Source organism: Pecten maximus, chromosome 8, assembly GCF_902652985.1.
Source record: "Pecten maximus chromosome 8, xPecMax1.1, whole genome shotgun sequence".
NCBI lineage: Eukaryota > Metazoa > Mollusca > Bivalvia > Pectinida > Pectinidae > Pecten > Pecten maximus.
Window position 1 is genome coordinate 39,112,046 of NC_047022.1, and position 115,141 is coordinate 39,227,186.

General features: G+C 36.6%; 2 protein-coding genes and 2 long non-coding RNA genes across 6 annotated transcripts; 2 read left to right on the forward strand and 2 right to left on the reverse strand.

Moving 5' to 3' along the window:
• Nucleotides 1-3,793: 3,793 nt before the first annotated feature.
• Nucleotides 3,794-4,469, reverse strand: LOC117333468. Of its 2 annotated transcripts, none has more exons than XR_004533907.1 (2): nt 4,453-4,469; nt 3,794-4,247 (listed from the first exon to the last, which is right to left on the reverse strand). It is a non-coding gene; the product is annotated as an uncharacterized LOC117333468 (long non-coding RNA). The 2 variants fall into 2 exon arrangements; XR_004533908.1 differs by having other exon boundaries at nt 3,794-4,125; nt 4,453-4,467.
• Nucleotides 3,798-8,392, forward strand: LOC117333469. Its single transcript, XR_004533909.1, has 2 exons — nt 3,798-4,118; nt 4,650-8,392. It is a non-coding gene; the product is annotated as an uncharacterized LOC117333469 (long non-coding RNA).
• An 876-nt stretch (nt 8,393-9,268) lies between these two features.
• Nucleotides 9,269-51,557, reverse strand: LOC117333467 (probable palmitoyltransferase ZDHHC8). 2 transcript variants are annotated; one of them, XM_033892771.1, is made up of 8 exons: nt 51,388-51,557; nt 44,659-44,780; nt 29,584-29,741; nt 29,044-29,216; nt 28,324-28,426; nt 27,638-27,729; nt 27,140-27,284; nt 9,269-12,766 (listed from the first exon to the last, which is right to left on the reverse strand). In XM_033892771.1, exons 1-8 carry the CDS (start codon nt 51,477-51,479, stop codon nt 11,729-11,731), a joined length of 1,923 nt encoding a protein of 640 aa, XP_033748662.1. In that variant the 5' UTR covers nt 51,480-51,557; the 3' UTR covers nt 9,269-11,728. The 2 variants fall into 2 exon arrangements, with proteins under 2 accessions (XP_033748662.1, XP_033748661.1); XM_033892770.1 differs by having other exon boundaries at nt 9,269-12,883.
• A 288-nt stretch (nt 51,558-51,845) lies between these two features.
• LOC117333470 lies at nt 51,846-92,995 on the forward strand. Its single transcript, XM_033892773.1, has 12 exons — nt 51,846-52,179; nt 61,635-61,700; nt 66,657-66,864; nt 70,237-70,349; nt 81,988-82,119; nt 82,612-82,815; nt 83,277-83,347; nt 83,503-83,601; nt 85,799-85,872; nt 86,478-86,632; nt 86,770-86,862; nt 88,393-92,995. Exons 1-12 carry the CDS (start codon nt 52,051-52,053, stop codon nt 88,492-88,494), a joined length of 1,446 nt encoding a protein of 481 aa, XP_033748664.1. The 5' UTR covers nt 51,846-52,050; the 3' UTR covers nt 88,495-92,995.
• The last annotated feature ends 22,146 nt before the right edge of the window (nt 92,996-115,141 follow it).

The window sequence follows — 115,141 nt, forward strand, 5'->3', positions numbered from 1 at the left end:
CATTTCGTTCCCCGTCAGACCTTACATTGTGAACATTTAGTTCCCCGTCAGACCTTACATTGTGGACATTTTGTTTCCTGTCAGACCTTACATTGTGGACATTTTAATCCCCGTCAGACCTTACATTGTTGACATTTTGTCGTCCGTCAGACCTTACATTGTGAACATTTTGTTCCCCGTTAGACCTTACATTGTTGACATTTTGTCCTCCGTCAGACCTTACATTGTGGACATTTTGTTCCCCGTCAGACCTTACATTGTTGACATTTTGTCCTCCGTCAGACCTTACATTGTGAACATTTTGTTCCCCGTTAGACCTTACATTGTGGACATTTTGTTTCCCCGTCAGACCTTACATTGTTGACATTTTGTTTCCCCGTCAGACCTTACATTGTGGACATCTTGTTCCCTGTCAGACCTTACATTGTGGACATTTTGTTCCCTGTCAGACCTTACATTGTGGACATTTTGTTCCCCGTCAGACCTTACATTGTGGACATTTTGTTGCCTGTCAAACCTTACATTGTGAACAGTTTGTTTCCTGTCAGACCTTACATTGTGAACATTTTGTTGCCTGTCAGACCTTACATTGTGGACATTTTGTTTCCTGTCAGACATTACATTGTTGACATTTTGTCCTCCGCCAGACCTTACATTGTGGACATTTTGTTCCCCGTCAGACCTTACATTGTGGACATTTTGTTTCCTGTCAGACCTTACATTGTGAACATTTTGTTCACCGTCAGACCTTACATAGTGAACATTTTGTTCCCCGTCAGACCTTACATTGTGAACATCTTGTTCCCAGTCAGACCTTACATTGTGGACATTTTGTTCCCCGTCAGACCTTACATTGTTGACATTTTGTCCTCCGTCAGACCTTACATTGTGAACATTTTGTTCCCCGTTAGACCTTACATTGTTGACATTTTGTTTCCCCGTCAGACCTTACATTGTTGACATTTTGTTTCCCCGTCAGACCTTACATTGTGGACATCTTGTTCCCTGTCAGACCTTACATTGTGGACATTTTGTTGCCTGTCAAACCTTACATTGTGAACAGTTTGTTACCTGTCAGACCTTACATAGTGGACATTTTGTTGCCTGTCAAACCTTACATTGTGGACATTTTGTTCCCTGTCAGACCTTACATTGTGGACATTTTGTTCCCTGTCAGACCTTACATTGTGGACATTTTGTTCCCCGTCAGACCTTACATTGAGGACATTATGTTCCCCGTCAGACCTTACCTTGTGGACATTTTGTTTCCTGTCAGACCTTACATTGTGGACATTTTGTTTCCTGTCAGACCTTACATTGTGGACATTTTGTTCCCTGTCAGACCTTACATTGTGGACATTTTGTTCCCTGTCAGACCTTACATTGTGGACATTTTGTTCCCTGTCAGACCTTACATTGTGGACATTTTGTTTCCTGTCAGACCTTACATTGTGAACATTTTGTTCCCTGTCAGACCTTACATTGTGGACATTTTTTTCCTGTCAGACATTACATTGTTGACATTTTGTCCTCCGCCAGACCTTACATTGTGAACAGTTTGTTCCCCGTTAGACCTTACATTGTGGACATTTTGTTCCCCGTCAGACCTTACATTGTGGACATTTTGTTTCCTCGTCAGACATTACATAGTGGACATTTTGTTGCCTGTCAAACCTTACATTGTTGACATTTCGTTCCCCGTCAGACCTTACATTGTGAACATTTAGTTCCCCGTCAGACCTTACATTGTGGACATTTTGTTTCCTGTCAGACCTTACATTGTGGACATTTTAATCCCCGTCAGACCTTACATTGTTGACATTTTGTCGTCCGTCAGACCTTACATTGTGAACATTTTGTTCCCCGTTAGACCTTACATTGTTGACATTTTGTCCTCCGTCAGACCTTACATTGTGGACATTTTGTTCCCCGTCAGACCTTACATTGTTGACATTTTGTCCTCCGTCAGACCTTACATTGTGAACATTTTGTTCCCCGTTAGACCTTACATTGTTGACATTTTGTTTCCCCGTCAGACCTTACATTGTTGACATTTTGTTTCCCCGTCAGACCTTACATTGTGGACATTTTGTTCCCTGTCAGACCTTACATTGTGGACATTTTGTTCCCTGTCAGACCTTACATTGTGGACATCTTGTTTCCTGTCAGACCTTACATTGTGGACATTTTGTTGCCTGTCAAACCTTACATTGTGAACAGTTTGTTTCCTGTCAGACCTTACATTGTGAACATTTTGTTGCCTGTCAGACCTTACATTGTGGACATTTTGTTTCCTGTCAGACATTACATTGTTGACATTTTGTCCTCCGCCAGACCTTACATTGTGAACAGTTTGTTCCCCGTTAGACCTTACATTGTGGACATTTTGTTTCCTGTCAGACCTTACATTGTGAACATTTTGTTCACCGTCAGACCTTACATAGTGAACATTTTGTTCCCCGTCAGACCTTACATTGTGAACATCTTGTTCCCAGTCAGACCTTACATTGTGAACATTTTGTTCCCTGTCAGACCTTACATTGTGGACATTTTGTTCCCCGTCAGACCTTACATTGTTGACATTTTGTCCTCCGTCAGACCTTACATTGTGAACATTTTGTTCCCCGTTAGACCTTACATTGTTGACATTTTGTTTCCCCGTCAGACCTTACATTGTTGACATTTTGTTTCCCCGTCAGACCTTACATTGTGGACATCTTGTTCCCTGTCAGACCTTACATTGTGGACATTTTGTTGCCTGTCAAACCTTACATTGTGAACAGTTTGTTCCCTGTCAGACCTTACATAGTGGACATTTTGTTGCCTGTCAAACCTTACATTGTGGACATTTTGTTCCCTGTCAGACCTTACATTGTGGACATTTTGTTCCCTGTCAGACCTTACATTGTGGACATTTTGTTCCCCGTCAGACCTTACATTGAGGACATTATGTTCCCCGTCAGACCTTACCTTGTGGACATTTTGTTTCCTGTCAGACCTTACATTGTGGACATTTTGTTCCCCGTCAGACCTTACATTGTTGACATTTTGTCCTCCGTCAGACCTTACATTGTGAACATTTTGTTCCCCGTTAGACCTTACATTGTTGACATTTTGTTTCCCCGTCAGACCTTACATTGTTGACATTTTGTTTCCCCGTCAGACCTTACATTGTGGACATCTTGTTCCCTGTCAGACCTTACATTGTGGACATTTTGTTCCCTGTCAGACCTTACATTGTGGACATCTTGTTTCCTGTCAGACCTTACATTGTGGACATTTTGTTGCCTGTCAGACCTTACATTGTGGACATCTTGTTCCCTGTCAGACCTTACATTGTGGACATTTTGTTCACCGTCAGACCTTACATTGTGGACATCTTGTTCCCCGTCAGACCTTACATTGTGGACATTGTTTCCTGTCAAACCTTACATAGTGAACATTTTGTTCCCCGTCAGACCTTACATTGTGAACATTTTGTTCCCCGTCAGACCTTACATTGTGAACATTTTGTTCCCTGTCAGACCTTACATTGTGGACATTTTGTTACCCGTGCAGACCTTACATTCTGAATGTTTGGTTCCCTATCAGACCATAAAATTCTTAATATGTTCCCTGATAAACCTGATATTCTGAATTTTGTGCCTTGTCTGGTCCTTCGTATATATTAGTCATTTTATTCCCTCCGACCTTATATTCTGAAGATTTTGGTCCCTGTCGAGATTTTTCATTTTATTTTCCCTGTGAGCTGAAAATATGAAATGAATGTATCATAAAAACAAAGACAAGAGTAATCATTGTGTAAAAAACATAATATTTTATTTATCATACTGGAATGTCTAAAACTCTATACGATCACAATGGTTCTTACATTCCATCTACAGCACAGAAAAACAGACAAATACACGTTGATGATAAAACATGCCCTAGGAAGATTGTCCCTCTCATTGGTGAGGTAAATCCTGGCCTAGTAAGATTGTCCCTCTCAATGGCGAGGTAAAACCTGATCAAGAAAGATTGTCCCTCTCAATGGTGAGGTAAAACCTGGCCTAGGAAGATTGTCCCTCTCATTGGTGAGGTAAATCTGGCCTAGGAAGATTGTCCCTCTCATTGGTGAGGTAAAACCTGATCAAGAAAGATTGTCCCTCTCATTGGTGAGGTAAATCTGGCCTAGGAAGATTGTCCCTCTCAATGGTGAGGTAAAACCTGGCCTAGGAAGATTGCCTCTCTCAATGGTGAGGTAAATCCTGATCAAGAAAGATTGTCCCTCTCAATGGTGAGGTAAAACCTGGCCTAGGAAGATTGTCCCTCTCATTGGTGAGGTAAATCCTGACCTAGGAAGATTGCCTCTCTCAATGGTGAGGTAAATCCTGACCTAGGAAGATTGCCTCTCTCATTGGTGAGGTAAATCCTGATCAAGAAAGATTGTCCCTCTCAATGGTGAGGTAAAACCTGGCCTAGGAAGATTGTCCCTCTCATTGGTGAGGTAAATCTGGCCCAGGAAGATTGCCTCTCTCATTGGTGAGGTAAATCCTGGCCTAGGAAGATTGCCTCTCTCATTGGTGAGGTAAATCCTGGCCTAGGAAGATTGCCTCTCTCATTGGTGAGGTAAATCCTGGCCTAGGAATATTGTCCCTCTCAATGGCGAGGTAAATCCTGGCCTAGTAAGATTGCCTCTCTCATTGGTGAGGTAAATCCTGGCCTAGTAAGATTGTCCCTCTCAATGGCGAGGTAAATCTTGACCTAGGAAGATTGTCCCTCTCAATGGTGAGGTAAAACCTGGCCTAGGAAGATTGTCCCTCTCAATGGCGAGGTAAATCCTGGCCTAGGAAGATTGTCCCTCTCATTAGTGAGGTAAAACCTGATCAAGAAAGATTGCCTCTCATTGGTGAGGTAAATCTTGACCTAGGAAGATTGCCTCTCTCATTGGCGAGGTAAATCTTGACCTAAGAAGATTGTCCCTCTCATTGGTGAGGTAAATCCTGGCCTTGGAAGATTGCCTCTCTCAATGGTGAGGTAAATCTTGACCTAGGAAGATTGCCTCTCTCAATGGTGAGGTAAATCTGGCCTAGGAAGATTGTTCCTCTCATTGGTGAGGTAAAACTTGGCCTAGGAAGATTGCCTCTCTCATTGGTGAGGTAAACTTGGCCTAGGAAGATTGTCCCTCTCATTGGGTCAGTAGCAAGGTTAAGCTAGGCCCACGAAGATTGTTACCTCTCCATGGTGAAATGAACTCCATTGAAGGCAGGATTAGCAATTCTTCAATGATTATGAAGTTAGTATTTCACTCCACAATGAGACAAACCTCTCCAGTGCAGTTGGTAAAATCCTAATCAGGTAGGCTCAGTGTTTTTTCACAAGATAGTGAGATAATCACTTGGCCGAGTTGGTGTTTCTAACTAACACCAAAATCAACTTGGCCCATTAAGATTGGAAATTTCAACCATACAGCCCTATTAGTTTCCCACCAGATGGCCAAGGTCTGCCATATAAATAGCCAACAATGTGCCATCTAACATGGCCTTCAGTTATCACACATTTGTTTACAAATAATTTGGTTTTAAAAGAGGGTGAATATCAACATTGAGATAGAAAAAAAATTGTTATAATTTTCAACACTTTAAAATAATAAAAAAACTTATCTATATTTTTCAACATTGGGTATGTTCAGTGTTTAAAAGCAAAACTTGCTGTTAAAAATAACTGCACTTTGGTGCGTGACCTGCAAGCATTTCTCTCTTCCTTGATAACAATAGGATCAATCAGAATAACTGTTATAGTAAGAATACAATCTAAACATGTTATATCACATTAATATTTGTGGATATGCATTCTGTAACAACCTGGTAAAAGTGAGTATACAGAACCAGGACTATTTCAATCCTTGTTCGTTAAAGGATGAGAAGAATCAGCTGTACATGTAAGTTGTACTGTAACTTTAGTATGTTAAAAGACATATCATGAAATGAAATTTCTGTGATAACATTGATATACTTTATTTTCGTACTTTTTTTGTGCAATGCTGGGATGTATAATAGCATATCATTCTCTTATTCACCAAAAAATGTACTAGCGCAACTATTATTACCAGGTATCCTAGCTCAACTGTTTGTAAAAATTGATTCGCAAAACTCCTTCAAGTTATTATAGAATGATGTGAAATACATATCAAATACTTGCAAAGTAAAACATTTACTATATAATTTTATAAATTTATCGACGTATCCCTCAGGTTAGAAGTAAAACATTTAACATATAATTTTATAAATTTATCGACGTGTCCCTCAGGTAAGAAGTAAAACATTTACCATATAATTTTATAAATTTATCGACGTGTCCCTCAGGTTAGGAGTTAAACCATAACTTCTCAAAAACATTCCGATATATTTAAATGAAATGTGATCAACAATGACAGAATGTGTCAATCGATTAATAGGAGTCTTCCTTTGTTAAATAGAAATCTGTATCTCTCTTATGTAAGGCAATCTTACTCTTGTTCTAAACAAATACATGCATTATTATTGATACATTTTTTTTGTGCAAGTCTGTCAAGCACGCAGGAAGTCCATTTAATATATAACATATGGCTAAAAATACTCAGGATGTTTATATTAGCTCACAATATGACAGACATTATTATAGAAACTCTGGTGGTATCGTTGGATTTTTACTGTTAAACACTAAGGTTTCCTTATTATTATTTTCAGTGGCTGTACAAATATAGGAGTTACTTCCCTTGGATCATTTCTCTGGTTTAGGAGGAGGGCTAATATGGGCACAACCCATGTTCAGTTCTCTTGGTTTAATCACTAACATTGTGCGAAACGAAATGAAATCCCATTGTATGTATGAGATATGTGTTAAATCAGAGCGGACACATTGTATCTGCAATTTGTGTTAGAAAAAGTTCTCTCCCTCAGGGTAAAAGACATTTCACATTACATCAGAGATTCACATAGTTGTCTCCCTTGGAGAAACCTACAACACATTATGCCCATGAATTGGTTATGAATTTTTGTGTTAAGCTCTGTTGGAGAGGCGATACATTGATGGTTGTTAGATGAAAGATGTACCCTGTATCCTAAACAAACATACCTGTAGTTTCTCTTCATCGTTATATTTCGTATTGGTCAAACTCTTTGCTACAGTTTATATAACAAATATACTATTAATATGGGCCAAGACTACAAACTGTCATGTTTTGAGTTCACACCAGAAAAACTACAGATAGAGCATCAACAATTGCAAGTGAAATGTTACTTGATATAGATAGACATACCATGATATGATTAGATACATTTTTTTTAAGTATTGCAATTTGTTTGGAACACGGTTATTGCACTGTTATGTGATGGATTGACTTCACTAAAACCTACTATATGAATGGCATACTAAAGGAAACATGGATGCAATGGTCAAACTCCAAACTGTCACTATTGACCCCATCCTTAATCATGGTAGAATCATTTTTAAGAAACTCTATATATATCAGAGGAAAGAGGTAGAACAATTTGTAGTGTCAAAATTTAAAGAGCATTAATTATATTAAAACAATAGATGACAGGCTGACTCATTGATCAAAGAAGAGAAGCTCAGCAATGATGCTTACAAGTTTATAAAGATGTGGTATCTATAACTAGGTAGCTTGGTATCAATACTGTAGTAAACTTGGCTCACTAACTCGGAATCCGAGGCCCTGCTGTAAGATTGGGAATTATCTTCACTTATAGGTAAATATCTAAATAAATAATTATTAAAATACTAAATATATTACTTATAAAAAATCATTTCCAAACGAACAACATATTAAATAAGAGGCCCATAGGGCCTGCATCACTCACCTGAGTATTTCAGTGATTATGGCAAAGCACTTTCAAGTTATATTACCAATACTTTTCCTATTTTGTGATCTACCTCAAATGCCCATGTATTGCCATAAACATTTTCCTACAACTTATATTTGCCTTTCTGATTCCAAGGAAAGACTCCAGATTCAAAGCAAATTAAGCTGAAAAGCACCAACATTAATAATCATACTACCTTTATTGGGCCTGCCTCTCCAGCCACAAGGGTGAATGGACTTTTAAAAGTAAATCCATAGTAAGTTCAGATTCTGCAGATCAAATTTAATCAAAGTAACTTTATCCATACAGAAGTAGAAACATTTCAAAGAAATGCCTCTATTCTTTTGGGCCTGACCCTCCACCTACATTTATAAACAGTGTGTCTCCTTCACCCAATAATACTCCTTACAAAAGAATCCATCAGGCCGTTCAGAAGAAGGAGGGGGTGCATCTTTATGAAAATTGGTTCCCAATCACCCAAGGAATTAGCTACAGACCAAATTTAGGCAAAATCCACATGGTTAATCATGACGTTACGTTTTTTTTTTTTAAAGTTGGCGAATGATGATGGACGCTGTGCCATGGCATAAGCTCACTTGTGTTTCGAGCAAGTGAGCCAAAAATGACATGCCCTTTTTTCATCAACATATTTTCAAACAAGATAATATTGACAGAAAAATCTCCTAGAAATAAGTTAAAATGTGATGTATGAAAATGTACATAAGGGAACCATTTTGAGTTACCCTGCAATGGAATCTCCAATAGTTCAACCCACTCTCAGTCATGTGACATTTCACATCATTTAAAAGTTTTCAATCACTCGCACACTCCTCTTCGATATGTGTAGTTTGATCGTCCTCTCTGAACCTTCACTCTCTGACTTCTGACCACAAAAATTACAGAAATTTTCTAAGAATATTCAATGCATTATTTACAATCACACTAAGTTGTTAAAGACAAAAATACTTGAACTTTGTTTTAAGTGTACTTCATTAAGTCTATCAACAATCTGATACATGTGACTTGTAAATTCTGCTTATAACTTTTGGTATAAGATTAGAGGTGAGGCCTCACTGACGGTAGACACGCCTGGATGACTTTGTAACATATAACACTACACTAGGTACTCTCAACAGTTGATTTGGCACTGGTGATGGGGATTTAGTAATATCACTTGGTCAGTCTCCATGGTAACATCACTTAGTGAGTTTCCAAGGAAACCAAGCCAGGTTACTAGGTCATGGGAAGGAACACTGGAAACAAAGGCAGACTTAAACAACCAATTTTAGACACACAACTATTGTCACGTAAGCTTCACTTTATCATATAATCAGGTGGTTATAATAGTTTCATTGTACAACGACAAAGTTAGTATCTTCTCCTCCAACTGGTCAAATGAATATGAAAATAATCCTAAAACATGCTTTAACATATAAAATAAATCATTAGAAAATTTGTGACTATAAAATTGACATGTATTCAGAAATTCTAAAACATTTGCATAAAGGCCATTTTCAAACAATGCCTGACCTAATTATCAATAAAAATCAAGGACAAGATTACTTACCGATATATCACACACCTATACATTATACAGTAACGTATTTCTTTGAAATGATATTGGAACACACTAAAATTTAGAAGAGGATAATTACATACATCCCCCAAAGTAAAATATTACGGGTCAATGATTTTTGTCTTTTATGTATATACACACCCCCAGCCCAGGTGGTAATAGGACAAAAATCAATAACCCCCAGCCCACTACAAAAAAAGATTTGTAAACTTGTATAGTCAAATACTAACCCCTTCATACCAACTCTTTATTTGATACTGTCAGTCACATATAGGTTTGGATTTATTTACACAGCAGCAACAATTAAGTTGATGAAGCGCCACAAAAAAAAAAAAAAAAAAAAAATGGAGGAGTATGTAACCCCAGTAAATACTTGGCAAAGTTTTAATTCCTTGTAATCAAATTGATGGAGCTGTCTATTATTTTACTTCGATAACACTTCATTTTTCAACATATCTTTTTCTGTAAATACACAATTATTAGTCTTAATCTAAATGGATGCTAAATAACAATCACATTTAGGCGAAGATTTTGAAGTTGAAAGGTACGTTAATATGGGGTTTTATTTGACATCCTAGACGGTTTATCTTATGTACATGGCATGGGTTAAAGAACATACTACACAACTGAACATCAAATTTCACATCAAGGGGTAATTTTCTCTATTGTTATCAATATTTTTCATCTCTAGATCACTACAATAAGTTAAAGCTGCTTCCTACATTTTCAGTCCTTACCAATAACCAGCAGTAGCTGATGTGTTACAGAACTTCTATCTTTAAAAACTAACACAATGCTGGCATCTAGAGGACTGAATGGGACTAAATTAACTGTACACCAAATTCTGGAGTTGTTAAATCAAAGGATAATTGATGGCAACGTATGGGCTTTTGTCATGTAATAAGTCTACATAATAAAGTGGAGAAAAGGGAAGAGATGGGGATTAGCGGTAGGGGTTAAGTGAGGGTAATGGTAGGGTCGGGGGAGGGTAATGGTCGGGGTCGGGTGAGGGTAATGGTAGGGGTCGGGTGAGGGTAATGGTCGGGGTCGGGTGAGGGTAATGGTAGGGGTCGGGTGAGGGTAATAGTCGGGGTCGGGTGAGGGAAGTGGTCGGGGTCGGGTGAGGGTAATGGTAGGGGTCGGGTGAGGGTAATGGTCGGGCCGGGTGAGGGAAGTGGTAGGATTGAATTTGGAGTAGGGACTAGGGTGGGGGTATCAATAGGGGCCACCTTGGGGTAGTGGTACAGGTTGAGTTGGGGAGTTGGAGCTGGGGTTGGGTTTCAGTAGAGGCCGGGGTGAGGGTAGTGGTAGGGGTCAAGTTGGGTGTAGCAGTAGGGCTAGGGTTGGGCTTGTGGTAGGGGTCAAGTTTGGGGCAGCCATAAGGACAAGGAAGGGGATAATGGTAGGGATTGAGTTGGGAGTTGCAGTAGGGGCCAGAATGGGTTTTTTTTGGTATTGATGGCCATTATAATGAATGCAAGCACAAAGGCAAGTTAATATTTTCATTTTAGTAACTGACCCTAAATAACAAGTGGTTCCTTACCTAGGTTAAGATGCATGATTATGAATTAATATCTGTGTCAGGAGAGACATTTAAACAGACAAATCAGATGAATACACTATAAAAAATGTGTAAACATTTTGGTACATGCCAAAGGTATCAGTTAAAATCTGAATGGTGAAAATAGAGCTTAGAAAAGGGTACTATACACATGCTGGGCCAGTTATCTCTCAGAACAAATGGTGATAAAGTTTGTATTCAATTAATATCTACATGATTGTCAAATAATATAGAAGATGTCAAGTGACTAGATTAACAGGTTCCACAAATCTCTGGATTTTCTTAATCCTATCATTTTAAAAATATCCATTATTTTTAAAAATTTTGAATTTTTTTTAAACATGTTCTTTACAAATGTTTTGACTTGGATCATCATTAGAGTCTGAGTAATGACTGGTCCAAGAAAATTGATATATAAACCTTATGATAAATTCTCATCACAATTATTACATAATGGATTATAAGAGTAAAGTTTCCCTGATATAGGAAATTACTGTACATACACAATCATACATAAAACATACCTGTATTTATAATCTCACACACTTCCCTCCTATATATACATATATATATGAAGGATGGAAACACATGTAATTTAAATGTGGAAGGATTCATTCAAACATCATATGGTACACAAATGGACCAAAGATGCTGTCTCTTTTAAAATGAAAAATCAGACAGGAAGGTCCACCAATCACAACAACTCTTACAAATTGTCTTTCGTGTCATTAATTAGAATATATACTATCACACTGACACTTCAAAGCTAGAATCATACAGACTCCTTTTCTTTTCGTCCCGACTTCTGTCTCTGCCTCGAGGATGAACCTGTGATTGAGGGGCTGACCGCCCCTGGATAGGGACTGATCTCCCTGGTCGGGAGATTCTATCGCTGCTTCCACTGACTGTATGGGAACTACTGGAGAAACTAGTACTGTGAGGTGGTGTTTTTTGTATTTGTTGTTGCTGTTTTTCTTTTTGTTCTACAATTTCACTCATTTCTAAAGCTTTCACAAAAGACATAGGGCGTCTTGAATTAGCCCTGTAGTCATCATCAGGAAAATAGGCCTCTGCACCCTGGGCCGGCATTGTCCGGGATTTGGGCACCGAGGGTTGTTGTGATGAGTATGACCGATTGTGGTCATGGGGAAGCGCTTCATAGGAGCGTTTAGCTCGAGTGTCAGAGCTTGTCGGATGTGACCCAGTATACTGTCTCCCGGCGGAGATATTGTCGGATCTACTATGTGGTACTCGCTCGCGGCCACGCGGAGTGTCCTGGTCACCACTAGTGTAGCCATTATTTTTGTATGAGCGAGCGCTGTAGCCTACAGGAGGATACTGAGGGACTGAAGCACTTGATTTAGGGGCAGTAGAGGACCCTGCCCTTAGCTGGGCCGGGTATGACTGAGAACTACTTAGTTGGTACTGGGAATCTCCAGGACGCTTCTGTTGGGTTTCATAAGCTGGAAAACGTGATCCTTCACTCCTTTGGCCTTTGCTGTTGTTCTGTCGACCATTGGATATATAAGGGGCACGCTCCGACCCAGGACTATTTAGAGCATGTCTGGGTGGGATTGCTTTATCCATTGGTGAGGTAGCGATTAACGACTCTTCAGGTGTGGCCATGGGTGCCTTTGACATTCCTCGACGCCCTCTCTGTGGAGAAGTTCGGTCATAATAGTTTCGTGGTTTGGGAGATCCACGCTGTGCTGTGTGATTGGTGTGATTGGCATGAAGTGTTGCACCCACAGATGTTGGCTGAGGTGGCAGCGTGGACACAGACTGCTGAGAAGTGTCAAAAAGATTTGTGTAAGAGTCTGAGCGGATATGTGCTCCCAGACTTGTCTGGCTGTCCATACTCTGTGAGTCTTCATCATCCAGTAGGAGTGTGGTGAGAGGGGCCTGGGGGAAGGAACGCACACAACTCATTATATATACCTACATAACTCCCAATTAACTACCCACAACTACAATAGCATGGTCTGCGGTAAACCTGTAAGTGTAATACTGGTATGGTTCCTGCGGCATGAAGAGGTACGCTAATCAGCTCAGTGTAACAGGAGCAGGCACTCTATAAATAGGTTAAGCCCTGACACGTGGGTGGGCATGATGCCGCACTATATTTGTGAGCGGGCAGGCAGGTGGTGGACATGCCTACAGTAAGGCCGGCGTACTATACCACTGTGGTTACGCCCTGGAATGCAGAAGAAAAACACCAGGCCGTTAGTGGAGAAGGAAACTATTACTAATGGAGACAACTGCTGTCAATTTAGAGTTTCATAAGTAACATTTATAATATCTGTGCATGTATATGAAGTTAAGCTTCCTTTAACAGAATTACAGTAGTTACATTAACACCAGTCAAATCAGTGGGAAAAAGTAAGCAGAGAACATAAACTTTTCTTAACTAAATCAAAGTTTTAGAGAGAGACAAAACTTTAGAGCAACAGCAGTTGTCTTCCGAAGAAAGTAAAAATAAATAATGAGAGAGAAAGAAAACAATTCAAATAAAATTTGGTGATGTGATAGCATTAAAGCATATTAAGGTATAGCCTACAGATAGCAGTAAAACCTGACATATCTCATCATGATTGTCAAAATATGAAATTAATTGGGGCCATATTAACAGTGAGCAGTTAACTTTCCCAAATCAGACCTTAATCAATGAAGTCTTTTCATGTATCAATGAAATCCAAACAAGAAAACTAGATGAGAATGGTTTTGACTAAACAAAATATGAACACAAAGGGATGTAACTCCAGGTATATATATTTCTAAGCTGTTTTTTAGCAGCTACCATTTTTGTCCTGTTGTTTTGCCAAAGATTGATGTTTAAAAGTTAAAATGTAGAGACAGGATATGTTCTTCATTCATTCGTACCAAATCTTTCAAGACACAGAAAGAAATGGTACATATTAAAAAGATAAATTGTTGGAAGATGAGCCAGGTTATATTTCTATCATAATATTACTACAACATACTAAAATCTACAGGTTTAAAGATGACAATGCCTGTTACCAACAATCAAACTTCATTTATCTTCAGGCACAAATTTCATCAATGTTCCTTGACTTCAGTGAATTCATTAATTTACAGTTCTATAAGGAAAGCATTACTGAACTTAGTTCCTTAATAAAGATTGTCTGAACTTCAATAATGCTTTCGTATGGACAAACTGAAGTGAATTAAGTAATAACAGTGAAGTCATGGCCTGTCCTCTAATCAAAGCTTAGTATGAATAGTTATCAGGAAATTTCAACTTCAGGAATTATAATTGATGGTTGGTAACTGGCCTGTCATCTGTACTGGTGTCATTAGCTAGCAAAGCATGCATATACAGATGAAGCTGATGTACCCACGCCATATCAACATGGTGATAAGGCATGTCCTGTGTGAGTATCTTATTAATTATTAGATGTTACATCAAAAACTCAAAACAACATCCAAACTTTTAACAGAAATAGGCATTTTACACAATACCTTCTCTCAATCTTAGTGCTTTTCATAATGCTTATTTTTCTTTAAGTGCATTGTATTATCATCACGTTTCAACATATAAAGGGAGACTACTCTGATGTTCAGGCTACATGACTAACAGCATCAACCTCTTTTTCTTTCCTTTTTTGGGGGGTGAGGAGTGTCAGCAAATACAATAATATGGTACACACAGCGAGTTGATTATAGGGCAAAGAGTGTCAGATTAAATGTGAATGGTGTATAAAGTATATTTTGATTGTCGTGATGATGTAACAGCTACGAGTACGTAATGAAGTAACAGCTACACTGATCTACACACATGCACTGGAGTACATACACAGAGCTTTTTACCTGCCATAGCTCTGGCAAATCAAAATAAAAATTCTATCTGAACTGAAGTCAATGTAATTACATGCTGTATTTAATTTGAAAAATAATGAAAATTATAGAATTCAGTAAAACATCTTGAATTACTACAAAGTGCCATCAAAAATATGTTATGAGCCCTCATTAAAAACCAGAGGAATAGTGGATTATTGATTTTAAACCATGAGATTACAATGACTGGAGTTGATAAACCAGAACTGTCGTATATATAGCATGATGTCCCATCTACTATAGCTAGGGGGTTGTTTGTAAAGATGACAACGATGATGATGGAGATGATGATTAAGCTGGGTTAATATATACTTTTGTACAGGTTCCATACCACCACCTAAATGATTAGTAACAAGTAAGCTTAAGATATCCATCAGGACAAATCAGTAAACAGCCCATCGCTTCAGAAAGTAAATAACCTGTACAGTATATATCATTAAATGGTACCTACACAACGCTTCATGTAAATAATACAAATGACCTCCCCTTGAATAGTTTGTTTTAAACTTTAGAACTAATTTCTATCTGTGTGACCTGAGTACCTGACAGTGACTAAAGTTAGTACATTAGCAGATTAAACTCAAATCAAACAACACTAAAAGCTAAGATTTGTTATATATTGCTTCAGAATTTCCATTTTGACAAAAAAATCTCGCCTAATCCTCCAATCACCTAATTCTTGCCTTGAGTTGCATCATCTAGCATCACCATAGTTTATATGCAATAAGCAGTAGCATATGTATGTAACTTCATCCACCAAACAAGTATTGTGTAGGCAGTAATGTAAGACTCTCATTCTCAACGTTATGTAATTTTACTTCATTACTAAAACAGATAAAAAATTAAGATTCATTTTGGTTAAGAATATCTTGACTTAGAGAATTACTAAAAAAAATATTCAAACTCTTTGGAAAAGCATGAATTTATTCAAATCAATTTTTTCAAAAGCCAATATTTTAAGAGGTTTTAATTTCTTACCAAATTTTACAGACTTTAGGCAAGTTATACCATTTACTTGCAATTTCTGGACAGTGAGAAAAAAAACACAGCTTCTGAATACAGCCATATCAATCTATACTGTTTCTTTAGAAACACACATTAGAGCCAGCACTACACACAGGAAGCAGACAATGAGTATTGTAACATAAGCTAGAGAAGGTGCTAGGTATAAAATTGACAGTGGACATTCACACATTGCGGCCCTTTGTACCTCTTCATACACAGATATACCAGTACACATTAAACGTTAAGATAAAACAAAATAATTCCCTATGGATATCTTCAAGCTGCAGTTCTTCAAAATTGTAGCCTACCACTAGATGGAATTAAAATGGAATTAATGTAGGATTTATTATAAATTATGCCATAAATTTGTATTAAATTGTGTTGTAGTGTGGGTTATCTACTATATACCACATACTACCAGTGCCCTCTACAAATAAACAAATATGGAACCTTTAATCTATTCATGATTGTGAGCAGAACAGTTATTCACTTTGTCAGGACTTATTGATGGAGGGATATTAGTCACTGGGTCAGGACATATTGATGGAGGGATATTAGTCACTGGGTCAGGACTTATTGTTGGAGGGAATTAGTCACTGGGTCAGGATTTATTGATGGAGAGAATTAGTCACTGGGTCAGGACATATTGATGGAGGGAATTAGTCACTGGGTCAGGATTTATTGATGGAGGGATATTAGTCACTGGGTCAGGACATATTGATGGAGGGAATTAGTCACTGGGTCAGGATTTATTGATGGAGGGAATTAGTCACTGGGTCAGGATTTATTGTTGGAGGGAATTAGTCAATGGGTCAGGACTTATTGTTGGAGGGAATTAGTCACTGGGTCAGGATTTATTGATGGAGGGAATTAGTCACTGGGTCAGGATTTATTGATGGAGGGAATTAGTCACTGGGTCAGGATTTATTGATGGAGAGAATTAGTCACTGGGTCAGGACATATTGATGGAGGGAATTAGTTACTGGGTCAGGACTTATTGTAGAGGGAATTAGTCACTGGGTCAGGATTTATTGATGGAGAGAATTAGTCACTGGGTCAGGATTTATTGATGGAGGGATATTAGTCACTGGGTCAGGACATATTGATGGAGAGAATTAGTCACTGGGTCAGGATTTATTGATGGAGGGAATTAGTCACTGGGTCAGGATTTATTGTTGGAGGGAATTAGTCACTGGGTCAGGACTTATTGTTGGAGGGAATTAGTCACTGGGTCAGGATTTATTGATGGAGGGAATTAGTCACTGGGTCAGGATTTATTGATGGAGGGAATTAGTCACTGGGTCAGGATTTATTGATGGAGGGAATTAGTCACTGGGTCAGGACATATTGATGGAGGGAATTAGTCACTGGGTCAGGATTTATTGATGGAGGGAATTAGTCACTGGGCAGGGACTTATTCATTGAAGGATATAAGTCACTGGGTCAGGATTTATTCATGGAAGGATATTAGTCACTGGATCAGGACTTATTGTTGGAGGGCAGAATTAGTCACTAGTTCAGAACTTACTAATGGAATGATATTAGTCACTGGGTCAGGACTTATTGATGGAGGGATATTAGTCACTGGATCAGAACTTATTGATGGAGGGAATTAGTCACTAGTTCAGAACTTATTGATGGAGGGAATTATTCACTGGGTCAGGACTTACTAATGAAGGGATATTAGTCACTGGATCAGGACTTATTGTTGGAGGGCAGAATTAGTCACTAGAGCAGGACTTTTGGAGAACAGAGTTAGCCAATGGGTCAGGACATATTGATATTGGGCACAGTTAGTCACTGGTTGATGGATTCCTACTGTGGATATACTGTTGAGAGAGTTAGTAATCCGTGATTCCCTATCAAGGTCTACTGGATGACAGATGATTTCACAGACTCTGGACAGGTCAGACAAAACACCTGGCAGCATGAAAACAGTATGAATCACACTACAAATACATTAACAGTCTGGAAGTACAAAAACACATGTGATTAAGCTCTGTGTATGTATTTTGTATTCTCAAATGATAGCATGCTAAAGTGAATACTGAAATGGACATCACACAACCTTCTATAAGGTATTCAAGGTCATAATCTAACTAACAAGTCAAATTCCCTTGAATTGTATGTGACAGACATTTCAGCTCAATCTAAATATAAAATTAATGTTAATATCTTGACTACATATTTATATAACAACCAAATGAAAAATGACACTGAAAAAAAATATCAATGTTTAGAATTATAAACTGCAAATAAGAAATAAAATAATAAACACAAATAATTAGAAACATGTAATATTCATTAAAATATTTGCTCATAATCAACTATCAATGGAAGAGGCCAAAATTGCTATCAATAATAGATTAAGTAAAGTTCACTTTTATGTAAATGAGAAGAAAGTGACATGCATGTATAACTGGAGACATGCAGCTAGCATAGTCTACAGCACTTTTGAGTAGAACACTGTATCTGTAGATACAAAGATGGAAATGAGGAGTCAAACTCAGCCAGTCAGTTCTACATATCTAGGTACAGTGATATCAAAGCTCAACCAAGTTAACTGATCATAACATATAGAGGATATTATAAAGAATGCCCTTCATAGATTTGGACCAGCTTTTATCAGTGACCTTCTGTTGAATTATCTAGTATGAGTTACTGCCCTTTATTGATTTGGACCAGCTTTGATCAGTGACCTAATGTAGAATGACGTGGCTATGTTTCAGTAATGGGAATGAAATCAGGAAACACTGCAAATAAAGATGAGAGCACTCAGTTTAATGATAATGTCAACAATTGTCATGATGAACCCAATCAGGTCACAGCATTAGGGTACCCAATACTGATCACGTCACAGAACCAGGGTACCCAATACTGATCACGTACAGCACCAGGGTACCCAATACTGATCACATCACAGTACCAGGGTACCCAATACTGATCACATCACATCACAGCACCAGGGTACCCAATACTGATCACATCACAGAACCAGGGTACCCAATACTGATCACGTACAGCACCAGGGTACCCAATACTGATCACGTCACAGAACCAGGGTACCCAATACTGATCACGTACAGCACCAGGGTACCCAATACAGATGTGACAACACCAGGGTACCCAATACTGATCACGTCACAGTACCAGGGTACCCAATACTGATCACGTCACAGAACCAGGGTACCCAATACTGATCACGTCACAGTACCAGGGTACCCAATACTGATCACATCACAGTACCAGTGTACCCAATACTGATCACATCACAGTACCAGTGTACCCAATACTGATCACATCACAGCACCAGTGTACCCAATACTGATCACATCACAGTACCAGTGTACCCAATACTGATCACATCACAGCACCAGGGTACCCAATACTGATCACATCACAGCACCAGGGTACCCAATACTGATCACATCACAGCACCAGGGTACCCAATACTGATCACATCACAGCACCAGGGTACCCAATACTGATCACGTCACAGAACCAGGGTACCCAATACTGATCATGTACAGCACCAGGGTACCCAATACTGATCACATCACAGTACCAGGGTACCCAATACTGATCATGTAACAGCACCAGGGTACCCAATACTGATCATGTAACAGCACCAGGGTACCCAATACTGATCATGTAACAGCACCAGGGTACCCAATACTGATTACGTCACAGTACCAGGGTACCCAATACTGATCACGTACAGCACCAGGGTACCCAATACTGATCACATCACAGTACCAGGGTACCCAATACTGATCATGTACAGCACCAGGGTACCCAAAACTGATCCATCACAGCACCAGGGTACCCAATACTGATCACATCACAGTACCAGGGTACCCAATACTGATCATGTACAGCACCAGGGTACCCAATACTGATCCATCACAGCACCAGGGTACCCAATACTGATCACGTACAGCACCAGGGTACCCAATACTGATCACGTCACAGTACCAGGGTACCCAATACTGATCACATCACAGCACCAGGGTACCCAATACAGATCACATCACAGCACCAGGGTACCCAATACTGATCATGTAACAGCACCAGGGTAACCAATACTGATCATGTACAGCACCAGGGTACCCAATACTGATCACATCACAGCACCAGGGTACCCAATACTGATCATGTAACAGCACCAGGGTACCCAATACTGATCACATCACAGCACCAGGGTACCCAATACTGATCACATCACAGCACCAGGGTACCCAATACTGATCACATCACAGCACAGCACCAGGGTACCCAATACTGATCACGTACAGCACCAGGGTACCCAATACTGATCACATCACAGCACCAGGGTACCCAATACTGATCACATCACATCACAGCACCAGGGTACCCAATACTGATCACATCACAGTACCAGGGTACCCAATACTGATCACATCACAGTACCAGGGTACCCAATACTGATCACATCACAGCACTAGTGTACCAAATACTGATCACATCACAGCACTAGTGTACCCAATACTGATCACATCACAGTACCAGGGTACCCAATACTGATCACATCACAGCACCAGGGTACCCAATACTTACCACATCACAGTACCAGGGTACCCAATACTTACCACATCACAGTACCAGGGTACCCAATACTGATCACGTACAGCACCAGGGTACCCAATACAGATCACGTCACAGTACCAGGGTACCCAATACTGATCACATCACAGCACCAGGGTACCCAATACTGATCACATCACATCACAGCACCAGGGTACCCAATACTGATCACATCACAGTACCAGGGTACCCAATACTGATCACATCACAGTACCAGGGTACCCAATACTGATCACATCACAGCACTAGTGTACCAAATACTGATCACATCACAGCACTAGTGTACCCAATACTGATCACGTCACAGCACCAGGGTACCCAATACTGATCACATCACAGCACCAGGGTACCCAATACTGATCACGTACAGCACTAGGGTACCCAATACTGATCACATCACAGTACCAGGGTACCCAATACTGATCACGTACAGCACCAGGGTACCCAATACTGATCACGTCACAGTACCAGGGTACCCAATACTGATCACATCACAGCACCAGGGTACCCAATACTGATCACATCACAGCACCAGGGTACCCAATACTGATCCATCACAGCACCAGGGTACCCAATACTGATCACGTACAGCACCAGGGTACCCAATACTGATCACGTACAGTACCAGGGTACCCAATACTGATCACATCACAGCACCAGGGTACCCAATACTGATCATGTCACAGCACCAGGGTACACAATACTGATCACATCACAGTACCAGGGTACCCAATACTGATCATGTACAGCACCAGGGTACCCAATACTGATCATGTACAGCACTAGGGTACCCAATACTGATCACGTCACAGTACCAGGGTACCCAATACTGATCATGTAACAGCACCAGGGTACCCAATACTGATCACATCACAGCACCAGGGTACCCGATACTGATCACATCACAGCACTAGTGTACCCAATACTGATCACATCACAGTACCAGGGTACCCAATACTGATCACATCACAGCACCAGGGTACCCAATACTGATCATGTAACAGCACCAGGGTACCCAATACAGATCACATCACAGCACCAGGGTACCCAATACTGATCACATCACAGTACCAGGGTACCCAATACTGATCACATCACAGCACTAGGGTAACCAATACTGATCACATCACAGCACCAGGGTACCCAATACTGATCACATCACAGCACCAGGGTACCCAATACAGATCACATCACAGCACTAGGGTACCCAATACTGATCACGTCACAGTACCAGGGTACCCAATACTGATCATGTAACAGCACCAGGGTACCCAATACTGATCACATCACAGCACCAGGGTACCCGATACTGATCACATCACAGCACCAGGGTACCCAATACTGATCACGTCACAGTACCAGGGTACCCAATACTGATCACATCACAGCACCAGGGTACCCAATACAGATCACATCACAGCACCAGGGTACCCAATACTGATCACGTCACAGTACCAGGGTACCCAATACTGATCATGTAACAGCACCAGGGTACCCAATACAGATCACATCACAGCACCAGGGTACCCAATACTGATCACATCACAGTACCAGGGTACCCAATACTGATCACATCACAGCACTAGGGTAACCAATACTGATCACATCACAGCACCAGGGTACCCAATACTGATCACATCACAGCACCAGGGTACCCAATACAGATCACATCACAGCACCAGGGTACCCAATACTGATCACATCACAGCACCAGGGTACCCAATACTGATCACATCACAGCACCAGGGTACCCAATACTGATCACATCACAGCACTAGGGTAACCAATACTGATCACATCACAGCACCAGGGTACCCAATACAGATCACGTCACAGCACCAGGGTACCAAATACTGATCACATCACAGCACTATTGTACCCAATACTGATCACATCACAGCACCAGTGTACCCAATACTGATCACATCACAGTACCAGGTGTTTTACTCTTATCATTACATTTTTTATAAAATTTGATAATTACTGAATGTCAGTATCCATCCAACCTTAAGGACTGAACAATATACCAGAACATTGGTATCCCAATACTAAAGGAAATGTCTGGTGCCATGATAGTGATGTAACATATATAATATCAACCAATATCATCAATACCATTTAGACACAGCAACAGGTTCACTTTAAACATGTTTTTCTTTCCACAATATGTAATGAAAAATGACAATGGAACTCATGGCGTTTCCTGCATTAGATTTTAAAAGTAAGATTCAAGCCAGCCGAATCTTCTCAACAACAAAATAAAACAGATGCAACAGTGTTTTTATTGGAGGTAGGTCTGGTGAACAATGGAGAAGTTGGTGCTGTTTCTGTGTCTAAAATATCACATATAAACCCTAGCCTACACCTGTACAGACATATCTACTGGTAACTGACAACAACTCAAGCTTTATTACCACATAACAATAATCACCTAATCTATTGTCATGTTCATGATGCATATAGTTCTTTCATTAAGATTTACAAATAATTTTTAATATGATTTAAAACAGCAATACCATATTTGAAAGTGACAAGGAAAAGAAGCTCTTCTGTTCATTTCATTAATTCTGCTTTTGTGTATTCATTCAGTGTTTTAAACTTCAAAAAGAGTGATTTAGAATGAGAAAACCCTTATCTACACCAGAGACAGAGCTGTATCAACAGGCAACTATTTAGTTTATATGTTAAGAGGACACAAATGGTCAACTCACAGAAACACACATGCCTGATAAAAAGATGCTTCTTTCTAATCCAGGCCATTTCATGCAGGACTTTTAACTCTCTGCTATTGTTAAAATGCATGAAAGTATTTTTCTGTTCAAACTGCTTTCAGATTCATATTTCTGCATGCATTAGAATCAGAGTTGTGACTTGCATTGGATATTTTTCAATTGGGGACAATAGTACTTGTTAAATGTCATTTTTATTTACAAAACTCTCAACAAGTATGTCTGTTTTCTCTTTAAATTGTTAGTGTATCAAATTAAAGTCCAAGAAATGCTCACTATAAAATACTTTATATTTATATGTATGTTAATGATGGAACTTTCACTGTTATTTTAGGAGTCACTACTGATATTTAGGGAGGTGTAATACTGGTGTATATGGATTTTATGAAGTATAGTGAACAGTAAATAACAGATTGAAGAGTGTGCTCTGGTGCTTAATGTCATACTTATACTTAACAGTTACATTAAACATGACAGCCTCGGTAGTATACAAATTATATAATATCATTCTACACATCCTTCCAATAATTATGTATTTCATATGAAAGCTTTAATATCATAAGTTAGATCAATGTAATCAGCAGTTAAAAATAATTCATTATAAGCTTTCAAGAAACTGATTATTTTCTACAAATTGTAGATTATATAGAATATAACAGCAATTAATTATTATTTTTACAATTCTGAGTTGCGTAGAAAGTATTTGTATTTGCCACATTAATCTAGATCTCCTTGAAGCTTTATACAGTTGATATTTTATTACAGTGATACATCAGAGGCAGACAGAGAGCTAGGTACAGAGCTTAGGAGGTTTGGTTAGTTACAGATCAACAAAGAGTTACAACCTAGGGGAGGTCACTCTGAATGTTAGACTCCAACCTGTTAGGATTCATGATCAGGGGTGTCCAACATTTAGTAAGCACTAGCAGCAAGCCACTATAGTGAACAGGTGGGATGTTTGGTAATGCTTCTATTTTTATTAAACTTTTGTTAAAAACGAAAACAATGTTATTTTAAATATTCTGAGAGGTCTATATCTCAAGATTATAAAGTTTTACCAGAAATGAAAAAAACAATTATGTTAATTTCTACAGAAAGAAATGAGTGAAGCAGACATTGGTTGTATGCCTGGGTAGGATGGTCATGTTGGACATCCCTGATCCAGCCTGGTAGTCATCTTACCTGCCTCCAAATCTAGCTATATCAGAAACTGATCTATCTCTTCTCTACCCTAAAACGTCAGAACCAACAACCATAACAGGGTGACTTTAAAACTCATTCTTGATCACCTTTGATATACATAAACTTAAATTATCATTTCATTCAGTGGTTATAATTTAAAGGAACAGTTTCATCAGAAAATAAACCAAATTTTAATTTCATATCATACTCAGAACTAGATAGACAATGTCTACAAGACATAAATGGCCTCAATTCTATACATTAGTATCTATGTTTGGACAGGTATCTATTGTATCCGTCTATCATTAAACACATGCCTGGAAATAAGCCCACCCATTGTTGCTCTATATAGAATTACAAACATCATCTTATCATCCTGCATTAAGCTCTACCTTGGTCATTAAATTACATGCATGAGGGTTTTTAAGAAATATATCTTGTACACAACTTAACTATTGCAGAAGTAGTGAAATATGATCCCTTTAACCTTGATCAATGACCACCAGAATTTGTTCAGTGTACAACTTGATGAGCTAATAGTGAGGTGTAAATATGAAATTGTAAAGAAGGAAAGATCATATGTGACCCTTGACCAATTACCACCAAAAGTTGTTCAGGTATACAATTTGATAAGCTAATAGTGTGGTGTTGATATGAAAAAAAATCTGGTGAAGATTTCATGTAAAATCCTGAACATCAGCTTTGTATTGTAGAAAAGGTCAAATGTGACCCCTGACCCTTTAACCTTGACAAATGACCACTAGAATATCAAGTATAGAACTTAATGTTATGATATTACTAAGTTGTAATTAAGAACAACATCTGTTGATGGGTTCTAAAGATTTGACATTGATTTTGAATGTGTTAGGACACATTGCATCATGTGCAGAAGGATCAAAAGTGACCTTTGACCCTTTAACCTTGACTAATGACCATCAGAATATGATGTATAACTTAATGTTACAAAACTATGGTCTAATAAGTTTGAACAAAAGTTGTTGCTGGGTTCTAAAGAAGAAATGTCATTGATTTGAAGCGAGGTGGTCACTGCAGGACAGACAGACATGGGTAATGACAAGGGCATGTTTGTTCCTCAAACATTTTGTTAAAATCTAATTTTAGGTTTACTAGATACGGTGAAAATGTTAATAATTTCATTCCATCACAAAGTATAGGAATATATCTTTGGTGTAGATAAACGTTTTCTATCACAATTTCTTTCAAATCCAAGTCATATTCCAGGGAAAAGCAAAATTTCGCTGCATCTTCATGACTGGTTGTGTTGAGACTAGATCTGTGTCTGTGTGTGGGCAAGTACACCAATGTCCATGTTGGAGATTTCACTAATGTTTGTGAAGGTAACTAGCGATGTTTATGTATGGCCCCTTGGATTAGTAAGGTATCTGTTGAGGTCTCAAATGATGCTTACATCGTACTGATGTCTTTATATCGGGAACTGATGTTATACTGTTTGTGTAGGGGACTGGACAGATGTTTAGGTTGAGGATGTTTATATCAGAACTGATGTTATACTGTTTGTGTAGGGGACTGGACAGATGTTTAGGTTGGGGATGTTTATATCAGAACTGATGTTATACTGTTTGTGTAGGGGACTGGACAGATGTTTAGGTTGGGGATGTTTATATCAGAACTGATGTTATACTGTTTGTGTAGGGGACTGGACAGATGTTTAGGTTGGGGATGTTTATATCAGAACTAATGTTATACTGTTTGTGTAGGGGACTGGACAGATGTTTAGGTTGAGGGATGTTTATATCAGAACTGATGTTATACTGTTTGTGTAGGGGACTGGACAGATGTTTAGGTTGGGGATGTTTATATCAGAACTGATGTTATACTGTTTGTGTAGGGGACTGGACAGATGTTTAGGTTGGGGATGTTTATATCAGGAACTAATGTTATACTGTTTGTGTAGGGGACTGGACAGATGTTTAGGTTGAGGATGTTTATATCAGAACTGATGTTATACTGTTTGTGTAGGGGACTGGACAGATGTTTAGGTTGGGGATGTTTATATCAGAACTGATGTTATACTGTTTGTGTAGGGGACTGGACAGATGTTTAGGTTGGGGATGTTTATATCAGGAACTAATGTTATACTGTTTGTGTAGGGGACTGGACAGATGTTTAGGTTGAGGATGTTTATATCAGAACTGATGTTATACTGTTTGTGTTGGGGACTGGACAGATGTTTAGGTTGGGGATGTTTATATCAAAACTGATGTTATACTGTTTGTGTAGGGGACTGGACAGATGTTTAGGTTGGGGATGTTTATATCAGAACTGATGTTATACTGTTTGTGTAGGGGACTGGACAGATGTTTAGGTTGGGGATGTTTATATCAGAACTGATGTTATACTGTTTGTGTAGGGGACTGGACAGATGTTTAGGTTGGGGATGTTTATATCAGAACTGATGTTATACTGTTTGTGTAGGGGACTGGACAGATGTGTAGGTTGAGGATGTTTATATCAGAACTGATGTTATACTGTTTGTGTAGGGGACTGGACAGATGTTTAGGTTGGGGATGTTTATATCAGAACTGATGTTATACTGTTTGTGTAGGGGACTGGACAGATGTTTAGGTTGGGGATGTTTATATCAGAACTGATGTTATACTGTTTGTGTAGGGGACTGGACAGATGTTTAGGTTGGGGATGTTTATATCAGAACTGATGTTATACTGTTTGTGTAGGGGACTGGACAGATGTTTAGGTTGGGGATGACACTAATGTCTCTGTATACTGTCCGAGTACTTACATTTCGGTTGACCACTGCAGTATTACGTTTGATCCCATTGGTATTGGCGTCTGTGTAGAGTTTAACATCTTTGTCTGCGGCCTGGTACACGACCTTGGCAGAGTCTATTTGAACAGTCCTTGTCTTAGGCACATATGATACCAGTCTGCAAAAATATCATTCTGAATTGTAAACCACTTGTTAGGATATAAGACACTTGTAACTAACATTTTAACGCTGGTCTGTATAACAACCAGAACTAGTTTAGCGTTTGGATATCGAGGATGTTTCACAAGATTGAACAATATTAGTATAATCTGTCAAACAAGTGAAATCAATGTTATATTCAACAGAAACCATTCAATTGTTTTGGACAAAAAAAGGAGCAAGGTGTCAAAACTATGAATGTAAAAATCTAATCATAGTATGAAAGGTATTCTCCCTTGTGACTTTCCAATTAGTCCACAAGGTCAAAGGTCATCTGACTACCATACAAACCTGGACTATGTTAATACGTACCTGGGCCACCGTGGCCCACACAGCGTATATTTACAGTTATCTGAGCACCCTCGTGTAAATGGATTGTGGCCACCTTTAAACTTCCCTGTTACCTGGTACACAAAACAACAATATACTTATTAAAGTGTTTCTGCTACTGCAAAACAATAAATATTCATCTGGTTTATATAAATAAGCGAATTTCTTTTTGAAAAAAAAAAGGAAAAGAAAAAAGGGATATTGCACAAACTGTTTGTTGCTTTGTCACATGTGGATTAAGAAAATAAAGGGACGTAACTCCTTAGATATAATCCTTAGGCAAACCCATACCTCAAGTAAGAAGTTCAAGTGACTGGTAGTAGGTGATGGAGCCGAGACTAACTTTATCTTTGACGTAGGTCAAAGGTCAACATGTAGGTCAGTGACCTACTTTTGATACTCGAGACATTGCCTCACCTAAATGAACACATACCCAGAGTATGAAGTTCCAAAGTCGAGCAATGTACGAGATAGAGCCTTGACAAGAAAAATGACAGAATGATGGACAGATTATATACTTATAATCCCTTTCGGTTCCCAGTGGGAGAGTAATCATTTCTACAGAAGTCCATCATTTTAAGGATTACCATAAATCTTAGGCACCTGACACTGATCTACTGTTTGAGAGAAGTAGAGATTTCAGGACAATACATGCGAGATTTACTTACCTGTTCATTTGTTGTTCTCCCTCGAGACACCAAGACAAGGTGAAACCCTGTGAGGCCCCCCACAGGAACCAACAATAAACCAATAATTATCATATCTATCATACTGTAACAATAGTTAAGGAATCATTTCAATATTGTATTGTATCAACCAAATATCCTTTAAAATCGCTCTTCTGTATAATTATATACAAATGTATTTGGTATTAATTACAGTTGAAACTTAACATCTCGAAGAAGTTGAGCCATGAAGAAACTATATATCCCAAATATACAAGTATATTTTATCCCAAATATATGAGTATATTAAGGAAGGAGATGAGTTACCTGAGATAACAAAGTTTTACTGTATTCACACTAAAGCTTTAAATTTATATATAATCATACACTCAGCTTAGAATTGTGTGCTATCTTTCCACCTTGGCGTGAAGATTAAATAAATATTTTCTGGGAAAAAATACACTGATGTTGAACTTTTTGCTTTTTGTGTGGCATTTAATTTTTACCATAAATAATTTACCACACTTAAATGTTTCGTCATGAAAAATATTTCATTTATTCCATGAAACTTATGAAGAACATCAAAGTAAAATTGCATATATGGCCTTAATCATTAACATTAGCATACATGATATAGATTGTTAGCATACCTAGTTAAATGATAACTACTTCAGGTATATATCATCATACATACAATGTATTAACATGCTGTGTAAAGGATACGCTACTATACATCCAACGTTGCTTAAATTGCTTTTGTGATTTAAAATATAAAGAAGACTCAACGAAAATATACTGATCATATGAATAAATAATGATCCTAAAAACAGGAAGAAATATCTGTAGTTTCTCCTTCCTATGCAGTTGTTTACCCACGGGCAGTGGTGATCAAATGTCTGAAATGTAAAATGTGTGAGTAAGATATATATACCTTTATAGAGGATTTAACATCAATACTACATTGAGTTCAATTATATTAGTTATGAGCTGGTTAGAGTGTATCAAACAATCAATATCAAGTTTAATATGGATTATTGAACATTAACATTTAAATGAGTACAAGATTTTATTTATCACAAAACTCAATCATGAGAAAGAAACCAAAAGAAATTAAATTGATATTTTTCATTTATTAATATCAATGCAGAGAATATAACAAATATCCTCTGCATTCCTTTTTTCTGATATTAATTAAAGACTAGAGAAGAATATATCAGTACTAGAATATAAATTATCATTGATGACAAATCTATAAAACCTTACCTCTATACATTTATTACAAACACTACAATGGGAACACCTCGGAGGTCGGTAGAACTGGCATGTTGTACACCATTTCATCCGTACAGTTATCCCTTTTATTTCTACATTTTTGTATAATGGAGTACGGAAATCGTCATCTCTTGCTTCGTCTTCATGGGCTGCAAAGACAATACATCTTATATGTAAATTCTGTTAACTACATCAACATTTTATGTTTTATCAATGTAAATTCTGTTAACTACATCAACATTTTATGTTTTATCAATGTAAATTCTGTTAACTACATCAACATTTTATGTTTTATCAATGTAAATTCTGTTAACTACATCAACATTTTATGTTTTATCAATGTAAATTCTGTTAACTACATCAACATTTTATGTTTTATTAACAGTCTTTAATCAGTGAAGTTATAGTAATCATAACCTTGATAATTTGTGTTTACTTATCAAAACATGCATATTGGGTATTGCATGCTATTTCAAAGCAATACATGTCTCCTCCATTACCTGCTAAAAATAGTAAGTGACCTTGATCTTTACCTAAAAATCCTGAACTCGAACTTGTCCAAACTATTGTGGTCTTTTATCTTTATGTGAAGTTTTATCAAAATCCCTCAAGAAATGAAGCTGCTACAACAATGACAAATATCGCTACATATATACGAACAAATATACATAAGGGACGGAGAGGAAACCTGGAATCTCCCCAGTTAATAGCTGGTAGGGAAGCTGCCCGACAGAGCTAGGGAAATCAATAGTAAGTAAGTAATGAACATTAACAAAGGAACCCTTGAAGATAAAATAACTTATCATTATAAACTAGAGTGTTACTATCATGGTTAATCCTTCATCTACCATCTTCACTATTGGCTAGTCCTGCTGATAAATAATCTCTCACCAATATAACTTAATTGAGTATGATATACGTAGACCTTCTTTCGATTCGGAAAAGTTCATTAAAATCATAAAATAAAGGTATGCTAGATTAAGGTCAATCTCACAACAAATCATAGAAATTTAGAAATGCTTGATTATGCATTAGTATGGTGTATACAAGTTTTAATACTTTGGAATAAAAATTTATTAAGATTTCTTACCAAAGCAATGGAGCTATATACCGTATTTGACCTAATAAGGGCGCAGGGCGCGGGTAAATGACAGTGGGGGCGCCCTTATTAAGATTAGTTATTCTGAAGTTTTATGAAACAGACTATACCTTATAGCAGAATACCCAAGGTTGTGGAAACGGTAAAATATTCAGTCATAAAAATATTCCAGATGAAGATATCTATTCATTATCATATATTAAGCTTAAACATCACTTGAATACTCCTGTAAACTTGTAAACCATGCCAGCTGATCTTTAGACCAGAGAACGTGTGTTCCACCATTTATGTTCAAATGGAACTCTTTTGTGTTCTATTTATAGAAACAGGTGATTTCCCAGATCATATCAGACATCGTTTTCTTTGACCTAATAATTGATTTACAATGTCTTTTACTAGCTTTCTGTTCTGAACAAAAGTTATTTATCAACAAGAATGAAGTCTTTACTTTATCTTCAAATAAAGATGGTAAGTTATTATTTGTATGTGTGTTTAGTTTTGGGTGCTGAGAACTTTGCACTGACATGTCATATGTAGCCTGTAGGAATACACAAAATGTGGCGAAAACATGTGTTCCAGTTACTTAATTTGCTGAAGAAAATTGAACACATAAGTAGTAAAATATTTCACATGAATTATTACTTTTTAACACCATTTTGACAATCAGTCATAGATTTATTTCCTTGAAAAAAGGTAGGGGCGCCCTTATTAGGGTAGGCGCCCTTATTAGGTCAAATACGGTATATAGCTAGCTATGCAAATGGGTTATCTTGTTAAATTTACCCAAGGTAGAATATTAACCTATAGCCATATATCTACTAAATTCAATAGCTCAAGTTCAACATTCCGGCTATTTTTCTAGTATTCTAGTAAAGATGAACGATTGCCTATTGGACAAAGGTATACACACAAGGTCAAATATCTATATAATGTAGCTAAAAGGTATACACACAAGGTCAAATATCTATATAATGCAGCTAAACATTAGACATTTAAAAGGAAGGCAAAATCAATTGACCATTAGACAGAAACTGACTGTTGGCAACTTGTGTATAGCTCATGGAGTTTTATCTATACTCATGATCATTACTCAAAATGCAAAGGTGTCTTGGGAAAAAGAACGAGACAATGTTGAAGTGTCACTCTACAACAAACAGCTGCTTATACACCTTATAAACCATATGCATAGAATCAGCATGTGCCAGTAGCTGCTAAATTTGTATTCAGTTCAACCATGTTGTGATAAATAAACACCAACAAAGTCTGTATACTGTAACATTGATCATTAAGAGGTACACACTCCAACATGTTGTCTACAAAGTCTGTATACTGTAACATTGATCTATACACACTCCAACATGTTGTCTACAAAGTCTGTACACTGTAACATCAGACAATCCCACCAACAAAGTCTGTATACTGTAACATCAGACAATCACACCTACAAAGTCTGTATACTGTAACATCAGACAATCACACCTACAAAGTCTGTATACTGTAACATCAGACAATCACACCAACAAAGTCTGTATACTGTAACATCAGACAATCACACCTACAAAGTCTGTATACTGTAACATCAGACAATCCCACCAACAAAGTCTGTATACTGTAACATCAGACAATCACACCTACAAAGTCTGTATACTGTAACATCAGACAATCCCACCTACAAAGTCTGTATACTGTAACATCAGACAATCACACCTACAAAGTCTGTATACTGTAACATCAGACAATCACACCTACAAAGTCTGTATACTGTAACATCAGACAATCCCACCTACAAAGTCTGTATACTGTAACATCAGACAATCACACCTACAAAGTCTGTATACTGTAACATCAGACAATCCCACCTACAAAGTCTGTATACTGTAACATCAGACAATCCCACCTACAAAGTCTGTATACTGTAACATCAGACAATCACACCTACAAAGTCTGTATACTGTAACATCAGACAATCCCACCTACAAAGTCTGTATACTGTAACATCAGACAATCACACCTACAAAGTCTGTATACTGTAACATCAGACAATCCCACCTACAAAGTCTGTATACTGTAACATCAGACAATCCCACCTACAAAGTCTGTATACTGTAACATTGATCATTAAGAGGTACACACTCCAACATGTTGTCTACAAAGTCTGTATACTGTAACATCAGACAATCACACCTACAAAGTCTGTATACTGTAACATCAGACAATCACACCTACAAAGTCTGTATACTGTAACATCAGACCATCACACCTACAAAGTCTGTATACTGTAACATCAGACAATCCCACCTACAAAGTCTGTATACTGTAACATCAGACAATCACACCTACAAAGTCTGTATACTGTAACATCAGACCATCACACCTACAAAGTCTGTATACTGTACATCAGACAATCACACCTACAAAGTCTGTATACTGTAACATCAGACAATCCCACCTACAAAGTCTGTATACTGTACATCAGACAATCACACCTACAAAGTCTGTATACTGTAACATCAGACCATCACACCTACAAAGTCTGTATACTGTAACATCAGACAATCACACCTACAAAGTCTGTATACTGTAACATTGATCATTAAGAGGTACACACTCCAACATGTTGTCTACAAAGTCTGTATACTGTAACATCAGACAATCACACCTACAAAGTCTGTATACTGTAACATCAGACCATCACACCTACAAAGTCTGTATACTGTAACATCAGACAATCACACCTACAAAGTCTGTATACTGTAACATTGATCATTAAGAGGTACACACTCCAACATGTTGTCTACAAAGTCTGTATACTGTAACATCAGACAATCCCACCTACAAAGTCTGTATACTGTAACATCAGACAATCACACCTACAAAGTCTGTATACTGTAACATCAGACAATCCCACCAACAAAGTCTGTATACTGTAACATCAGACAATCCCACCTACAAAGTCTGTATACTGTAACATTGATCATTAAGAGGTACACACTCCAACATGTTGTCTACAAAGTCTGTATACTGTAACATCAGACCATCACACCTACAAAGTCTGTATACTGTAACATCAGACAATCCCACCTACAAAGTCTGTATACTGTAACATCAGACAATCCCACCTACAAAGTCTGTATACTGTAACATCAGACAATCCCACCAACAAAGTCTGTATACTGTAACATCAGACAATCCCACCTACAAAGTCTGTATACTGTAACATCAGACAATCACACCTACAAAGTCTGTATACTGTAACATCAGACAATCACACCTACAAAGTCTGTATACTGTAACATTGATCATTAAGAGGTACACACTCCAACATGTTGTCTACAAAGTCTGTATACTGTAACATCAGACAATCACACCTACAAAGTCTGTATACTGTAACATCAGACAATCACACCTACAAAGTCTGTATACTGTAACATCAGACAATCCCACCTACAAAGTCTGTATACTGTAACATCAGACAATCCCACCAACAAAGTCTGTATACTGTAACATCAGACAATCCCACCTACAAAGTCTGTATACTGTAACATCAGACAATCCCACCTACAAAGTCTGTATACTGTAACATCAGACAATCCCACCAACAAAGTCTGTATACTGTAACATCAGACAATCCCACCTACAAAGTCTGTATACTGTAACATCAGACAATCACACCTACAAAGTCTGTATACTGTAACATCAGACAATCACACCTACAAAGTCTGTATACTGTAACATCAGACAATCCCACCTACAAAGTCTGTATACTGTAACATCAGACAATCCCACCTACAAAGTCTGTATACTGTAACATCAGACAATCCCACCAACAAAGTCTGTATACTGTAACATCAGACAATCCCACCTACAAAGTCTGTATACTGTAACATCAGACAATCACACCTACAAAGTCTGTATACTGTAACATCAGACAATCACACCTACAAAGTCTGTATACTGTAACATCAGACAATCACACCTACAAAGTCTGTATACTGTAACATCAGACAATCCCACCTACAAAGTCTATATACTGTAACATCAGACAATCACACCTACAAAGTCTGTATACTGTAACATCAGACAATCACACCTACAAAGTCTGTATACTGTAACATTGATCATTAAGAGGTACGTATACACACTCCAACATGTTGTCTACAAAGTCTGTACACTGCTCTACAGTACGTCTTTGACCATAAACATCAATTACCCTCTGAAAAATACCTATGGTTACAAATACGGTATTTCAGGACTCTTTTAATACAAAAGGGAATTTAAGAGATACCAATGTGCCATTTTATTAAGAGAACAAGATGTAATGAACGGGAAATGATGCCCAAGCATGCAAGCAGCTCAGTGTCCATGTGTATGTCCATTAAAAGACTGTCTATAGATCTGTATGGTCTGTACTCTTCTAACCTTATATAATAAGCATATTTGTTTGAGTTGTCATGCTTTACTTAGGAAACATGCTGCAGTTAAAATCTATGTAGCTGCCAAATCAATACCTGTTTCTGCCATTAATGTCAATATTTTCAATGTTGTATTTTCACCAACTAACATATGACTGGTACAAAACTACACAAACAATTTTGCCAGCTTGTTTAAATTTACCATGATTTAAGAGATGTACTGTTTTAACATTTTGTAAACTTCGATATCTTTGAAGTTTATTACAATGTGTTCACAGTGTTATTGGCTTAAAAATTCCAGAGATAGATGGTATCAGAAGCAAAGGAGACAGAATGATGTATTTACGCCTGTTATCTGCTATTCAGTATCCATTTCTGACATAAAACAGTCTATATAGAACCATTTTGCTGATCAATGCATTCTTATAGCAATGAAAATATTGCAACGTCAAATGAAAAACTACATTGGTGAAAAACTATCATTCAGAGTTTTTGGTTCTAGCTGTCCCTATAGACTTTTGAAGAATAGAAATCAAAAAGACAAATTATTGTCAGATTATACAGAAGAATCGATCCCATATAATATGAAAAGGAAAGTGAAATATTTGATCTTTACATCAATGAAAAGGCTCAGAATAGGATGGAACTTTTCTTCAAAAAATCATTTTGGTGAAAGATAAACTAAGTGCCATTTATTCACACTTGTGTGGAAAAGGCTGTATACATACAACTTTCATACTCAGATACATAAGTCCAGTACATCGATGTAATGTAATACAACTGTCATACACAGATACATAAGTCCAGTACATTGATGTAATGTAATACAACTGTCATACACAGATACATAAGTCCAGTACATCGATGTAATGTAATACAACTGACATACACAGATACATAAGTCCAGTACATCGATGTAATGTAATACAACTGTCATACACAGATACATAAGTCCAGTACATCGATGTAATGTAATACAACTGTCATACACAGATACATAAGTCCAGTACATTGATGTAATGTAATACAACTGTCATACACACATACATAAGTCCAGTACATCGATGTAATGTAATACAACTGTCATACACAGATACATAAGTCCAGTACATCGATGTAATGTAATACAACTGTCATACACAGATACATAAGTCCAGTACATCAATGTAATGTAATACAACTGACATACACACATACATAAGTCCAGTACATCGATGTAATATAATACATGTACAACTGTCATACACAGATACATAAGTCCAGTACATCAATGTAATGTAATACAACTGTCATACACACATACATAAGTCCAGTACATCGATGTAATATAATACAACTGTCATACACAGATACATAAGTCCAGTACATCGATATAATGTAATACAACTGTCATACACAGATACATAAGTCCAGTACATTGATGTAATGTAATACAACTGTCATACACAGATACATAAGTCCAGTACATTGATGTAATATAATACAACTGTCATACACAGATACATAAGTCCAGTACATCGATGTAATGTAATACAACTGACATACACAGGTACATAAGTCCAGTACATCGATGTAATGTAATACAACTGTCATACACACATACATAAGTCCAGTACATCGATGTAATGTAATACAACTGTCATACACACATACATAAGTCCAGTACATCGATGTAATATAATACAACTGTCATACACAGATACGTAAGTCCTGTACATCGATGTAATGTAATACAACTGTCATACACAGATACATAAGTCCAGTACATCGATGTAATGTAATACAACTGACATACACAGATACATCGATGTAATGTAATACAACTGTCATACACACATACATAAGTCCAGTACATCGATTTACTGTCATACAGATACATAAGTCCAGTACATCAATAGGCGCTCCATAACACACTAAATTAAGTATGGTGAACGAATTAACCAAATTTGAATGTAATTATCACAACTCTAACACAGTTTGGCTGGTCAAAAGTCTTGTTAATAACCATGGCCAGATATTTTCCTGTCAGCAACTTCCGTCAACGAGTTGTAATTTTGGCGAATTACCAGGGTATTATAGTCTACCAGTAGCTAGTATATACATGGCCAGTGTGATTACCAGTTTATTTCAAAGCAAAGGAAAAAAAATCAGGCAGAATAAACAGAAGCTGTGCATTTAAATACAGCCATAGATCTATACAGTACAAGCTCTGTTACTGAGGCTAGTTTGAGTAGCTAACTGGACTGTTGTGTCTAGACAGTGATCAGGGGGGTTTGTTATGAAAATAACAACCCTTAACATCAACTACAGCCAACACTCTCAATAAGATCAATCTACAGCAATCATTTTATCTAGATATCATAGGAGCATTTTTTTTATTTACACGTACATCATATGTATGCATAGATCTAGATGGCCCAATAACTTTGGATGGACAAAAATATACAAAAAACATATAATTACATAATTTATATAAAGTACATCTACAGTATTTGATCTAATTATAAGCCCACTAATGTGCAGTTGTTAAAAACACAAGTGTAGTGCATCTTACAGCCAAGTACAGAGGGAAATACCTGGTTTGTTACTGTTGTACTTCACCTTTTTTCCATTTGATACCAGGCCACTGAGTGACGGCTTTGCAGATCAATATGGAATAAGGTAAGCAACCAAGATATAGCTTTAATGAAGTGCATTCATCCTCTTTACCAGAAAACGGGTTTGGTTCTCTTTAAGGTTGAAAGCAGTACCCTGTTAACACAGGAACTTTTATTAAAGGAATGGGCAGGCTTATCGCAGGACATGAAATAACCTTTATAGCATTTTTTATCAGAATGGACATGTATCAACATATGTTGTCTTATTACAAGGCATGGGCCTATTGCCTGATAAATACGGTATGTATATACATGTACACATATCATGGGCCTATTGCCTGATAAATACAGTTATATCATGGGCCTATTGCCTGATAAATACGGTATGTATACATGTCCATATATCATGGGCCTATTGCCAGATAAATACGGTATGTATACATATCCATAAATCATGGGCCTATTGCCTGATAAATATGGTATGTATACATATCCATATATCATAGGCCTATTGCCTGATAAATACGGTATGTATACATGTCCATATATCATGGGCCTATTGCCTGATAAATACGGTATGTATACATGTACATATTTCATGCTATGAGGCATTACTCTTTACAGCCATGTCCAAATCAGACTGCTCATTTGCAAGACCTACAATTTAACATGATATCTGAGGCTAGCTATACTTTATATATGGAATGTAATATCTAACTCTAGATGTATATAAACTGTAGATTTTGTGTACCCTTTTCCAGACAATGTGTACTAGTGTATTGGGTAAACATGGTATCAACAGCTCTATCTAGTTTACAATTGTCTATATATACATGTATCTGGTATCTTTACAACATGCTTTACTGGTTTTTTCTTTTTAAGGGTTTCCAGTCTGGTGACTTATTTGTGTATAATCTGTCCCGCTGCTCTTAATGACTACGCCATCAATATTTCAATCAAACTACACACTCCAACTGGACCATGATATCACTATCTGGGACCAATACCACTCTGACCATTCCTGGGACGTCAGATCACCACCATTTGGGGTCAACACCCCTCTGAGCGTTTCTGGGAGGTCAGATCACCACCATTTGGGGTCAACACCCTTCTGACCATTTCTGGGAGGTCAGATCACCACCATTTGGGGCCAACACCCCTCTGACCGTTTCTGGGAGGTCAGATCACCACCATTTGGGGCCAGCACCCTTCTGACCATTTCTGGGACATCAGATCACCAGGCCACTATTTGGGGCCAACATGTGCACTCCTCTGACCGTTTCTGGGAGGTCAGATCACCACCATTTGGGGCCAGCACCCTTCTGACCATTTCTGGGACATCAGATCACCAGGCCACTATTTGGGGCCAACATGTGCACTCCTCTGACCATTCCTGGGACATCAGATCACCACCATTTGGAGCCAACACTCCTCTGACCGTTTCTGGGAGGTCAGATCACCACCATTTGGAGCCAACACCCCTCTGACCGTTTCTGGGAGGTCAGATCACCACCATTTGGGGCCAACACCCCTCTGACCGTTTCTGGGAGGTCAGATCACCATCATTTGGGGCCAACACCCCTCTGACCATTTCTGGGAGGTCAGATCACCACCATTTAGGACCAACACCCCTCTGACCATTTCTGGGAGGTCAGATCACCATCATTTAGGACCAACACCCCTCTTGGCATTCCATGGAAATCCATTATACCAGGCTAACAGTTTATCACCATGTTTATTAATTCAAGCTAAACATAATGTAGTGCACTGCAGTATTTATGTAAATACATGTACAGGTGTTTTACATTTACACTGGCACAAAAAAAACCCAGGAAAGTATGAATTGATGCATTATAAACACTAAAACAAATCTACATTACAGCTGGTTTGTCTCCCATTAATTTCTTATCCCTGTGGTACAACAATTCTATATCAACTGCCAACTCTAACTTTTGGATATGGTATTTCTTGGTTTAGGAACATAATCATCATATCCCTTTGAAGCATGGAAAGTAATCTGATCAAGATAGGTAAATTATATCCAATCATTATCTACAATCTGATCAAGATAGGTAAATTATATCCAATCATTATCTACAATCTGGTCAAGATAGGTTAATTATATCCAATCATTATCTACAATTTGATCAAGATAGGTAAATTATATCCAATCATTATCTACAATCTGATCAGGATAGGTAAATTATATCCAATCATTATCTACAATCTGCCTTTAACTTTTGAACCTGCCAATCCCAGTCTAATTATCTCGATTCTAGGCATTGTGGTTACGGAATCAGAAGATTTCAATAAATTTGACCTTGAATGGTTAAATACACCTTATTTCTACTTGAAAACTTTGTGAAGCAACATCTAAGGAACCTACCCATCAAATATATTGATTCTATATAGGCCTCTTGGTTAAATACAAGCTGTGTGAATTTTAACAAATTTGACCATGTGACCTTGAATGTTAACAATTTTGACCATTTGACCTTGAATGTGGATTAATTTGACCATGTGACCTTGAATGTGGATGAAAGTCTGACCCAGTATTCCCTTTAACATTTTTGAAAAGTTGTTCAAAGGAAAAGGTGAACACCTGATGGTTGACGGCCGGCTGTTCAATGAGAGATAGGTTTAGATGTATATAACGTGTGTGTATGGTTCATACAACCAGTGTACTTTTTCTGTCAGTACCATGTTCGATTAATTCTGTACCATTAGACAATGGTACCATCATACAACCAGTGTACTTTTTCTGTCAGTACCATGTTCTGTACGATTAGACAATGGTACCATCATACAACCAGTGTACTTTTTCTGTCAGTACCACTGTTCTGTACTATTGGACAATGGTACCATCATACAACCAGTGTACTTTTTCTGTCAGTACCATGTTCTGTACTATTGGACAATGGTACCATCATACAACCAGTGTCCTCTTTCTGTCAGTACCACTGTACATGCATGTTCTGTACTATTAGACAATGAACGTAATTTAAGCTTTATACAGTGTTCCTTGTGGAGATATCCATATATGTATATATGCAGTACATACTATAGGAAAATCAATCCAGAAGTGTGATGATAAGGTTTAATGTAGATGAGAAATACAATAATTGTATGTATATATGATAAAGCAGACCTATATGTTGTACCAGGATTCTGCTACTTCATTCACAACTTGTTATCCTATCAATTGTCAGGTATAGATCCAGGCCTGCTATCTTTTTACCAATAATTTCATCATCTTCATAGCTCGAGCCCTGTGCCAGCAACTTCTGCAGACAATGATGTAGCTACAGGCTCTGGGTGTTTTGTACATATAACTCCCCTTTATAGCCTGGTAAACGCAGAGCAGGTGCCTTTGCAGATCCATTTATAATCAACATCTTTATCTTTTTCTAAATAAACTCATACATATGATCCCAGTTTTGGAAGCTTGGAACAACAGATCTAATACTGTCAGATATCCATTACCTATAAAGGATTTGTCTATATTCTCCTGTGTATCAGTCTTCATATTAAATTATTCCATTAGCTCTATGTCAGAATGGTATGATTGTATGGCGTGCCATGTTACTGTGTCCAGGCTATGACATTTCAGTGAGATCGCACTTTACAAGTATATATGGGCCTTAAATGATGTGATGATGATGATGGCTTTATGTCTCATAACTAGAAAATGTCTGTAAGACATTAATGTCCCTGCTGCCACTTGAGACCACGAAACAGAGTTTGGTGAGGATCAGTAATTCCTGAGATTAGCTAGTTAAATTGCATCGGGACAGGACGGGACAGGACGGGACGGACATGGGTAACACTATATGCCTCCCCCCCCCCCCCCCCCCCCCCCCCAATTTTATGGCGGGGGGTATAAAAATGACATAATATGCATGAGATATCTTGTGAAGATAAAGTTTTGTCAAAATCACAAGTTCAACATAGCATTCAGAGATCAGTACTCATATCAATTCAGGCACGACATATCCTTTTTAGTAACTGTTCATGACTGCAGACAAATCTTATTAATAATTTAATAATTTATATGCAACCAGCGACTGAATATTTTCTTCCCTGTGATCACAATAACTCTCTAATAAGCGACCAGAAATCTCCAAAAATGCAAAGAGACATTTTAACAATACAAAGTTCTGATGACTTTCAGACATTTTGACTGATAGAAATACATAACTTTGCATTAGAAGTCTAACAAGGAATGTTTAAACAGTCATCTTACTGTTAAATAGTGATTTATAATCTTTCCAAAACATTAGGACAGGCCTCTGAGTTGTTTATAAATTGGGAAATGCAGTAACGTAACTCATAATTGGGACGGGTATCCGGACCAGGATTTCAGGAATTTAAAAAAAACTATTATACAAAATATAATATTATATATCTATAAATATGGAGAAATCATCAAATCACAAATCAACCAATAAAATATTTCTAACGGTCAACCAATAAATGCTTTGCTCTACTTATTTTTAAAAAAAAATGACAAAAAACTTTTTATGATAAGAAAATTATGTAGTTAAAAAAAAGAAAAAAAGTCTTTTAGGACACATAAAATTAATAAAAGAAAAAATAGATGAGGGAGGGCTTGTATTTTTTATTAATTTATTATTCATATCCAAATGAAATATTTAAACAAAATACTTCAAATTTTGGTGGTGTTGGGCAGTGTTGAATAAAGTTGAAGTAATATTTATAACCAGTTCCACTGAAGGACAGCACATGTACAAAGACAGGATCTCCACACAGCACTGTATACGTAGACATATTCCTGTCATTGATGGACACTGCAGAAACCACTAATCAGGCCATAAATAGCTTGTCAAGCTCTAGACCATACTAAAGTGCTAATAGATGTACACTTGATCCAATTTTCTTTTTCCAAGTGCTGAAGCTACAAGAAATGTCACAAGGAAGGATCATCAATATCACCACTAAAGACCCATAATGTGATTCTCATCATTACATCCTGTCTAAACCCGTCACATTTACCAATGTGTGATTCTCATCATTACATCCTGTCTAAACCTGACACATTTACCAATGTGTGATTCTCATCATTACATCCTGTCTAAACCTGTCACATTTACCAATGTGTGATTCTCATCATTACATCCTGTCTAAACCCGTCACATTTACCAATGTGTGATTCTCATCATTACATCCTGTCTAAACCTGACACATTTACCAATGTGTGATTCTCATCATTACATCCTGTCTAAACCTGTCACATTTATCAATGTGTGATTCTCATCATTAGATCTGTCTAAACCTGTCACATTTACCAATGTGTGATTCTCATCATTAGGTCCCGTCTAAACCTGTCACATTTACCAATGTGTGATTCTCATCATTACATCCTGTCTAAACCCGTCACATTTACCAATGTGTGATTCTCATCATTACATCCTGTCTAAACCCGTCACATTTACCAATGTGTGATTCTCATCATTAGATCCTGTCTAAACCTGTCACATTTACCAATGTGTGATTCTCATCATTAGGTCCCGTCTAAACCTGTCACATTTACCAATGTGTGATTCTCATCATTACATCCTGTCTAAACCTGTCACATTTACCAATGTGTGATTCTCATCATTACATCCTGTCTAAACCTGTCACATTTACCAATGTGTGATTCTCATCATTACATCCTGTCTAAACCCGTCACATTTACCAATGTGTGATTCTCATCATTATACATCCTGTCTAAACCTGTCACATTTACCAATGTGTGATTCTCATCATTACATCCTGTCTAAACCCGTCACATTTACCAATGTGTGATTCTCATCATTACATCCTGTCTAAGCCTGTCACATTTACTAATGTGTGATTCTCATCATTACATCCTGTCTAAACCCGTCACATTTACCAATGTGTGATTCTCATCATTACATCCTGTCTAAACCTGTCACATTTACTAATGTGTGATTCTCATCATTAGATCCTGTCTAAACCTGTCACATTTACCAATGTGTGATTCTCATCATTACATCCTGTCTAAACCCGTCACATTTACCAATGTGTGATTCTCATCATTAGATCTGTCTAAACCTGTCACATTTACCAATGTGTGATTCTCATCATTACATCCTGTCTAAACCCGTCACATTTACCAATGTGTGATTCTCATCATTAGATCCTGTCTAAACCCGTCACATTTACCAATGTGTACATGTGATTCCCCTGATAAATGAAGACATTGTTCTCAGATAAATGAAGACAATATTCTCATGTATCTTCATTATCAAGTGATAGAATAATACCACGATAAACAATTATTTATCCAATGATACAAAATATTCCAAAGAATGCTAGTAGACAAGATCCCAGAACAGTCAGGCCAATATTGAATAATATTAACACTGGTACAAGCTTCTTCAACAACCAGTGTTAATGCAATGTCTGCCATTGCATTAAATATGCATGGATCATGCTGCATTGGAGAAATTTCCAAGCATTACAACGTACATACAAATTGAGATCACTAGGAAGCGTGCATGCTATACACATCATTAAATCCACAACCTAGGTTTATATACAATTAATTATGTTTTTACAGAAAATTTATGAAATATTTATGATCAAGCCTATAGTGCATACATTAAATGTCTTGATATATATATATCAACTGGAGTAAAAAGTGCAATTCCTTCTATATATGACTGTTATAACATGCAGAACAGACTGTCAGTGCAACAGGAAGATAGTGTTCCCCTTATAAGACCAATATATAGTATCACATGATGTTTATTACTAAAGAGATATTGGGTTATTCTACAGCTAGCTGCCCATCCATCATCATCTAACTCGGAATCTGTCTTTTAACCCGTGTAAAGGCCCAAGCATTGATTTATCAGGCAACAGGTTTCTCTGGCATCTTATCATGAGCTTCTACATGTTTTGAGGTACAATATCACGGTGCAAAACTTACCACTGGGGTAGATCCCAGGGTCCATAAACGTGGCTAAGCCGAAGTTGGCGATGACAAATAAACACAGAATACCTTGGTAGATGGGGATGGCTATGGAAAATTGATGTAATAGATATGGACATCTGTAAAGAAAACAAAACATCATATCATGATCAATTTACAGTTGACAGAAACCCTCTTGGGAATTCATATATTCAAGTTTACATAATATCATATTGATAAAAAAAAATATGTACGGTAAACCTCTGATAAGTTCGAACACGTGGATAATTCGAACACACATTTTTTTCTAGAAAAACAATATTTTTTTAGCTAGTAATAGTTCGAACTCTGGTTGTTTATAACTGACAGTATTTCGGATAGTTCGAACTTGTCAAATGAAAAATGTAAAAGTTTGAACTCTGGTTGTTTATAACTGACAGTATTTCGGATAGTTCGAACTTGTCCAATGAAGAACGTAAAAGCAAGATTTTTTTCTCCAAACTCCATTGACCCGGCCCCGATGACCGACCCAGAAAAAATGCCAAGACTTAAATTTGATCAACAGGCACGTTTATGTTATTAGATTGTATGCGTGATTATTAGAATGCGTCTGTGATTTAATATATGCCACATATTTTAGCGTTAATTAAGTTTTTTACATTGCAAAATACACCACACACGAGATAGCTGATTGCAAATTTAGGCCCTGACAATGTACAAATAACATGCGATATTTGTATTCGCGCTGTATGGCAAACTAAGAAATCGTCCGTGTATTTTCAAATATAACTAGTGTTAACTTAGTATGATTATTTAATTGTGACTGGACATCTCTTAAGCATTGCCAATCAAGGTATTACCTGAAAACCTGCGACCTCACGCTAGGTAAGCAGGCCACATGAGGTGTCGCTTGCGGTAAAGTTGAAAGGATCGGCTGCCCGATCGTGCCGAGTGACGTGAAAAGCATTCACATCCAGTCAAAACAATCCACGGGTGTCCCTATTAGTGATGGCCAATTTTGCAGGTATCAAATATGTTTGTTAGATAATACGACTGGGCATATTTAAAAGCAGACATGTTGATGTTCTGACCTAATTTTATCAACATATATCGCAATAGGTTATGTAGACTATGTTTTTGACGCATTAAAGAGACCATTTATTACAATAATATAGTGATAGTTTCTGATTCAGATAAAAAAATATAACCCTGCAAAGATTATACTGTACAAATGTTTAACTTTTGTGTCACAAATGAAACGTGTACTGTACTGTTTTGAGGCCTACTGTAGCTATGCATTGCCAGAGCGGCTTCGCGCAATAACCATCTTAATTATCGTGAAATGAAGAACGTTTCACAATCAATTAACATTGAATTAAATAAATATTATCATTTTACTTACTTATAAATGTGCCATTGTTCAGGCCGCCGTTGTTACGTATCAGATTTACAATGGATGTGTTTGTGTCTAATGATTTTACTCTGCCAAGATTTTCGCCGATATTGACTCTGAATAGTTCGAACTCACACTTATTTTCTGAAGCAAAATTTCGAATAATTCGCACAGGCTCGTTAATATTTATTTAATTTTGTTCTAACTAACCAGAGGTTTACTGTATACACTATTTGTACTGTGTTGAATATTGTATATACATGTAGTATATATACATTGCAATCCAGGTATTCATATCATCTAATAGACAATTTCTCACAATGACCACATCAGGGTATCGGGCTGAAGCATTCTTTTTTAGAACATGGATATATGGCGTAGTGGTATAAGCTACCTGTATTTCTGGCATAGGTTATTAGGTGCTGAAGATCATAAGTTCAAGGGCCCAGCCAGGACATGAGTCATAAAATTGTCTGAAAGATTATAATTCAGTTTACTTTTTTCACCTCCCACCTCCACAAAAACTTTAACTTAAATTTATGGTGCACGCTGTACATTCTGTATGAGCAGTTTAAGTTTTTGTGGAGGTGGGAGGTGAAAAAAGTAAATGCTGCCTATATAATCCTTCCATGACAGGAACTGTGTAGGTAGACCCGCAAATCTCTGTTGAGTGACAGCAGATCATATTAAGCCGCATCCCTAGGTCGGTTGGGAACTAAATCAGAAGACATGCAAATCTCTGTTGACTGATCATGACAGCAGATCATATTAAGCCACACCCCCATAGGCTATCATTATTTGATTGACAGCTCCAGACTGGTAAAAACTCATGGGTAGTCCCGCCCCTTACTGTTGTATTGCACTTTTTAAAGGACTGTTCCCCTGTCAATCAATCAACTAATATCATATAACCACGCCCACCCTTTGATTGACAAGTAAACAGACAAAACCTAGCTAATGATGGGCAGTTAGGTAGGCAGTAACACCTGTAGCTAATTGAAAATGACAGCTTTAATTTATAATCTGGCAATTGTTAGCCACACTTGGATGCAAAGAGGTCCCCTGCTATAAAGGTAATCATATAGGGCACAAACTAGATTATCAGTTGGATCCACATGGTCACTATTTGATAGACAGCACCCCTGGTCACCTTTTTTTATCAGTTACCAATTTAATTGGTGTAAATAGGTAATTGGAACAAATAAACATATGGCACTCACCTGTCATTTATAGCTAACATTAGATAATACATACTGTAGGCCTGTAACTACATGTAATTAAATATTACTGTAGCAGAAAATCTGAACATTAAAATTCTACACATTTTCAAATTTATACAAATTAATTCATTATCAACAATAAGTTAAAATGTATAGAAAATATGTCTTTATTTAACATTTTGTTAATATATGTTCCTCCAAATATTGGAAAATTAAATAGCGGGTACATTTTTAAAATGATCATTTCTATTGAGTATTTTATTCTAGTGGTATTTTTTTTACAAACATAGAAGTATTTATTATTTGTTAAAAAGAAATATAATTACTTTTTGTCACAGTCAGATCACCAACATCATGTGGATAACATTAAGACACTTTGAATAATAAACATTTTCTTGCACTTTAATTAAAACTCAACTTCCTGAGTAAAGATGGGTCAGAGTCTTTTTTGGTTCAACATAATCTTGTTAAAGAAGAAAAATAAACACAACGGTGAAAGTTGATAAATTGACAAACAAGGTATATCACAAAGGTGAAAGTCGACAAAATTAACAGACAAGGTATATCACAAAGGTGAAAGTCGATCAAACTGACAAACAAGATATTCTTAAATGGTGAAAGGTGATAGCTAGACAACTATTTTTTCCCCATTGTAATCCTCATGACATCAAATATGACAGCTGACCCAACAGCAAGCCCATCACAGTACTTACTAATTTTTACACAGGTGTACCAAAACATAATTTATGTAAGAATGTTTATGCCGATAAATAAAATAGTTATTCAGTAACAATTACGTGATAACGAAAATTTCATGGCTTTTTATTGATTTATTTTTTCTCTCTATTTTCAGAGAAGTGAATATGGATTTTGTTGTGAATTTGAAGTGAGAGCATGAAGTTACAGTATAGCCTCCTAGTTCCAGGGTCACCACGCCCTGTACATGAGATTGCTTCACACGAGTAAGTGTACCATTTTCTCCAACTTCCAAGACGGTTATTCTACATTACACCAGAAAAATAACATCTTCAATGATTTATTACCATTGACTTGATGATGTATAATTTTACTTCCAAATTAAACTATTTGAATTATTTTCCAAGTCTCAGAAAGGTAAACACCACAAGTTATAAGGATATAGATCTACACAAAAAATTAGATTCAGGGTGCGAAAAAAGCACTCGTCCTGGACAAGTTAAATTTGGCTGGGGACGGGTGAATGTCGTCGTGCACTAGTCCCTGATGTCGATTAAATTTCAGAAGAAAATACAAAATAAAAATAAACTTTAACCTTGCTGGACGCCGACACTGGGGTTATAGCAAAATCTGGGGCTAAAAGAGGCCACAGGCCCCTGGCAAGTTCAGTGCAACACAATATAGGGTTGGGAGCTATCCCCTAGCCATTGGAATATATTTCAAGGTTTTTCAAGCTGATTTTCTACATTATTAGCATCTGTTTCATGTTTTTAAGAATGTTATACATATTATAGTGATTTAGATTTGATTTTTTCTAACTGATAAATATTATGAAAGTGAATTTTATCATGCAAAAGATTATTTCCCCCCCCATTTTCTACTGTAATGTATCATTCAGTTGGACTGATTAATATTAAATGTAAATAATAAGGATCTATGATTAGTTGAATTTCGGATCCATAAATTAATTTTGTTTATAGTAAATGTATAACACTTTCCTGCATTAACTCAGATTTCCTAGTTTCTTCAAATTCTTACAGTGGCTAAATAATGGTAATAAATTAACAGTATACAGTTGTATTTCCAGTGTTCGTCTAACATTACAGTAACATTTTTAACTCAAAAAGACTCTGCTATTGTTAAGCAACAATAAAATCTAAAATCTAAATATTTTTTTCATGACCCATAACTGACTTCTGGTACTTGGAATTTGTAGTTGAATGAGACAGGAAAGAAAACATGGAAGACCATGATATGCATGAGAGCCACACTTTTTAACATAACAGGCCAGGTAAACAGACGAAAAGGCAGACAAGCTTGACAATAGGTTTCTGATTGGTTATCACTAATTAATTAAAGCCTCAGGGACTAATTCTGAGGTTTTGTCAGTCTGTCACTCAGGGCACATGGTCCACTTTAAGTTTATGCAATGAAAATAATGGCTGTACTGAACATGTGTAGCTATTTAGTAGTATTTACGTCAGTTACATCTGCCTGCTTTGTATATTAATTAATTATTTTGTTGAATCTACTGAAGGTGTTATTTATGATATATGATTCTATTTCCCAATCCTATTATATAATTAGCTGATCAGCAATTTAAATTCCAGTTTAGATGTATATAATATCAGGTACACTGTTGACTGACAACTTTGTTAGTACATAACATATATAGTTTCTCCTCACATTTTCAGAAAAGTATACAAACAAAATACAATGGCCAAAAAAGGGGATAAATTGTACATAAATTGATTATGTTTTTGTGGCATATAATACTGTACTAATCAAAGTGTAAAAAGGGACCAAACAATGGGACATGCATCCGGCTGCACAAATAGGCGCTTATGTCAGAATTTCAATGCTTATTGTCGATTTAAAATGTGCAAATCACACTGTCAGACTATTAAATCATTAACATGTTATGAGGCAATAAGGGCCTACAGACATTTGTAAACCGATCTTGCTATATACTTATATCTATAGATAATTTATCAAAAGCAAGGTCTAGATGAAATCTTGTACGAAGTATTTATTTCAGAAGGCAATTGACAAGTGACATATCAACACGTGACATAGATGTTGATGAAGGTGATCGTATCCAACACGAGTGTAGGACAAAAGCCCCCCCGGACATTAGCCCCCCCGGACATTAGCCCCTAGGACAAAAGCCCCTCCGGACGAAAGCCCCCCCGGACATTAGCCCCCCCGGACAAAAGCCCCTTCATTATAAATTTAGCTGGTATACTTTATATAAATCTGTACTTTTGAAAAACAAAAACTGTATATATACTGCTGTTTTTATCTCTGAAATTTGGAGAATAATTGTGTGGAAAATGAAGGTCCTTGGTTTAATGTCAGAGCTGCATTATATGTCTGTGGTTAAACATCATAATTTATTTGTTCAAACTTTATATTATTAAGTAAGCTGAACATTTCAGGAAACGTACCTTTCTTCGTAAACATATAACCATCTACACATAGTTTCACTCCACCTTTGGCAGTACGTATGATCTCCATGCTGAACAAATTGTTACTGATTACACATAATTTCTGACCTCCTAATATACCGCAAATATTGATAATCAAAGAAATGCCTACAAAAGCAATAAACATTTGATCCCTATTTGCAGTGTCTCAAATTATAACATAATAAGTACCTAACCAAACATGTTGCTCTGTGTTGTAATTTTAATTTTAGGAATGATTAAAATCAAAGAAACAATATAAAAACAATTTATACCTGTGCAAACATAGAAATTTCACTGTTGATACACATGAAGCCATTAATGATATATTTCCTTCGAGGAGAATACAACATCAATGAAAAACCTACCAAACACCTGTGTAACAGCTTATTGTTTATGTAACAGTAAAATCAATGAAAAACCTACCAAATACCTGTGTAACAGCTTATTGTTTATGTAACAGTCCAAGTAGTTGTTTACATTGCAGAAGCCACTGGTGACTGAAGTCACTTACATATATATGTAGCACTTAATATAACCACTGCTAAAACATATATTGTAATTTTTAAAAAAAATGAATAAATAAGAACATAAAAAATAAAAAAAATAAATATATTTTTTTTTATGAAGGGGCTTTTGTCCACTTTTTGATTAGTGTGAAGGGGCTAATGTCCGGGGGGGCTTTTGTCCTAGGGGCTAATGTCCGGGGGGGCTAATGTCCGGGGGGGCTTTTGTCCGTACCTCATCCAACACCGATGCAGTATGTAACAAGTTACTGACAGCTAGACTTTAACCATCGGCATAAACTTGCCTAGTCTATACAATGCTAGACATAAACAAAATTTATCAAGTTGTCAAATATCGCACATCTGATGTCAATAAGTATTATCAAAACAAATAAGCATGGGGGTGATTGGGGGGGGGGGGGGGGTATTCGATACAGTATATATTGCGGTATGAAGTGGATACTTACATAAATGCAAAGAAAAGCCCCGATGCCCCCAAAAGGAGTGTCCAGGCACAGGTTGCTGGTATTATGCGTGTTGATAGTTCGCAACGAGGCATGGTGGGGTATTAGGGGAATATCAAACAGTTAACTCACAAACAAAGATGGCATTCCTTATTTTTCAGTATGAACCGAAGTACATCTATTAATGATGCATCTCATAGAAAAAATAGTGCTCTAGCAATATTGATTCCATAACACTCAATAAGATATGGATATCCATATTATTAAAGAAGGATTATCAGAAACAAATTTTCTTCATAATTTTTACAAAACCATGTTTATATATCTCTTCCGTGTAATTTCCCATGTAATGTTTATTCGCGAAGGAATATGTAAAAGTAGTCTCTCAATGAATTGTGGGAAAGGTTTCAAGGGAAGTAAACACGAAGAGACAAACTTTCTTACTTCCGGTTTGAGTTACCTGAGGGCTTTGGTGTAAGTGTCCGTGTCACCTGTGAATTGATAATCTAAGCGGAACCGTTGGCGATTGGTGCGGACGGTGTGTCGTGTGTTATTCAGCTCACGTTTTACTAGAGTATAACATGTGGTCCGTGAGGAGAACATTATTTTCTATTTTCTGACTGTGACAGACTTTATTCTTTTGAAATTAATATTTTAATATTCAGAATGGGACAAGGCCATACTCGCTCTCATCATGGTAACGGTACTGGTGAGAATGGGTCCGATTCTTCGTCTCATTCGTTAAGCTATTCACACTCCAAAAGGAGCACGGCATGCCTTATGAAATTGTTTCAGGTAAGACATCTGGTCACAGATAACTAATTAAGTGCACGTGTGCTAAATCTGAAAAATTGTAAACAAACAACTGATAACTAGCAGTGTCCAATAACTTGATAAGCTTACTAAGCTAACTCGCTGCTCTATTTTAACTTGTTAGTTTACTATGCCAGACTGGGTACATTCCCGTAAATGGGAAACTACATTGACTAACTTTAACTGGATAACCATTCTGTGAAATATTTCTAATTTGTTTTTTCTATTCTTTCTGAGAAATCTATATATTCACTTTTCCATGTTCTTGTGTGTTTTTCTATTCTTGTTTCTTTTAATTTAGTATAATATACTGTGTAATATTATCTAGCTGGCATCATCTTCGATTTCTTCACTTTGGAATCTAAAAACACAATTTATTTTTCCCTGTGAGATTTTTCCTTAGTTTCTGAAGTTATTTATGATGAATGCAGTTTGATGGATTTTATTTCTGATGTCATTTTAAAAAAAATATTATAATCATAAAAGTATCCATGAAAATGGTTCATTTACTCTGTAACTCATGTCCAATTTATCATTTTTGTCACTTTGATATTCTTCTTTTCTGTAGTATTTATTATAGAAATGTAATGCATATATTATTAAAATTTTCAAGAAATCTATGTAACCATTGACTTTATATAAATGTCAAAATGCCTATAGGTATAATCTATATAGTTGTAGGTATATGTATTAAAACAGTTAAACATAAACATTAAAATTTTTGTTAAAAGTGCATGTTCATCGCCCATGTAATAAGATATTGGAGATATCACACACAAATACATTTGTGCTTCCAGATGTTTTTATAAATAGCCATGTATATAAAGGCTATATTTGAGCAAATGAAAATTCCAGTACCCAGACTTTGAGTTGTTTTGCATTTCAACAACAGCTTTATTGAAGATTGAAAATTTAATTGAGTTTTGATTGGAAGTTTGATTTTCATTCATAAAGCCCTTGCAGAGATGAAAAGAATCATTTACACCTGTGCACCACGATATAATGAGCCAGGGTTTTTGCCAGGCATATTTTGGGTCCGGTACACGGACCCATTCCCAATTGAAAATTGGCATGTATTTTCCCAATTTCGGTCTATATTTTCCCAATTCCGGTCTGTATTTCCCCAATCGCTGTTAAGATAAGACAACCTAAAAATTTGGATTTATACGAGCTTCCAGTCATTATTTTGTCAACGTTAAAATGTTACCGTGAGTCATCGTGTTGTTGTTGGTTTTGCGATTCGCGCATGCGCTTGGATAGTCTTATTGAAGTCATATCATATCTGCGTTTGAATCGCCCATTTAAATGGGAGTTTAATGCAAAGCGTTTACGTACATTGACTCGTTCTATTTACCGAGGTCAAATCAAGTACTGAGCCCCGTTCGATTTGCACTCTTCTGATTCTAGAAGATATCTTCCGGTCACTCGATTTGAAGCTCTTCTGCTTCTGGAAGATCTTCTACTCTTCCGTCTCAAAGCTGGAAGATTTATCTTCCAAGATGGCGGCGACCATGTTTTAAGTGTGCGAGTGATGAGTTTCACTAGAGAAGGATTTATAACACATACATGCACATGTTTGTGTCATCGTGTTTGAGAAAACTTAAAAACTTGCTTATTTTTTGTTTTATTCTCCCGGTTTACTCGATTTACATATAACCGAATACGATCTTCTTAGAAGGCTTCTCTTCTTAGAAGAGTGCAAATCGAACGGGGCTCCGGACTCGGGACGATGTCACACAATTCCAAATATTACGCAAAGAAGATTTTGCTCAAAGATTCGAAAGATTTAATGAAAGTTACGAGCTTTTTCAAACCAAATACTGGTAATTCCCGATCTGAAAGTCAGGCAGCTGCTTCAAACGATCTCCAACCTGACTGATTTCCCTCTTGACAAGCTTGTTAATGAGTTTAAGCACACTAAAGACAGAAAATTAAACATTCTCTGATTGATTAAAACAAATATCCTGAAAAGAGATGCTGACTTGTATTCATTTGTACAAATATTATGAAAAGAAACAGCTAAGCTTGTATAATTCATATATTTTTCCAATTTTATAATATATTCCCAAATTTGATGAAACACCGATGGTATTTTCCCAATTTGTGGAAAATGCCGATGATATTTTCCCAATTTTTGTTCAGGGACCCTTTCCCAAAATAGCTGGCAAAAACCCTGTGAGCCACGATACACGTATTGAATTATAGATATATGTAATGGTTGTAACCGATACCGTCATTCATTTACTTGTTACGATATAGTCACATCTGCACATTAGAACAATTAGTTTCCATAATCTTCATATGTTGCATTTTTACTACACTGCCATTTTTATCATAATACCAGTGATTGATCATTGTCACTGGAGTGTTTACAGACATGGCAACACGTACAGAACCAGATATATACACCTGGTATTGACATCCTTTCAATCAAGTGTTTGGTCAAAATTTAGATTTAAAGCAAGAAAGAAAATGACAAACGTATTGTATCAAAAGAATAGGACCAGCATATACATGCCTCTCTCCATCCAGACAAGGAACACATTGAAATTACCAGTAATTAGTTCATTCACAACACACAAGGTAAACTTGAAATTATTAAAATTATAATTGTTATTATTAGAATGTTTTAATCCCAATACAATGGTGATGGTGACCATGAAATACAAATTGTCAAAACCTTAAGTTTTGAATTAATTAGCCTCCTATTTTATAACCAGATGTATCTATCTACCCACTTTACTATAAAACCACAATAAGCCTATCAGCTGTTCTACCAAGGTCCTCTGTCAGCCAGCACACCAGTTACCTGAACTTGCTAGCTTTCCCTGAAGTGCACAGACATGCCAAACCCATGTTCATCAATATTTCAATATTCAGATAGAAGGAATTCGAAGCTGTAAAAGGAAATCATGTCATTTCATTTGGGGAATTGAAAATGGTCTGGATCAAATAGGACCCATCTTATAAGGTTCCTTGCTACCTGATTAGTATCAGTTCAGTGGATATCCTAAAGGGGGAGAAATGTATTATGGTCTTTGGGTATTTCACAGAAATTGGAAACTATTGATTTTCTTGAAAATCAGATTGAGCATCCAAATAACAATGCTACCATAGCATAGGCAAAGGGAACAGCTGCACTTTCAGATCTATAAGAGTGGTGAAAATTGTTACATTAAGATTGTAATTGGCCCAGTGATACTATAAATAGTAACATCAAGATTGTAATTGGTCCAGTGATACTATAAATAGTAACATCAAGATTGTAATTGGTCAGTGATAGTACTGTAAATAATAACATTAAGATTGTAATTGGTCTTGTGGTACTATAAATAGTTACATCAAGAATTGGTCTAAATCTGGTGATACTTTAAATAATTGGTCTGGTGGTACTATAAATAGTTAGAGGAATTAACATGATTGGTCTAGTGATACTATAAAATAATAAGTTACAGAAATTGTGATTAGTCTGGTGATACAATAAATAGTTACAGAGATTGTGATTAGTCTGGCGATACTTTAATAGTTACAGGACGTGTGATTGGTCATGATCAGGGGCACTGTAAATAATTATACAGATTGAGATTGGTCAGGTGGTACTGTAAATAGTTACAGAGATTGTGATTGGTCGGGTGATACTGTAAATAGTTACAGGAAGTGTGATTAGTCAGGTGGTACTGTAAATAAACATACAGATTGAGATTGGTCAGGTGATATTGTAAATAGTTATACAGATTGAGATTGGTCAGGTGATATTGTAAATAGTTTAAGAAATTGTGATTAGTCATGATCAGGTGGTATCATAAATGTTAAGTTACAGAGGTTGTGAAAGGTCAGGTGGCACTGTAAATGTTAAGTTACAGAGGTTGTGATAGGTCAGGTGGCACTGTAAATGTTAAGTTACAGAGGTTGTGATAGGTCAGGTGGCACTGTAAATGTTAAGTTACAGAGGTTGTGAAAGGTCAGGTGGCACTGTAAATGTTAAGTTACAGAGGTTGTGATAGGTCAGGTGGTATCATAAATGTTAAGTTACAGAGGTTGTGATAGGTCAGGTGGCACTGTAAATGTTAGTTACAGAGGTTGTGATAGGTCAGGTGGTATCATAAATGTTAGTTACAGAGGTTGTGATAGGTCAGGTGGTATCATAAATGTTGAGTTACAGAGGTTGTGATAGGTCAGGTGGCACTGTAAATGTTAAGTTACAGAGGTTGTGATAGGTCAGGTGGCACTGTAAATGTTAAGTTACAGAGGTTGTGATAGGTCAGGTGGCACTGTAAATGTTAAGTTACAGAGGTTGTGATAGGTCAGGTGGTATCATAAATGTTAAGTTACAGAGGTTGTGATAGGTCAGGTGGCACCATAAATGTTAGTTACAGAGGTTGTGATAGGTCAGGTGGTATCATAAATGTTAAGTTACAGAGGTTGTGATAGGTCAGGTGGCACTGTAAATGTTGAGTTACAGAGGTTGTGATAGGTCAGGTGGCACTGTAAATGTTAAGTTACAGAGGTTGTGATAGGTCAGGTGGCACTGTAAATGTTAAGTTACAGAGGTTGTGATAGGTCAGGTGGTATCATAAATGTTAAGTTACAGAGGTTGTGATAGGTCAGGTGGCACTGTAAATGTTAAGTTACAGAGGTTGTGATAGGTCAGGTGGTATCATAAATGTTAAGTTACAGAGGTTGTGATAGGTCAGGTGGTATCATAAATGTTAAGTTACAGAGGTTGTGATAGGTCAGGTGGTATCATAAATGTTAAGTTACAGAGGTTGTGATAGGTCAGGTGGCACTGTAAATGTTGAGTTACAGAGGGACTGGTGATATTGTAATAGCGATTGTGATTTAGCTATAGGTCAAGTGTACATGTTATACATAGATTGTGAATAGTTACAAAGATTGTGATTAGTGATCAGGTGGTACTGCAAATAGTTACAGAGATGGTGATTGGTCATCAGATGATAATTTACATGAACAGTTATATAGATTGTTAATTGCTCTGAAATAATGCTGAGAGAACAATATATCTTTAGTTGATGTGACAAAATTTAAACCTACAAATTAAAATAAACTGATTATCTGCCACTTCTGCAGTAACCCCTGCAGTATAGCTATTTGATACCATAGTAAATCATTGGCTGTACTATAGACAAAGTGTTTGATTTAAATACAGAAGTACCCATGCAATTATAGCTCCCTCCCCCCTAGTTGTTTCAAATGGACCCAGTTTATAGAGTCCAGTTTATAGGCCTCTTGTGATATTGGTTTACCACTGTCAGGGGATTGAATCACTTGTTTTTTATACTCGGATGAGTTTACCAATGGGTTTGTACCTATAGGTTATATCATTTTTCTACCCAAATCTGGTAAGTTATAGGAGGAACATTTTTTTTTTATATAAATCAGTGTTGTTTACCAAATTAATTGTTCTTATTGCATAGTAAATGCTATTCTCATGTGTTTAGAAGATGACATGACATGGTATGACAAATATGTGATGTGGGAAAAAAGTAAACAAGGACCATATATTATATAATTAATGCCAAGAAAGTGAATGTACAAGGTAAAACTACAAGTCATTCAGCTAGCTGTTAAGATGACCAGACACACAATCAATATCAGTCCTGCCTACTGTGGCCTGGGTAGCACTTAAAAATTGAAAATTATAAGTATCAAACAAAAATAAGGCAGGGTTTGTGATTCTGATAAAGCCAGATAAATAGATTGCCAATGCAAATCACACATAAACTATAAGATCATGTTCTACTGTTGTTTGAACAACCCAGAGGATCACAGAGGATGGGCTTTTCTGCCACTTGAATGCTTTTTTATGGATTTCTTTAAAACCATATTGTACAATCTATATCCAAGTGTTATTGATGACCAGATCTATAAAGACTAAACCGGACTCGGTTTTTCTGTTCTGTAGCCCCAAAGATTTTCTTTGTTGTAGTTGTAAGCCTGTTGTCATTTCTGTGGAAAAAAATGTTTGTCCAGATTAAAATTCACACACATTGCTTTTTTCATAAATTCATTGTCAATGTGCTGGGTTAAACTGAGTGCTAAAAGTTGATGGCTGGTCAGTGTCAGTTGGCCACATTTATAACAAAGATCTGCACTCAGGGTGCTGATAAAAGTTAGAAAGAGGGACATCAATAAGGGGATGAGCCTTGAAAGGAATAAATTTATGTCATTGGTAGAAAAAAGGCAACATTATTGATTATTCTTATTGTATGGAATATTGTAAGTGTTATGCATGATTGTTTTTAATTGTCTAAAAGTTACTGTTATAAAATAAACTTCCTGAATATAATATTTTATTATTTATAATCCCTAGCTTCGATTGTCTCAGCTGGGCTCAGGGGAGGTGTATAAATTAATAGGCATCTTTTATAAAGGTCCAGTGTACTGTGCTGAGGACCAAGGCTGCATCATATTTTTTTAAAATGTCTTAGATTTATTATTTCACCTGTAGAATTTAATAAACATCCATACTTATTTCTGATCATTTATATAATTTTTCATTATCATTTTTTTTTCAAAATTCAAATAAAAAAAAATTGCTAAACTATCGTTATTTACCAGGTGATTACTTCCCTTTCAAACATAAAGTTCTGTGATTATTGTTATTTGTTTTTTTATGATAGACTTTGAAGTCAACTTGCATGGATTAAGGTCATTTTGTAGTAATATAACCTTATACTGGAATATGCTCAACAAGGTTGTCCAAGGAGATACAGATTTGAATTTTTTTTTTAAACTCTCTACTTGTATGTAAGTGTACAAGGAGTGTACATATCTGTATGTATGTGTACAAAGAGTGTACATATCTGTATATATGTGTACAAAGAGTGTACATACCTGTATGTATGTGTACAAAGAGGGTACATACCTGTTTGTATGTGTACAAAGATTGTACATACCTGTATGTATGTGTACAAAGAATGTACATACCGTATTTGACCTAATAAGGGCGCCTGCCCTAATAAGGGCGCCCCTACCTTTTTTCAAGGAAATAAATCTTTGACTGAGCATCAAAATGGTGTTCAAAAGTAATAATTCATGTGAAATATTTTGCTACTTTATGTGTTCAATTTTCTTCAGCAAATTAAGTAACTGGAACACATGTTTTCGCCACATTTTGTGTATTCCTACAGGCTACAGATGACATGTCAGTGCAAAGAGCACACAAAACTAAACACACATACAAATAATAACTTACCATCTTTATTTGAAGATAAAGTAAAGACTTCATTCTTGTTGATAAATAACTTTTGTTCAGAACAGAAAGCTAGTAAAAGACATTGTAAATCAATTATTAGGTCAAAGAAAACGATGTCTGATATGATCTGGGAAATCACCTGTTTCTATAAATAGAACACAAAAGAGTTCCATTTGAACATAAATGGTGGAACACACGTTCTCTGGTCTAAAGATAAGCTGGCATGGTTTACAAGTTTACAGGAGTATTCAAGTGATGTTTAAGCTTAATATATGATAATGAATAGATATCTTCATCTGGAATATTTTTATGACTGAATATTTTACCGTTTCCACAACCTTGGGTATTCTGCTATAAGGTATAGTCTGTTTCATAAAACTTCATAACTAATCTTAATAAGGGCGCCCCCACTGTCAATTACCCGCGCCCTGCGCCCTTATTAGGTCAAATACGGTATCTGTATATATGTGTACAAAGAGTGTACATACCTGTATGTATGTGTACAAAGAGGGTACATACCTGTATGTATGTGTACAAAGAGTGTACATGCCTGTATGTATGTGTACAAAGAGTGTACATTATATCTGTATGTATGTGTACAAAGAGTGTACATACCTGTATGTATGGGTACAAAGAGTGTACATACCTGTATATATGTGTACAAAGAGTGCATATATATCTGTATGTATGTGTACACAGAGTGTACATATCTATATGTTTATACATATTATACATGTATTTAACCCGAAGACGTAATCCTACAGCTATTTACAAACCTACATAGTTTGGGATGCAGATGAATCATGCATTCATAAACAATCACTTTATGGATTTCTTGAATCTAAACAAGAAAACGAGTTTGCAATATGGACATAAAATGTTTTAGATTGAAGTAGACTCATATTTATGTTGCAAGAAGATGCCTTTCTCAATCATAATCAGCTGTCATAGTTAAATTAAGTCACATTTCAGTGATTTCATCATAAAAACTCTTGTATACATTCATCAGGGTCACTGAATCTCTTGAACTAAAGACACATCAAGGTCACAGTCAGAGGTCAAAGGTCAACAACCACAATGGTCACATTGTGTATTATGTAGAATAACATGTTCACTATACATAATCCTCCGAAACTTACACAAGACACCCTCATAAATTAAAGTATTCCACAGAACATGTGTAAGTTACTAACATCCCAGGGACCTTAAGTAGATTAAGTTGAAGATGTCCCCAATGACAATGACATGTACAATGACAATTGTTTATTCTCATAAATAGTACAGTGCAGAGAATATGAACATAAACAAAATAAATAACAACAATTAAGGATAAACATCAATTATTTTTTCTGTTATACAGTCATAACAGAAAAAACTGGAGTGTACTCTAAATAAACCGCGAAGCGGTTTATGAAGAGAGTACACTCCAGTTTTTTATGTTATGACTGTATAACAGAAAAAATAATTAATGTTAATTCTTATAATTTAATTTCGTCTTATACACACCAAGATATTTCACTTTCTTTGGCGACCTCTTTTCTGTGATAAATTATTACGCAACATCATCAGCCAATCAAAAATGACGTTACATTTCGCGACGTCAAAATTTTTGTTATGGAGGTATAACAAAATTATTTCAGCCAATGAAAATGCATGTTTCATACAAAATTAAATTATTGGTATAAAACAAGTTGGACATCAGTAATGACTGAATGAATTTTCTCTTCTTTATCAATAATAAATTTAGGCAATGAAATAAGTTCATTTTGAGTTACGTAATTGAATAATGTATGGAATTTTAATGTATTTGGTCTATGATGATAATATCTAGACATATATTTCCGTCTGCTACTGGGTACACAGTTAAATAAATAATAAACTTGGTCAACTATTTCTATTAAGTTACAAAAAGTACATACGGTAATCTATATTCATGTGGTATATTTGACCATCTACCACTTTCGATTGGTATTTCTGTATTACTTGTTCTAAATTTACAGTTAGCTTTGGCTAGTTTGGGAGTGAGTTCTAGCTCATAATTCTCTAAGCAGAGTTCAGTCTTGTGGATTCTATAATTGTATATTATATATAATAAGTTTTTGAAATATCTCTTCAGCCAAATCATACTTAAAAAAATGGACTATTAAATATATCTAATAAGCTACATCCTAGCAATAGCATTAAGTGATTGAATGTTCATATGCTTCTTATTGTTCTTCAGAAATTAGAACTAACTGCAGATGAGGACAATTGCCACCCAGGGGAGCTGAGTAGAGCAACATTTGAGGTAACTGAATGAATGAAGCACATTGTAACACACTGCAAGACGTACAAGTAATTTAACGTGAAAAAGACATGGGAATCTCTAAACCTTTGAGTTACAGCTGTAGAACATTAATTCAGGTTTGAAATTTTTATTGGTCGCATTTTACAACCAATTTAAGTCCTGACCCTGAGAATTAAATGAAAATGTTTGACTGAAGGGCATTCACTGAACATTCCAATTCACAAATGCCTTTGGATAAGAAATACAGGCTAGGCATATATGTTCACTAAGACATAGAAATACAGGCTAGGCATGTTCACTAAGACAGAAAAAAAGTAACTTGGTTCTCAATCTCCTCATCTCATATGGTTTACCTTGATGAAAGCGAAATGTGTGGAAAGAAGCATCACCAACAACTCTTTCTCCTGTAATATCAATTATATTTACCATAAAATTAGAGCACATGTTCATTAATTTAAAAAAGAAAGAACCATGACAAATCTTGTTTCCCACATTTTGAAGCATTTTAAATGAAAATGGATATTGATTGGTTTGAAAAAGAAAAAAAATGCCCTCCTCTGTTTTTAGCCTGGGCTATTCAAATCGCCCTGCATCCGTGGTCCGTCTGTCCGGACAACTCCTTCTAAAGTACTTCTCCAATCTTAACGAAACTTGGTATACATGATTAGTATAACATATAGTTGTGCATCCCTACATTTTTTTTTTCGAAAAACCTTTTTTCAAAATGGCCGCCGGCTTCTCATTGGTTAAGGGTTGTCCGCACAACCACTCCTTAAGTACTACTCCGATTTTAACGAAACTTGGTATACATGATCAGTATAACATGTAGTTGTGCATCCCACTTTTTCTTTTCACAAAAACATTTTTCAAAATGGCTGCCGGCTTCTCATTGGTTGAGGCTTGTCCGGACAACTCCTCCTAAAGTACCATTCCGATTTTATGGTATACATGATCAGTATAACATGCAGTTGTGCATCCAACATTTTTTTTTACAAAAAAACATTTTTCAAAATAGACGCCGGCTTATCATTGGTTGAGGCTTGTCCGGACAACTCCTCCTAAAGTACTACTCCGATTTTAACGAAACTTGGTATACATGATCAGTATAACATGTAGTTATCATCAAAATGGGTAATAAATAGGTGCAGTCCAGCTCAGGCTGGGGACTTTATATTGCTGTTGCAATACTATCCTTCCTTGTTTATCTTAACTTTACTTTTGTCATTGCAACTTCAGTTAATGTAAAAATTCAAAAAAGTTCAATTAATTTAAATTTCAAATTAGGAAAATCATTGCCTTTAATTAAATTTGGCATTGCAACTTAGGAAAGTGACGTTAATTTTCCTTAAGGTGACAAATAAGAGAGAAAACATCGCTTTAGTTTCCATCATATACCCAGTATAGAGACAACATTAGAGAACATTACCTTTAACCGTACTAAGTCCTGGTTATCTGATTTAAGATTATGGTCATTTGCTGTATATATTATGCATAATGTTTTATAATGTGATAATAAAGTGATTTTTAAACTAGAAAACATGATGTTAATCTTTACCATAGATATTCAGGGAGATTTTGACACATTTGTACTTTCTATTGGGGCAAAATGCAAGGAAAACTAGGGAGATTTGGACACATTTGTACTTCACGTTGGGGATAGGGGAACCAGGGAGATTTGGACACATTTGTACTTCCTGTTGGGGATAGGGTAACTAGGGAGGTTTGGACACATTTGTACTTCATGTTGGGGATAGGGGAACTAGGGAGGTTTGGACATATTTGTACTTCCTGTTGGGGATAGGGAAACTAGGGAGATTTGGACACATTTGTACTTCCTGTTGGGGCAAGGGGAACCATAGAGATTTGGACACATTTGTACTTCCTGTTGGGGCGAGGGGAATCAAGGAGATTTGGACGTATTTGTGCTTCATGTTGGGACAAGGGGAACCATGGAGATTTGGACATAATTGTACTTCTTGTTGGGGCGAGGGATATCAAGGAGATTTGGACACATTTGTACTTCCTGTTTGGGCGAGGGGAATCATGGAGATTCGGACATATTTGTACTTCCTGTTGGGGCGAGGGGAATCATGGAAATTCGGACATATTTGTACTTCCTGTTGGGGCGAGGGGAATCATGGAGATTCGGACATATTTGTACTTCCTGTTGGGTGGAGGGGAATCATGGAGATTCGGACATATTTGTACTTCCTGTTGGGGCGAGGGGAATCATGGAGATTCAGACATATTTGTACTTCCTGTTGGGGCAAGGGGAACTAGGGAGATTCGGACACATTTGTACTTCCTGTTGGGGCGAGGGGAACCATGGAGATTCGGACACATTTGTACTTCCTGTTGGGGCGAGGGGAATCATGGAGATTCGGACATATTTGTACTTCCTGTTGGGGCAAGGGGAACCAGGGAGATTTGGGCACATTTGTACTTCCTGTTGGGGCAAGGGGAACCATGGAGATTTGGACATATTTGCACTTTATGTTCGGGATAGGGAAACTAGGGAGATTTGGACACATTTGTACTTCATGTTGGGGATAGGGGAACTAGGAAGATTCGGACATATTTGTACTTCCTGTTGGGGATCGGGGAACCATGGAGATTTGGACATATTTGTACTTCCTGTTGGGGATAGGGGAACCATGGAGATTTGGACATATTTGTACTTCATGTTGGGGCAAGGGGAACCATGGAGATTTGGACATATTTGTACTTCCTGTTGGGGCAAGGGGAACCATGGAGATTTGGACACATTTGTACTTCATGTTGGGGCGAGGGGAATCATGGAGATTCGGACATATTTGTACTTCCTGTTGGGGCAAGGGGAACTAGGGAGATTTGGACATATTTGTACTTCCTGTTGGGGATAGGGTAACTAGGGAGGTTTGGACATATTTGTACTTCCTGTTGGGGCAAGGGGAACCATGGAGATTTGGACACATTTGTACTTCATGTTGGGGCAAGGGGAACCAGGGAGATTTGGACACATTTGTACTTCATGTTGGGGCAAGGGGAACCAAGGAGATTTGGACATATTTGTACTTCCTGTTGGGGATAGGGTAACTAGGGAGGTTTGGACATATTTGTACTTCCTGTTGGGGCAAGGGGAACCATGGAGATTTGGACACATTTGTACTTCATGTTGGGGCAAGGGGAACCATGGAGATTTGGACACATTTGTACTTCCTGTTGGGGCAAGGGGAACCATGGAGATTTGGACATATTTGTACTTCCTGTTGGGGATAGGGGAACCATGGAGATTTGGACATATTTGTACTTCCTGTTGGGGATAGGGGAACCAAGGAGATTTGGACATATTTGTACTTCATGTTGGGGATAGGGAAACTAGGGAGATTTGGACATATTTGTACTTCCTGTTGGGGCAAGGGGAACCATGGAGATTTGGACACATTTGTACTTCCTGTTGGGCCAAGGGGAACCATGGAGATTTGGACACATTTGTAATTCATGTTGAGGATAGGGGAACCAAGGAGATTTGGACATATTTGTACTTTATGTTGGGGATAGGGAAACCATGGAGATTTGGACATATTTGTACTTCCTGTTGGGGATAGGGTAACTAGGGTGGTTTGGACACATTTTTACTTCATGTTGGGGCAAGGGGAACCATGGAGATTTGGACATATTTGTACTTCCTGTTGGGGATAGGGGAACCATGGAGATTTGGACATATTTGTACTTTATGTTGGGGCAAGGGGAACCATGGAGATTTGGACATATTTGTACTTCCTGTTGGGGATAGGGGAACCAAGGAGATTTGGACATATTTGTACTTTATGTTGGGGATAGGGAAACCATGGAGATTTGGACATATTTGTACTTCCTGTTGGGGATAGGGTAACTAGGGAGGTTTGGACATATTTGTACTTCATGTTGGGGATAGGGAAACTAGGGAGATTTGGACATATTTGTACTTCATGTTGGGGATAGGGGAACCATGGAGATTTGGACATATTTGTACTTCCTGTTGGGGATAGGGTAACTAGGGAGATTTGGACATATTTGTACTTCCTGTTGGGGATAGGGTAACTAGGGAGGTTTTGACATATTTGTACTTCCTGTTGGGGTTAGGGTAACTAGGGAGATTTGGACATATTTGTACTTCATGTTGGGGCAAGGGGAACCATGGAGATCTGGACACATTTGTACTTCATGTTGGGGCAAGGGGAACCATGGAGATTTGGACATATTTGTACTTCATGTTGGGGCAAGGGGAACCATGGAGATTTGGACATATTTGTACTTCATGTTGGGGCGAGGGGAACCATGGAGATTTGGACATATTTGTACTTCCTGTTGGGGATAGGGGAACCATGGAGATTTGGACATATTTGTACTTCCTGTTGGGGATAGGGGAACCAGGGAGATTTGGACACATTTGTACTTCATGTTGGGGCGAGGGGAACCATGGAGATTTGGACATATTTGTACTTCCTGTTGGGACAAGAGGAACCAGGGAGATTTGGACACATTCGTACTTCCTGTCAGGGCGAGGGGAACCAGGGAGATTTGGACACATCCGTACTTCCTGTTGGGGCGAGGGGAACCAGGGAGATTTGAACACATTTGTACTTCCTTTTGGGGCGAGGGGAACCAGGGAGATTTGAACACATTTGTACTTCCTGTCGGGATGAGGGGAACCAGGAAGATATGGACACATTTGTACTTCCTATTGGGGCGAGGGAAACCAGGGAGATTTAATTTGAACACATTTGTACTTTCTGATGGGGATAGGGTAACCATGTTTTATATGTTAAGTAGCAAGATCTATAATAAAGCTTAAACATGAAAATATGAATTAATATTGGCGCTGTCAGAAGCTGACATTGTATCAGGAATGTCTTGATGGGCTCAACTAACATTGTGAAAATACATTTATCTGAGATATTGTTTATAGATAAGACTACTTTCGTGTTGTTTCAGAATGCTTTCCATGGTCCTCTGGATAAGTTTGGGAAGCTACTGTACCTACAGATGTCACATAACCATGGCAACCACACAAGAGAACGCATCACCAAGGAGCAGTTTGTCAAGTCAGGGAAAGAGATCATCAGAATGTTTGATGAGGCTGTGCAGCTCAAGTATTATTTTAATTTGTTTTCAGCAGCAAAAGATCACATGAACAAAGAAGGTAGGTTGAATCTACTGCTGACAACATCTTATTACATATAACTTGTTGACCTAAGGTCGACTACTGTCTATATTGTCATCCCCCACTATGTGATAGGCCAAGTACAGTCAAACCACTTGATATGAAATTAGAAATATTGAAATATTTAATTTGAAGTGAAACAAAATCCCATCCAAATGCATTTTTTGCCTTTGTATCGTTTCATCGGTTGGTTTGAAATGGGTTAATTTGAAATATCGGTTTATTTGAAAAGGAAAATATTGCTCCTCGGAAATGTTAACAATTGTTTTTATATGGCTTAATTTGAATATCGTCATGACTGACCTTGATGACTGGCCATTGTGGTGCAGGCATCCGATCAATAGACAGATAAAATAGAATTCTGATTTACACAATACAAATAAATTGTGAGTTGTAATCATTAAATGCATTTGTTAGGAGCCTGAATCTATTTTAGTTGGCTGGTGTACCTAGATTGAGACAGCTGTGTTTATGATGGTTTCTCTTACATATATACATCAACATTGACTCTCATTTAACTACACGCGAGACAATCACAAATGACGAGGCCATTATTAGGGATTTGACAGACAATGATAACGTGAACGTAACATGGACAGTGATATTGACGACAACTCTCAAACCATTCGTGAAAACGTAAATAACACAGGACTGATAACAGACAGTTTCTTTGAAAGTAACCTTGATATACTGAAACTGTATCCACAAACTTATTAGAAGAAGAAGAAACTGTGAAAATACGGTTATCTTGAACCAATTGTAAATACTGACTAAACAAAATGTAGATTAACTATACAATGTTGTGTTGTTTGATATAACACGGTACTGAAATATGTCGGCCACAGGTTGGAACCAGGTCATATTGAAAACCGGTTAATTTGAAGGATTTTCCCTCTCCTCGAGGATTTCAATATAACCGGGTTCGACTGTACATGCTTGACAGTAAGATGTGACAGTGATTAAAAGGACTGAATTGTCAAGTATTTGGGCAGCAGTTACAATAAGTTGAACAATCCCTTGAGACTTGAACAATCCCTTGAGACTTAAACAATGACCTTGAGACTTAAACAATGACCTTGAGATTATTAACATTGCTGTAGGAAAATAAAATGAATAATATGGTATTGGTACTAGTTAGCTCACCTGCCCGAAGGGCAAGTGAGCTTATGCCGTGGCGCGGCGTCCGTCGTCCGTCCGGCCGTCCGGCCGTCCGTCCGGCGTCAACTTTCCATTCAAGCAACTTCTTCTCAATAACCAAAAGGCCTAGAGACCTAATATTGGGCCTGTAGCATGCTGGGGTGAAGGGCTACCAAGTTTGTTCAAATGAATGACCTTGACCTTCATTCAAGGTCACAGGAGTCAAAAAGGCTAAAATCTTCAAACGACTTCTTCTCAACAACAAACAGTCCCAGGGAGTTGATATTGGGTCTGTAGCATGCTGGGGTAAAGGGCTACCAAGTTTGTTCAAATGAATGACCTTGACTTTCATTCAAGGTCACAGGAGTCAAAAAGGCTAAAAAAAAATTAGACGACTTCTTCTAAATAGCCAAAAGACCCAGGGACTTGATATTGGGTCTGTAGCATGCTGGGGTGAAGGGCTACCAAGTTTGTTCAAATGAATGACCTTGACCTTCATTCAAGGTCACAGGAGTCAAAAAGGCTAAAATCTTTAAACGACTTCTTCTCAATAACCAAGAGTCCCAGGGACTTGATATTGGGTCTGTAGCATGCTGGGGTGAAGGGCTACCAAGTTTGTTCAAATGAATGACCTTGACCGTCATTCAAGGTCACAGGAGTCAAAAAGGCTAAAATCTTTAAACGACTTCTTCTCAATAACCAAGAGTCCCAGGGAGTTGATATTGGGTCTGTAGCATGCTCGGGTGAAGGGCTACCAAGTTTGTTCAAATGAATGACCTTGACTTTCATTCAAGGTCACAGGAGTCAAAAAGGCTAAAATCTTTAAACGACTTCTTCTCAATAACCAAGAGTCCCAGAGGCCTAATATTTGGCCTGTAGCATGCTGGGGTGAAGGGCTCCCAAGTTTGTTCAAATGAATGACCTTGACTTTCATTCAAGGTCACAGGAGTCAAAAAGGCTAAAATCTTTAAACGACTTCTTCTCAATAACCAAGAGTCTCAGGGAGTTGATATTGGGTCTGTAGCATGCTGCGGTAAAGGGCTACCAATTTTGTTCAAATGAATGACCTTGACCTTCATTCAAGGTCACAGGGGTCAAAAAGGCTAAAATCTTCAAACGACTTCTTCTCAATAACCAACAGTCCCAGGGAGTTGATATTGGGTCTGTAGCATGCTGGGATAGAGGGCTACCTAGTTTGTTCAAATGAATGGCCTTGACCTTCATTCAAGGTCACAGGGGCCAAAAAGGCTAAAATCTTTAAACGACTTCTTCTCGATAACCAACAGTCCCAGAGACCTAATATTTGGCCTGTAGCATGCTGGGGTAAAGAGCTACCAAGATTGTTCAAATGAATGACCTTGACTTTCATTCAAGGTCACAGGAGTCAAAAAGGCTAAAATCTTTAAACGACTTCTTCTCAATAACCAAGAGTCCCAGAGACCTAATATTTGGCCTGTAGCATGCTGGGGTGAAGGGCTACCAAGTTTGTTCAAATGAATGACCTTGACTTTCATTCAAGGTCACAGGAGTCAAAAAGGCTATAATCTTTAAACGACTTCTTCTCAATAACCAAGAGTCCCAGAGAGTTGATATTGGGTCTGTAGCATGCTGGGGTAAAGGGCTACCAAGTTTGTTCAAATAAATGACCTTGACCTTCATTCAAGGTCACAGGGGTCAAAAAGGCTAAAATCTTTAAACAACTTCTTCTCAATAACCAAGAGTCCCAGGGAGTTGATATTGGGTCTGTAGCATGCTGGGGTGAAGGGCTACCAAGTTTGTTCAAATGAATGACCTTGACCTTCATTCAAGGTCACGTCGATCAAGTATGCTTAAATCTTTAAATGTCTTTTAGTGAAAAGCCAAAGTGCAGAGAGACATTATATTGGTCCTGTAGCATGCTTTCAAATAACTGCAGGATCCATATATGAAAAGATCACTGCATTGCAGGTGAGCGATTTGGGCCCATTGGGCCCTTGTTTTTGGTTTATTATGTAAATAATACCTAAAAAAATCAATATCTTAATAACATTTGAGCAGGCTTATTTTCATCAGTCAGAAGGGTTCAGACAAACAGTAATTATTTTGTTTAAGGATTAATTGGAAAAAAATTGTCCTAATACACATTAAAATGTCAATGATTCTTTGAAAATTATTCGAAGAGTTTGAAATTTTATGTTGTAACTGATTAATGTTGGAGAGTTTGTGTGATTACAGATGCCCTGCAGATGATTAATGTGTCGTACGCCCTGACCTTGTCGGCCTCCTCTATACCATTCAACAAAACCAGCAATGACGAACAAGTCTTCTCCGCTATGGTTCAGAGCATGGTCAGTATACTTGTCTAACACAGGTTTCTAATAAAATAGATTTTTCGGTGAGGCTATTGTTAATATCATCCACTGCCAGACAGAAAGGGCACAAGGATTGTACCAGCTGCTGCCTCCATTGCACAATTGTTTCTCTTCTTTATATGTACATATGTATATATCGTATAGAGTTGAGTGTTCGCCCTTGTGAGTAAGGCCTTGGGTTCTGTCCCCTGACGTAGACATATCAGAGTCTATAAAAATGGTAGTTACTACTCCTGCTAAATGCTCAGCATTTTAGGAGTGTGAGACTGATTCACTCATTGTCAGTATGATGTGACTGGTGAGGTCAAAGTTTGTGTCAGTGAGGTAGTACTTATCTTTTTGTAGACATAGATTAGAATAACACAGCAGTTGTTTTTATGTGATTTACGGTAACATTCTTATCTGTTTGTAGACATATATTAGAAATTACACAGAGGTTGTTTTTATGTGATTTATGGTAGCACTCATGTCTGTTTGTAGACATATATTAAAAATAACCACAGGGATTGTTTTTATGTGATTTACGGTAGCACTCTTGTCTGTTTGTAAACATATATGTATAAGAAATAATACAGGGGTTGTTTTTATGTGATTTTAATTTACGGTAGCACTATTCTCTGTTTGTAGACATACTATATTAGAATAACACTTTATAGGAGTTACTTCATTGGTTCTATCACCATCTAATTAAAGTCAAATTCAATCGCAAACAAATATCCTCTTTTGGCTGACATTAAAAGCAGCGATTTCTCTTTAGCCATATTGTCGACCAATTGGCCCTTGTAACACTGGTAGCAAATTGGAGTGCTATATATGGCCTTGCATGCTTTTAGTATTTTGTCTGGTGAGTGGTAAAATCCGATGATCTATCCTGCTATATTGCAAATTCCAAGGTCTGATTATCTTTTTATAGAACCTACAAGTCTAAAAAGGGCCTCATAACATATAAATGTACATATGGCATGTTTTCTCAGTTTTGTAGATTTCATGTGAGCTCCTAGTCAAGCGCACATTGTATTTTTATACCACACAGGATAATTACGTAAACACAAATTCAGTTTTCTCTTCCTGATGTTTGAAGAAATTTGTCTAATTAAGAATTAAGCTGACCTTGTGTCAGTTGTACACTAAACATTATGTGATTATGCCCGACATATTCATGTGAGAAATTTTGCAATTTTTGCAAACTTTGGGTGTGTCAATTCAGCATTGTTCTTAACTATTTAATCTCAATTATGCACTGAAATTTGAGCTAGCAAATATAATTTATGTTTACTATTCATTTTAACTCACCTCTGGTTGAGGGGCGAGCTTATAAAGTCATCTGTGGTTGACGTCTGCATTTTAGTGTTAGTTTCTAAATGTTAAGTGTTTGGTGCCAGTGTAAAAAGACATCGGTTAACTCTTTTATAATTATACTAGGGTTCTAAAGTTGGTTTTAAGGTTGTGTGGTGGTTAACTACTATTTCCCAGAGTTTGAATCAATAATTTTTGGTGAATCAATAATTTTTGGTAAAAAAGTCTGTTTATTCTGTTTTTGAAACATTTTAGTCTTTGGAATTTTATGTCAAATCTAATGTTAAGGTTTTTTCAATTTATGTCAAATCTAATGTTAATAATTTGGTATAGGTGTTGAAAGGCATCGGTAAGCTTGATACTTTTATAAGGGTATGGTTTGAGGGTTGCTGTGAGGGTTAACTATTATTTCCCAGAAACAAACATGTTTTATAATAATAATTACTAATCTAATACTAAAACTGCAATGCAAAACCTAATATATACTATTCTACCTTTAGATATAACATATCAGTATATTGGGATATTGATTATTGATATTGAACCCATGCCACCCCCTAATATTAGTTTGAGGTATAGTGATATACAATATTGATTCCAGTTGGTGAACCCACCCCCTAATGTTAGTGTGAGGTATATATTGTGATATACATTATAGATTCCAGTTGGTTAACCCACCCCCTAATGTTAGTGTGAAGTATATACAGTCGAACCTGTCTATAAAGGACACCTAAGGGACAAGGCAAAAGTGTCCTTTATAGAGAGGTGTCCTTTATGAGGTACGGACAAAAGCCCCCCCGGACATTAGCCCCCCCGGACATTAGCCCCTAGGACAAAAGCCCCCCCGGACATTAGCCCCTTCACACTAATCAAAAAGTGGACAAAAGCCCCTTCATAAAAAAAAATATATTTATTTTTTTTATTTTTTTTATGTTTTTATTTATTCATTTTTTTTTTTGAATTACAATATATGTTTTAGCAGTGGTTATATTAAGTGCTACATATATATGTAAGTGACTTCAGTCACCAGTGGCTTCTGCAATGTAAACAACCAGTTCGAAAAACAACTACTTGAACTGTTACATAAACAATAAGCTGTTACACAGGTGTTTGGTAGGTTTTTCATTGATTTTACTGTTACATAAACAATAAGCTGTTACACAGGTGTTTGGTAGGTTTTCAAACTTCAAGACATTTTGTTTTAAATGATAAGCTTTCCTGAAATGTTCAGCTTACTTAATAATATAAAGTTCGAACAAATAAATTATGATGTTTAACCACAGACATACAATGCAATGCAGCTCTGACATTGAACCAAGGACTTTCATTTTTCACACAATTATTCTCCAAATTTCAGAGATAAAAACAGCAGTAAGCTTATATATACAGTTTTTGTTTTTCAAAAGTACAGATTCATATAAAGTATACCAGTTAAATTTATAATGAAGGGGCTTTTGTCCGGGGGGGCTAATGTCCGGGGGGGCTTTCGTCCGGAGGGGCTTTTGTCCTAGGGGCTAATGTCCGGGGGGGCTAATGTCCGGGGGGGCTTTTGTCCTACACTCGTCCTTTATATAGAGGTTCAACGAGTTATGTCCCTTATAAAGGAAGAAACAAACCAAAGTCTGTTCATAGTACACTATATGTCTCCTGATTTATTATATTTAAACACTTAAACAAATGAATAAAAGACAAATAATTAAAGATAAATTCTTAATTAATTAATTTTCAATCATTCATCTGACACAAAAATTAGAGCTGATATTTTTTAATTATTTATATTAAGCCTATTGGTTCTTAAAAAAAATCTTCCCAATATCATACTATACTGAATATCTATTCAGACAAATACTCAACATTGTAAAAAAAGTAAAGATAATTCTTATCATAGTAAAACAATTTTCATTAATCCTCAATATTTTGGAAAATAAATATGCTTGAAATATCTTTTCTATAACAAAATTAACTCTTTATAAATGAAAGTGCATTTTCCCCTGATAATTATAATCCCTCAGCATTTATTTGAGACCTATTTTCTGAAATCCATGTAGGGATTTAATTTAATAAATACCGTTTTCTGGTTCAGTCAATTAGTATAGTGTATACAAAGACACTCGGAACTCTTCAGCTGTTCTTCATATGTTACGTAGTCATATTCCGAGGAGTTCCGAGTGTGAGAAAATGGCGGCTGACAACATGTGCTGTCAGATTTGCGTACGGTTGATTTTGTAAGTAAAACAATTATGACAAACATGACTATTGCTTTGTCCCTCTTTTGTTGGTCTTGATAATGATTTAATTACCACCTGACCATTCTTGTTGTCTAGGCTATGGTTGAATGGCTAAGCTTAGCTGTCACCGGTGAGGTTGAGTAAACAAACACCTCTGCCGATGGCGATCGGTCACTCTCTTGTAATTACTGCCCATTGTTACAGCAACTTACAGGTAACAGGACAATTAGTAACTGATGAAGTGGCTTCCTAAGTTAGCCTTGCTGCCAGGGGAATTGAGTAATTAAGGCTCTGCTTGTTATTTAGAAACGTTTTACACACAAACATCAACACAGCTATGGTTTCACGTGTCCGTTATACAGAATTTTAAACAACTTTACGGACAAAAATAAGTGTCCGCTGTCCGCATTAGGAAGGTGTCCGCTATATACATGATATTTATATAGTGATTTTCATTGGGGATTCCTGGAAGTGTCCGTTATGGACAGGTGTCCGCTATATAAGGGTGTCCGCTATTACAAGTTTGACTGTATAGTGATATACAATATATATTACAGTTGGTGAACCCACCCCCTAATGTTAGTGTGAGGTATAGTGATATACAGTATAGATTCCAGTTGGTAAACCCCTAATGTTAGTGTGAGGTATAGTGATATACAATATTGATTCCAGTTGGTGAACCCACCCCCTAATGTTAGTGTGAGGTATAGTGATATACAATATTGATTCCAGTTGGTGAACCCACCCCCTAATGTTAGTGTGAGGTATAGTGATATACAATATAGATTCTAGATGGTGAACCCAACCCCTAATGTAAGTGTGAGGTATAGTGATATACAATATAGATTCTAGATGGTGAACCCACCCCCTAATGTTAGTGTGAGGTATAGTGATATACAATATTGATTCCAGTTGGTGAACCCACCCTCTAATGTTAGTGTGAGGTATAGTGATATACAATATAGATTCTAGATGGTGAACCCACCCCCTAATGTAAGTGTGAGGTATAGTGATATACAATATAGATTCCAGTTGGTGAACCCACCCCCTAATGTAAGTGTGAGGTATAGTGATATACAATATAGATTCTAGATGGTGAACCCACCCCCTAATGTTAGTGTGAGGTATAGTGATATACAATATAGATTCTAGATGGTGAACCCACCCCCTAATGTTAGTGTGAAGTATAGTAATATACAACATAGATTCCAGTTGGTGAACCCACCCCCTAATGTTAGTGTGAGGTATAGTGATATACAATATAGATTCCAGTTGGTTAACCCACCCCCTAATGTTAGTGTGAGGTATAGTGATATATAATATTGATTCCAGTTGGTTAACCCACCCCCTAATGTAAGTGTGAGGTATAGTGATATATAATATTGATTCCAGTTGGTTAACCCACTCCCTAATGTTAGTGTGAGGTATAGCGATATACAATATAGATTCCAGTTGGTTAACCCACCCCCTAATGTTAGTGTGAGGTATAGTGATATATAATATTGATTCCAGTTGGTTAACCCACCCCCTAATGTTAGTGTGAGGTATAGTGATATACAATATAGATTCCAGTTGGTGAACCCACCCCCTAATGTTAGTGTGAGGTATAGTGATATACAATATAGATTCCAGTTGGTTAACCCACCCCCTAATGTAAGTGTGAGGTATAGTGATATACAATATAGATTCTAGATGGTGAACCCACCCCCTAATGTAAGTGTGAGGTATAGTGATATACAATATAGATTCCAGTTGGTTAACCCACCCCCTAATGTTAGTGTGAGGTATAGTGATATACAATATAGATTCCAGTTGGTGAACCCACCCCCTAATGTTAGTGTGAGGTATAGTGATATACAATATAGATTCCAGTTGGTAAACCCCTAAAGTTAGTGTGAGGTATAGTGATATACAATATAGACTACAGTTGGTGAACCCACCCCCTAATGTTAGTGTGAGGTATAGCGATATACAATATAGATTCTAGATGGTGAACCCACCCCCTAATATTAGTTTCAGGTATAGTGATATACAATATAGATTCTAGATGGTGAACCCACCCCCTAATGTTAGTGTGAGGTATAGTGATATACAATGTGAGACCGGTTTGGCACAGATGACAGTATTCTTGTTAGATACGGAGTCTTACTGAAGAACAAGTCAAGAATCCAAATTTTTGGGGACAACTGATAGATAGGTAGGTGTGATGTTTACAGATATTGGACAAGGTCAGGGAGGGGACTTCCTTGCATATGAAGATCCCGATGTCCTTATTTTAATGAACTACTTGAATGTTAATTTTGCACTTAGTAATGAATATATTAGATTTTTATGACATCTTTTGCTGATTATGATCACACCATGCCATTGGTTAGGTTTAACGCCCACATTTTTTTGCATATTTAGAGAGGTTGCTACAATCTGATTGGCTGATTAATTCAGGAAGGTATTCCTTGCTGAGAATTATCACATTACAATGTTTTTACATAATCTCAAAGCAAAGACCGATATTCATGATAACTAGAATGTTGAGCATATAGTGTATTTAATGCTTACATTCCAGATAAATTATCAGCCACACGAAACCTAATTACAGGATAGATAATCAGCCTCACTAACCCTAATTACAGGATAGATAATCAGCCCCACCAAACCTAAATACAAGATAAATTATCAGCCTCACGAAACCTAATTACAGGATAAATTACCAGCCTCACCAAACCTAATTACAGGATAAATTACCAGCCTCACCTAACCTAATTACAGGATAGATTATTAGCCTCACCAAACCTAATTACAGGATAAATTACCAGCCCCACCAAACCTAATTACAGGATAAATTACCAGCCTCACCAAACCTAATTACAGGATAAATTACCAGCCTCACCAAACCTAATTACAGGATAAATTTTCAGCCTCACCAAACCTAATTACAGGATAAATTACCAGCCTCACCAAACCTAATTACAGGGTAAATTATCAGCCTCACTAAACCTAATTACAGGGTAAATTATCAGCCTCACCAAACCTAATTACAGGATAAATTACCAGCCTCACCAAACCTAATTACAGGGTAAATTATCAGCCTCACTAAACCTAATTACAGGATAGATTATTAGCGTCACCAAACCTAATTACAGGATAGATTATTAGCGTCACCAAACCTAATTACAGGATAAATTACCAGCCCCACCAAACCTAATTACAGGATAAATTACCAGCCCCACCAAACCTAATTACAGGATAAATTACCAGCCTCACCAAACCTAATTACAGGATAAATTACCAGCCTCACCAAACCTAATTACAGGGTAAATTACCAGCCTCACCTAACCTAATTACAGGGTAAATTTTCAGCCTCACTAAACCTAATTACAGGATAGATTATTAGCGTCACCAAACCTAATTACAGGATAGATTATTAGCGTCACCAAACCTAATTACAGGATAAATTACCAGCCCCACCAAACCTAATTACAGGATAAATTACCAGCCCCACCAAACCTAATTACAGGGTAAATTATCAGCCTCACTAAACCTAATAACAGGATAAATTACCAGCCTCACCAAACCTTAATTACAGGGTAAATTATCAGCCTCACTAAACCTAATTACAGGATAGATTATTAGCCTCACCAAACCTAATTACAGGGTAAATTATCAGCCCCACCAAACCTAATTACAGGATAGATTATTAGCGTCACCAAACCTAATTACAGGATAGATTATTAGCGTCACCAAACCTAATTACAGGATAGATTATTAGCCTCACCAAACCTAATTACGTACACGGTAAATTATCAGCCCCAGCAAACCTAATTACAGGATAGATTATCAGCGTCACCAAACCTAATTACAGGATAGATTATTAGCTTCACCAAACCTAATTACACGGTAAATTATCAGCCTCACCAAACCTAATTACAGGATAGATAATCAGCCTCACTAAACCTAATTACAGGATAGATTATTAGCGTCACCAAACCTAATTTCAGGATAAATACCAACCTCACCAAAACTAATTTCAAACATGTACTTATTTAGAATTCTCAATGTTTGCATTGAGAAGAAAAATTAAAAAAGGCAGCAATCTGTTAATTAAGTAAATTATCAAATTATATGGAGAGGAAGTTGCATGACAATATGTTACTTATAGTTTATTTAAGTTCAGGCTCACACAAGGTTATAGTCTGTAGTGTATATAGAGGGGAGGTCACACAAGGTTATGGTCCGTAGTGTATATAGAGGGGAGGTCACACAAGGTTATAATCTGTAGTGTATATAGAGGGGAGGTCACACAAGGTTATACTCTGTAGTGTATATAGAGGGGAGGTCACACAAGGTTATGATCTGTAGTGTATATAGAGGGGAGGTCACACAAGGTTATAATCTGTAGTGTATATAGAGGGGAGGTCACACAAGGTTATACTCTGTAGTGTATATAGAGGGGAGGTCACACAAGGTTATAATCTGTAGTGTATATAGAGGGGAGGTCACACAAGGTTATACTCTGTAGTGTATATAGAGGGGAGGTCACACAAGGTTATAATCTGTAGTGTATATAGAGGGGAGGTCACACAAGGTTATGATCTGTAGTGTTTATAGAGGGGAGGTCACACAAGGTTATGGTCTGTAGTGTATATAGAGGGGAGGTCACACAAGGTTATGATCTGTAGTGTATATAGAGGGGAGGTCACACAAGGTTATAATCTGTAGTGTATATAGAGGGGAGGTCACACAAGGTTATAATCTGTAGTGTATATAGAGAGGAGGCCTAGGTCACACAAGGTTATGATCTGTAGTGTATATAGAGGGGAGGTCACACAATGTTATAATCTGTAGTGTATATAGAGGGGAGGTCACACTAGGTTATAATCTGTAGTGTATATAGAGGGGAGGTCACACAAGGTTAGAATCTGTAGTGTATATAGAGGGGAGGTCACACAAGGTTATGGTCTGTAGTGTATATAGAGGGGAGGTCACTCAAGGTTATAATCTGTAGTGTATATAGAGGGGAGGTCACACAAGGTTATGGTCTGTAGTGTATATAGAGGGGAGGTCACACAAGGTTATGATCTGTAGTGTATATAGAGGGGAGGTCACACAAGAATATAATCTGTAGTGTATATAGAGGGGAGGTCACACAAGGTTATGATCTGTAGTGTATATAGAGGGGAGGTCACACAAGGTTATGGTCTGTTATGTATATAGAGGGGAGATCACACAAGGTTATGATCTGTAGTGTATATAGAGGGGAGGTCACTCAAGGTTATAATCTGTAGTGTATATAGAGGGGAGGTCACACAAGGTTATGGTCTGTAGTGTATATAGAGGGGAGGTCACACAAGGTTATAATCTGTAGTGTATATAGAGGGGAGGTCACACAAGGTTATAATCTGTAGTGTATATAGAGGGGAGGTCACACAAGGTTATAATCTGTAGTGTATATAGAGGGGAGGTCTCACAAGGTTATAGTCTGTAGTGTATATAGAGGGGAGGTCACACAAGGTTATAATCTGTAGTGTATATAGAGGGGAGGTCACACAAGGTTATGATCTGTAGTGTATATAGAGGGGAGGTCACACAAGGTTATAGTCTGTAGGGTATATAGAGGGGAGGTCACACAAGGTTATAATCTGTAGTGTATATAGAGGGGAGGTCACACAAGGTTATAATCTGTAGTGTATATAGAGGGGAGGTCTCACAAGGTTATAGTCTGTAGTGTATATAGAGGGGAGGTCACACAAGGTTATAATCTGTAGTGTATATAGAGGGGAGGTCACACAAGGTTATGATCTGTAGTGTATATAGAGGGGAGGTCACACAAGGTTATAGTCTGTAGGGTATATAGAGGGGAGGTCACACAAGGTTATGGCCTGTAGTGTATATAGAGGGGAGGTCACACAAGGTTATGATCTGTAGTGTACATGTATATAGAGGGGAGGTCACACAAGGTTATGGTCTGTGGTGTATATAGAGGGGAGGTCACACAAGGTTATAATCTGTAGTGTATATAGAGGGGAGGTCACACAAGGTTATGATCTGTAGTGTTTATAGCGGGAAGGTCATACAGTACATGGTTAGGATTTGTAAAAGTAGAGGTTATGTTGTGTTTTTATAGATTAAAATTACATATTTATGAGCGACAGCTAGCTCACTTAGCCATTAATGATATTTCTTCAGGTAAAATGTTAGAAAAAAGCTTATTAATTTTGTCAAATAAATGTCATCTTTACCAGAAAAAATGTAATTGATTTTGTCAAATAAATGTCATCTTGACCAGGTGCCGACTGACAGATTACTGTAGGAAGCAGACAGCATTTGTCCAGAGTCAGCAGCTTCTCTATTGATTTCTGTGGTAATTCCTCACATAAAATCTAATAGACTTCTTATGATATTACAGGCAATGCCCTGCTGTTTTTTATATTGGTGATATATATGTTGGATTGACTCAAGTTTCAGGTTCATTCATTTGCCTTAACCTTGTTTCACAGTTAATGGTCAATTCAAATTTTATATTGATGCGGTTATTATCAAAATGTATTCTGCACCCTAGATAGATATCATACTTCATAAAGTTGACATTTTTAGCCCACCATCATCAGATGGAGGGTTGTTATAATCGCCTTATCTGTGGTTTGTTGTCTCTTAAAGGTCACTGGATATAGCAAACCTTGGAAGGTCTGGAAGGAAGGTTTTGAGACCTAGTTTTACCTGCTCAATTTTGGGGCAGGTCAGAGAAACAAATTTGTTGACAGGCAGGCATCTTGTATATCTGGTCCACCATTAGATGGCCATGGTAGGCTATACAAATTGCCCTGCATCCCTCGTCACTATGTCATCCATCGGTAAACAATCCTTGTTGTCGCTATTTTTGGAAAAAGTGCTGGAAATTTTTTTCTGAAACTTTATTATGTAGGTTTCTCTTATTCGTAGTTATGTCCATTTAATTTTGAGTCTGATCTGGAAACAAAATGGCCAACAGGCAGCCATCTTGGATTTTGAGAAATTAAGTTTGTTATTGCTATTTCTTGAGAAGTGCCAGGAAGAATTTTCTCAAACATCTAAAGGTTCCCCTTGGTCCCTTTTGCCCATTTGATATAGAGTCTGATCTGGAAAAAAGACTTCTGATAGGCAGCCATCTTTGATTTTGACAATTGTTTGTTGTTTATTATCGCTATTTCTTGAGAAGTACTCAGGGGGTCATGTCATCAAAGGTTCTTTTGTATCTATAGGAATGACAAAATTTGATCAGAGTTAGGTCTGATTATTTAAAGCTATCCATGGGATAGGCTGTTCCAAAAAAGGGGAAATATTTGTAGCGAGAGTGTTTTACCATGATCACTGAAGTATATGGTGAACAATACTGAGGCCTTTTGGCCCTCTTGATTATATTGATCAGAAGTTCAAACCAAATATTTAACAGGCAGTCTTCTTGAATTCTGATAGTTTGAATTTGTTATTGCTATTTCTCTGGTTTGTATAGGTTTTTGTCTCTGTTTTGCATGTTTGATTTTACTACAGATTTAAATTCAGGAAAGAACCATCATGTGGATCATTAATGCATATCGATAGAATACATTAAAGGAGGAAACAGACAAGTTCAGAAAAAACTTTATATGTATACCAATTAACATCATAATAATGCCTGAAGATCTCTCTCAGATTTCTTGTTGCTTCAAAAGCTATTCCACAAACTGTCAATAAGGCAGACATTTGTTCTGTTGCCTCCGACCAAAGGATTTTATGTACCGTAAAAACTTGCGCACCAGTGTAATTTGCGCAGGTACTTTTTGGGGCTGAAAATGTTGAAAAAAAACTTCTATATTTTGCGCATGAAAAAATTTTGACAAAAAAACAATGTCCAGGAGGTATAGGAAATGGCCAAGATCCCGATCTAAAAGCATAGACATTTTAGCTGGCTTATAGTCAAGACCCATCCCTCTACATTACTCTTCATTCTCCTGGTGAATCCTGTAGCATCTAAATGGTGATCCCACCTCTTTAACAATACTAAGAATTGCTATGTATGTCAAGACACTTTAAAATAGTTGAGTATGAAGTAGAGGACGTTTGATATTTTTTGACAGTTTGGTATGAATGAGAATCTGACATTTGAGGACTTTAAGCAGTGGACCCATCGGCACAGTCCACACATCTTCTGTGGAGTTCATAACTGGGTGTACACCATCATGACGGGCTCAAAGATGCCAGAGGAACAGGTAGGAGTCATCTTATAGTACAGAATGTTATGATCTATTTCTTAGGCCTGTTAGTTTCCTGTACAGATTCGAAATCCTTCTCAGAAACATTATAAACTCAAGGCAGGGTTAACTCAATTTTGCATATCTTCTTGGCAAACAATTCTAACAGTATATAAATGATTTGTGAAATGCTTTGAGACAGCTATGTTACTGTGATATAAAACTACAAAGTGTTATATTATTCTTGATTATAAAGCAGATAGATAATCTGAACTATGGACTACATTGTGATAGTCTGAACTATGGACTACATTGTGATAGTCTGAACTATGGACTACATTGTGATAGTCTGAACTATGGACTACATTGTGATAGTCTGAACTATGGACTACATTGTGAAGGAGACCTTGGCTTATTTTGTAATCATTAAACAGGAATCAAGCTGATTGTGGATTGTTAATGTTGTATAGGTATTACCTGGACTATTCACTGTAACATGATCTATTGTAGGAAGTGGTTGCCCCAGTACCACTCCTGGAGAAATTTGTGGAGGGAAAGTACTGTATGTGTATGGGTATGTTATGGGCACTCTCTACTGTCCTTCCCCAATCCTATACAAGTACCCACTCGGACAGCAAAGAGGAAGGCAGCGAGGCATCCTCATCCTCCACGAAGAATCCACTCCTTACCTCATACATGGTCATCATGAAACTTGTAAGTAAGGATGTCTGGGTCAATTCTTGTAAATGTTCTCCCAAATTTAGCTCAAATCATAAGTCACTGATGTCTGGCTCCATACATTTGTCCATGAAATTGTTTAGCTCGTATCTTGTATCACTCAGATCTTAAACTAAACTTGTAATTATGCACTTAGATATTGCTCCAAACTTATATTTACTATTTTGTTTATTTTACAGGCTTCATTATTTTTTAAGTAGTGCAGATACTTTCAAGTGCAATTTTATTGATGTAGAAAGTGAGCCTGCAGGAATTAAATATTTCAATTTTCTTTTTCATTTTCCTGGAGGCTATATATATATAGCTAGTACGTATTGATCACTTTATCCTGCATCCCAACTCCAACCTAAACCTTTTCACATCAAATATTATGCATTTGATCTTTGTGACATTAACTAGATATGTCATTGAGGAGTTTTTATTCTTCATTTTTTCAGGCTCGCCTATCAAAGTGTCAGAGTTGGGCATTACTATATGATAGCACAGAGCATGGACTGTCACAAAACAGGTAAGGTTTCACGGCATTAATATCTAATTCTGACATAGTAGTGACTGATTCATTAAAAATAAACTACAACATCAATGATTAATTTGAATTAGCAAGAGATTCTAAAAGTGAGTCTAAATCTGAGCTTATTGCTATATGATGAAATTTGTGTTTAGATTTGGTCATCATGTGATGTCATACCAGGGACCAACGATGACCTTGGTCTCGTTTGAAGGTCGTAATGTGTACTGTATAGCAGAGGATCGACAATGGAGGTGAGGCTTTATGATGATTTAACTTGGCTTAAAGCTAGAACTAATACTTGTTAATATATTACACCTGATTGTATAGGAAAGAGATATTTTAGCCCTTGTCCAATATTTAATGTAATAATATATATTTCAAGGGGAGGTAACTAATACATTTAGAACATCAGCATAAAGGGAGATCACTAAGGAATATTATAATCACAATAGGTGCTAACTTGTGTAGGGAAATACTAATTAGGAATGCTACTCAGATTTGATGTAATGGACCCAGGAGGTTGTTCCACTACATTTTGTATTTTGTGCATACTGAGAAGTACATAAATGTGGGTTTAAATTTGCGATACAAATTGACAGTAGAATGATTGAAGCACAAAGTCAGATTCAATCAACTTTCATTATTTTTGACAGGAATATTATGGTATAGTATTGTCTGTCCGTCCATCCATCAGTCCAGCATAAAGTTATGTTTGTCCAGAGATCTCCTTAGATCTATGACAGTTTTCCACCAATCTGATTAAAGCTTTGTATAGTATAGGCTTTATATAGAATCATGTAATGTAGTTGTTGTTCTCTGAGCAACATATTGATACAATATTTTTCGCAAAAGTTACTGCCCTTTGATTATTAGCTCACCTGGACCGAAGGGAATAGATTTTGCATAAATGGTGACTCTGACCCCCAAGGGGCTAAAGGGGCGGGGCCTAATGGGGAAATAGAGGTTATTCCTTCAAATCGCTACTAGTCATAAAGTTATGAATGGATTTGAACCCAATGTAGTCAGAAGCATTCTTGGGGGAAGGGGAACAGAATTTGCATAAATGGTGACTTTGACCCCCAAGGGGCCAAAGGGGCGGGGCTCCATATGGGAAATAGAGGTAATTCCTTAAAATCGCTACTAGTCATAAAGTTATGAATGGATTTGAACCCAATTTAGTAAGAAACATTCTTTGGGGAAGGGGAACAGATTTTGCATAAATGGTGACTCTGACCCCTAAGGGGCCAAAGGGGCGGGGCCTAATGGGGAAATAGAGGTAATTCCTTAAATCGCTACTTGTCATAAAGTTAAGAATGGATTTGAACCCAATTTAGTAAGAAACATTCTTTGGGGAAGGGGAACAGATTTTGCATAAATGGTGACTCTGACCCCTAAGGGGCCAAAGGGGTGGGGCCTAATGGGGAAATAGAGGTAATTCCTTAAAATCGCTACTCGTCATAAAGTTAGGAATGGATTTGAACCCAATTTGGTAAGAAACATTCTTGGGGGAAGGGGAACAGATTTTGCATAAATGGTGACTCTGACCCCCGAGGGGCAAAAGGGGCGGGGCCCCATATGGGAAATAGAGGTAATTTCTTTAAATCACTACTAGTCATAAAGATATAAATGCATGTTGTAAACTCAGAGAGTCTGGACTTCATTATTTCTTTAAAGCAGTTGGGATTCCCACGCTATAACCATAAATAGCATTGTTTGAGGTTAACAAACAAAAGGAATTGAACATGAACATTATTTTGACATTTGGTCAAATCCAACCAGATGAGCGATACAGGCCCCATGGGCCTCTTGTTCCAGTATCAATTTTGGTGGTGCCTGCATCACCTGAGAATATGGTGTATATTCCTAAGGCATTGTTGCAACATTTCATTTAAAGTTTTCATGTTTGAATCTGTTGAAAGTGTTTGTTCAACTTTAACCAAACTTGGCACATGGCTTTGTTTATTTCAGTGTTGAGTTTTACTTGTAGATCATCAAAATTTTTCAACTGATTTTTTTAAAAACTTGATAGGGCTTATACTTATGATATAGAGTTGTGTTTTTATGAGCGGCATTTTGATTTGACTATTTAATAGCTGAAGTTATTGCCCTTTGTTTTTCAATATTTGAATCATTTTGATCTTGATTGTAGGTCCCTCCCTCAGTTTTTAAGCAATTTCTTTCATGCTTTGTTAAGTTTGCTATAATATATAATTGTACTTTCTTGTTGACATTTTGATTAGACAATTAATGTTTTACCTAAATCTATATTTGAATTAATTTTGATACAATAATACATTTCTCTGTGGCATTAGAGAGGCTTATTTTGTTCTGACCTCCAACAAAATATATATTTTGTAAATATTGGAAAAGGTCAGATGTTTGTTTTGTTATATAAATATGCAGAAACCACTGTCAGGCTCTATTATAAATATTTCTGTAACTTTACAGGGAAGGGACACAGAAATTTGGGGATGTGGACAGTATGTTGATACAGCTTACTCCTGTCTACAGAGTCATACAATGTAAGTATATAAGTTACCATAGCAACCAGTCTACAGAGTCATACAATGTAAGTATATAAGTTACCATAGCAACCAGTCTACAGAGTCATACAATGTAAGTATATAAGTTACCATAGCAACCAGTCTACAGAGTCATACAATGTAAGTATATAAGTTACCATAGCAACCAGTCTACAGTCATACAATGTAAGTATATAAGTTACCATAGAAACCAGTCTACAGAGTCATACAATGTAAGTATATAAGTTGCCATGGATATACAAATTCATACAATGTGTGTATATAATCTGCAATAGCAACCAGTCTAGTTATATAATGTAAGAATATAAGTTACAATAGCAACTAGTCTTGGGTCATACAATGTATGTTACCATAGCCGGTCTACAGATTCTTCTTATATAAGACTAAGTAACCATAGAAACAACATTATGTTGGAAAGTGAATGATACTCTGTAGGTAGTCAAGGATACTCTGTAGGTAGTCAAGGATACTCTGTAGGTAGTCAAGGATACTCTGTAGGTAGTCAAGGATACTCTGTAGGTAGTCAAGGATACTCTGTAGGTAGTCAACATTACTGATGCCCTACAATGTGTTATTGTTTACAGCTGGTGGCCCCCTGGTTCAGTGGAATGAACACTCACGTGATGTCAAGAAAGGGATTCACGTTGGTAAGGACTCTAAATCCTTGGTCCTGTTCATCCCCTCCGACTTCGACAAAGTTGAACACTACCACATTCCAAATGAAATACATAAACTTGAGGTAGGTCATCCGACCATGTGTATTGTCTTAATGAAACATATTCCTTTGTGGAGATTACATGTGTTAGAGGGTAGGATACACCCTAAACAGAGGATTAAAAATAAGATTTGATCAGTTTTGTTATTTTTTATTGTCAGGTTTGGGGGTGTGGCTCAGAGAAGGCTAAGGATGCACAGATTCAACAAAGGAAGTGGGAATACAAGGATGCAGAAAAACACCAAACAAGAAAAGTAAACTGCTTCCTAGATATTTATTGATCCTTCAGTGTGATTCCTAGATGTTTACCGATCCTTCAGTGTGATATCTAGATGTTTACTGATCCTTCAGTGTGATATCTACATGTTAATTGGTCCTTCAGTGTGATATCTAGATGTTTACTGATCCTTCAGTGTGATATCTAGATGTTTACTAATTATTCAGTGTGATTCCTAGATGTTAACTGATCCTTCAGTGTGATATCTAGATGTTTACTGATCCTTCAGTGTGATATCTAGATGTTTACTGATCCTTCAGTGTGATTCCTAGATGTTTACTGATCCTTCAGTGTGATTCCTAGATGTTTACTGATCCTTCAATGTGATATCTAGATGTTTACTGATCCTTCAATGTGATTCCTAGATGATAACTGATCCTTCAGTGTGATCCCTAGATGTTTACTGATCCTTCAGTGTGATCCCTAGATGTTAACTGATCCTTCAGTGTGATACCTAGATGTTTACTGATCCTTCAGTGAGATATCTAGATGTTTACTGATCCTTCAGTGTGATTCCTAGATGTTTACTGATCCTTCAGTATGATTCCTAGATGTTTACTGATCCTTCAGTGTGATATCTAGATGTTTACTGATCCTTCAGTGTGATTCCTAGATGTTTACTGATCCTTCAGTGTGATCCCTAGATGTTTACTGATCCTTCAGTGTGATATCTAGATGTTTACTGATCCTTCAGTGTGATTCCTAGATGTCTACTGATCCTTCAGTGTGATTCCTAGATGTTTACTGATCCTTCAGTGTGATATCTAGATGTTTACTGATCCTTCAGTGTGATATCTAGATGTTTACTGATCCTTCAGTGTGATGTCTAGATGTTTACTGATCCTTCAGTGTGATTCCTAGATGTTTACTGATCCTTCAGTGTGATATCTAGATGTTTACTGATCCTTCAGTATGATATCTAGATGTTAACTGATCCTTCAGTGTGATATCTAGATGTTTGCTGATCTTTCAGTGCGATTCCTAGATGTTTTTATCATTTGTTTTAGATATTATGGTGTTGACTTTGGGTATTATTCATGCATAGCCAAGCAGTTACATCATATCAGGGTTTGTCACACAAAAAATGCATGAAAATCCACCCAGGGTACAGAAATACATCTTATTATCACCATAAAATGAAAATAAAATGATAGTTTAGAAGGCAGAAAATAAGATTATGAATATGGGGATGGAGTGATGCCAAAAATCAGATAAGAAATAAAGGGATTGAGTGAAGCCAAAAAGTAGATAACCTTATTAAGCTTGAAGTATTATAAAAACCCTTCAAAATGCAATTAATTATTTATTGAAATTTAATAGATAAAATGAGAAGCACAAACATTAAGATGGTGGTAAAAGTGTAGGGTATGTAATTTAGTCAATTGGTCGTAAATACTGTTTGTCTGTGATGAAGCATCTTTACTTTATTAGTCTGAAGTCTGGTATTTAATACACCATGTGATGATAAAACCATTTTGATTACCAATAAAAACTGTTGTATTTGTAGCTTCGACTGGACACCAACTGGGATGAGAACCCAGACAAACAGATTCTTCAGTGGGGTGGCATCAATGTTGATCACCAGTACTCTAGAGACGGTGGCTTCTGAGTCCAACATTTACTTCTTCATCTGAGGTTTCGCTAAAGTGGAAAGATGCAACCCCGGTGTCTATTCTTAGTGAAGGGAGACAACTCTGGTGCCTACTAACATTCCTTTAAAGGGTGATGACTCTTGGTGACAACCTCAGCATCTGTAAAAATCATAAACTTAGTACAAAAACAGGAAGGACACATTTGACAAACATCATGATAGTATTCTTTAAAACCTGTCGCTATGGTTACCAGAGTTAGATGTATTCCCCACACTCAGAATAGGTCTTGTTTGTGTAGGTATATTTTGATGTGAGAAGCATGAGTAATCTTATTAGAATCAGCTACCAGCTACAACTCGGCGGGCTTCTGTGAAGGAGAGCTATTGCTTTACCCTTCAGCTAGGTAAAAGTTTTTTTTAAACATGTAACACGACCTTTCTATTGATACCACATTTGTGGACCTGCTGACCTTGACCCTGGCCATGACCTCTGACTAATATTTAAAAGCTAATTCTGAATTTCAACCCACACGGGTAGCTATGTTGTCTTCAGTCAAATCTAGTTATTCAAATGTCGAAGTCTGTAACAGGTTGATATCATTTTCTAAGTGTTTGTTTGAAGGATGATTAATTAATTTTTTTTGTTAATTCAGTTAGAAATTAGTACCCTGAAAAGTGATGATGTGATGACGGATGACACCCGTGATGAGTGTGAGGTCAGCTTACATACAGTATAAAATGGTAATAATTTTGTATATTACCATGTTTTTTGCTGTATTTGTTTGTTATTGTGCTTGGTATGGTGCTTTGTTTATTTATTAATATACATGTATTCATTCACAAACCTGTTTAATTAGTATATGTTTCGCTAAGTGTTGAGAGAAAATATTTATATATAGCCCTGACCCTGAGGACCTTGTAGAAATCCGAACATTTTCCTTTTTTTATTTATTTTGAAATTAAGTGCCATCCATTTAACATTCCTAATGATGCTAGATTTTGGTTTATAATAGTGTGATGTTGGGTCGTTCAAGACATACTGGCCATGTTTGTGTAGTGATAGGAAAGTGTATGATCTTGGCCAGATTTCACTTATCTTTATATCTGTAGTTTGTCGGTAGTCAGGAGTAAGATAGAGTCTTTTTCAGCCAGAATTATCCTTAATGACAGTTTCTGGTATTGTAAATGATAACATTACTACCGGGAACCATAAAAATAAGTCAAAGTTAACTGGGAATGCTACATATTAACACTGATTAAAATCCTAAATGTAAATTCAGCATAATTACAATAATCAAAACCTTAATGTTACACAATTACATTAAAATCTGGGATGTCGATGTAAATTCAGCATAAAGCATAATCACATTAATCAAAAACTTAAAGGGGCATTCCTTCTTTTGCACAGCAGAAACATGCACAATTTCCATTGATGAAATCTATATCAGAACGATGATTATAGAGTGTTTGTGCCTTCAAATAATGAAATTAACGCCAAACTGTACAGGGAAAAGGCCTATCATTTACAAATACCGTATGTTTTTGCGGTAATTAGTGATACTTCGGGTCAAATGAAGAATTTTCAGGACTTAATACTCGAAGAACTTTGATTTATCTTGAGAATAAAATTGCCTTATTAATGTAAAGATTTTAACTTTTACCATTTCGAAAAAATACATATATTCCAGTAAGTTTGATTTTGACGACCTAAACTTTATTCAAACAAAGAAATGCCCCTTTAATATTATACAATTACAGTAAAATCTCCGATGTCAATGTAAATTCAGCATAAATAAAAAAAACTTGAAATTACACATTTACCGTAAAATCTCCAATGTAAATGTAAATTTAGCATAATTACATTAAACAAACCTTAACGTTACACAATTACAGTAAAATCTCGGATGAAAATGTAAATTAAGCATAATTACATTAATAAAAAACTGAATATTACACAATTACAGTAAAATCTTGAATGTAAATGTAAATTAAGCATAATTTCATTAATAAAAAACTGAATATTACACAATTACAGTAAAGTCTCGGATGTAAATGTAAATTAAGCATAATTACATTAATAAAAAACTGAATATTACACAATTACAGTAAAATCTCGAATGTAAATGTAAATTTAGCATAATTACATTAATCAAAAACTGAACATTACACAATTACAGTAAAATCTTGGATGTAAATTCGGGATAATGACAACAAGTATATATGTACTGTTTATTGAAAGACAGGGCTAAGATACCCATATTTACATTATGTCTCAGTGAATTATTCGAATAAAAACTACTAGTAGTTATGAGGAGAAGGAGTCACATATTTTTTCATTAAGATATATCTATATATCCTGACTTATATACAAGCTAATATTTATACAGACTATAATGTTTTTGTAAGAAGTATTTTAATTGATGTGAAAATTGAAGAGTATTTCATTTTAACCTATGTATATGTGTTACTTTGTTCTTGTTTCCGTTTGAAATGTGATATTTGCTTCTGAGTCGTGTTAAGAACTTGTGGACCACATGTACGGGTAAAATGTAAGATAAATGTGGACCTAAACAACAAGTACCTGCTTTCTGTTGAAAGTGATTTGATAAAGTATGAGAGTGTAATTGTATGCACAAATTTTTGTGCATTTTCAAAATGTAAATTGGCATAATCAGGATGGGTAAACTACGTCACAAACATTACTATAAGAGAACAACAAGATGGCGGATGCTTCTCACGCTTGTCGGTTAGTCTGTCTTACTTTTTACTCTCATCCCGCGCCTTCCCATTTATCGATATGGTCGAAAGTACATTTGATGCATTCAAGATTCTTTGTCTGACAACAGATTATTCACAGAATATGTGGCTGTTTCAATCATTCAAAGACCATCCTCGTATACTCGTGACTTTGACGGTGTTTTCGTCAGGTCGTTGTTTCATCCGACAATTTAAGTTTAGACAGAATATTGAGATAGAATAATTTCAAAAACACGTTATTTAAACACCATTCGCCTATTACTAGTAAATCGACATTTTTGGTTGAAAAACGACAAATGTTATTAAGGGTATTTATGTGTGAATTATTTCTACAATTTCAGGTGTTTGTCCTGACGAAAACACCTTCAAAGTTACGAGTATACAAGGATTGTCTTTGAATGTCTGAAACAACCACAAATTCTGTCAATAATCTGTTGCCAGACAAAGAATCTTGGATGAATCAAATGTACTTTTGAGCGTAATGATAAATGGGAAGTCGCAAGATATATGTAAAAATTAAGACAGACGTACCAAGAACAGCTAACAGCTTAAAGAAGCGAGAAATGCATTCGCTATCTTGTTCGTCTCTTAGTAACATTTGTGACGTAGTTTCCCCACCGTGATAATGACAGTATCTGTACAATAACAGAAAAAAATAATATCTTAAAAGCTTAATCACATAATCAGTATTTTGGGAGAAGATATAACCACCAAAACACTTAATTAATTGAACCTAACAGCTTAAATAGGATTGTTTACTGTATGCTTTTTATAGAAAGTCGAAATTTGTTCTGTTTTTTATTTAAAGTCATTATGAAAAGGGTAATTTTTAAGTTTGTTTGGATCACAATATCAAATTTTGGTTTTTCAGGGTATGTTCAATTTATTAACAAATGCAACTAATGTAGCACAATTTTGAAATCTACAACAATGAATTGTAGAATTTAAATTTGAAATCTACAACAATGAATTGTAGAATTTTATTTTGAAATCTACAGCAATGAATTGTAGAATTTAGTTTTGAAATCTACAGCAATGAATTGACGTAGAATTCAATTATGAAATCTACAACAATACATTGTAGAATTTAATTTTACATTAAAGGCTTATCATACCATGATTATTGTATTGAACGTACAAACTGTATTCCTACGCAATGCTTCCATTAGATCATGCTTAGCAAGGACACAATGTCAGGAAACTTGTAAAAAGTGATGTTGAAATTATCATAATTGAAGTAAATGGCTGAGTGCATGATGCTCCCTTTGAAGATTCTTTTACTACAATGAAAGCTGACGTTACGGACCACTGACTTTGACGACATCCTATCATCTGAACATATCCCTAGAAGTGTGATATGCTCCACTCTCTTTGCTGTCACTGAATTGTCGACACAGTCATGTCCGACATATTGATGCAGTCCATTCCAATGTTGTTAAAGTCAGCTTTCACTATAAATGTAAATTTGTCTTCTCATAAAGGATGAAATTAAGCAATAAGAATAATATAATTGTAACTTCTTGCCAGTCGTAAAGGTGTATGGATTATCTTACGGGGAAATTTCCAAGCAACAATTCAAATATGAAGTGTATGTATACATGTAATACATAAATGGACTGTTAGTAGGGAATTCATCCCTGTGGATAATTTGACAGACACTAGAATGTTAGTTTGTGTAATGGACATACCTCTCTACAACAAATCTTGTGTGACGGCTAGAGGGACAGAGAGACAATCAGCTCAATTAAAATTATGAAATATATTTGATTGTTGTTATTCATTAAATATCTTATGCATGTATTTAAGATGAAACCACTGCTTTTAGATTTCAATGCATGTAAGCAATTTAACTAGCCCAGTGTTACCTTAATGCATCAACTAACTGATACATCGGTCCTACAACGTCGTAAGTCTGATCCAGCATTCACTGGTCCACCATCTTCGTAAGTGTGATATAGCATTCACTGGTCCACCAGCTTCGTAAGTGTGATATAGCATTCACTGGTCCACCAGCTTCGTAAGTGTGATATAGCATTCACTGGTCCACCATCTTCGTAAGTGTGATATAGCATTCACTGGTCCACCAGCTTCGTAAGTGTGATATAGCATTCACTGGTCCACCATCTTCGTAAGTGTGATATAGCATTCACTGGCCCACCATCTTCGTAAGTGTGATATAGCATCCACTGGTCCACCAGCTTCGTAAGTGTATATAGCATCCACTGGTCCACCAGCTTCGTAAGTGTATATATCATTCACTTCGTCCATCAGCTTCGTAAGCCTGATCCAGCTTTCACCGCATTCTAATCGGCGCTGAGCCCATCAGTATCACATTGGAAAATAAACCAGATTCCATTGAAAATGCCATTGTCCGTAGATCGCTCCTGATGAGTAGCGTTTACAGCTCAACTCTTGCCGCACGTGTTTCACGGTTACGCGAGAAATACAAACTCCCTTCGGCGTGGTCGATTCTTGAAAATCCTCAAAAATATGGCCATGGAAAAGAATGCTGAACTCAGCTACAAATGAACACTGGGAAAAACCTGCAAAGAAAATCGAGAAAGACAATCCTCACTGCGCTTCCTTCAGATACAAGACCAACCCTTTGCCCTTTACCAAGCTCATAATATATGGGTTAATGTAGGATTATCTGTCAAAGATGTCAAAGCAGCAGAAATCAAAGCACGTCTAGTTACCATCACCTATATTCTCAAATTTAGCAACAGCAATCACGAACAGACATGTTTGTTATGTTATGTAAACAGGATGAAAACATCTAACACTTCCTAACTCGATGTCCTAGTCTGGAAACAACGAGATCAAGGCACCTGCAAAAACTAGAAAGCTTGCTCACAAAAATCGGGGGTGTGAACGCTGTAAATGACATCAAAAGCAAGAACCTCTTCGTACAGCTTCTTCTGGACCCTACTTCAAAGTCCATACGGGAGAGCCTGATCCTCAAGAAAAGGAACTTACAGGAATTAGAGAGTCTATCACGGATCCTCTGCTATTCCCTCCACCTTAAAAGAGCCAAAATACTATCCGCAATTGGCAGTGTGTAAATGTGATATAGTGCAAATCCTTAGAGACATTAAGGAGACTCATGCCAGACATGATTTCCACACACAGCAAAGGCAGGGAGAGGGGTAGAACATACCAGAGCCACAATATACAGCATAATATGACCTCTGCAAGTAACTTTTAAATCCTTTTATATACCAACTCACCATTACAAATTTTAGGGGCTTTAGTTGACTTTTAAAGTATAATCACCCGGTCTGCAAAGGGTTTTTAATCATCTACCCCTAGTAGAACTCTTATCACTCGGTCCGAGCTAGGTTTTGTAGCACTTTTAGCACTTACCGGGGCCCTATCAGCTTTTATCCATAAACCTCTGTCTTATCAATCGTTATTGACCGGCTAACGGCCATTATTTTAACACTATACCTTAAGGAACTGTTGCTGCAATACCATAAGATTTTAATGTTTAGCTGTGTATATAGCTGAATATTTTGAGTGTATGTGGTGATGGACTTGTTTATATGATTTTACTCTATTCTCCTATGGGAATAATGATATGCCAGGATGGCTTTTAAGAAAATACTGATTCTCCAGAAATTCACATGGACAGCTCCGGAATGGAAAGGAGAGAAAGACACTGAAGACAAGACCAGACTGGTCCGCCAGCTTCGTAAGCCTGATCCAGCTTTTAATGGGCCAACCAAAGTCTTATCTAGCTTTCACTGGTTATTTCAACTCCATATTCAAAATTCCTTTGCCAAATCAAAAGTCATTGCCCCAATCTGTCTGTCCTATGTTTGACTGTCTTCCACTGGTAGTGCTTTCTAAAAACTTGTAGATGTTAACCACATAGATTGTGGATCCCATTTCTACTGAGCAGACTTTTTCACAGGGACTTAAGAATTAGTTACAGTCTACATGTATTTGGCCCTTCGCTAGTGTGTATAGCACATTTTGAGACGTTTTGGGATTGCTAAAAATGAAATTCGGTAAAAAAAAATACAACCCGGTGTTCATACTATAAGGCTATCTACTTGTTGGATGGTTTTATGTACCATTCATTTTTCGGACATGAACAACAATGTCAGCACCTGATAGTACACAAAAGAAACACAAAAAGTTAACTTGGATCTGGCAAGTATCGTACAGCTCCTCGGTTTATATAAAAAAAAGTCAGATAGTTCACAGTAGGCATTTTTTAATGTAATCGTATATACACTGGAAGTTACGTTACAAATGTACTTTCATGTTCTTGGATGTCACTCTGTGTTCACTTGTGGTTCGGGGCCGCGGTGGCCGAGTGGTTAAGGTGTCCCGACACTTTATCACTAGCCCTCCACCTCTGGTTTGCGAGTTCGAAACCTATGTGGGGCAGTGGCCAGGTACTGACCGTAGGCCGGTGGTTTTTCTCCGGGTACTCCGGCTTTCCTCCACCTTCAAAACCTGGCACGTCCTTAAATGACCCTGGCTGTTAAAGGACGTTAAGCAAAAACAAACCAAACCACTTTGTGGTTCTACCCCTACCTCCACCAACTATAGCATAGCTTACCCTGAGTTTACTATTATTCCTCATTCCTTCTGAGGCATAATGAAAAAACATGCTCAAGTTTACACAGACACCCACGTATGTAGCTCGCATTCAAGATTCCCTATCAAAGCCTTATCAATAAGTTGGTAAGTATTTCTTCGTCCGTTTTTGCCCATCTGTCATCCGTTCATTAACAACTGACCTAAATAATATGAGTGAGTGGGCAAACACATGGGACATAAAATTCAACCCAAATAAAACAAAATCTGTAATCTTTTCCAGGTAACATAACACAAACCACCCCATAATAACGTTTCAAAACAGTCAAATTACAGACACTAGATCACACACACATTTAGGACTAACTTTCAAAGATGATGCCTCATGGAATCAACATATTCAGATAATTTATGAAAAAGCTTATAGCAGACTTATCATTATTCGCTACATAAAAACTAAAGTCAACAGAAAAACATTAGTTACAATCTATACAGCATTTATAAGACCAATTTTGGAATATGCAGACATTGTCTGGGATAATTGCACCTAACAATTATCTGAACTTTTGGAATCCATACAGTTAGAAGCAGCAAGAATTATCACAGGACTCAGATCAGGAACCTCACCTCATAAACTGTATACCGAACTTGGTTGGGAATCTGGCAGCCAGACGAGAAAAACACAAATACATCATGATGTACAAACTAATGCATGGACACGCACCAACTTATTTACAAGATGTACTCACTCCTTTTACTAACATTCCCAATCAAAATCACTATCCTCTCCGTCACACAAGGCAATTTAACCCGCCACTATGCAGAACTAATAACTATTATGGCAGTTTCTTTCCTCTTATGTGTCGCACAATTAATTCTAATGCTAACCTTTTTGATTCTCCTACACTTGCAAACTTTAAACATAAACTAGATAAAGATAAAGTGTCTGATATAGACTCTGTTAACATTTTTAAATCTGAAGGGGAAAGAAGGGCCAATATTATTCTTTGTCAGCTTAGAAATTATTGCAGTGATTTAAAATTTGATTTACATCATGACCACCTCACAGACAGTCCTGCTTGTAACTGCTCAGAGACAGTTTCTCACTTTTTCTTTGAATGTCGCTTTTACAATGATCTACGTAATAACCCTTTTCAAGTTCTTAATAATTATACACATGATCATAACCATATTAGTATTGACATTTTCCGATATGGATGTCCTAACTGTAATGTTTTCATAAATAGGCAAATTCTAAATAGCATTCATTACTTTATAGGGAAGTCTAAAAGATTCAAAAAAATTATCTTATAGTGAGTCACTTCACATTGACCATGCTAATTAATTAATAAATTTGTTAATTATAATTATTATGACATCTATTTTATTTTGAAGTTTTTAATCCATGATATGTGAGGCCAGTTGAACATACGAAATAAATTAGTTTAGTATTAATAAATTTACTTTCAATGATCTTGTTTGTTATTTATATTGTAATTAATGTGTTAAAATCATGTGCATGCATTTCAATTATAGAGCATATCCTTATTATCTTAAGCATTAAACAGTTTGGGTGGTGATGACCTGTGCAGTAATTGCACATGGACTTTTGGTCTAGCCACTCAACTGTAGTTAAATTAAACAATTTGTATATGCACGATTAATTATACTTACTACTTATTAATTTCAACTACATGTATATACTAAACATTGACTATGTTTGTAGCTATTGTACTTGGTGTGAGTGGATGTGTTATATGTGTTCTTGTGTTATCTTGTAATAATTTCATTCAAATGAGTTACCTCCCCTTATATAGTCATTGTTATCATTTGTGTATATGTTTATAAAATTTCATTTCACATATCATAATTATCATATAATGAATATTGATTTGTAAAACTTGTTCGACCTATGGAGAGAATTTATATAGGCTTTGCCTGCTATTCAATCCAATTGACTTTTCCATCTGTCAATAAAATTTGTTGAAATGAAATGAAATGTCATCCGTTCCACATGGATCATTATCAAAAGTTATACATAGGCTCCCCTTGGTCTTTAGATTTTGAATTTTGAGACTGATCAGAAAACAAAATGGTCGACAGGTTGTCATTTTGAATTCCGACAGTTGAAGTTTGTTATCATTATTTCTCACAAAGGTCAGCTCCCCTTGGTCTTTTGTTGTGCGTGTAGAATTTTGAGGCCGGTCGCAAAACTTTTAACAGTTGAAATGCAGTTGAAGTTTGTTATCGCGATTTCTCAGATGGATTACTTGATTGATCTTTCTCAATTTTCATATGTAGATTCTTTCTTTTTAATGGCATGTTGAAAATTTCCCCCTTTTAGGTGCTGTGAAACAGCAACCTTAAGCAAACATCGCCAAATTTCGCTAGAACAAATTCATTCGGAACTCTCGGGGAAACAATGTCCCTTATTTCAATGATAAATCCCGATGAGTTTAGGATGGGACCGGAAATAATTTAAATATATAATTTAAGTAATATGATTCACGCTTTTATATGTTTGAAGACATTTGTTGAATTTAAATACATTAAATCGTACACAACAATCTGTTTTATCCCTGAGTATTCCGAACTTTTTCTGTGCAAATTATTACGCTTACCTCCTGGTTGGGCCCTTCCTGGTTTATGCGAGTGGAGGAAACTCGTATATACTCTAGTTAATACGACATTGGAAAGTCACCTCGAGCTCTTGGATTGATAAAAATGACCCTCGGTCGCCGCATACTCTTTTTAGTCTCGTTTTCAATTGGACATGCGATACTTAAAATGAAAGTAGAATTGGTTCGTCATTTCCGAGAAATAGGCCACACAAAGAAGTGATTATGAGGCGAAACCTAACGTTAGCTTATTTCTGCAACAGAGATCCCGATAGCAATAAAGAAGTTGCTTGCTTGCACAAAGTATATAACTTGAACAAGTCACCTGAACAGATAAGGTAGGCTAATTCATCTTGAACAAATTAAATTTCAGAGACGAGTTTCTTCTAACAAAAGTTGTCGGATCTCTAATTAGAATACAGATCAGTTATTGCACGAAGAGAAAAAAAACCCAGTAAATTGAGTACAATTTAAAAACTTGGGAACCAAAATAAACTGGGAGAGTAATTCAGAGGAATCTTATATATAGGGAATCGCGATGTGGTTTATCAAGAAACATGACGGACATCACGGATTAATTGATCTAAGAATTAAACTTAATTATAGTATGCCGATTCAAGTGAGGTTTATTAACTTAGTTCTTCGCTGTTCATCACAGCTTTAACGCTACCACAGCCTTTTTAAAGTAAATTCCTTAAACTGACATATGATAATCATCAATAAAACATTCAGGAATGCACTTAAAAAACAATAAAAATGTCTTCTTGTTGCATGCCATTTTATATTTATATAATATTTGTTTTTCTCCTGTATTTCAATTACTCACGCACAGCACCTATGAGTGGCCTCGACACTTTGATTGACACCAAACAGGTTATTCTATCTTGTACACAAAACCGGAATATCTACATTGGAAACACAAAACCGGCAATGCTTCTTAGGCATAAAACAGGCAATGCTACTTTGGAAAATACAAAACCGGCAATGCTACTTTGGAAAATACAAAACCGGCAATGCTACTTTGGAAACATAAAACCGGCAACGCTGCCTTGGACACAAAACCGGAATAGCTACATTGGAAACACAAACCCGGCAATGCTACTTAGGACATAAAACAGGCAATGCTACTTTGGAAAATACAAATCCGGCAATGCTACTTTGGAAAATACAAAACCGGCAATGCTACTTTGGAAACATAATACCGGCAACGCTGCCTTGGAAACAAAACCGGCAATGCTACCTTGGAAGTAAAAAACGGCAATGCTACTTTGGACCTTGGACAAAAAATCGCGAAATGCTACTTTGGAAACACAAAACAGGCCATTCTACTTTGGAAACACAAAACCGGCAATGCTACCTTGGACAAAAAATCGCGCAATGCTGCTTTGGACACAAACATGCAATTCTACTTTGGACACAAAACAAGCAATGCTACTCTGGACACAAAACAGGCAATGCTTCCTTTGACACAAAATCTTCATTTAAGCATTAAACTGCTTTCATTTGGAAGTTATGTGCTGATGAATGCCAACTGGACAAAGGCAAATTTAATGAAGCGCGCTATATATTTACATTTGACAACGAATTTGAAAGACTATATCCAGGAATTTTACTCTGATAATGAATGAACAAATTAATATCGTCAAAGACGGAACAGCCTTTTCAACAGCCATCTTTCGTTATCGCCGACGTGATAATTATGACGTCACTATAATAATGACGTCATAATAAAGACTTGGAAGTTATGGATTCATAACTTCCAAGTGAGCTTGGTAAAGTTATATAGTGGGGCTGCCGTGTAAATGTAAATATAGTTACATGAATAATAATCATAATGTTTCTCAAAATCAAGAACAGCAGTTACGAAAGGCATTGTACATTTACCATTAAAAGTACAAACCACGAAGAACACATTTTGTTTATAATCGAGTTCTTTTTGTTTATCAACATGATGCCTGAAGTCGTGGGGTGATGATCGTAACATTGGCATTTAGGTCTTAAAGCGATTATGACTGTATTTTTTTTTTTTTTTTTTGCACTCAGAGTACTTGAGAAATGGTTTTCAGTCTGCAAATTTTTGAAATCTTTGACCACATTATTGTTTCAAGGAAGCAAATGTGCATACATACACACACTTATTCATACATACATACATACATACATACATACATACATACATTCACACATACATACATACATACATACATACATACATACATACATACACACATGCATACATACATACATACATACATACATACATACATACATACATACATGTACATACATACATACATACATACATACATACATACATACATACATACATACATACATACATACATGCATACATACATACATTCACACAAACATACATACATTCACACATACATACATACATACATACATACATGTAAATACATACATACATGTAAATACATACATACATACATACATACATACATACATACATACATACATAAGGATAATTTGCTCTCTGGTTTTTCATCCTGAATAATCATCACAGTGCATAAGTTATTGTTTTATTTAATAATGAAAGCAATCACTTAAAGATTACATTTTCTTTTCATGTATGAAAGATTGTCTTATGCATGCCTGTTATATAATAATATAAAGTCCATTGTATAAAACATAACAGGCAATGCAATGCAACAAAAGAAATATAGAAATATTTTATATTATATTTTCATACATTAGAGTTACAATATTAACAGGAATTATTTTCTTCTGTTTCGATTTGCAATAACACCAAAGCTCATTTTTTAGCTGTCTTCTGAATTTTTATTTTGCTATGTCTAAGTTTGGATGATTGTTGTTATATTTAATGTCATTTCTACATTTCCATAATGTCCATTTCATGACACAAATGATAGTATTTGTCAAAATAGTGAAATTGTCAGCACCTGGGTAACCAAGAGTTATATTCTCTTCTTTATCAAGAATGGTAGTATTATATCCAGGTACAATGTCTTTCATTAAAGTGTCTACATAATTCAAAATAATTTTAGTATATTCACATCTAAAGAATAAATGTTGTAAATCTTCATTTTCGGTCTTACAAAAATGACATTTTCCGTCAGAGTTTCCAAATTTTTGTATCATCATTTCAGTATATATACATTGATGCAAACATTTCCACTGAAATTCTTTAATTTTTAGACATGTTAATATATTGAAACAGTTTTGCCATATATCTTTCCATAGAAATTGCTTTCGGTAAATATTTTCCCATTTGGTCTGAACCTTGGGTTCATTATTACCATTTAGTTTCGTACATACTTTCTTCAGTTTTAGTTTATTAGGAATAATTTGAGTGTTGTGTTGATCTAAGATATTCAATGTACTGTCGACTGTTAATCCACACGCATCATGAACAATAGTATCTTCCTCTCTTAATATTCTTTTGTAACTATCCGGTATCGCAAATTTGAGTTTTGCCAACTCGGATATACAATTTCTTTTATCCCTTAATCTTTCATAAATATGTTCATCATTTTTAAACCTTTTATGTGTTGAATCCCATAAATCTCCTATGGTGTGGATTCCACTTTTTGAAAATGAACTATAAAATAATGATTTTCTGTTAAAAACAATCAGATGATTGCCAAATAATTCTTGTTTTAAAAGTTCTCCTGTACTATTAGGTTTATTTACTCTTAGAAACATTGACCATGCTGATAATAGGTTTTTATAATACGGAGACATGTGATTAAGATTTAAAGAGCTAATATCAGAACATTTACATAGCATGAAATTTATATCATACTTCGCATCTAATGAATGGAGCCAATACTGCCCAATGGCATTCCACGCACTTGTGTTAGTTTGCAATATTTTATACATAAGTTTTATCTGCTTACTCAGTGTAAACATATTTACATCCATAATATCCATTACACCCCTTGAATTCTGGGAGCGGACTACATTACGGGAAACCATTTCCACCTTCCCATCCCAAACAAATTTCCATATGATTGTATTTATTTCCTTCAAGAATTTTTCAGGTATGCCACGGGCGTCTATTTCAAAGCCTATTTTAGATATGATAAGTGATTTAATAATGATATTTCTACCAAACAAAGATAGGTTTCTTGTTTTCCAAATTTGCACACAACTGTTAATCTTTTTTATTTTTTCCTTCCATATTGCGTCGTCGTCTATTGCATGTCCATGGTTAACGCCAAGTGTTTTGATATAAGATATTGTCCAGTTTATTGCTGTGTAACGTGGGATATTGTTTTTCCATCGTCCCAGATAAATTCCGGTGGTTTTTTGTAGGTTTACTTTAGAACCAGATGCCTTTTCATACTCCCCTAAAAGTTTGAATGACTCTGTTATTGAACTTTCATCGTTGACAAACAGTTGGGTGTCGTCCGCAAACATATTAATCTTTGTTTCGATTTGACCTGGCAGTGTTATTCCTTTTATGTTATTGTTTTTTCTAATCGAACATGCTAAAGGCTCTGCTTGCATAATATATAAAATCGGCGCGATTGGGCAGCCCTGTCTAGCAGATCTAGAAATGCTGAAGTACTCAGAAATGAAACCATTGGTTTTAATACAAGTTTTTGCATCTTTTAACAGCATTTGTACCCATCCCCTCATTTTCGTTCCAAAATTAAACCTCTCAAGACATTTATCAAGCCATCCCCATTCAACTCTATCAAACGCCTTTTGCTGATCTAAGAAGATAACAGCGCCCTCTTTATTTTCTAAATTACTATAGTCAAAAACATCTTGTATTAATCTGTTAGCATCAGCAATATTTCTCCCCGGGACGAACCCTTTCTGATCCGGATGAATAATATCAGGAAGCACTTTTTTAATTCGATTAGCCAAAGTTTTTGCAATTATCTTATAGTCTACATTTAACATTGTTAGCGGCCTCCAATTCTTTATATCCTCTCTCTCACCTTTTTTGTACAATAGTGTTAGTATTCCTTTAGATTGTGATTCAGATAGTTTATTAGTTCTACATATTTCGTTAACAAGTTCAATGAAATCATTCTTGATAACATACCAATAAATTTGATAAAACTCTGCAATAATACCATCTTCTCCTGGTGATTTATTCTTCTTCATTTCACTGATACTTTTTAATAATTCGTTTTCTTCTAATTCATACTCCATATAAAAGTTCTGTTCATCAGTAATTTTTTTCTGCACGTTTTCTAGCAACTTATCTGCGGCTTCTCTATCCCACCCCTCAGAAGTAAAGAGTTGTTTGTAAAATCGTATTTGTTCTTTTTGTATAGACTGTAAGTCCTCTTTATAAATCCCTTCAGCTGTTTTAATTTTATGCCATAATTTCTCTTTTGCGCGTTGCTTTTCTAGGTTGAAGAAGTATTTGGTTGATCTTTCATTTTCTTCATATTCTTGCACTCTTGCTCTAACTCTCAATCCAGTTGCTTTCTGACTATAATGTTCTCTTAAGGTATTAGATAACTTATTGATTTTATCATTACACACGGTGTCTTCCTTTGTTAGTTTTCTTAGTTCGTTTTCCAATTCATCAATGATTCTATCCGGTGTTTTTTTAATCTTCGAAATAGATATTGTGATTTCTCTTATTTTAATTTTAGCAATATCCCACCAATCTTTCAAATTGTTAAATTTACGTTTTTCTGTAGTCCAGTGCCTCCAAAAGGCTTGAAAGGTATTTTTAAAATAATCATTTTGTATGGTATTTACATTCATTTTCCACGTGCCCGGACCAGTTGTTGTTTTATTTAACTTTATTCTAATTGTGATCATATCATGGTCACTATGAACACAAGGGTTAATATCTGTGCTGATTGTATCACTTTCAATATCTGATGTTATGAGGAACATGTCAATTCTTGATTTCGAAATGCCTCTTCTGAAAGTGTAATAAGATTTTAACGGATTGCGTAGTCTCCAAATATCTATCAGTTGGAAAGATTCAATGAAAAAGTTTAGATTTGCGGCAGTTGAGTCATCCGTGTTTTTATGTGGGTATCTATCCATCTGATTATTTAATGTACAATTAAAATCTCCTGCATATACGTAACTACTGTTGCATGAATGTTTATTTATAATTTTTCTTGTAAATTGATTACGTACCGTGCAATTGTTTGGTGCATACAGGTTAACTAAATTAAAAAGGTCGTTATCATCACTTTTTATATTACATGTTAATAACCGTCCTTCTTTATCTCTATTGAGCTCTGTTAGTAATATTTTTGTCCTACTATTAGTAAGGATAGCTACTCCTCTTGAGGCTGACGTACCATTATTCCATAGGCTCTTGCCACCACCTAAAATCGACCATTCTTTTGACCAAAGTTTGGTATCATTATCACTACAGTGAGTTTCTTGCAATGCAATTATATCGATTTTTTTCTTGATTAACCAGTAGAAAAAAGCATTTCGTTTTTCAACATTTCGTAAACCATTTATATTAATTGAAGCTATAGTTACTGACATAGGATTTCTATAAAAGGTACAAAAAAGTTAGTTGAATAATTTTGTTTAAACAACTGAAGACAATTTACACCCGAAAATATTTTAAAAGTTTTTAAACATTTTCTGGTGTACCCGGTGTTCCATACTTTTGTATCTTTCTTTGCTGACGTTCTGCTGATGGAGGTGTAGCTGCACTAATGTTGCGCTTTCTATTAACTGGAGTTCCAGTAATGGGACCTGAGTTATCTACCGGTTTGTTCATGAAAGTTGATATTTTATTGCGCATTTTAACAACACCTTGTTCACTTATATGAATTCCTGCAGCATCAAAGGGGTCGTAAAGGGTGTCGATTACTTTCCCTGCATTGGTGAAGAGGCGCTGTGTATCTACGTATTCCAGCAGAGGTTTCTTTTTACACATTTTTTCTGCAAAACTATTGACGTTCTCTGCGACATCATTGAGAAAGGATACTTTCTCACTATTACCTTTCCTTGGTATAATTCCACAAATTCCAATAGGAACGTCTGGAAATTGGTATTCAATTTTATTTATAGCCGCTGTAAGATCAACTACAATTTGGTCTGTGTCATCTTGATTTCTTGTAACGTCATTGGTACCAAGACAAACGGTGACGTTTTTAATGTAAGCATCCTCCCCTACATATGACAATGATGTTTCCAGTGATTGGTCGATATTCGCTAGAGAAGCACCTGAGACCGAAGCGTTTACAACATTCTTTGCCTTGAATTTGATTCGCTTCGCGTTAGACGCACCAAGTATTAGCGATATTGGCTTATGTTGCATTTTTTGTCTATTGTCCGTGATAGTTTCGTGTGTTTCATTGTCCGACTCCTGAGAACCGTCTTTATTGCCTTCTCTTATATCTTCAGCGTATTCGCCGTATTGGTCCAAATCTCGTTCTTTACATTCCGATTGAATGTGTTACGAAAGGCATTGTACATTTACCATTAAAAGTCCAAACCACAAAGAACACATTTTGTTTATAATCGAGTTCTTTTTGTTTATCAACATGATGCCTGAAGTCGTGGGGTGATGATCGTAACATTGGCATTTAGGTCTTAAAGCGATTATGACTGTATTAATTAAACGATGGTTCCTTCTCAGAAAGGACATGAGCTTATGATATGACAATACACGAGCCTGTGCGTTAAAAAAGTTCTATAAAGATATCTTTAATATGCATCCCTTCCGAATTGTTATGTTATTGTTTTGTACTGATTTAGGTACATTGTATTTACAAAACAATGTTGCGGACGTTTTTAATTAAGGGAAAGCCTTAGGTTTTATGACATATTAAAAAGAAATATTACGTCTGATAATATTTTCTAATAGTGATTTTTATAGGTACACTTGTATATAAAAATGGGAACGTTAAGGGTCATATATACTAAGAAAAACAATGTTGAATTTTAATAGCGATTAAATACCAACAAATATGCACAAAACTAGTCATGTAAGATACCAAGATGTCTGGACATGAAGTTTCTGAAAATGATTAATAATAGGATGTAGATGCTATAGAGTTCCTTTGTCGTAAGATGCAGTATGGCATCAGTACAAGTCACACAATAAGTCATTTTGTTATGCTCACATGTGTCTATAGCACAAAATAGCTGCTTTTTTTTTTTTTACCGGATTTCACTTTTTGTACGTATCAAGTATAAACCCCACCCTTTTTTTTACCTTAAAATGTATAAACACAGATTATATTTTGACCTTAAAATGCAAATGGCGGCTGTGAATAAAACTGCACTAATATGGCATAAAAGAGGATATTTCAATCATTAAAAAACCTATTTCATACTATCAACAGGTCTGATCATGGGTCAGAAGGGTTATTTCAAGACAAGTAGCTTAGGTTTTTTTTTTTTTTTTTTTTTTTAAGAAATATGCATTATATACCTCAACCCCTGAAGTTGAACTTTTGTTCATAAAACAGTCTTCTTACCATGGTCAGAGTTAATAATGTCTGATAAAAGCATTTTCAATGTTGAACTTTCTCCCCATAATCCATATTTGTGTGATAATATTAAAAACCACCATTTGTATTTCAAGGTCAAAATATAATCTGTGTTTATACATAAATAAAGTCAAATCCGGTCAAACCAATGCTCCAGTTATGTGCTGTGGGCACTTTGGGGCACAACATCATGGTTGTTTATACAATATAGCTTGTGTTGTCCCCCTGAAACATGCATTATTCGCTTGTTTTATCGAAACTCAAAAATAACTTAACAAATCACTTTTCAACAGCAAGTCGCTTGGTTAGCCATGATACATACAGAAAACTAATCAAGTTACTACTGTCAAATTGCACCATTGTTATACGCGTGTGATATATCACTGGAATTTCTATTTAGATGACCCCCGTGTTTGTCATAGTGCGGACGTAGGCATAATGCTTACTGTATTACTGTCTAACTAAGTCGTTGATGGATAAAATAGAGGAGAAATGGCAATTTCATTAAGAAATGTTTGGCGCCTTTCTTCAAATCCGTAAAAATTAATGAGATTATCTTTTATGTAGCTAAAACATTCCCATCAATCTAGCCATGTTACGCACAGTCACAGGAACCTGATACAGTTACTTCCCTTTGTCTTATATTCTTCCACCAGTTGTTGTCGACATATATTTACTAACTTGTATTTGCTTCTTTTGATCAAATTCCCTAGGTATATTTTTCAAGTTAATTCTAATCTAAATACTGAGTAGTTTATTTCGACAAACATAAATCCATATTGATCTCTTCTGTACAGTTAGACCTTGATAAGGATGATTTGAGTTTTAACATTAAAAGATATTGATATGTTCAAATTGAATGAAAGCGTTGACATGTTGAAAGTGAATTATGAAGAAAAGCTACTTTTCACTGGAGTCATGTAGAATCATCTTCTGAAGACGCTTGAACACTGTATCAGAATTTGACATTTAACGATCCAGGTATTTATGACGTTGCTTGTCAAAACATATATAACGTAACCACCAGTGTTAATTAATTTTCCATAAAAATCTCTGGTATATAAATGAATCGAAATGACATAATTCAAAACAGACAAAATAACTCGTCATCAGAATACATATTACTACTACACGGTATGGAAACTGCGTCACAAACATACCAACAAGATGGTTGACACATCTCTCGCTTCTAGGTAAATCTGTCTTACTCCCATTTATCGATATGGTAGTAAGTACAAATGTATATTTGATGCATTCAAGATTCTTTGTCTGGCAACAGATTATTCGCAGAATATGTGGTTGTTTCAAACATTCAAAGACCATCCTGGTATACTGGTAACTTTGACTGTGCTTACGTCAGGTCGTTGTTTCATCCGACAATTTAAGCTTAGACGGAATGTTGAGATGGAATGATGTCATAAACACGTCCATTTAAACACCATTCCCCTTTTTATTAGTACATCAGTATTTTTGGTTGAAAAACGGCAAAGGTTATTAATGGTATATATTTGTGGAACACCGTCAAAGTTACGAGTATAAGAGTATAGCCTTTGAATGTTTGAAACAACCAAATATTCTGTGAATAATCTGTTGCCAGTTAAAGAATATTGGAGGCATCAAATGTACTTTCGACCATATCAATAAATGGGAGTAAACGTGAGACAGACGTACCGAGAAGCGAGAGTAGTATCCACCATCCTGTTGTACTGTTAGTAACGTTTGTGACGTTATATCCCCACTGTGTGTATGGGCAACTGTACCAAGGGTCCGTACAAACTGAGAACTAGTCATACTTCATATGGGTGATGTTTACATTTTTAACACAGGGAAGGCTTTACCTCAAACAACTGGGGCTCGGGTTTGGAGTTAATTTATAGTGCTGTGGTTGTTATCTGATGTCATATGTTACTGAAAATCCTGAAACGGAGCCCCTGTGCCTTTAACTAAATGTTTGTGAGGACCTAACACGACCAGGACTTAGTTTCTTCAATGTTCCTTTAATTTAGGGAGTTTGATACCTTATCATTGTTAGACAGTAGTTGGAGAAAATCTTGAATTTTCCATGTGGAAAAAAAAAACATGTTGAATTTCTTTGAATTAGGGAATATTGAAGATGAACTGGAGTATGTCAACTCTTGTCGCAGCACGTAAAACAACTCTTCATCATCATTAAAATCAACAGTTTTCGGCTCACATGACTAACTTGTATGAGACGACAAAATCTTACACAGTAACAAATACAGGAACGTTGTCTACCATTGACAGAGTCTTACACCGTAACAAATACAGGAACGTTGTCTACCATTGACAGTCTTAAACAGTAACAAATACAGGAACGTTGTTTACCATCGACAGAGTCTTACACAGTAACAAATACAGGAACGTTGTTTACCATTGACAGAGTCTTACACCTTAACAAATACAGGAACGTTGTCTACCATTGACAGAGTCTTACACCTTAACAAATACAGGAACGTTGTCTACCATTGACAGAGTCTTACACAGTAACAAATACAGGAACGTTGTCTACATCGACAGAGTCTTACACAGTAACAAATACAGGAACGTTGTCTACCATCGACAGAGTCTTACACAGTAACAAATACAGGAACGTTGTTTACCATTGACAGAGTCTTACACAGTAACAAATACAGGAACGTTGTCTACCATTGACAGAGTCTTACACAGTAACAAATACAGGAACGTTGTCTACCATTGACAGAGTCTTACACAGTAACAAATACAGGAACGTTGTCTACATCGACAGAGTCTTACATAGTAACAAATACAGGAACATTGTCTACCATTGACAGAGTCTTACACAGTAACAAATACAGGAACGGTGTTTACCATTGACAGAGTCTTACACCTTAACAAATACAGGAACGTTGTCTACATCGACAGAGTCTGACACAGTAACAAATACAGGAACGTTGTCTACCATTGACAGAGTCTGACACAGTAACAAATACAGGAACGTTGTTTACCACTGACAGAGTCTTACACAGTAACAAATACAGGAACGTTGTCTACATCGACAGAGTCTGACACAGAAACAAATACAGGAACGGTGTCTACCATTGACAGAGTCTTACACAGTAACAAATACAGGAACGTTGTCTACATCGACAGAGTCATACACAGTAACAAATACAGGAACGTTGTCTACCATTGACAGAGTCTTACACAGTAACAAATACAGGAACGTTGTCTACCATCGACAGAGTCTTACACAGTAACAAATACAGGAACGTTGTCTACCATCGACAGAGTCTTACACAGTAACAAATACAGGAACGTTGTCTACCACTGACATAGTCTTACACAGTAACAAATACAGGAACGTTGTCTACCATTGACAGAGTCTGACAAAGTAACAAATACAGGAACGTTGTCTACCATTGACTAAGTCTTACACAGTAACAAATACAGGAACGTTGTTTACCATTGACAGAGTCTTACACCTTAACAAATACAGGAACGTTGTTTACCATTGACAGAGTCTTACACAGTAACAAATACAGGAACGTTGTCTACCATTGACAGAGTCTTACACAGTAACAAATACAGGAACGTTGTCTACATCGACAGAGTCTGACACCTTAACAAATACAGGAACGTTGTCTATATCGACAGAGTCTTACACAGTAACAAATACAGGAACGTTGTCTTCATCGACAGAGTCTTACACAGTAACAAATACAGGAACGTTGTCTACCATTGACAGAGTCTTACACAGTAACAAATACAGGAACGTTGTCTACCATTAACATAGTCTTACACAGTAACAAATACAGGAACGGTGTTTACCATTGACAGAGTCTTACACAGTAACAAATACAGGAACGTTGTCTACCATTGACAGAGTCTTACACAGTAACAAATACAGGAACGTTGCCTACCATTGACAGAGTCTTACACAGTAACAAATACAGGAACGTTGTCTACCATTGACAGAGTCTTACACAGTAACAAATACAGGAACGGCGTCTACCATCGACAGAGTCTTACACAGTAACAAATACAGGAACGTTGTCTACCATTGACAGAGTCATACACAGTAACAAATACAGGAACGTTGTCTACAATCGACAGAGTCATACACAGTAACAAATACAGGAACGTTGTCTACCATCGACAGAGTCTTACACAGTAACAAATACAGGAACGTTGTCTACCATTGACAGAGTCTTACACAGTAACAAATACAGGAACGTTGTTTACCATTGACAGAGTCTTACACAGTAACAAATACAGGAACGTTGTCTACCATCGACAGAGTCTTACACAGTAACAAATACAGGAACGTTGTCTACCATTGACAGAGTCTTACACCTTAACAAATACAGGAACGTTGTCTACATCGACAGAGTCTTACATAGTAACAAATACAGGAACGTTGTCTACCATTGACAGAGTCTTACACAGTAACAAATACAGGAACGGTGTTTACCATTGACAGAGTCTTACACAGTAACAAATACAGGAACGGTGTTTACCATTGACAGAGTCTTACACAGTAACAAATACAGGAACGTTGTTTACCACTGACAGAGTCTTACACAGTAACAAATACAGGAACGTTGTCTACATCGACAGAGTCTTACACAGTAACAAATACAGGAACGTTGTCTACCATTGACAGAGTCATACACAGTAACAAATACAGGAACATTGTCTACCATTGACAGAGTCTTACACAGTAACAAATACAGGAACGTTGTCTACATCGACAGAGTCTTACACAGTAACAAATACAGGAACGTTGTCTACCACTGACATAGTCTTACACAGTAACAAATACAGGAACGTTGTCTACCATTGACAGAGTCTGACAAAGTAACAAATACAGGAACGTTGTCTACCATTGACTGAGTCTTACACAGTAACAAATACAGGAACGTTGTTTACCATTGACAGAGTCTTACACCTTAACAAATACAGGAACGTTGTTTACCATTGACAGAGTCTTACACAGTAACAAATACAGGAACGTTGTCTACCATTGACAGAGTCTTACACAGTAACAAATACAGGAACGTTGTCTACATCGACAGAGTCTGACACCTTAACAAATACAGGAACGTTGTCTATATCGACAGAGTCTTACACAGTAACAAATACAGGAACATTGTCTACCATTGACAGAGTCTTACACAGTAACAAATACAGGAACGTTGTCTACATCGACAGAGTCTTACACAGTAACAAATACAGGAACGTTGTCTACCATTGACAGAGTCTTACACAGTAACAAATACAGGAACGTTGTCTACCATTGACAGAGTCTGACAAAGTAACAAATACAGGAACGTTGTCTACCATTGACTGAGTCTTACACAGTAACAAATACAGGAACGTTGTTTACCATTGACAGAGTCTTACACCTTAACAAATACAGGAACGTTGTTTACCATTGACAGAGTCTTACACAGTAACAAATACAGGAACGTTGTCTACCATTGACAGAGTCTTACACAGTAACAAATACAGGAACGTTGTCTACATCGACAGAGTCTGACACCTTAACAAATACAGGAACATTGTCTATATCGACAGAGTCTTACACAGTAACAAATACAGGAACGTTGTCTACCATTGACAGAGTCTTACACAGTAACAAATACAGGAACGTTGTCTACATCGACAGAGTCTTACACAGTAACAAATACAGGAACGTTGTCTACCATTGACAGAGTCTGACAAAGTAACAAATACAGGAACGTTGTCTACCATTGACAGAGTCTTACACAGTAACAAATACAGGAACGTTGTTTACCATTGACAGAGTCTTACACAATAACAAATACAGGAACGGTGTTTACCATTGACAGAGTCTTACACAGTAACAAATACAGGAACGGTGTCTACCATTGACAGAGTATTACACAGTAACAAATACAGGAACGTTGTTTACCATTGACAGAGTCTTACACAGTAACAAATACAGGAACGTTGTCTACCATCGACAGAGTCTTACACAGTAACAAATACAGGAACGTTGTCTACCATTGACAGAGTCTTACACAGTAACAAATACAGGAACGTTGTTTACCATTCACAAAGTCTTACACAGTAACAAATACATAAACATTGTCTACCATTGACAGAGTCTTACACAGTAACAAATACAGGAACGTTGTCTTCATCGACAGAGTCTTACACAGTAACAAATACAGGAACGTTGTCTACCATCGACAGAGTCTTACACAGTAACAAATACAGGAACGTTGTCTACCATTGACAGAGTCTTACACAGTAACAAATACAGGAACGTTGTTTACCATTCACAAAGTCTTACACAGTAACAAATACATAAACATTGTCTACCATTGACAGAGTCTTACACAGTAACAAATACAGGAACGTTGTCTTCATCGACAGAGTCTTACACAGTAACAATTACAGGAACTTTGTCTACCATTGACAGAGTCTTACACAGTAACAAATACAGGAACGTTGTCTACCATTAACAGAGTCTTACACAGTAACAAATACAGGAACGGTGTTTACCATTGACAGAGTCTTACACAGTAACAAATACAGGAACGTTGTCTACCATTGACAGAGTCTTACACAGTAACAAATACAGGAACGCTGCCTACCATTGACAGAGTCTTACACAGTAACAAATACAGGAACGTTGTCTACCATTGACAGAGTCTTACACAGTAACAAATACAGGAACGGCGTCTACCATCGACAGAGTCTTACACAGTAACAAATACAGGAACGTTGTCTACCATTGACAGAGTCATACACAGTAACAAATACAGGAACGTTGTCTACAATCGACAGAGTCTTACACAGTAACAAATACAGGAACGTTGTCTACCATCGACAGAGTCTGACACAGTAACAAATACAGGAACGTTGTCTACCATTGACAGAGTCTTACACAGTAACAAATACAGGAACGTTGTCTACCATCGACAGAGTCTGACACAGTAACAAATACAGGAACGTTGTCTACCATCGACAGAGTCTTACACAGTAACAAATACAGGAACGTTGTCTACCATCGACAGAGTCTGACACAGTAACAAATACAGGAACGTTGTCTACCATCGACAGAGTCTGACACAGTAACAAATACAGGAACGTTGTCTACCATTGACAGAGTCTGACACAGTAACAAATACAGGAACGTTGTCTACCATCGACAGAGTCTGACACAGTAACAAATACAGGAACGTTGTCTACCATTGACAGAGTCTGACACAGTAACAAATACAGGAACGTTGTCTACCATTGACAGAGTCTGACACAGTAACAAATACAGGAACGTTGTCTACCATCGACAGAGTCTGACACAGTAACAAATACAGGAACGTTGTCTACCATTGACAGAGTCTGACACAGTAACAAATACAGGAACGGCGTCTCCCTTAGATGAAGGAGAGGACGGTAACTCCTCCGGAACGTTTTAAAGTGTTTTTATTAGTATGTTGATTTTCTATTCCCCCTGAGTCGTCTGTACTACACGTACGTAATTAATATCTTTAAATATCACCGTTATAAGCATCACCGTGTTTTATACAGTGATTTAAATTCGAACATGTTTGTTTCTCATCTTGTTGATATCTCTGTCTGTGTATCTTCCCTATCAACTCTATATTAAAAAAACCTTTTAACTTTATTCGAAAGTTCACGACATATGCCGTTTCATTTCCGCACGACATAAGCTGATCAATTAATATCCACCCACACCCTCCAGTTAACAGCTACTCATAACACGTGGATTTCTCACACGTGTGCGTATATGAAGAACACATGACCTTTGACACAAAAAAAATTATAATGCAAATGAATTAGAAATCCATTGTTAATATGGTAATAAGCTATCATATCAGGAATTCATAGAAACAGGCCACATGATTATACTACACGGAGTGAACCATTTGTTTTGTATACCTGACTCTCCATATGAGGGGATAATAAATGTCACAGAGAACTGTAAAATATAAACCACAATGTATAGACAGTCATGATAACGGCTATTGTAGATTTACACTATATGATTTATAAAACAGTACAGTAACCTGTTGATACACTTGATTTCTTATGGAACTGGATTATATAATATACACTTTGAGTATATATCATATGAATTAGCCGTTAAGCAGACACGGTACTTTATTTTATGAAAGTAATTCTCTAAACAAAAGTATTAAAGAAATAGAGGTAACACAACGTTTGTTTTTTGTATATGTAATTTCTTTCGGTAGTTCTTTATCCAAAGCAACAAAAAACATAAAAGAATAATAGATAGTAACTACCATAAACAGTAATCACGAGTTTGTGTGACATATT

What these genes read in the sequence shown, in the direction of transcription:
- LOC117333467 (XM_033892770.1), bottom strand. Translation starts at nt 51,479, where the DNA reads ATGCCTCGTTGCGAACTATCAACACGCATAATACCAGCAACCTGTGCC. An exon ending in AACGTTGGATGTATAGTAGC is followed by an intron (nt 28,427 to 29,043) that starts GTATCCTTTACA and finishes CTATTGTTACAG; the next exon opens with TATGATAGATATGATAATTA. An exon ending in GGAGAACAACAAATGAACAG is followed by an intron (nt 27,730 to 28,323) that starts GTAAGTAAATCT and finishes TTTGTGTACCAG; the next exon opens with GTAACAGGGAAGTTTAAAGG.
- LOC117333470 (XM_033892773.1), top strand. Translation starts at nt 52,051, where the DNA reads ATGGGACAAGGCCATACTCGCTCTCATCATGGTAACGGTACTGGTGAG. An exon ending in CCGCTATGGTTCAGAGCATG is followed by an intron (nt 70,350 to 81,987) that starts GTCAGTATACTT and finishes ATTTTTTGACAG; the next exon opens with TTTGGTATGAATGAGAATCT. An exon ending in ACATGGTCATCATGAAACTT is followed by an intron (nt 82,816 to 83,276) that starts GTAAGTAAGGAT and finishes TCATTTTTTCAG; the next exon opens with GCTCGCCTATCAAAGTGTCA.